General features: G+C 42.4%; 2 protein-coding genes across 8 annotated transcripts; both read left to right on the top strand.

Moving 5' to 3' along the window:
* Positions 1 to 11,066: 11,066 nt before the first annotated feature.
* On the top strand, positions 11,067 to 59,151 carry SOGA3 (SOGA family member 3). Of its 7 annotated transcripts, none has more exons than XM_037392652.1 (11): positions 11,067 to 11,500; positions 13,789 to 14,783; positions 15,117 to 15,341; positions 17,741 to 17,899; positions 41,470 to 41,541; positions 42,176 to 43,342; positions 44,252 to 44,266; positions 44,636 to 44,972; positions 51,706 to 51,812; positions 55,859 to 56,057; positions 58,949 to 59,151. In XM_037392652.1, exons 1-8 carry the CDS (start codon positions 11,182 to 11,184, stop codon positions 44,744 to 44,746), a joined length of 3,063 nt encoding a protein of 1,020 aa, XP_037248549.1. In that variant the 5' UTR covers positions 11,067 to 11,181; the 3' UTR covers positions 44,747 to 44,972; positions 51,706 to 51,812; positions 55,859 to 56,057; positions 58,949 to 59,151. The 7 variants fall into 7 exon arrangements, with proteins under 7 accessions (XP_037248549.1, XP_037248546.1, XP_037248551.1 ...); XM_037392649.1 differs by having other exon boundaries at positions 11,068 to 11,500; positions 42,176 to 43,351; XM_037392654.1 differs by lacking the exon at positions 44,252 to 44,266 and having other exon boundaries at positions 11,068 to 11,500.
* KIAA0408 (KIAA0408 ortholog) lies at positions 55,923 to 64,286 on the top strand. The gene is made up of 5 exons (XM_037391778.1): positions 55,923 to 56,057; positions 58,949 to 59,290; positions 59,648 to 59,727; positions 61,059 to 62,436; positions 64,215 to 64,286. The coding sequence occupies exons 1-5, from the start codon at positions 55,923 to 55,925 to the stop codon at positions 64,284 to 64,286; spliced, it is 2,007 nt and encodes a 668-aa protein (XP_037247675.1).
* Positions 64,287 to 117,150: the final 52,864 nt, after the last annotated feature.

Genomic DNA, 117,150 nt, shown 5'->3' with positions numbered 1-117,150 from the left:
TATGCCATTCCTAGCAGTGTCCCCCTACTCCTGTTCCCCTTCTTCAAAGGAAGCTGTTCAGTTTTGCCCCTATATGACAGAGGTGAGAGACAACATGCCTCCCATACTGTTTCTATCCCAGTCTGGAACAGAACGAGGTTCAGGAAGAACTGAGGTCCTAATTTTCCCCAAGAACTGAGAGGGACACATATGGAGCAGTGAAGGTCTGTGCTGGGCTTTGCCTTGCCCCTGCAAGGCTTGCATTTCATCCCCTGGCTCTGGCAGGCTCTGGCTCACCATTGCTGCTCTGGTCTTTCTTTAAAGGTTTGCCCACCAAGGTACATGGTGGAATGGGGTGACTATGCTTACTTGGTTCTTGACTTGGCAAAGAACAGAGGGATGGTGCTAAATAACAGCCACATGTCCCCCATTCCTAGATAATAATGTCACCTGACAGATGTCTTGAGTCTTCTGTTGCTATATAAAAAAACCCCAAAACCTACCCAATGTATTAACTCCATTAATTACAGCATAATGTTAATAAAACCATTCATTAACACCACTGAAATTTTACACTGAAATGACAGAAGGTGTTTCCACTGCCTAGTCATTCAAACATCGAAATGTCTAGCTGCACTTTTCTGTTGCTTTATATGTGGGAAAGCAGTCATACTTTTTGGAAATGATAAAAGTATTATGGCATTTTTACTAATTTGAGACCTAGTAATCATAGTGTTCACTTAATTCTGATCTAAAATAAAGAGAAAAAACCAGGAAGTATTTGTAATGTCTGAGAAAATATATATATTATTGAACACACCCTGATATGAATACAGGAAGAAAAAGGTACAGCAATTCCACTTGCATGCAACTTACCCTCTCTTCTAAAATGTAAATTTCTGACTGTGTTTATACCCTGTTCTTGCAACTCTTTTCATTTACGGTCTATGTTGAAGAAGAAAAGACATGAAAAACGTAAACTGCAGGGCTGGGTTTAGCAATCCTCCAGTGTTGGACTCTTGGCAGAATCCAATTCTGTTGTGGGACAATTTGCATGGCCCTTGCTTGCAGGGCCTTGGAGCATCACGCTCCTGCCTGCAAAGGTCTGTAGGTCCTCAGTGTCCCAAGAGGTACAGAGCAGACTGTGGCAAGATTATTGAGTAGAGCACAGAAAAAAAGGAGGTTAAAATTACCCAGCAGGCTTCTGCAAAAATGAGTGAATTTCACAGAAATCGTTGAGTAAATACAGCAAAGCATCATTGAGAAATCCTGTCCAAGGCAACCACCACTGTAGCAGAGATGTACGCTCTTAGATAACACACAGCACAGCAGCTGTGAAGGCTGTTTTTGTTGTTGTAGAAGAGAGATTTGTGGTGGTAAAACCTTAACATACTTGAATTTTAGCATTATCCAAGCTAGAGCACAAGGGTTTGTAATGCTCTTCTAGAGCCTGAGAGCGACTCTGGTCCCTGCCAATTGAGTATGATTACAAGTATGATGATGAGTGTAACTGGGGAACAGAAGCTGTTACCTCTTTTACACACACTAGAGTCTGACTTAATGACGTTTTCATTCTCAGCAAGACTTTTCTGTTATGTATTAAGCTCATGAACTCATTAAAAATATTTTAATATACAACTGAACCTTTGTAATTACTCCCTGTACACACCTTCAGCTTCCAGTGATAGGAAATAAAGCTTCCCTGCACTTGGGCCCATCGTTTTCTGTTTCATCACTATTACTTCAACGACAGTATACATCAAACACCTATCTATATATGTCTCCAATTGCTTTATAGAGAGATCAACATCCTCCTTTATGCATGTGAGGAAACTATTCAGTTTATCTAGTACGGCAAGAAGGATGCTAGTAGAAGCATTCCTTACTCTGGGAAGTCATAAAATGAGATTGTTTCCCAGCTCCTCAGTTTCTTGTCTTTGCAGGAGCACAACACTTTTTGGGGGTACAAGTCCCTGTTGCATTATAAAGACAGTACCCAACGTGCAATCCAGTCTAACTGCTTTATTATAATTATGAAATTCTCACATACAGCTTAGAAAATGGGGCTGAGAGTTTATAAAAACAAACATAATCAAATCAGGTTCATACTTCAGTGTGCAGACTCCCAATGGCTCATGAAAATCCTGCAACAAGAGAGAATGTCACCACAGCAGTCGCTGAAGAAGCCACTTATTCTTGCTGAAAGAGGGATATTTTGGGCTCAAAATTTTTTTTCACGTGTGTCTTTTTATGGGCTTTAATGGTAGTGAAGCCTTCAGCACTGGAGTTTTTGGTATTGCAAGCTTAAGAGTATGATAAACAAAAAGAAAGATGGAATTGTGCTTTGACTCGGTCATTTTTTAAATTATTATGGGTTAATGGAAAGTGCATGCAAATGAAAAGTGGACAAAAATGCCTTTTGTTTTTTTCCCCTCAAAAAAATGAATTCAGTCCTTTCTAAGAGAAGGGACTTAACTTCCCTGAGTTAATCTGTTTTTCATAGCTCGTTCCAGGATTAGATCTGAAGGTCAGGGAGGGAAGAGGTAGCAGCAAATATTGTCATGACCTTAGGAGACTGTGACACTGAAAGTCATGTGGTCCCATGGCCAGCATCAAGCAGGAGTTTGGAGTGCACCGCCTTGCTCTTTGCCAGAGCCTCGGCAGCCCCAGCTGAGCACACAGACCCTTCATTTCCAGTAACCACAGTACTTCCTCTTGAAAGAAAATCTGCATTATAAAACTGACATCTGCTTTACTGCATTGAGTTTTATTTTGATTATATTTTTTTTCTGTCACACAGAAATTTGTTACATGCAAAGACAGCAAAGACAACTGCTGTTTTAATAAAGTCTGCTCCTAAAATCTCGTTGTAGTACAATTATTACAATTCCCAGAATACCTCCGGTTATTTGAAGTATTTCAAGTGAACAGAACATTGTATTTTTCTAATCATGGCAAAAAATAAGCAGTGATTTGAAAAGGTGTGTTTGCTTTATAGCAATTTATTTAGTAAAGTTCCTAAATTAAATCTGTCAGTACTCAAATCACTGTATACAATCCTGTGCCAGCTTACAGGAGACATTAAGTAAAATGGCCAAGGAATCGTGACATTTGGGGCTGGCCATTTTAATGACAATGTGAGATTTGCTGTTGACCTCAGTGGAGCCAAAATTTAGTCCCAGAAGATTTTAAGGGCTATCCCTGTAATATGAGGCTTTGCTGCTTCCTGTACATGCCTCTTCCACAATTACAAGACAACTGGGAGCACAGGAAGAGGGTGAGTCTGGAAAGAGCGGATCACAGCTCTTCTGAGCAAGTATAGGTTTACAGCAGGGCAAGTCTGTGTGCCTTCCTTGGACTTGCTCCATCACTAACGAATGAAACCTGTGAGGCATCCTCTGCAGTATATATATTGCATTAATAACTGACCAGTTATTAATGAAACACAGAAACACTTGGATTTATTGCTGACTTTGCTGGGATAGATACCCAGTTAAGCCCACACTCAGACTCAGGGAAGAGGGAGACAGAAAGATTCTCTCGGCAGCACGCTTTCCAGCCCAAAGGCGTTACCTTAAGCTTAAAGGTGCAGTTCAACAGTCTCTAGCACCCCAGATCAATAAAGGATTATCTCAGATCTGTCCTGCAGCATCCTGATTCTCTGTGGACAGTGGCATCAGCTGTCCAGGGTTCATGTGTTGCTATGCCAGTGTGACTCAGAGCCTGGTCGCTGGACTCCAACGTCACCTGCCCTGCCCTTACTCCACAAAGCCTGATTGTTATTTCACTTGTAATATAATTACACCAGAGTAGATGCGCTGTGCTGAATAACACTGCTTCACTGGGACTCCAAACACGATCAGGCTGTCAGCACCTTGTCTCTGCTGTGCTTCTGCCAGATGCAAAGTGTGCAGGAGGGAGTTAGGGCGGAGGAGCCCAGCAGCTCCCCAGAGTTTGCCCTGCAGGAATGACATCTCTACCATAAAGGCTACAGAGGTAATGTTCCAACTTTGATTTCCCAGGCTTCTCCTTGGAAATGCTCCTTCCTTGTCTCCACCTCCTCTCCCTCCCCACCACCAGGCACTGAAAAGGGGCCGCTTGACGGGGTGATGGGAAAAGTCACCATAGAAACAGGGACTCGGGCCTCATTCGCACACCGAGCTGCGCTCCCGCAGCCCGGGGAGAGCACAGCAGCTGTGGTAGGTACAGTCACAGCTGATCCACACTGCCTGTCATTCAAAACCCCGTAAAGCGTATCGGCACACACAAGGAAGGGTATTTGGGGCAAATAATTTTCTCACTTGCTCTTCAAATATGCGGTCCCTGAATCAAAAGCCATGCAACTAACCTGTTATATATATTTCTTAATACACCTACAGAGCTTTTTCCATGCACACGTACCAGGCAGAAAACCCAATATCCTGATTTTACTATTTTGATGCGCGCCAGAAGTCCTCTAATTTCTCCAAAAGCACTAGGGCATTATGTAAGAAGCTTGGATATGATCCAGGATGCAGATAACAGCGTAACAGGCATGACAGAAAGCCCAACAAATTGGTGAACAAAGGATCTAATTCCACTATTGATTTATTAATTTTCAGCTTGCCTAAGTACAGTGATTTTTCCCTAGCTTTTGCAAGTGTAAATTAACAAATAAAATGTCAGCTATCATATTTAAGATCCATTAAGACACAGGAATGAAAAAATATTTTAAAAATTACTCATGTTGAGGTCTCACAGGCATTTAGGAGAACAAAGGGCAGAGATACATTTGTCATCGTTTTCAAAAGTTCCTAGTCTAAGAGTTATCTCTGAAAATGGCATTAAGCTCACAAACAACTTAGATCTGCACAAAAAGCCTCTGACCCTGAAATACGAATTATAGTAAATAATTATCAGAGAGACTAAAGACAAAATAAAAAGGCAGATTATGAGTAAGAAGATGACAAGAAGGCAGAGAGTAATTCAGGAGGCACCACAGGTGGGAAGGCAACCAGTTGTCTAACGCCAGCTCTTGGAAAATATATATTGAATTTTGCATCTGGAAGCTCATGTGTATAGTAATGTGATGCCACCTGGAAGTCAATGTAGCAAGATGGAATTTCAACCTAAACAATTATACACATCCATAAATTATCAAAACAAGCATCCCAAATTAGCAAGGAGGAAATAAAAATTTAATTAACGTTAAGTGTGGAATAAATAAAAAATAAAACACTCTTCAGCCTCTCAGCTAACAAAACACACACTGTTTCATCACCTGTTTCCTCACTTCAGCCCCTGCCATTTCAAGGAAAGGGCCTAAGGCCCCCAGCAGTCAAAGTGAACTGGGCAGCTTCATTTATACTTGCCTGTATGATGCAATGGGCAACTGCTGGGCTGTAGAGGATTAATGACAAAAAATTCCTTACTGTGGACACCCCTAGAAAGGACTTTGCCTTGTTAGTCACCAGATGTATGAGACTGGGATGGCCCTGCTTCTCCCAAACTCTCTTTAGGCACAGAGGAATGAGTCTGTAAATGCCCTAGGATGTCATTTGCTTTAAGCTGTGGTGGAGCACAATATGGTAAGAAGTTTTTCAACTTGCAGGTCATAGTGAGAATTTTAAAGATTAAGATGAGCAACAAAACCTTCATACTGACTGTGGGCCACCACTCAGTGCAATGCACAAGTTGTTGCACAGCCTCCCTCGTGGGAGGAAGCAGGCAGACCCCAGAGAATGCTCTGTTGATGACTAACTTCTTTTAAAACCACCCATTTAATGCTAAAGAAGAGCTCTGAAGTTACCTGCAATTGTTGTCCTTCATATTTGAAATCTTTCTGGCAATGACTGTTGGAACATATCGGTGCTGTGTTAGTGCCCAAACATGAATACTGGTTTTCTTCAGCAGACAGTGAGCATGTTATATAAAATGCAATGAGACAGGGTACAAGACTGCTTAATCCAGAGAAATTCCGTATTTTGGCTTTCATTCCTTCTGTCTTAGCTATAAAATCTTCTGTACTGTTCCTCTCCCATTATCCGCATTAAGTAATCAATGAGCTTTAGATACTAATGCAATATATATAGACTATGCAGATATATATGCATGCATGATTTATGCAAGTTTGGTATAATCCTGTCCTTTGAATGTGAAAAAGTAGAGTGGCAGAAAATATTGCGATACAAAGAGACTTTTCCCCACGTAAATAATGTCTTAAGTTCCAAATCCATTTTATTTTCCTTTTAAATTATTCTAGTAACATAAAGTATAGAAACTCCAGGAGAAACAAAGACTGGTAGAGGTCATTTTTTCATTAGAAATGGTTGAGTGGCACTGGCGTGTTTCAAGGCATGCTCAGTTCTGTCATTCTCTCTGCACAGTAGGGACAATTGATTGCTGTAGGGATAAAAAGCAGGAGTATAAAACTTCCTGAAGCCTTCAGAAGGGCAGAATGAAGTGTCTGACAGCAACAGTAGAACCAAGACTTTATTTTGTAAGAATTGAGTTCTATTAAACACCAGACCTAATTTCAGTTAGATTTATTCTCCATTGACAGAGCCAAAGATTCCTCTGATTTTCATTACAATTTCTTTTTTTTTTTTTTACTTCTCACCCCCTGTGAGGCTCAGAAACCAGCCACATGTTGGAATGGAAGGATTAAACCAAGACAGGTATGACACAGTGTATGACATACAGACTTCCTAACCTGGGATATAGGAGATCCCTTACAGCTATGAAGGCTGAAGCTTTTTCCTTTACATAGTGGTGAAAACCAGCATGGCTTACTTCTCCCGTTGGGTTGAATTGTCAGGGAGGGTGCAGGTGCCATTGCTGTCCCTTTGGTGGGGCATTCCGTCTCCTCAATAGGGTCTGTGGGTATGAGGACATGGATGAACAGAAGGTGCAGCCTCAGCTGTCTTTGGCTGAGGAGCAGCTGCTAAAGAGGAGGAGGAAGAAAAAGGAGAGAGACATGACACCCAGGACCACCATGATTTTATATAATGATCCAGTTGAACACGTATGCCAAAAATATGACTTTTAACAAACTGTTTGTTGCTTTGATGACTTGTATGAACTTAAAATGTTACTTGTTTCTTAGCTTTGCTTTTTCACCCAAGCATTAGTCCTCTTTAACATAAAGCTTTCCTCTTTTTGAAATACCATGATTTGGTGCTGTGTGGTTCTGCTATCCAGTATGTCTGGAAAGCAGCTCCATTTTCAAGTAAATAAGAAAAAAGAACAGTTAAAAAGTATTCATTGTTTATTCTCAAATTGCTGCTTGGTACAATAGACATCAGGGCCATTTAGTCAACATATTAGAAATAGGTGAATTAAAGTCTCAAACTTCCAATTTTGCATGGACAGAGAGAAAGGGCTCTGGTCTGGTATATAATTAGCTGTGTCCAGCACATCTCCTTGGGCAGGGAGACAAGCTGCAGCCCACGCCAGATGGGTCAGTGCCAGTACCATGAACGAGCACAGCACGCTCCAGCAGCTCCTCTTTCTGTCCCAGCAAAACCCAGCATATTCCCGAGAGGGCAGAGGAGGTGAGTAAGCAAAGTGGTAGAAGTACAGCAAGTGCATGCCACCCAGGCATCCCTCTGGAAAAGTGTCCTGTCCAACCCGCTTCCAAAATCTGCTATTAAAGTGTTCTCTACTGAAAGCTAGGAGGTCATGCTTGGCTCATGCTTTTAGGGTGTTATGTAAAGGAATTCTCATCTTAACTTAGGAAAAGAAACCTATAGGACTTAAATGAAACTCTGCTTGGAGGAGAAATTCTTCCTCTTCTCTTTCAGTCTGGCATCCTTTCGTCTCTTGCACAACTACATACAACAAAGTGCAATTGTAGGCTGAATAAAAAAACATGTCTCTACGTGAGCAAGCAATAATGAGGACTAGAAAACAAGGTGTTCACAGCTCTAATTTGAGTCAAAATACTTTTAGCTACTGAAGAAAAAAAGCACTGAAAAAGTCATAGGTATGCTCTCCCAGGGTGCAGCAAGTTACCAATGCTCTGTATGACAAGAAATCTAAGGCGGGAGAATGAAAAAGAAATGAAGAAAATAAAAGAAGGTGGGAAGGAGAGAAGCAAAACTAGAGGGTGATGCTAACAGGATAAGGATTTACATACAGAGCAAGACCAAGATCTTTTAGCCTACTGATAGGTATCAGATGATGGTCAACAGTGGATGCTGGAAGAGGACACAAAAACACATACTGATAGCTCTCCCGGACAATTTCCCAGGTCAAAAAAATTGTCGGTGGAGAGATTTTTCAGCTATATGCTTGTCCTTTGTTGTCCCTGACTGACTTTTTGTCTTCTTCAAAAAAAGAAGTTCAATCACTTTTTAAACCCTCATAGACCCTTACATTCATAGACCCTGTGGCAGGGAGTTGAATTGCTTAACCAGAAGGACTGTGGGGGGGGTTTTTGGGTTTTTTGTTGTTTTGTTTTTTTTTTTATACATCACTTGCTTGTTTATTTAATTCACATCTGCACCTTTGCAACTACTTGTATGGGAAGAGACTGTGAGTAACAGTGAAACCTTTACTCTTGTTTACCTTCCTTACTAAAGGTTGTAGAGACCTGTGCATTTCTCCTCAGTCACCCCATTACCAGCCTGAAGACTCCTACCATACCTAGTCATTCCTTGAGCAAAGCCACTTCAGACCCTGGCCACCCTTCTCTGTACCTCCTGCCTTCCACCATGCCTGGCTTGAGATGGGGGACCGCAGCTGCTCTCAGTAATCAAAATCTGTCTGTACCATGGAATTGTACTGGAGCAATAATGATGTTTTCTGGATTGTTCTCTACTTTTCCCTAAATATTTTCAAATATTTGATTTCCATTGTTTTGCTTACCAGTGATATATGAGCCAATGTATTTATACAACTGTTCAGCATCATGTCAGTGCTTCATCTCTGAATGATAGTAGTCAGCTGAGAGCCTCTTGTTTTCTATGTAAAGTTAAGACCTTTCTTTCAATGTATTGTTTCCATCCACAGGTTTTTAGAGACACTACAAAAAAATCTGATCGTGAATGGAACTTTCACTGTATTGACTTCTCTGTATAGGTCTCTTCATACTGGACTTATTCTAGGCTAGATATGATTATTGTATCTATTATATCATGACCTGCTGGTGATGTAAAATGCCTACAGAGATCTGGCAGTAAACTTCCTAATGGAAATACAGCTTTTATAAGCAAAAGAGTGCTTTAGCTTGTGTAGATTTTACTCATTTCCCCCAAAAGAGTAAATTACATGAGTAGAAGCATTTTTGTGCCCATGTCAATTTTTACAACTGGCAGCACTGAAGTTTTAGCCAGAACAGAGGTTTTGAGAATAAAATCAACAATCCCAAATGACACTGAGAGATGGGCAAATTTTTCTACAGTAAGATTGGTCTCTACTATCAGACATAAGGCCTGACAGTATGAGTGAAGATAATCTGATGACTTGTTTTCATTTGGACACTACTGGGAGAAAAAAAGGATCTGTATTTTTCCAAAAGCACAATAAAGCTTGTTGTAGGTGGTATGAGATGTCACCACATCCCATTTTTGTTTTACTCTGGCAAGTCCATCCAGGGAACTTGTCTACTGAGGGAGCAGAAAGGATGCTAGTTTCTGTCCAGTGCTTAAAGGTAGGGACTGCTGTGCTTGTCCTTCTGGAGTATATTGTGTAGGCTAAATGTTATATTACTGTGATGACCTCATTATTGCTGTCCTGTGCATTCACCTAGATAAGGAGCCTAGGTATTCTTCTAGCAGAATCTATCCACCACTTTCATAGGAAAATTTCTCAGGTCCAACTCCAGAAATATTTTGTGTTTTCATTCCTCACGTTTTCAATCAATTATTCTGTGTAGTTGGTATGACTGCAGTCAATATTTATGAGTTTCAAAGGCCTAACAAATCATTAAATATTATGACCTTAAAAAGTAGCTTTTCATCAATGTTTTGATGAAAAAACAGTGGTTTTCTTCTTCAGCATAAATGTTCCATTTCCTATTTTCTGATTGTCCTCAACTCATCACATCTATATATATATCCAGTTCATGCAGTCCCTGGGCTCAAGGCTGGAGGACATTTATCTGCATGGGGGGCAGTACCTTTCCACATCCCAGGATGTGCAGTTTCACGTGTGTTGGGTCCTGCTTGTCATATCAGAGAAGGTGGAGAGGACTGTGAGACAGGGACAGCTGGAAAGGGGGCAGCTGGTCTCCCCTGGGCTTGCCCTCATCCAAGGGCTGCACAAGGACCTCACAGATATGTATATATATGTACATACAATATATGAAACCATGCATATTTTATATGTGTGTCGACGTGTGCATGCTCACACATTTATGTATATAAGTATGTACAGTGAATTTATGTATATCTATCTTGCATACAGATGTACGTACAGATGTATGCATGTATGTATATGCTGGTATACCTACAGGCATGAAATCCTCAGTTAATTGTCCTTCAAGAGGAATTTCCATCCCGGAAACCCTGTTTTCCCTCGTTTGGAGCAAAGTGCTGGGCCAGGCCCCCCCTGCCAAGAAAGCACTGTGGGGAGCTGAGGCAGAGGCCAGGCCCTCACCCCGACCTGCCAGCTGCAGAGGGGTGAGCAGGACCCCGGCCCCGACCCCAGCACTGCCTCCTCGAGCCTGTGGATGCCGGGGGGTCGCGCAGGCACAGGTGGGTCCAGGGCACTCCCCACCCACGGCCGTCCATGGAAATGCTCCCTCCTCGGAGGGCAGGGGAAGGGACAAAAGCCTTTCCTCGGCTTTTCTTTGTCTCTTAATTGGGAAAGACTTCAAGCGCGAAGTCTTAAGAGCCCTCTAAGGTGCTTCAGAGCAAAGGTAAATTCACCTCGTGATAAACAGGTGAAATAGATGACCACCTCTGGGGTTTGCCCACGGTACGAGGGAACGGTCTGTGGCCCGGTAGTCCCCGTGCTGAGGCGAACGAGTAACACCGGGGGCTGACGCTCAGCGGAGCGGAGCGGGCTGCCTTTGTTTCTGCCCTTCCCGGGCGCAGCGGGCTCTTGCCAAGGGGACACAGCGGGGACCCGCCGCGCTCCCGGCGCCGGTGAAGGCAGCGAACAAAGGAAAATCCTGCTCCAGTCCCGCTGCCGGTGCGGAAGGCGCCCGGCATCCCTGCCTGGCCGGAGCAGGCTCCCCTGAAGGGGACACTAAATAATTGATCAGAATCGATTGCCCGCATGCATTGGGAAGGGAAACCGGGCGCACCCCTCGCACGCAGCCTGCTCCTTCCCGTTTGCGCCGCAATCCTGTTCCACCATGTGCGGGGACGCAACTCAGCCTTCAGGCCTGGGCGGGGTTCTTGCCGTTTAATCTTTTCTTTTCTCTTCCCTTCGCTGCTTTTCTCCCTCCCCCCTCTCCGTCTCCCCGGCCCAGTGAGGTCAGCTCATGAATATTGCTTCATTTTCCTGAGAGGCTCTGGCAGCGGCGGGTACCTCGTGCGCGGTGCCCGGCTCCCTGTGCATGCATTTCGCCAGCCCGGCAGCAGACAAAGTGGTGGTGAGTAATGCGGGCGATTTAGATCCAAGCCTTTTTTTTTTTTCCCCTTTTTTTTCTTTTTCTTTTCCCTCCCCAAAAAGGGAATGTCACTCGGGGTTCAGATGCAGCAAACCCGCCAGGTATGAAGGGGGACCTGAGACAATCCTCCCTTTAAAACCCGGACAAAAGGCAGAAGCGCTCCAAACCTTAAAGCCGCCTTTGGCATTGGGGGTCTGGGGGAGGGAGAGGCGGGCGCCTGGCGAGGGAGGGGGCCGGGGGAGGCCCTGCCTGGTGCCCCGGGCAGTGGAGATCCCCGCGCCGGCGGGTGGAGCCACCGGACCGCTCCCTTTTGTTGCTGCCGCTTATTTACGCATTTTTCCGCCTGGACAGCTGTTCCCGACAGGAAAACCTGCGGAGACCCACGTCCTGGCGCCACGTGGGTTTGCCTGGGAGGAGGGGAGGTTATGTCGCGGAGTTTGGTGAGACGGAGATTTCGGACTTGGGCTCAAACAGGGCTTTCGTTGTACCAGTTAAAAGGAAAAAGAAAAAAAAAAAAAAAATCAGCCAACTGAACCGTAGGCGGCAGCTGGGGCTGGAATTGGGGGCACGTACGGTGGGGGCACGGTGCGGGTTGTGTTCCCGGCAGGTCGCGGCTGAGCCTGATGACCTCGCTGCAGTGAAACTTCCCGAAAAGATCCAGGTATAGCGTTGGGTTCCCGATTACTATTTTTAATTTCATTTTGAACAGTAGGTAAAAGGAAGAGTAATGAGTAAGGTACGGGATCTAAACTGAGTCCTGGCGTTTTGCAGTTTCTTTAGGTCTGGATTTCAAGAGTGACATTTTGTACCTGTATAGCTCTGAACAACAGCAGTGTGGGAATCCTGTTTGTGATGGTTAATAGAGATGCAAACCAAAATTTTTATAAAGTGTTGTGATACAAATGTAAGTGTTGATGGGTTTACACTCCTGTGCTCTCGTTTTACTAATTAATGCCTGGGAAGTTTCTGGAAAATTGTGTTCTTTTGAGCTTTAATTTCCAGGATATTGGTTAAAATCAGGGTGATAATGACAGTGCATTTGAGAGGAAACCCTGCGCTTCTGCCAATGAGAGCACAGTAAACACAGTTTCATTGTCTAGTATGTTCCAGGGAGTAAACCAATTGTCAGGGTACAGTATAATGTCTACATTGACTTTGCCCAGTCGTGTTCCTTCCTTTATTCCCTTTTCTAGCAGGGAATGGTTAAGCCATGTTCTAGGAGGGAATTGTTAGGCCATGTTAGGAATGCTGTCGTTTCTACTTTTGCCTATGTTTTCCCTTTAAGGACGGCTGAATAAAGGCTATGTGAAAACAGTTTGTGGATCATAGCCATTATTTTCAGAATATGTTAAGGAACATTAGCAGGAAGATATGGCTTCTAGAAGCCCTTTTAACTGCCGTTTTAAATAATCTGTTGTGGCCATGAAAACACAAGTTTTGTTGCTATGGGGGAAAATTGCCATGTGAGCACACTTCAGCGAATACCACATAACATCTTGTACTGACGGTGAGGGTCTAATCCTTGCTTCCTCTGTTTTGAGAATCTGCTGGAGCCATTACGCCTCAGTCCTATGTCAGCACAACCAGTAGTAAACCTGAATCAGTCTGAAGTCCTGACAATGCCTCTGGAAAACAAACTGGGGCAAATCTGGGTTTGGAAGCTGATAGAAGGGCCCCTTTCCTTTATGGCCCTCGATCCGCGAGTTTCGAAGGCCTAATCTTGTCCTGGAAGAGTCCCTGTCAAAGCTGAAGGGGAATCTGTTCTTGCTTCCACGTGTGCAGCCCTTTGTACAGCGGCCTTTCCCCACTCGGCTGTGACAGGCAACCTGGACGGGGTCCCCGGGGAGGCAGGCAGGTGCAGCAGCGACCCAGCGCGGCACCCGGCGTGGCAGCGCGGGGAGCGGGCGGGAAGGCTGCGCGCGGGTGGGACCGTACGGTGATGCGGCAGCCCGCAGGGGGAAGGGGTCGGCATCGGGGGGGTGAAAGCGCCCCTAGATGCAAGCGGAGTGGGAACGGATCCCAGCCTCAGCCGTGCAGCGTGGACTCCCCCCCGAAAGGCGCTCCGGACCGGCTTCGGGCTTCGGGCTCGGCCCCGGCCGGCTCGGCCCGCAGGTGCCCGCGGGGCCGCGCTCGGGAGCGGACGGGGCACGGCGGCGGCAGGGAGCGGGCGCGCTGGCCGCTGGCGCTGCCAGAGAGCCCGTCTTCCAGCCGCCCCCCGGCCGTCCTCCCCGTCCCCACCCCGACCGTCTTCTCCGCTTCTCCTCCCCCAGCTCTCGGGGCGGCGGCGGCGGCGGAGGCGGAGGACGCCGCCCGTGATGGACGTCTCCCTGAGATAGCCGCCGCCATGAGCCAGCCGCCTGCAGGGGGCGCCGCCGCCGCCGAGCCTCGCCTCCATCCCGAGGGCAGCAGCGGCAGGAAGCAGCAGCGAGCCTCCTCTCCGGCCAGGGCCCGCGACACCGCCCCGCGCCCGCCGCCCGCCGCCGCCGCCGCCGCCTCCCGTGCCCCGGCCGCCGCTGCCAAAGCCGCCTCTGCGCGGCCGCCCCAGAGCCAGGCCCCCAGGGCCGCCCGCGGCCGCGCTGCCGACAAGCCACCGCGCGGCGCGGCGCCGGCGGGAGCTGTCCAGCCCGGCGCCGGTGCTGAACCGCCGCCGGCCGCCGCCGCCGGGAGAGCCGCCGCCGAGGAGCCGCCGCCGCGCGCCGCCGAACCCGCCGCGCCGCGGGCCGCCGAGGAGGCGCCCCCTGCAGGAGGCGGCGGCGGCGGGGGGGAGCGGGAGGGGGCAGTGGCGCCGCAGCCGCCGCCGCCCAAGCACTGGCGGGGGAAAGCGGGGCGGGCTCCGCTGAGGGGCGCGGGGGAGGCGTCCCCGGCGCCTCCATCTTCCTCGGGCGCGGGGAAGGGCCGCGGGGCGGCGGGCGGCGGCGGGTACTGGAAGGAAGGATGCCTGCAGAGTGAGCTCATCCAGTTCCACCTCAGGAAAGGGCTGGCGGCGGCCGCCCAGATGCAAACCAAGGGCAGCAACCACAGCAGCAGCGGCAGCGCCTCCTCCGCCTCCGCCGCCTCCGCGGCCGCCGCCCCGGCCGAGCCTCCCCCGGCCGCCTCCGCCTCCTCACCTTCTGCCATGGCGGAGGCCGGGGCGGAGGGGCTGCGGCAGGGCGAGGCCGGCGGCGGCGGCAGGAGCGGCGCCCCCGAGGGCTCCCTGAGCCCGCAGCTGCAGGAGGAGATGCAGGAAGAGATGGACAAGCTGCGGGAGGAGAACGAGACCCTCAAGGTGAGGGGCCGGCGCGGCGGCGGGGCTGGGGGTGAGGTGGAGGGGAACAGGGGCCGGGTGGCTCCGCACCCCCGCGCCCCGAGGGGGCTTCCCGGCCGCCCTCTGCCCCGGCGCTGGGGCTGGCGGCAGGGTTAAGATGGCCCTGTCGCGGGGCAGGCCGGCAGCGACGCTTCCCCGCTTCGTTGCGGTGCTTTTAATTGAAAGAGCTGGGTTGTATTTAGCTGGTGCCCCTGCGGGAGGAGCTCCATTTTGGCAGCCTTCCCCCAAGCCTGCTGACATTTGTGCTTTTGACCCACCTGTTGCGCCCCTGTCCCCTTGTCGCCCTGGTGCCAGAACGAGATAGATGAGCTGAGGACAGAAATGGACGAGATGAGGGACAGTTTCTTCGAGGAGGACGCTTGTCAGCTTCAGGAGATGCGCCATGAGCTGGAGCGAGCCAACAAGAACTGCCGGATCCTTCAGTACCGGCTGCGCAAGGCCGAGCGCAAGAGGCTGCGCTACGCCCAGACCGGCGAGATCGATGGCGAGCTCCTGCGCAGCATGGAGCAGGACCTCAAGGTACAGATGTGAGCAGGTGTCAAGGGGAGGGTGTGCCTCAGGCAGAGACCTGACCTTCTCGCTGTTTCTGTTTGATGTGCCTTTTCTGTACATACTCAAAACCCGCGTTTGCTGTTGTGGCCGTGACGGTTCTGTAAGTACAGGTGTTCATGTGGCTCTTGACAAAATAGAGTCTTCCCGGTCAGAAGCAAAACCACCCCTTTGTCAGGGGAACTTCTGATCAAAACAAGGGATATTTCGTACACTCAGAATGATGCTTAGGCGAATAGTTCAGGCACGTACCTTTGCAGGAATGTGAGCCTTCATGTCCCAAGTGAATATTGTGATTACAGCTTACAAAGTTGATTTCGCTGTTGGCTCAATGTTACTTTGTATTAGTGAGCCATACATGCACAGGGTGTGGGAGGGAAATGGTGAGGGCACCTCTGGTGTGGTGCTCGCCCGCACTTTAGGAGATAGCAGCTAAGGCCTTAGGTTGAGCTAGACAAAGGGCTTACTTTAATTAAGCTTTCTCCTATGTCTATCCCAGTATCCATACGACTGACTCTTTGGAAAGGAATAGTGTTTTTATAAAGCGTTCCCACAGATCATGAATGTGTTCTGCTTTGAGTAGGGATGAATGTCTAATGCCAGATTTCTGCCTAATTGAATTCCAGGTGCTGGCTGATCATAATTGTAACTCGTGCAGTTCTTTGTAGTGTTCCCAAGTCCTCTTCTGAAGAATTTATACCCAAAAGAACTTTGTTCATTTTCCATGGGTAATAAATCAGGGGACTTAATCCTTCAGAGATACAGTCTTGCATATAGCTGTATTAAAATGCATCTTGTGTAAGTGAGTCCCATTCCCCATGTGATCTAGAACACTCTGTGGGATTTTCCCGCATTAATTGCTACTCCACCAAATTTTGTGTCAAAAAATCACTACCTGTAACAATGGGTTACTGTATTTGTTTGTATCTGTTATTTGGTTGTATGTACTGATGCAGACTGTATCTACAGCCTGAAGACAGATCGTGATAGGACGCTGTTAAAACTGGTTCCCATGATTTTCCATTTACTTTGGTTGGACAACCAGAGGAGCAGTTTAATACTGAGCGTAGGAAAAGACATCAAGCTATAGCCCTGTGGTGTGATTCTCGGCTTATCCTGCAGTCTCTTTGGAGTGTGGTTATAATTGAAATTCCCCTCCACTCGCTCTTTCTGTTGGGCATTATGTGTCTTGAGTGTGTGTGCAGTGGGGGAGGTTATTGAATGATCTTGTGCTACACTGCAGTGTTGTATCTGTAATTCACACACAGGGTTTCTTGTCAGGGGAGGCTGAGTCACTAGCTGCTGCTGTTTTCTGATAGATCGGATTCTTCTAGACTGCTTGCTTACAATTATTATTTTCTTTAGAGTTTTGGTATGTCAAAGAGAGTTCTTTGACATACAAACATAAAGATCGTTCTAGTGAAAGCCATAAAGGATAGCTCTCTGAGCTCCTCTAGCTAATGCTAAGAAGGATTAATTATACTTTCCAATGTTTTAAAAAAAGCAGGAAATTAGGCTTTTCAAACTGTGTGTCTAAATCACCATCATAACAGTGATTAGTGTATATTTAAATATTTTTGGTGCATGATTATAGTTTCTGCTGGTTTCACAAAATACAATGCAGGTGGCTTGAATGGCAAAATTCTCGTTACATGAAAAAGAATTAGATCTTGACGTGTGCCTTTTAACTCTATTCCTGTGAAAGTGCATTAAAAAAGAAAACCAAAAACCCGAGTGTTCATTTTCATTTAAAATATTGGACATCATTTGGGTGAACACAAGGCCAGTAAAAATGTTGTTTTTTCATATTTTGCTCTTTAAAGGAACCAATAGAAATAAATACCAGATATTTAGATTAACTGTCCCTGAAGGAGAGAGAAATGGGCAGGGTCAAAATAAAGATGTATTCATTTGTGGTCCTGTACAAGGCACAGGTAGGGAAGGCCTGGAGAAGGTGAGCCGTGCTTTTAGATGCTTCTGCATGTCAAGTATTTGAAGGGCATATGCCTTAGTGCATTGAAAAACATAAGCTAGCAGTGGTTGAGAGAAAATAGATGCTGCACTGTCTTCAGGAATAATGAAGGTCCTGTTTCGCTTTTGACATAACAGAGCCTAGGAAGGTGATGGGATTTAGTTTCTGTGTGGTTTCCAGTGAAGTCCACAGGAATAATGTACCATTTTTGGAAAGAATTGGCTTGAATTTGGAATAATTTAGAATTATGCCTGTAGATATCCTTGTCTACATGTTTCCTTACGTACTGTTTCCATCAAAACATCCAGAATTAACCTCTAAATGGCTGTTTAGGCACTAAGCACTGCAGCAGTAATTCTTGTTCTTAATCTTTCTTTCGATATACTATTTCATTTAGGTTGCAAAAGATGTATCGGTGAGACTTCATCATGAGTTAGAAAATGTGGAAGAAAAACGTACTGTAACAGAAGATGAAAATGAAAAATTAAGGCAGCAGCTTATAGAAGTTGAAATTGCCAAACAAGCACTGCAGAATGAACTGGAAAAAATGAAAGAGGTTAGTGTTGCTATTTACTTACATAGAAAGTATTTGAAGTTCTCAAATTCTCATTGCTGAACTAACTGATGTTCTTGTTTTGGGGGCACAAAATATGGCAGGCAAAAAAGTACACTTTGGTGATTAGGAAGCTGAGAACAAACTCAAATATTTGGTGTTTCCTAGGTGAAACAGACAGCAAATTGTGGCGCTTTTTTTTCCTATGCAAGAAGGGAAATGTGGAACTGATGGTAGCAGAGTTTAGAGGCTTTGAGACATTGTACTTACATTAAGATACATGCAGGCAGAGTGCTGAAAGAAGTCAGACACATCTAACTTTGCAGATTATGTTCCCCCCCATGTTTTTACAAAATCTAGTATTTCTTCCCTTTCTAAGTACTACTAGGGACTAGCAGGCACACGGAGACTGGGGATCTAGCACCTCCCCATCTTTAGTCGTGCTCTTTGAAGTATTGGGAAGTGAGAGACTCTACCTGGCCTTTCAGTCAAAGTATAATTTTACATTATATCTAATTAATCTTCAAAATTACTGTAGCCATTATATAGATGCAAGATACTGTGCCATTAAGTAAGCAGAAAATTGTATTACAGCAGTAATAGCCTGGCTGACAGAGATAACACAGCATGCAGTAAAAAGAGAAACTGTTGACTAAAAACGACTTCTCAGACCAGAATTGAGAAACAGCTCTCCAGTATTTAAAATGCAATGAATGCCACTGATTTTCACTTTTAGTAACATTCCCTAGTAGGAATGCCTCTGTCTACTTTGATCTTGTATGAAGCAGAAGAGAAAGGCAGGAAAGTAGAAGAGATGTATTTCAGTTGTTAAGAAAGGCAGGAAAGCAGAAGAGATGTAATTCAGTTGTTAAGAAAGGCAGGAAATTTTCAGTTGTATGATAAATTACAGTATTTTTAGGAACTGCAAGTCCTTACTTTAAGTGATGTAGTATTAAAAATATTCATATGTTTTCTTTACAGGAATTTAATTTCAAACATGTTAGTAGAGGATAAACAGGTAGTTTTTTCCACTGTCTACTGCTTTTCCAGATAATTGCAGATTTGAAAAGGGCATGAAATCTGAGCGTCATTCAGCTTCCCTCTCCTCTGCCGGAGACTTTCTTCTGTTTTCACTCTGCTTTCTACCAGCAAATGCAACTCAGTTTCTCAGACCATCTTCTCTGTGAGAGCACGATCTTTCTGTAATGATCCTTAGAACTTGTTAAGCTTGGCTTATTCTTGTCCATTCAGACTCTGCTTTCTTGTAGATTCCCATTCCTGGATCCTTTCCTCCTGCCCTCTGCTAGGCTGTACCACTGTAAGCTTCTTTTGCCTTCTTTCTTCTTATGTGTCTTCAGATGATAGCGAAGTGTAGTGGCAATTTAATAGCTTATGTTCTTTGGGAGCTGTGTACCTGCAGGAAATTAATCCAATAAATAGGCTTCTTCATCTCTGTCATCAGCAGTTGCTTTCTCCTTACTCTGATTCTTCCCTCTGGCCCACTGTGCTGAGCTATGGTTCTGTTGCTCTCACACTGCTCTCCACTTCTCTCTTTGGCCTAGGTATTTGCCCCTTTCTGTCTTTGATGTTGGTATCAATGGAAGGATACTGGAGGCTCAGAAGGGAGTGTCATGTTTAAACTAGGGGCTTTTCTACACAATATTCTTTTCATGAAGCTGAAACAGATGGATGATTCCCACTAGCATAGAATGGAGCTCCCACTGACCAGAATGGAAAAATGTAGTAAAACTTTACACCAGAGTAAAGCTGGAGTGGACAAAGAGTCAGAAATACACCCTTCTACTAAACTGGAGAGGAGGACTGGCATACCCAGTTATTTATGCATCATAATTAGGCAGGAGTTTTCATTTATGCATTTCAAACCAGCTGCTGAGTCCCTTTCAGTAGGAGAAGGCTGCTTTTTAGTCTAGGACTTTGAACACAGCATGGGGGAAGCTGGAGGATGGTTGAGGAGGTGCAAGTCAGAGAAAAGCAAGTTTGAAGTGAAGCCAAATTATTATGCACTCTGCAAGCGTGCCATGACTTGGGAGACCAATGGAAGGATGCTGGTGAAGAATGCTAATTCTTACAGATTTGAAATGTAGAATTTGTGAAGAAGCTATGAAAATGTTAACATCAAACAACCATGAAAACAACCCAAAGCAGTCTGAAGTGCATTAGAATTTCTCTGTGACAAATACCTTTTCTTCTGCTCGGGCAATCAAAGTTTTCATGCATCTTAAATGTCAATTTTCTGTTTGCTTGTGAATTATTCCTCTAGTTTCATGGGTTTACAACCCTTTCTCCTTTCAGTACAGCCATTATAACCAATGGAAACTCCTGTTTAAGGAAGTTCTACTCAGCATAAATAGAAATGCAGAGTCAAGACCTTTTGTCTGGGTTGTGATCTTTACTTTATTGCGCTTAGAATTAATGGGAGAGTTAATCTCCAAAGACAATGAAGCATTTTTGTTTTACAGCATAACAGTGCCCAGAGTATGTAATGACTGATTTCTGTACTTTATATCATTAAATGTACTGAAAAAACACAAAACTTTCCATTCTTCTTAAAATCTACTTATGTATAACTGTTATGGGAAATTTGTTCTCCTTTTACAATGAACAGTGTGAGATAGCAGAGAATGGTTACAAGTCTTAATAGAAAATATTGGAGGCAGAAGCATAATTTTTTGTTAGGTAGTCTCTAGAGCAGGACCAAAGCCAAAGTTCTTTCTGTATAGATTCTAGATTGTTTTAAAAAAACATATTAGACTTGACTGGAAACATGTGTCAAAGATAAATGCTAGCAGGTGTGTTTGTGGGGAGACAAATAGTTCTGCAGTGAATACAGACTTGTGCTTGTATTTGTCCATTAATTAATATAGAGAGATAGTTGCTGCTTGCTTTCTTGGTTTGGAGCTTTTGAAAAAAATAATTATGATATATTCCATGAGAAATAGAAGCTATTGTGATGGTAGCAGAAGTTTGCAGGCATTCGGGATTTGGAAGGTGTTCCAACAAAGCATACTTTTTCTATCAGTTACTTTTACTTGCTGTTTCATTTAATGTTGTTCCTGCATAGGTCCACACAGAAACACATGTTTTTTGACCTGCATTGTCAGTTTTTGGAATTCATTTGTAGCAACAGCTGCTGATTTCCTCTTTATTATTTGTTATTATTAATTGAAATGCTTTTGGCTTTTGGGGAAGCTGGAAACAAAGTAGGGAATTTGTTTCCTAGAAGAAAGAGAAACCAACTTTAGCTAGTTGTGATTTTTTCAGATATTAAAAACAAATGTTAATTTGTTGTTAACCATTTGTTAAAGCCTAGCTAATTCTTGTAGAACTTTTCATGATCATAGTATAAACTAAGAATTCATACATTTGCTGTAGCTGTGTGGGAAATGCCCAGTTAGCCATGCTTTAGATGGTTTGTGAGACAAGTGAAGCAGGGGGAAAATGTGGCAGATGTACTAGACCCTGGGCTTTCAAATCCTCATTGCAATGCAGATATGTAGTTGCAAGAGGCACAGTGATTTTCGGAGTCATATGCCTTTCTGGGTAGAAATAGATTGCTCTGCTAGTGCTCCAAGCTGGACAGATGCAAGACAGTTCGGTTCTTACAGCTACATTAGGGTGATATTGTCTACCATTTTCTTCTTCTAAGCATAGGTTATTAGCTCAGATACAGAGCTTGTGATAACCATGGCTATATGGCCCATGAACCCAAATTCAGGCAGAGGAGTTTATGCCAGCCCACTTGGGGCTGTGTTTTGTTGGAGTTGTGCCTGTCTCGTCAGTCAGTCAGTTTTCCATGTTTTTCCAGCCATGGAAATGGAAGAAGGCAGCAGGGTCTGGGGAACTGGGCACTGGAGCTGGGAGCTGGAATCTGAATTCTGTTCCTGATTTTTATAGTATCCTGCTGTGTGACCACAGGAAAGTAATTACACTTTTCTGCTTACACTTGCAATCTTTGCTTGCCCCATTTATGCACAGATTAGCTCTCTATACATCTCTTGAGTGCTCAGGCTCCACAGAAGTCAGGAAGGTAGCTGGAAATCTCATTACAAAAGCTGCTGCAAAAACCAACCCAACAAACCAAAAACTGGATAGCTGTGAAAAGAGCTGGTAAGAGACAATCCCGTCCCAGCCCCCTTGATCAACAATATCAGCTTGCCCATTTATGTCTCTCTGATAAAAAGCCAATGTCTGTCCCTGGCCACAGCCCTTTCTCCCTTTAAGCCCATTCTCCTGCCATTTAACCACAACCACTTATTTTTGGTCTTTCTACTATAAATCACAAAGTCTCAGATTCTCCAGGTTCTCTCTCTCAGTCTTGATCCTGTGTCTTGGGGGTGGGTGTGGAGGGGGTGAGATTGGTGTGTCTTATGGTATTGGCTGTTTTGTTGTCTTCTGATTCCCAAGTCCCAGTCTCGTCCTTCTCCGTCCCATTCCCTTCTTTCCTGCATCCCTTCCACTTTTCATGAGCGTCCAATCTCCTCTCTGCATTTCAAGTCTTTTGGAGCTCATTTTCCTCTTATTCTACTCCAAATATATTATCCTCATTTCTTAGTTACTGCTTCTCTCTTTGGAAAAATGTGTTCTTTTCCCCTGATTCTTTCACCCCCTAATACAAATATGTCAGCTTCCTTGGTTTGTTCTATTTCTTTCCTTGCTTCCAAGCTTTAGCTCTTCACTTTTGCAACTGGACTGAGAGCAGTGGAGTATCGCTTTACTGTGCTAGGAAACGGCAACTGTATCACTGTAACCACTAGAGAAACGGTTTCTGATTCTAATACCTACCCTCAGCTTTATCTAAACCTACATGGAGCAACAACTGCAGGACTAGTTAGGCTTTGCCTTCTGGTCTGGAGTTAGAACATAATCTGTCAGCTGGAGAAAATGTGCAGATGGATAGCTGGGGTAGGAGAGGATGTGGTAGTTTGTAAATATGGAATATTTAATTTAGACTGGTAAACTCCAAGAAATAATTACCTAATGTATAAGAATGGAAGACTTCTGAAAGGTTGCAGTTTGGCAGTCATGATTTGGATGAATTAGAAAAGTATGAGGTGTATATCATATACAGACACAAAAATGTGCCAGAGGACAAGCTCAAAAGAACAGTTTCTAGAATAATTTAATATGACAAAACGGGGATATTCTCTTATTGGAAAGAGCCGAATAATTTTACTGAAATTTTCCAAAATATTAACAATGTTGGTGCTTGGCATGGAAAATCTGCAGCACCTAAAATGTGGTGACGTTGTAAGAAACTGGAAACAAGTCTCATAATGGGTGGTGGTTTGCAGCATTTCTCATAGGCAAGGCAACCATATCCAACAGCAACATTACATTTTTGGATGCCTTCATAATCAAAACTTTGTCTTGGTCCCTTCTCTCAGGACCTTAAACTTCACCATCTCACCATTGGCCATCAGCCCCCTGACGAATGCTTCCTTATCTGGAGGATGCCCATCAAAGAGATCCCCACAGTTGACTTGTTTATCACCTATGGCAAAAAATATCTTCAATCCATTGCAGAAATCATGTGACTTCTTCTAGTTGTCTGAAATCATGCAGTATTTATTTATAAACTACTTCTAGTTTCTTCATCAGATGGTCTGTAGAAGGTATCCCAAATGATACCACCCGTGCTTCTCTGTCTTCTGATTTTTACCCATAGCTCACAGCTGGCCCATCACCTGTTACAAGGCAACACTGCATGCAACTGAAATGCTCTTTTGTGCAGAGCACAACTCTTCTTCTTCACCTTTAGAGTTTTTATCAATCCATGGCTACACTCCAGGCATGTGAGCTATTCTGTCATGTCTCTGTGATCCCAGTGAGGCCGTAGCTCTAAATGCTCATGGACTTCTGGCTTCTGTTTGTTGCCCATGCTGCGTGCACTGCAAGTCACTGGAGATGGATACTTAGTTTGTGTTGCTTTGACAGGGAAAGTTTAATTCTCCTCCATGATACTGTCCCCCAAGCACTTCTTAATTGCACCTCAGGTTTTCATTTCTCTTCAGAGTTTCAGCCTCATTTCAAACATCTGGTAATGGAGGGATTAGGGACAAGGCAGAGAGAGAGATGAGATGCTAGTACGCCTGCTGATATAGCTGATGAGCTTCACAGGATCAGTACTCTTCGAAGAGTTACAGTAATTTACTTGCTCCTGGCACCAGATGGCAGCAGGGGAGGATTTAATAGGTCTCTCACAAGCCTGGTTCCTCCCTGGGTCTTTCGGAGGACCCAAAGAACAAGTCTATCAGCAACACTTCTGCTAAAAGTACCTTTAAGCAGAGGGTTTCTGTGATCTGGAATCTCAGTTTGTCACCTCATAAAAATTCAATTTGCTTTGGTGAAAAGAACAACAGGATAATGAGGAGGCTTTTTAAAAAAGGTATGAGAAACAAGTCTTTGCCTGAGTTTATACAGGAAAAAACAAAAAAGTCCTCTGTCTCCAAGCATGGCTCAGTGGTTCCCTAAGTGCCACATCCCAGCAGATGCAGAACCCCCAGTTATTTCTGTCAGCATTGCTTGTGTGAAATTCTGTTACCTTTGGTATCCCGCCCAAATATTTTGTTCTTTTAAAAACAGTACTCAGCAGGGATGCTGTTCATAATCTGTGAGGGTGTGATTCTGACATCTTTGCCCAGAGCACGCTGCAATTTCATGGGGGGCAGGACAGGCAGTTTGCTTTAGTTCAGTTCTTTGAATATGAGAAAAGAATCATAATGGAGAAAGAAAACAATGTCTGCACCAAAATCTGTTGTAGTAATTCTCTGAAAATGTCAGCTATAAACAGGAAATTTTTTTTGGTGCATTTAAGAAGTAGTTTACACTTAAACCTCATAAAATTGCATTTTAATTATGTGTCAACCATCAGCAATTCACAAGTCATTTGCTTCAAGGGAGTTTTATCAAAACTGAAAATAAACAGCCTGATGGTCAATAATAATATGGCTCAAAAACATATGTAATAAATACTGCATGATTTCAAAAGAAAAAAGCTCCATAAATATCCTATTGTGAAGAAGCTTTGTGAGTAAAGATGCCTAAAGGAGATTTTTTCCAGAGTCATTGAAGCTGCTTTGCTGCTTTGTGGACTCCTGTTGAATTGTCTTAAAATTTTCAAAGATGTGTAAAAAGAGTGGCAGGATTGCCTGCTAATGGGGAAGTAATAATGAAAGAGTGGCAACTGTAGTGAAAAAGTGTGTATCTGGAATACGTTTAAAACAGAAAAGAATTTAGCAATTACAGTTAATACAGTTAAGTTTGGTCAGTTCTTTTGAATGTGTAAACATATTGCTACTACTCTGGTTTGATGGGAGCATGGAAGTTCCTTGTGGCAGAATGTTACCTTGTTTTCCTTCCTTTCTGTGTTGGATATCAGCAGCCTTGGATTTGCAAGTTCCCTTGATGGAGTTGTTACTGATACTACATACAGTCTACAGATAAAATCAGAGTCTTTTTAAAGTAAGCTCTATTTTAAAGGGAAAAAAAGTAATGACCATCTTAAAAAAGAAACTGATCAGAACAGGAGCACAGAATAAGGGCTGAACTTCCAAATGCATAGAAACTACATTTCAGAGAAAGGACATGAGTCCCTACATCCTGGTCTCAAGCCAGCACCTGAAACTCTTTTTTTGCTCAGATCACACTTAAAGTTGTCCTGTGCTACAGAATTGCTTCCATTAGTCAAAAACCGTATTTGTGAAGTAAGTCAGGCTAAGGAAAGGCCCACATACTGACAAGCGATTGCTAGCACATCCCACGTGATTTTGGCCTGGATCAGCTACCACTGCTTCAGTGCTTGGGCATGATTTGGGGTCTAGCCTGGGTCAGAGCTTATTCCTGATTGACAGTTTGGATGTGGTCCTGCTTGTTTAGAAGGAAACTGTAGGGAAGTTTAGCTGTATTGTCATTGTAGCTGAAAAGAGACTGAATTGTGGAGTGCCAGCTGGCATCAGGTCTTGAGAACGGTCTCTGACCATTTCATTTAAAAAACCCAACAAACAAAAAACTAGGCAAAGGGTCTCTGACTTGGTATAGAGCCAGATGAGATGGCAAATGAGACACAGAACAGCAAGTCCAGTCTGTTGCTGTATGTGAATTCCTACTGCTGAGAATTACTGACAAGGGACGATCACCAGCGGTGACAAAGACAACATAACTGGCATGTCCAGTTGTCTGTGGGAGTAATGGACAGTTGGTAGCTGTGGCTTAGGTGGTGGATGGTAACTGGTTACCAGAAATATGGCCTGTGAGCATGAACTCACAGTGGGGCAGGCTGGAAGAGACATCTCTGTTGCTACAGACTTCAGGGTATGACCTGCTTGAGATCTAAAGAAGAAAGAAGACCCTTTTATATCTCACTACTGAAGTAGGCAATCTTGCTACTGACTTCAGTAAATGCCCTTTAAAGACAATAGCACATTAACAAATGGAGGAAAGTTTGGGAAATCCAGTATTGCTTGGCTTATATTCAGTCATCTCCTAACCATTTGTTGGCAGTGCTGTTGGTAAGTCTGAGAAGTTTACTTATTTTCTAGGAAAAGACAAAGTTTTTAGAACTCTGTAATGGTCCTCAATCATGGAAGACAAGTTTTTATTTTTGCACTTCCCGATTTCAGTATTTCTTTACTTGAATTGACATTCAAGTGTCCATATACATAATTTAGATATAGTGGTACCTGCTCAAATGAAAGAAAAAGTAGCCAGATAACTTAGAAGTGTACAAATGAGCTCCCTGTTTTAGCTGGCTTTTTGATAGCTGTCATGCTACCTGTCACAGTTGTATCCATAGACCGTACATAATCCATACTGGTTCTTTTGTTCTTTTGCTTAAGTTTTTTAAAATAATATATTATGCTTTTTAAATTGCAACTATAATTTTATTTATGCCCATTTGGTAATTTTTGGCAGGTCTCTGGCATTTTTTGGTAAGACACTGTGTATGATTTGCTTAGTTTCTTAAAGAAAGATTGCAGGATAGAGAGGACAATTTTGACATCTTTGTATTGCTACAAAAGCATGAATGGGAGTATAAAGGTGGGCTGGGATTCTCCAGATTTAGAGGAAATCCAGATGAGTTTGAAAAATTGCTTTCTATCAGCTGGAAGGCTTTATGGAGGCAGAACAGTGACATTTTCTAAGTGCTGAACAAGAGGTGTAGATGCATGTTTTCGTATGGAATCAATATACACCAAATGTCATAATCTTCTTGGAAGTCTCACCAAGGCTTTGATGAATAATAGTAACACATAATTTCTGTCCCTTATACCACTGTGTTCAGTTCACTGCTTAAGTGGACTTGTCCCTTCAAAGAAACATCTGGAAAAAACAGCATTTGCAATGTGCTGATACAGGTCAAAGCTGAGCTTGCTTCTGATTGAAAGGAAAGCTTTTTTTATCTTGTTCATGTGCTCACTGCTGCCTTCAGGGCTGTCTTTCTCATAGTCTTAAATTGAGCTCTTCAGCAACCCCACATGAAACAATTTTCTGTGTTTACGTTCTCTGGTGTTGCTAGCAAGTCTACAGTTGAAAAAAACAGACCATGCTGTAGCCTGGTAGATTTATTAGCTATTCTGCACATAGAATTTCCCAATGAGTCTTTCAGGTGCTGAGCCACACAGCCCTAGGTAGTTTGTCCTGGCTTTAGGAGAGTAAGCAGAAAGTAGCACCATGGAGGTAATCACTGTCCTGTGTTTTGCTGAACTCAGCTGCCAGTGTGAGGAAGGAAAACCATGTCATGTCATAGCACAGATGGCTGTTCTGGAGCACTCCATGGGCCCTCAGGGAGTCACCTCAGTGCATTTTCCAGTGTAAAGGCAGGTGAAAGAGACTGGCAAGACCTCAAATGGGAACACAGACAACAGAGCCATATGCAACAAAACTATCACAGGAATTGCTATATTTATTATTCAATATATTACTCATTTCTTTTTCGGGATGATGGTTCTGAGAAGCTAAGCTAACATAAAGTACCCAGTACATACAGAATCAGAAAAGCCAAGTGAAGCAAGTATAGATTCTTTATGTGCTGCTATACATGATTAATAAGTAGTTCCTGAAGGGGAGATGATACTGCTTGATAAACTAGTATACTAATGGAAAACAGTAGGATGCACAAGATATAGTGCGATACTCTGGGCATTTGATGGGGCTGTAAATCTTGGTCCTTTTCTTTCAAAGCTGTTGCTTAAGCCATCTTTCCCTGCTCCAGCCCCACCACCCCCCCCCCCCCCCCCAAAAAAAAAAAAAAAAAAAAAAGTGTTTGTCTCCAGTGCACTTAAAAGATTATGCAGTGTGGTAGGTCTATAGGTTGCAGCATTGTGAATTTTTGAATGGTCCGTCCCAGCGTGCAGGAAATCAAGTATCAAGTGAAGTTGATCCTAGAGGAGTGTAGAGACACTGTCAGAACATACAGGGATGGGGTTAGAAAAGTGAGGACCCACTCAGAACTGAATCTGGTGAGAGATGTTAAAGGGCAACAAGAAGGGCTTGTACAGGTATATCAGCAGTAAAATGAAGACAAGGGAAAATGTGTGCACACTGGGGAATGGTGCAGGGAACTTCTTTCATAACATTCTCAGAGACAAGCTGATGAAGTCTGGGTTAAATAACTGGACAGCAAGGTAGACTGAAAACCGGCTGATGAACTACCAGTTCAAACAGTTGTGATCAGCAGTGCAAAGTCCATCTGGAGGCTGGTGACTAGTGGTGTACCTGTCAGGGAACAGCAAGGGCCAGCTGCTCTGAAGGACTCCGAGCTGGGAGCCGAGCACAGTAATACAGCCCATAGGGCAGGGGCCCCACCAGCCAGGGCGCATTTCAGCAGTACCTGGGCAAAGTGACCAGAAGGAGCCTGGGAACAGCAGCTGGGATCAACCAAGAGTCCAGATCATCTGACAGGTTTGTGGTGTTGAGGCAGGTCTGAGATTAAGCTGGGAAGTCAATCCACAGGTCTAGTGATCATGAGGCAAGTGATGAGGCAAGTGGAAGGTCAAACCATGCAGTCAGGCCACAGATGAGGGTTAAGATCAAGAGGATCCATGGCCATGCCCAGCTATGACAGCTGGATACAGCTCCAACATATTTCAGGCAGGAACTCAGTGCCCATATCGGAGGTTAGGTTGAGCTGGCTCCATGTGCAGGGCTGTAGGCTTAAACCCCTGGTGAAGCTCATCAGGGTAATGAAGGCCTATTAATACACACAGGCCTCTGATAGGACCCCAGGGGTCAACACTTGGCTGATTGTGTTTAACATCTTGGTTACTGACCTGAACAAGGGAGGTGATCCTTTCCCTCTACTCAACACTGGTGACACCACAACTGGAGTGCTGGGCTCCTCAGTGCAAGACAGACATGGACATACTGGAGCAAGGGCTGTGAAGATGATTAAGGGATTAGATCGTGTGTCAAATGAGGTGGGGCTGAGAGAGCTGGGGCTGTTCAGCCTGGAGACATTGGGAAGCCACCAGGGCTGGCTGCTTCCTGCGGGATGGGGAGTTCTGGGGGATAACACAGCTGGCAGGGCAGGGGTGCTGCCAGCCCAGGCCCAGCCCTGCAGTACCCCAGCAGGATGAGCAGGGCAGACCCAGAGATCATGGTCTGGTTCAAACAAGAGTCCAGATTGTCAGGCAGGTTCACGGTGATGTGGCAGGTCTGAGGTAAAGCTGGGAAGCCAGTCCACAGGTGGATCAACAAAGTCCGTAGCTGGGCACAGGAACAATTGGAGTGAGCTGGAGACCAGTACTCCTCTCACATAGCTCAAGCATGACCTGAAGCCCCCTGGGCTGAGCTGAAATGGGGCTCCTGGGCCCATGGGCAGGGTGTGTGTGGAGGCCCCAGGTGATGCTGGTCAGGGTCACTAAGTAAGGCCTGTGGATGCCTTCAAGGCCCTGGCAGGAGAAGAGCCTGCTCTGTGTGTGTGTGTACGTGTGAATCTTATCAATGTGCCTAAATAGGCTAATGCATTAGTCAGGCCAACCAGAGCAGTGACAAATGTTCCTTAGCTGGCTCCCAAGATGAGAACCAGAAAACCAATCTCCCCAAGTGTGTGTATACTGATACACACAATCTGGGGGAAAAAACCAGGAGGAACTGGAGCTCCATGCCCAGTGGGAAAGTTATGATATCATATGAATAACTGAAACATGGTCAGACAAATCACACGACTGGAGGATTGCCATGAATGGCTATTTGTAAAAGCAGGCAAGGAAGAGAAGGAGTTGCACTCTATTTTAAGGAGAACCTTGAATGTAGAGATTTCAACTACAGCGGATGTGGAAGCCCTATCAAATGCCTCTTGGGTGAAGTTCAGAGGGGTCATGTCCAAAGGGTATCTTACAGAAGGCATCTGCTACCAATGTCCAAAACAAGACAATGAGGCCAATGAAGCAATACTTGGGTCACTTCAACAAGCATTGGGTCAACAAACCCTAGTTCTTACAGGTAACTTAAACTACCAAGACATTTGTTGGAAGAACAATACAGTAGCTCACATGAACATGACATGTTCACATCATCCACCAAGTTCTTGGAATGTGTAGAGAACTGCTGCCTCATACAAATGTTAGATGTGCCAACCAGGAGTGAGGCACTACAGGAATTGCTACTCACAAACAAAGAAAACTTGTGTTGTCATACCTTGGTTAGTGATAGCCTTGGCTGCAGTGATTACAATATTTTGGAGTTTGGGATCCTGCAGAGCATACCAAAGGTTAGTACTTTGACAAAGGGTTTAGATTTCAGAAAAGCAAACTTCAGCTCACTCAGAGCTCAGTTGGGGTTCTGTGGGAGGCATCTGTGAAGGATAAAGGAGCTAGCAAGTGCTGGGAGATTTTTCAAGAATGCTTTCCTCGAAGCACAGAAACATTTCGTCCCCTTTAAAGGTAAGGGAAGTAGGTGGAGCAGGAGACCCCCTTGATTTAGCTATGAGCTTCTGAGTCTGCTCAAAGCCAGAAGAGAACATAGCAGAGATGGAAAAGCAGATGAATACCCATGGAGAACTACAAGGGCATTGCCAGGGTGTGCAAAGTTGTAGTTAGAAAAGCAAAAGCTCAGCTTGAATTGAAATTGGCCATAGATGTCAAAAACTACAAGAGCGTTCTTCAGGTATGTAAACAACAAGCAGAAACAGAAGAAAAATATCAGCCTGCTGTTAAACAGGAGGCATCAATTAGTCACCAACAACCATGAAAAGTCCCAGAAGACTGAAAAAAGGCTAATGTCACCCCCATCTACAAAAAGGGGTTAAAGGAGGATCCAGGAAATTGTAGGCCCATTGGTTTTACTTCAGTCCCTGGGAAAGTTTTGGAATGAATCCTCCTGGGGGCTATCATAAGTCAAATGAAGCATGTGATTGGGAAAAAAAAAAGCCAGCATGGATTCACAAAGTTGACTCAGCTCCGAGCAGGGGGCTAGATCTCCAGAGGTCCCTTTAAGGCTCAACTGATCTGTACTTGTTAATAGCAAGTAGAATCTAATTTCTTATTTTGCAGCAGAGCATACAGGGGTTAGACAAGGCCACTTTTGGAAGGATAAAAATGAAACGGTTTCCAGGTTATTTCTGTTAAACAGGGAGGGTTCAGGGTCTGTCCAAGCTGTTTTTCTTCTCAGGCAAAATACAGTGAGTGAACAGGAGGTCAGAGGTAGGTACCTGCTATCAAGCAGGGTGTTGTGTTCAGTGCAATATAGCTGTACATGTTTGTGTGTCTGTGTGCAAAGTACTAAACCTCCATTAGGCAAATACTCGCATGAAGTAAGGGGAGTATTGATAAAAAAACAAAGCACAACAAAGTATTATACATGATACAGTGGTGGGGATTACTGCCCAACAAATGGCTTCTGTGGCTAGTGTGGACAGGAGTAGAGACTGTACATGACTGTGCAAGGCAGCTGGCTGATTCTTCATTGACTACCAGTGTGCTGGTTGTGCTCTACCTCTGAGCTTCTCTGAAGTATATATGCTACACTGCAGAGAGCAGAATGGCACATTTTGAGCCACCTTCGTCTTTCAGACCCTCTTATTTACACACATATATAGCCATATTCTATGTCTATACTACTGCATATTACATAGAGATTAATCACTTACCTGGGTGTTCTCCCTGTTATAGGGTGTGCTGGATGCTGGGGTCAGCCCAGCTGCTCTTCTGAATTGCGTGGAATCAATAATGCTAGCTAGGAACAAGAGCACCTGGCTTTTGATGTTTTTTCCACTACAACCTGGAGATTTATTTTTCAATTACTGCAGTGTTCATATTATCAAGAAATGTTCCCCACCCCTGGCATTTTAGCAGATTCAGGTTTTGATAACACTCCATAGTTAAGAGTTCCAAGCACGGCATTTCATATATTGAAGTAAAGGGCAGTGGATTAACCTTTAAATGTGCATGTGCGCTTTTCTGAAGTGCTTGTTTCTGCTGAGATGTTTTGACATATTATGTAATTTTTGCTCCCCATTGCTTGTATTAACAACAGCATATATCAAGATGTGTAGAATGAGACCTGTTCTGCTTTGTCTGATCCTAGTTGTATGATTGGCTTAATTGACTTTGGCTATCTCAGCAATGAATCCAGGTTAGGATAATAAGTAAGTTCTTTGCTTAGGTCACAGATGAGTACTTAGAAGGTATTTGGTATTTGCCATGCATCTGTTTCCATCAGCGTTGCTTGTCATGAGAGGCTTCTACATCCCTGTAAAGCATGACTGAAGATGACATCCAACTGGCCTAATTACAAAGAGTGTTTTATATTACAGTCTTGGCTGAACTATTTTAATTTTTACAGACGCTAGCAGTTTAGATTTTTGATTAAATGATTAATTAGAAGCACCAGTAACAGTGCCCCAGAAAGGGTTTTGAACTGGAACATTGCCTTGACAGTACATATAGATACACTCAAAGGTTCGTTTTTCTTGTGGTGCGCTTCTAGTATTGTTGCAGAGTTCCTGTATGTTGGCCAGGTTTCATGCATTCAGAAATTACGAGGCCAGAACAAAACAATCAACCAGTCTGGCCTCCTGAATAACATGGACTGTAAACCACCCCTAGCTATTTTATTTAACTTATGTCTACTTTTCAGAAAAGGGTGCTGGTTTGTGTTAAAAATCGACAGCTAAGAACAGTCTACCACAACTTTTCCTGAACTGCCCTAGGAACAGTTAAAAATTTGCACCTCTCTTCTCATCTGAATTTCCTGAAAACTAGTTATCAGCCAGGAAATGTATGTTATTACCATGCTACATTCAAGAGTCCATCATTAATACTGTCATGGTGTGTTGTTGGTGTTTTTTTGGTGGTTTTTTTTTTTTTAAATATCTGCATGCTTAGGGTTGATATCATTTAGCTATCTAAAACTTAAGCATTTAACCTAAGTTAGAAATTTGACCTCCCTCAAAGGAGAAAGATGGGCACTACTTGGAATTGATTCATTCCACTTGTCTGGGGGTGGTTTGACTCCATGCAGAGGCACATCCCTTTCTAGATATTGCACAGTGAACCTCAGTTTTGACGTCTACATCCTAGGAATAAATTAAGCTTTTTGGTCACAAAATTACACATGGACAGACATTATTCTCTATGATCCTTTAGTCTTTTTTTAGAGATGTGGCTTTTAAAGACATTGTTCTCTATTCTCTAGGCTGTTTTCCTGTTGTCTTAGCATAGCTTTTAATCCTTGTTTTTTACATGTGTATCTTCATATTTAGTCATATAAAAACAGATATTATTTGATTGCACCAAGGTTTGTAGCAATGGCTATCCTTTTCAGTGTTTAACATTTCTCCTACCTTTACTCTGTCTGCAATCTTTATCCAATATTATTTTATGTTTTTTCCAGGCAGCAGCAGCAAGATATGTCAATTAGTGTAGGACCAAGAACTGATGCATGCATAGCCCCATTAGGACTGATGTAGCATTAATTTGCAGGTGATTTGCTGGTTCAGTGACATTTATGATAAATGCTGAAGAGTGGGATGTTTGTTCATAATAGCTAGTTAAAAATGCATTCCAGTAATCAAGTATTTATAATGAGCTGAAGACCGTAGACTTCGTTTCAGAATGAGATTTTCACATTTCTAGCAAAGGGAACCTTTAAATAACAGTCTTAAGTCAATCTCTGCATGAAGGTTTTAAATCAGCCTGAGAGCTGCAGCCCCTTCCCTTGCTGGGAATAAGCATTTCCCTTAAGAACCTGAGCAAGTGTCATTTAGAGGGAAGAGTCATCATTTCGGAGGATAAGGAAGAGGGATCAGTCACAGGTCTTCTGAGCCTTTTGTAGTCAGTGAAGCTGCTGGACTCTTTGTTCCTGTTCCCGCTGCAATATTCTGCTTCCCTTCATCTCCATCTTTGCATAGTTGAAGTACCAGGAAAAGCACTGGCTGCAGGCTCATGGGAGAGCAGGCTGGTGCCAGAGTGAGAAAGGTAAATGTCCAAACTGCTAGAATGTCTTCCTTCCATTTTAGCTTCTAACTTCCGTGGTTTATTTTTCCAGAGCACCTTCTTCACATGAGCTGTTCAATAAAGTTTAGATTAAAACTTTGATTTAATTTGGGGCAGGATCACACTGGCATAACTTCAGAGCACTGCAGATTCTGGTCCTCTGTTTTCAATAACCTAAGTTCCCAAACACCTTTGAAACTTCCCCATATGTTATATTACAGAAAATATTTTCCAGCCAATTTACAAACAGCTAGCTTTACAATAGAACCTTCCCAAGTCAACACAGACAAAAGAAGAGATGAAAAGTAACAGGCGACCATTCCTTGTAGTCAAGAGGACAAAGTGGTGATTGCTGACGTGTGAGATGGATTTCTTTCTCCTGTTAACTGTAAACCTGCTCACTGCTCAGGCTTCTAGACCAAGGCAGATTTCAGATCTTTTCCTACATTAATTCATCTTAAATCTTTGCATCCTCTCAAATGAACTCTAAAATCTGATGTTTTGGTGAGATGTCCCTGTAACTGGAGCTGTTGTCAGAGGTGCAAAGTCTCATAGGGCAAGCTGCAAAGCTCCTTTCTCTGCTGTGTGCCTACAAACCTACACAGATGTGCATGTTCTTGATGCCATCCTACCTATGAAGCCAGGTGAGGGACTCTTAAGAGGTGTCTGTGCCTTTAATACAACTGTTCACGATGAAATGAGCTTGAACATAAATGTACATGTGTGATCAGCCCACAACTTTGCAGAACTGGCTTTGAATAAATTTCCATTGAGCAGTGTAGAGGTGCACTCTAAGATATGAATCATTCTTATGTTCCTTCTCATTACTTTCTATTTGCAGGCTAACCTTTGTTGTTGGGATATGGGTACTATGCTTTGGTTTATATAAAGGCATTTTTGTAACCAAGACAATGAACCTTATCTGGTTGCGTGCACTTCTCTGTTCTCGAGAAAATTTATTTGGAATCTCTTCTAAGAGGAATGAAAATCTCTACATGTGATAATAGGTGTGAGAAAAAACTTTTATATTTGGCAAAATCTGCTATGTACTTAGTTCATAATTGCTATATCCATGTCTGTGTCTGTGATTATTGCTGTTGTTATGTGGTGGTGTTTTGAACTATGTTGACATACTGTCTGTCATACTGATGGTCCCAAATAAGGGCTGGGACAGTGTGTTATACTAGGCTTTGTGCACACCCTGACAAAAAGACTGTCTTCTCCCAAAAAAGACAAATAGCTGAGCTGACAAATAAACAGCAACTTAGGATGCCCTAGGAAATTGGTTTAACTAATGTTAGTATGCAACAAAACACCTTATTCCTGCATTTTCACTCCAAAATATTCATGGTGTTCTGAGATTTGCTTTTGCATTTCAGGATTAGGGAGCTGCGTGTAAGCTGACTGTGATTTCTGCATCTGTAAACCTAGCTGGATACTGCTGGGGAGCTAAGCATGTCTAGCTCTTCTGTCTTTTGAAAGGTTCAAATGGCAGGAAACTCATCCTCTTTAAAGAAGTTGCTTCCACTATTTTATGATGTCTTGGTGGATGAAGGAGTGTATAATCACAGAAAGCAAAGTATCCAGATTTGGCCAGCTATTCAACCAGGCCATATGGAGAACTTTGAAAAGGCAGCTTTCATCTTCTGCTGCTCAGGACTTTTTTCAAATAAGAAAAAAATGGAAGCAAATGTAAAGGAAGCATAAATGTGCTGCTTCATTTTATGCATTGCAAAGAATGCTTTTACCTGATTATATCACATAGTTATTATTTGCTCTAGCAATGTGGTTTTGGTTCAAAATGCAAAAGGTTTCTACAGGTAAAGTACAAATATTGTGCATCTTTTTCTCCCCTTTTATTTTTTTTTCCCTCCTTTAATTGGCAAATGGATAATGGTAAAGAATCTGAAAATGGTAACTGAAGTAACTCCTAAATAAATGCAAACGAAATAATACAAATATTGGAGGGTAGCTCCTCTTTTCTCTTCTACAATATGAAGACATTCAAAAGACTCCGTAAGAATTATTTTTCTCTCCATGGTGAAGTAGTAAAGATTGCTTTAATTCTGTATCATTCCTCAGTAATTATTTTCAAATATGCCAGTTTTAATATGAAGAAAGCATTGCTAGAGCTGGTAGGGATATGCTTGGTGTTTGCTTCATGCATAGGGGTGCTGTGCTTCTTTGTGTTTCACGTATCCCCTGCTTTTTGTTTTCTGCTTTAATTTTGCAAGAAATCAGAACAATGAACTACTGAGGACTCCTCCATCCCACGAAGTGGGGTGGGAGGAGTAAAGGGAGTAAAGTGTATCACTCTATATACTTGTGCCAGTGACAGACAATGACAGTGTCTTGAGTTGGTTACTGGCAAATTGCACTGACTGAGCCGCATAATAAGAGAGATATTTTTAAGAAGTTTTTTTTTTAGAAGAATATGCATTTTCAATTTGCCAGCATGGATAGTGTCCATTGAGTTTTTACTACATAGTTTAATACATTGAATTTGAGTTGGTGGCAGTAAACAAAAAAAAAATCTGTGTTGTGTCTGTTTTGATCCAGCTCCATGAGCTGCCAACTGTATTGACTGAAGGGAAAAAATGCAAAGAGTCTTAGGGCAAAATTCCATATCCCTTGTCATAGTCACTCTGTGCCAGACAGAGACAAGTTTATGCAACCCCAGAGTTGTTCAATATATAGTGATTTTTCAAGACTATAAAGATGGTGTTAGGTTTGCTCTGATTTTTTAAAGCTCTGCAGACCTGTCACAGTAGTTGGGAGGCAGCTAACAGTAACTACAGCACAGTTGTGTGCAGGTGAGAAGATTCAGTTACAGCTGTGGAGATTAAAGAAGCTGCACACCCTTTCCCTTAGCCTACTGTGTGAGGAGGGATAAGGGCTCTTATGGGGGCTCTGGTGCAGCCATGAATCAATCCCTTTACATGTCAGGAATTCCTCTTGTGGTTGTCTACATTGATTTTTAAATCATACAACCCCAGCTCAGGCTTGAAATAATCAAACCTAAGTGTCTTGAAAAATCTTGGTAAGTTTTGCTTAGGGCTTCTTTATTAATTGCTGAGAGATTTTGTAGCTTTGGATCAGGTAGGGAGAATTTGAGTTCAGTGAGTAAGAAAGCTGTAAAATGGAGCGTGATGCTATTATTTCTGTATTGTGCTACTCTCAGAGTAGATTTCAGGTCTTTTTACACTTGAGAAGCACTGAGCATCCCAGGTGATGTTAGGACTATACATTTGGCTTGCAGTTTAGGGCTGGCAAGAGAAGGATTATACCATCTGGTCTTAAGAAGTGCTTAGCATCTCCAGCAAGACATTGGATAAACTCCAGTGAAAGTCACTGGAGAATGATGCTGCTTAGCATCTCTACAGAATTGCCTGTTGCATGTGATCTAGTGTGCATATAATATGAATGTTATCTGTCGTCTTATCTAGACTGTGGAAGCTTCTCAGCATTGCCAGAACACACATGCAGCCCCACGTGTGCTGGCTACAGTGAATGCTAGAATAGTGAGGTCAAACCCAGTTTTACCTCCTAGACTTTCAGAGGTAAGCAGAGATTACACAACATAATGATACATGCCCCAGTTGCTGGTCTTATTATTCCCAGTGCTGTTGAAATATTTCATTAGTACTTGAGCAGTTTAACAAACTCCCCATTGTAGAAACAGTGTCATGTGCATTTTTTTGCTTATTCTTTTCTTCTGCAGATGGGTAACTTGGTTCAAGGTTATTAAAACTGTAACACTATCTGGTAAGCATTGCTGATCAGGTAATGCAAAAGCAGTCTTACGTTTCTTACTTTACATTTGTCTTTTTTTAACTCATAATCATTAAACTAAGTGAACTGGTTATGAGTTTTAAGATTGTATGGAAGAAAAATTATCTGAGCCCCCAAATTATCCTTCAGAACAAACTCTCAAAACCAATTCTAGAATTTGAGGGATTTTTCTGCTACAGTTGTGAAAACAGCAGAGGTGACTCTTAGTGGCACTATAGTATGCTTTACGGTACCTTGTGACATGGGGAAAGGATCAGCAAGCCGTCAATTATACTAAAAGGTCATCTAACACAAAAATTTTTGAACAAACAAGTTTTATATATGAAGGTGGCTGAATAACTCACTCTGTCTAACATTTGTTAGACTGTCAAAACAAGCAACATGCAGATAGTTTTAATAGCGTCCAATCGCAGAGATCATATGAAGACCCACTTGCAGGAGTCTGGGTTGCTATTTGTGTTTTTGCCATTTGATTTTTTTTTTCCTTTTTGCATTTTGCTTTGATGAATTTATTTTCATTAGCAGCAATAAATTATTTGATGATGAAAATTGGATTGGAAGAGTGGACTAGTACAAGGCTTGAGAGAAATCATAGAAAGAGTAGCCACTGTAAATTGTGAAATGTACCTCTGGAAAAAACTCAAAAATTTATTATTTATAGGCAGATATATTGCTTGATATGTGGCATTCTTTGTTCAGTGTAAGTATTGCCTTGGTGCCCTAACGTGTTGTTATGGGACACTGTGATTTTGCAGATGTCATCTGTCAGCCGAGATGAGCAAGTGAGATCTTAACCTCTAGTGATCAGAAATCATCTCATGGTGTTTTTCACAAGAAAAGAGATCATACCAATTCCAGCTGGGCCTAATCCACTTACCCAAATCATCCTGCGAATTGAATTATGCATGTTCTTCATTGCTTTCTGCTATAAAATTTTGCTGCTAAACACCATCATTTCATTGTTGAGTAATACAAGCTCCATGAATGGTTTGTTGTAATTTGTATAGAGCAGAACAGAAAGTAGTGCCTAGTCATTGCATAGCCACAACTATTGTTGTAATTAAAATGTTGCTATGCTGACTACCAAAAGGTACACAGAAAGTAGAAAGGAAAAAATGAGATGTTTTGCTTTATGTCAAACTTAGAAAAATACTTGTGTCCTGGGAGAGTTTTTTATATGTCTTGTATCTTATTCCAAGTTTTAGGGTAAACAGGAAGTTGCAGCTCAACGTTTCAGAACCTCATTATATCTGAAGAGATGCTGAGCTTGGCGGGGTGAATAGAAGGCATTTAGATAGTCAAGCAGAAATACAGATTAACTGTCCCTTAGTTATTTTATCTGTGGGTGGTATTGGCAGAATACTGGAGCAAAGAGAAGGTTGCAGTGCTAACTGATTTGAAAAGGTTTTTTTCAGAGTGGTAATACATAGTGGTATAATTAATGGTAATACAGAGGAGGAAGCTGCTCCTCTGAAAGTTTAATGCTTTATAAATTTGCCAATTCAAAAAGAAAAACAACAAATAAACCTCCACATGCATATACTATTTCTGCAATAGGATAACTGATGGGTGACCCTGGAGAAGAATAATATTGTTTGTTTGTAGAATGGATCCTAAAGTTGTTGTCTTTATAGTTGAATTAACTTACTTTTTCCCTTTAAATATTTTTTGTGTCTTTTCTGGATTCTTTTATAAGCCTGTGATTCACAGCTATCTAGTTATCACAGCTAATCATCTTTGATTTGTTTTATTGTTTTGTCTACTGAGAGCATTCAATGTTTCTGCAAGAGACATAAAAATTTTCATTTTGGCTCTTGGTGGACCCATCTGTGAATTTTAATTCTGATTCTGAACCTGAATCATTTTTCTTTATTCTTGCATAACTCTATAGTAGATTTGAGCAAAAAGCCGCCTGAGAAATCATCTCTTGTGTTTCCTCAGATTCATATGTGAGTCATTTCTATGGTGTTAACTTTTCCTTTGGAATGAGCAGTCCAGGAGCATAGTATTTGTTATGGGGGTGATCTGCACAAGAGACCAATTGGTACCAGCAGGCGAATAGTGCACAGGATTATTGTGTACAGCATACTCACCCACTGTACTCTGCTCCTTGAGGATAATCAACATATTTTAACTCCCACTGTATGGAACTGGATGGCTTTTAGATGCAGTGGATAATCCCCTGGCTGGTGCAGGGAGATGCATGTTTCTCAGTGGCACAAAAGATCCTTCTACCAGAGAATAATCTCAGAGGGAGACGGTGTTGCTTCTACTACTACATTTTACCTGGGGAACATGAAAACTGGGAACAGCTGCAAGTGGGATGTTATGCATTAATGTATTCTCTCACTCACTTTCCTCTCTCCTGCTGTTTTCTTGATGATCTGTGTTGAGTGTTGACAGTGGGATAGTTGCAGTTGTTCTCCGCGGCTACTGCTTGCCCACGAATAAACTTTCTACTGTTAGTAATTATGAGATTTTTCCTGCTTATGGTAATAGGCTTCAGTCCCAGTGCATCCTGCTCTAAAAACAGGAGTTTCTTTTCTGCTTGCCTGGGCTATGTAGCAGAGGAGAAGAAACCAAAGAAGCTTGCTTATATGGTGGTTCATACATGTGTTTGTGTGGTGCTGTTCTTAAGCTAATATGCTTTGTTTCTCACTAGGAGGACTTTGTAGTCCAAGCAGATTTAAATTCTATTTACTTGAATATGTTCTGAAAACAGAAGAAACCTAGTGACCAGATCTATGTTTGAGTTTGTCTGTTCAGAGTTTATCTACAGCGTGTACCTGCAGAGGTGTGACCACAATACACAGTGAGCTTGAAGCCTGTGGGTGGGACACAGAGAAAGGTGTGCTTGTAGATGTACGCTCACATCAGCTGATGGGATCTCAGTGACACTGTTTCATGTAGCTTGCCTACCATGAAGGCTAAAGCTACGTGTCTGGCTAGATGCATCTTTAAGTGCCTTGCCTCATTAGGGTTAATATCAAATGAGCAAGCTGCTTGCCTCAGCTTTCCTATCTGTAAGTTGCTGCTTGGGATACCTGCTTTCTTATCTCTCGTATCATGTGTTAAACATTCAGTATGCACTAGTCTCAAAATGTGTTGAATAAAAAAGGTAACAGACTGGTTAAATGAATACTTGTATAGCATTGCTGTGTCACTTTTGGGCAGCTGTGTCTCCCCTCTGTATTTGGTTTCTCAAGGATTACAAGAAATTAATTGCCTTTATATTTGCATTTGACTTGCTGTGTCTTAAAATGAATGAAATATGACTTATATACCTCTTCAGTGAAATATTCAGTGCATCTCATCTTGTTGCTGCAGCAATCACTGAAAAGAAGAGGGAGCAAAGACCTGCCAAAATCAGAAAAAAAGTCACAGCAGACACCAACAGAGGTATGTTGCAGTGACTGTAGCTTGGATTCTCATGTGGAGGCTTCAGGGACGCTATGGAAATGATGTACATGATTTGTAGATTCGCACTTTGCCTTCTTGTTTGCTTTGCACTTTGTTTTTCTCTATGCTTTAAAACGGAGAGCTCTTACCCCACATCTGCCATCAGACAACACTATGTCAAGGACCACCTAAAAAACTGCTGGTGCTGCAATAGAACCCACCAGCTTTTGTGCATCCTATATTTTAGGCAAAATAAGTAAATGGGAGCACCAGTGAAACAAGCTTATAGGTGCTTTGATTGCTGACCTCAGGATTTTTGAATACTGTAAGGTCTATTACAGCGTTGCAAAGCTAGAAAAGGTAAGGATTTTTTTACAAGCCCCATGCCCCTCCACAATGTATTTTCTGGGGACTGTGCAAAATTTAGTCACAAGAAAAATAGTTTTTCCCCCCTCTTTTAGGCATTTATCTCTCTCTTTCATTTATTGATCAGTGAAAAAATGATTGCAGGAAAATCTCTTAGCATCTAAAGCTATGTACCTGTGATTGTTAATCTTGCAATTTAAGACCATCCACTGGAGGTCTCCTGTTTTACATCAAGTTTCTTCAAATTTTACTTTTTGCTTTTTCTAAGGAGGACAATGAAGACCTGAAATGTCAGCTACAGTTTGTCAAAGAAGAAGCAGCCTTGATGAGGAAGAAAATGGCTAAAATCGATAAAGAGAAAGACAGATTTGAACATGAGCTGCAAAAATACAGGTCGTTTTATGGAGATTTGGACAGTCCCTTGCCAAAAGGTGAAGCAGGTGGGCCACCTACCACAAGAGAAGCTGAACTCAAGCTTCGATTGAGACTTGTGGAGGAGGAAGCTAACATTCTTGGGAGGAAAATAGTGGAGCTAGAAGTAGAAAACAGAGGACTGAAAGCAGAGCTTGATGATTTAAGAGGCGATGATTTCTCAGGGACTGCTAACCCACTCCTGGGAGAGCAGAGTGAATCCCTGTCAGAATTACGACAGCATTTGCAGCTAGTAGAAGATGAAACAGAATTGCTGAGGAGAAATCTAGCCGATTTGGAAGAACAAAACAAGCGTGTAACAGCTGAACTGAACAAATACAAGTACAAATCTGGGGCCCATGAGAGCTCTAGGCACCATGACAATGCCAAGACAGAAGCATTACAGGAGGAGCTAAAAGCTGCACGAATGCAGATCAACGAGCTGAGTGGCAAAGTCATGCAACTCCAGTATGAGAACAGAGTCTTAATGTCCAACATGCAACGCTATGACCTGGCCTCTCATCTTGGGATCCGTGGCAGTCCCAGAGACAGTGATGCAGAAAGTGATGCAGGCAAAAAAGAGAGCGATGATGATTCCCGCCCCCCTCACCGCAAAAGGGAAGGCCCCATCGGTGGGGAAAGCGACTCCGAAGAGGTACGCAACATTCGGTGCCTGACACCCACGAGGTCTTTTTATCCAACACCATCTGGGTGGCAGAAAAGCTTCACTGACAGGCAGCAGATGAAGGACATTCGCTCTGAAGCTGAGCGGCTGGGCAAGACAATAGATCGCTTAATTTCTGACACGAGCACTATCATAACAGAGGCAAGAATTTATGTAGCTAATGGAGACCTCTTTGGACTGATGGATGAGGAAGATGATGGGAGCAGAATACGTGAGCATGAGCTTCTTTACCGGATCAATGCACAGATGAAGGCCTTCAGGAAAGAGCTCCAGGCTTTCATCGACAGACTTGAAGTTCCAAAGTCTTCGGACGATCGAAGTGCAGATGAACCTTTGTCAGTGAGTCAGGTAGACTTTTACTTATTACGGCCTACAGGTAAAAAGGCTCTGCCAAGTGAATTAAACCTCAAATTTGATGTATGGCACATGAAAATTCTATAGACAGTGAACAAAAATCATTATTTCTTAAATTATTTTAAATCCTCCTTTGGCCATATGAAACTTGTTCTACCAATGGGGCTGTTTGTGAACAGTGAATAAGTCTGGTCTCCTGGAAATTGAAAGTATTATGGTCTAGGAGGTGGAAGATTTTACTTCTTTCTGGCTTTGTACCTGCATTTGCCAGAGTTGTGCCTTCATCACCAGTAAAGGTGGTGCAGCATTTTTGGCACATAAATGAACACAATTGTTTTCATAGTGGTTGGGTTCCTGTTAAATGAATAGAAAGAAAATCTTATTGATTTAAACAGGAGGAAACATTAAATTTTTGAAATTATAGAGAATATGTCAAACCACATAGAAAAATAAAACATGCAGATCTACTTTATGCAATCACAGAGCCACACACACACAGAGTAGTGTGAATATTGGAATTGCTGTAATTGATTGTATCTTGTTGAAGGCTTATGGGTCACTGCTTACGTGCAGCAGTGACTAGCATCTTTTGTGTAGTCCATTTTTATGCAGAATTGTTCCAGAGGGGTTTTGGGGAGCAAATTCCTTGCTGACTCAAGATCTTTTGCCATGAAAAATGGAAACTACCTACTGTTATCTTACCATGCAATCCTAAAGTTGGCAAATCTTGTTATTGCTTGTGGTATTATCCAATGTTTTAGTAAGTCTTTTGCTGTGTTACTTTACTTTATGTTGTCCTGCTGGTTTACAGTCAAAGTAGTTGCCAGGTGAAGCTGAAATCTATTATTTCTTATTCCTATGCTGACTAATTAGTCTTTTGTTTCCTTGTATCAGAAAGTCACAGACGCAGTGAGTTTAAAGCTAATCAATTACTATACGTGTATTGCATGCAATCAAACAGAAACATTTAGCATGCTCACTTTCTGATCTAGCAAAGCTCTGGGCTTGTAGAGCTCCCATTAGCTTAAAGGCAGAGTACTGCATAGGTGTGTACAAATTTAAAGCAAACTAATTAGTATTTTCTCTAAACAAATAACAATGGTAGTTAAATTGGACATTTCAGGGCTTGATCATGCAGAACTCCTACTGAAGTCAATGGGAGGTGGGCTTTTGGTCCCTCCACAAGCATAGTCTGATTCACTATTTATTTTGTTGAAACTTTGGACTTGCTATTCCATTAATTGACTGTTCTCTTTGTCTTTGTATTTACTTTCCCAGATGTTCCAGCCTATCATTTTACTTATTCTCATCCTTGTATTATTTTCATCTCTTTCCTACACAACAATATTTAAACTTGTCTTCCTTTTTACACTGTTTTTTGTACTGTAAGCCATTCATCATTTACTGTTCATTGTAGTATTATTTTCAGTTTGTTTATTTTGTCCACCCTCCAAGATAAGAAGTGCAAGAGACATAGTTTCTGTAATAGCCACTGCTGTAAAAACACTGAAGACTACTTGTTTGCCAAAACCAAAACAAAACCAAAAAAACCTGCAAAAAGCATACCAAAAAGTCAACTGGTTGAATAGAAAACCCACTCACCGTGTTCTTCCAGGTAAGCAGAGAACTATTCACTTTGTCTGGTTTTATCATTTTTGAAGAAAAATTTCCCGAGTGACTGGAACCGATTTACTATTCATTAATTTGCACTAAATCAGAAGCAAAGCAGAATTATGCAGAGTGGGTGTGAGGAGTCTGTTCCTTTCCTCTTCCCACTCCCAGAAAAAGAATGTGTTCTAGCCACATAGGAATACTATAACCACATTCAATTTGTCTTCTGCAATTGTATGTCGCAGCTTGTATATATTTTGCATGATTGTAATGATAATGCTTTTCAGCACTGTATTATGTGGATTAGACACCATGGAGGGGACAAAATCAGAATGGTTGGTATATAGAGCACTATATCTGGAAATGTGGGCAAGAAGCTGGAGCCCCTGGGAATGAGGTGTACAAGGAGGAGGTATCAGCGTAGGCAAGGAGTCTTCTGAGAGATGTAGGCTGGCTGGATTCTTTCTGTGCTCTGGAAAAATGGCCATGCTGCATTCTGACTTGAATTTAAGAAAGTGATGCTAGTCACCTTGTCTGATGTCAAATATCTTTTCTTAACAACCGAGTTTATTAGATAACATCTTCCAGTCTGTAGCCACCAGGGCTCTGGATTCTCTCTTCAGATTTCAGAATGAGTTTTGAATGACTCTTGGCTTTCTGAGTGACCCCTGTCTAACCATGCCGTTGGTAGTGAGTGACCGTAGGTGAGGGAAGCTTGTGTCCATAGGTGTGCATCAATAGTCGCTGAATATTCCTGTCATGCCTACTAGAGGATGCACTGAGAACACAGGCGACTCAAGATCTTTCTATCACACTGAACACAGGCAGCTCCTACAAACAGTAGATCTCCCACTATGAAAAACTCATCTGAAATGCCCAATGGAGCTCAGTTTTCTTTTCTGTTTTATTCAACCCATGCTGAAATCACTGAGTCTCACAAATGTGAATATTCCAAAGGTGATATTTTACAAATAAGTGTATTAATGACATTTTTTGTGCAGGTACCATGATAAAAAAATGTAGTAATACATTCTGTTTTGAGAGAAGCACCTCAGAGGGAAGTAAAGGTTGGGCAATAAAATTTATTTCATGAGGATGAAAAAAATAGTAAACTCACAACATTTAGTATTAAACCTTGTTTTTCTAGCTTCCTCTCAGCAAACTCTGCAGGTGTAGTAACCTTGATAAATTAAATCACTTAACCTTCGTTTAATCCAAATACTTATTCCTACCAGGGGATGTTGTCATCTATACTTATTTTGTAGCTAGCAAGATATGTCTAAAGGAAATGATAACCAATATATTTGAGATTAGTAGATAGCCTTGGTGTCCTGATTAAGGAGAAAGTCAGGCCCAAAGTAATTCTGAGGAGTTTCTAAGCTGCTCTAATTTACTCTCAGTTGCCTAAAAGTTAAGTTCCATACGTTAGGAACTATTATGGCAAGATATGGTCAAACATATAATCCCTTCACAGTGAATTTCTGTAACTATAAAGACAATTCTCAAATCACTGGGAAAAGACCCTTTTGCTGCTTTTCTCTTGGCAACTGTTGTAAGAAATTTTTCAGCACCTGCTAGAGAAATTTTTTTTTTTCTCCCATGGATTTGCATTTTGGACATTAATAGTATAATAATTCAAGGCTTAAACCTGTCATTTCAAATCTTAGTACGAGACTGACTTTTTTAGTTTCTTTCTGTTTTATTGTCTCCCTTGGGGGAAGAAAAGATCATTTGCATTTTCTTAAATGTTATTGGCTCAATCCCATAACAGAGGAAAAATCCTAAGTAAATCTAATCTGAAGTTCTGGGCTTTCAGATCTTAACCCACACTTGTTTACACCTTTCTCAGCCTTGTATGTAGTAAAGATAAGTAGAGAGGGTTTGATTTACACTGTGTGTATCAGTAACAGTATAGTAACAGTCACTGTATCGGTAACACTGAATTTATACATTGAATACATCTTGGAAGTAACTGGCAAAGATTTGCAGCTTAGAAATCAGAAAAGGTGTGGATGAACCTCTTGAGACAAAAGGTGGAGCCAACCTCTGCACAGGACTGGAAATTATAACCCCATTGATTACTCTCTGTTTTTTCTTGCATATAGCTGGAGGTTTCCTCATCCTGATTCTGTCAAGCATCAACAAGGCAAACCAAAGCTGAGACCTTTTGGGACATTTAGTGAGTTATTACACAGGCTACGATCTGAAATTAAAGGATACTGAAGTGTACAAAATCATTTTAGAAGCTTCCCACAGTCTCTGAATCTGTGATGAGCAAGGAGAATGGTGAGGACCCCTGCAAACCTCAGTACAGAGAAAGCTCAGTGAGAAATGAGATGTGTTTTTCATGTCCTGCATTTGGGGACATGAAAGGGAGCTGTTTATCTGTTTGGCACCAGATATTGCAGAGAAGTTCACAGCCTTCCATTTTTCACTATTTTAAAAGCTGCTGAGAAAGCTAGCAAAATCAAAAGTGACATCTATCCATAGCCAAAAGATAACCTTTAGCCAAAGAAATTAGATTTCCATGCCTTGCTAAATTGAAATAGCTTGGTCTCACAAAGAAATGCAATGATTATATTTGCCAAGAAAGGAAGCACATTCTCCCTACTCAGTTACTGGCCTGGTGGGCAAAGTCCACCTCACAGGTGTGTGAGTAAGTGCAGCTGAACATGTCCACATCCTCTGTCAGGAGTGCGTGGGAGTCGGGCAGGGCAGACACAGACAGAACACAGCTGATTCACTAGATTCTGTCTGCCACATGGCTTGTAATTCTGAAGAACGGTAATATGAAAAATATAATATTTTGCTTTTACGTGGCAACAAGATGGATATGCCAGGTTACTTATCAGTTCCAATCTCTGTTATACTGATAGCAGATTTACAGTTCCCATTTTGGAATATTCTGGGGTAATATTAATATTCTGGCAAAAATGTCATTGACTTTGAACACCAAGATTGCCTTAATTTCACATTTCTCTGAAAGTTTAAGTTTGTTTCCTGTGTTCCCAAGGAATTCATTCCATGTTCTTTCAGAAAGAACAGATCTTGCATCTATAGATCTAATTCTGACATATTTACGCTTGTGTAAATCAGCAGTAACTCCAATGAATTTCTATGTAATTTAGAAAAATAGATGCATTTTTTCATTTAATGCAACCAGACACATCCAACAAAATTTCCTACCTGTATAGAGTTGGCTCTGAATGCCCTGACAAAATACCTCTACAAATATTTTCTTTACTGTTACAGAACAATTCCCACGATACTAGAATGATCATCTTCTCTAGGATCAGAGATACATCTTTCAACTAAAAATATCCATGCCTGAAGCTCCAGTTAGAGATAGAATAAGTGTCTGCTGACATGTGTCACCAGTGTTTCAGAATCAAAACTAGAATAGAGCAGGTGCTACAGTGCAGAAATATGCCTGGCAGTCGGAAAATAGAAAATTGCCAAAAACATGGCTGTCTAAATATGTGTTATAAAAAGAGATGAACTGCAAATGAACTTTGGGAGTTGTTTACAAAAACAAGCAGAGCTTTAGGATATTAGATGCCCTTCCCCTTAATCACCCCAGAATTTGATAGGTGAGTAGGAGACTTCTAAAGGCATCAGTATCGGGGACATAATTCCCATTGGCTTACATTTCTGTCTCTGATTTAATGCCAGGGGAAGTGATATTCAAACTCAACTTTTGCCATTACCCATGCAGTTGCCTATGGGGAAAATTACAGTGGCTCTATTTAAAGTAAACATCTAAAGTATCTGCCACCGATTTCCAATGTAACCTTGGAGAACTGACATGACATAACACTTTGTTGACTCTATTTCTCCACTAAGTTATATACTATTGCAGAAGTGCACAATAGTAAGAGGAGGCAGAATTTGTATTGCCTTCTGCCCGTTTCTCAATTTGTATATCTGCCTCTGAGATGTATTTGCCAGGATTATCAAGGTGTACATCATTCAGGAATCTGATGTTGTGGTTTGGTTGATTACAGGGGCGGCAGTGCTGTTCTTCCTTTTTGTTACCAGATTTCTGTGGGCACAACAAAATGGGTGTGCCATAACCAAGCTAGTACAGCAGAATTGAAGATGCTCTAATATGGTCTTGAGCACGGACTATTAACCAGAATACACACTACCCTGAGTGTATAATCAGATTGTAGCCCATGCTGAAACTTATACTCCTTTGTCTTCAGTTTTGCATGATGAAGAGAGAGTCAGTGGAGGGCTTGTTTAAAATGCCCTTGCACCTTTCTTGTTGAGGTGCTGACTTTTGACACAAGCAGAGCTGATACCAGGTATGGACAAAGTACACTTTGCCTGTGGAAGCAGTGTGTCAGATGTAGTAAACCTACAATAGCCTTCCTGTTTATTTTGCCTGTGCCAGAGGCTAGAAAGCCACATTTGCTGCTTTGTCTGCTACTGTTGGAGGAGGAACAGTCTCTGATGGATAACTTTTTTTTCCTACTGCTACACTTAAGGGTGTCTGGAACAATGACCCAGGGTTTTTAGAGCTCTCTTTATGCTTTCTTTGTCCCAATTTTTCTCTGCCTTTCCCGTATTAGAATTAGTTTAACATGGCCTTTTGACCTAAGAGTGGGGTCCCATTCTTCTCTCCTAATGAGCCCCTCAGTCTCACACATTTTTGATTCCTTACATTAGCAGAAAAGTAAGATTTTGACTGTGTAAAAACTCATCCCTGAAATTTAGTCCATTGTTTTCTTTAATTTTACTTTGTTTTACTTCAAAGAGTTTACATAACAAGATGAGGGGCATTGAGTTAGCAACATTAAAGACACAAGAATAATATAGCCTGTGCTGATGGATAAGAGTAAAAAAACATAGGTCTTTAGAGTCTGTCTTCATTAGCAGCAGCGCAGCTGCGCTGGCTTTGGAGAGGAGGCACCACTGTGGCACCCAGCCCGCAGCTGTGGGGTCAGTTCTGCTCCTGGGCACTCAGGCTTTGCTCCCAGCCACGTCAGCTCACATGTTGGGATGTAACCTCCCAAAAGAAAGTCACACTGTTGCTTTATTTTTAAATCCTTAGAGTTCAGAGACTGGGATTTTCTTCAGGGACATTCAGTCGTGTACTTGGGCATCTTTGTTCAATTTTTAGATCATCTTTGAAATTTTCACAAATAGCCCAATTCCCATTATTTATGTTACATGGGAGCAAAATAACCACCCCAGTAACATATCCACTGAGACTTACAGTTAGACCATATAAGGTAAAAAAATGTATTTTCCCTGAAACCTGCTTTGGTATTTACTATAAAATGCACCGAGAGCTAAAATCTTTATGCTGTGCATGGATTTTATCACATAAAACCCAATTGTTTTAAAGAGGAGAGTGCTGAGTAAGCAAAGCATGTGTGAATCTTCGTATCATGTTCTTCGTCCCATTGATCCTCTTGTCATCAGCTGCTTGCCCACAAAAATATACATCACTCCTGCTTAGTGCATTTGAAGATGCCCATCTGATAGCAGAGTTTGTCCAAGTACTTTGTGGCCCTTCCTCAGGTACAGGTGTGGACAAGTGTTCCCTGAAATGTGAATTTTCTTGACTATGAGTGCTCTAAATTACTGTTCACAGACACATCCAGGCACACGTACCCAGCAGGGCAGTGGTATGTACGTGAAGCTTCTGCTGAGAGTCCGTCTCAGTGTGCTAAATGAAAGCAATTTAACACATAGTGCAAGGGGAGGGTTACTGTGGTGGGCAGAGATGCAGAGCTCCTCATGGCTGCAGCTCAGCAGGGGGAGCAGCTAAATTTTGCTATCCTGGCTTCAGGGTGTACTCTGGACTTACTTGCTGGATCATTTCTGTCACATAAGCTCCCTTCTCTCACCCCATGCCAATACTTGCTATGGGCACTCCCAGTGCTTTAAATCCAGACCGACTTGGGTTTGGACCTTCCTTGCTAGCCTTATGCCAGGTATGAGTTTCCCTGCACAAAGGAGGCTCTCCATCCACTCTAAAGTGCTTTGCTTTGCTTTGCTGAGACACAAAGTATCTTAACAGACTGGAGAATCTGATCCAGAAACTTTATAAAGTAGCAGAAATATTTGGGAATATCCCAAAGAAACCATTATCACCCGTCCCAGAATGCAAGACAGTAGGATTATACAGTGCCCAATAATTCTGCACTTCATAAGTGATAGCATATTTAGAGTACAGAAAAAGATTTTAGGGAGGAGTCGTTTGCCTTTAGCTATTTAAGATAGCTGTTAACCAACAAAACTGCTGCTTTAAACAAACTCCCTTTACAAAACAATTTACGAGGATTAAGTTGCAAAGCTCAAAATGATCATACTGAAGAATATAACCCTGAAAACTAGGTCTGGAAGGCAGCAAAGAATCTTCCTTTACAATACGGACGCTAATAAAAGAAACCTAAAATTGCCTATTGTCATAGCTTTAATATTAACACTGGCTGTTTTGGCAAGCTTTAAAGACTGGACTGCACTATAAAACCTAAAAATGTCCTGGACTTGGAGTTGTTTACACAAAATATGAGGAGATATAAAGTTACAGAGCTGGGGGTTGGAAGAGATGGCTTTAAAACCATCCTCCGTGCACTGACGTCACGTGGAAGCCAGCTGCTGGGATGATGCTGAACGGAACTGTTTTTCAGTTTGCAAAAGTTGCGGAGTTATTTGAAGAGAGTTTCAAATGCTGCCCCAGTTGAAAGGTTGTCTCTTGCTTAGCTTTCTTATTTCTTTTAAAGATCAAGATTTGCAGAACTGGATCCCAGCTAGCTATGCATTTCATTGCTTTCACTGCTGTTTAGAAATGGACTGAAAAACTTGCAAAGGATTTCTTATTCCATGAAAGGTATGGTTACAGTTTATTTTAAATCAGTGGGTTTGAGCAGTTAAGATTAAAATAAAAAGCAAATCACTAATATGGCAAACAGTTATTTAAACATCTCTAATGTTATTTATATGTAATCTGGTGTTCATGTATGTTATAGATGGTCGTTATTCATTAATTCAGTGAGTTTCTTCCGAGCAGGCACAGATATATCAACAGAGCAGGGATGACAGGTAGCATTGTGAACACTCAAGTCTCTTTCCTTCTTTCTTTCTCTCTCTCTCTCTCTCCCCCTCTCCCTTCCTTCCTTCCTTCCTTTTTCCCCCTTTCTTCCCTCCCTTCTTTCTTTCTTCTTCATATGTTTTCTTTCTCTTCTCTCTCTCTTTGACTCTATAACTCAATTGCCTTTTTCTAATGTATGAAGTGCACAGTATTGTGACACATGGCACAATTTTATAATTGAACCAATACATAAATTTACAATTTCCTTAGCCATCAAAAATACAGAACTTTGTTGGAAATATGATTTAATCGTGCTTTTTTCCTGTAAAATTAAGAGAAGTTTTGTGTATTTGAATGGTTGTGCACATCCAATCCAATTAACTGTTGAAAAATTAACTCTCAGCTGATGTCACTGGAGATTATTTTCAGAAATTATAGAAGTTGGTTGCAAACTATTTTGCATTTTTAATATGCAGATAGAAAGGGCATGGGTAAGACATGAGGGAATAATAACATTAACATCAAATAGTCACTTAAAACATTTTTTGCTTGAGAGGAGGGAGGGCTAAAGGAAACGTTAAGGGAAAATGCAGCTGATGTCAACAAAATTGATTATTTGCTTGAATTTGATTGCTGTAATGAGCTTCTGACCTTGTGTAGGACACGCAGAAAGTGCCAATACTGCAAGAGCACAGATACTGTTCTGATACACACAGCAAATTATAATGTGGCATTTTACATCCCTTTGGGTTGCTTAAGTCATGTGAAATACTCATAAGGACATCTCAGTGCACTATACAGACAGAGGGTATACTACTAGGACTACAACTTGGATTTTATTGCTAGTAGGGAAAAAACCAAGCTCACCCACCCCCATCTACCCCCAAAAAAAGGGGTGGGGGTGGGGGTGTCATAGGAGTTAAAACTCTCTGAGGAATTTATCCACTGTACAATAGCAGCAAAACTGTATAGTCACCCAGCTGCAAACATCAATAAACATGAGTTTTCTTCTCAGAATTTGTGTCAAGAGGAAATTGGGGAAGGATAAGAAGCAATACAAGCTTTTTGTGGATCTTAAAGCTACAAATAAATGACTACCTGTAACTAACCTCTTCTAAGATCTGATTTCATTTTGATAGTCTCCAGTCTCATTTTTTAGTCAGAGTCCTGTATGAAACAACTTGGAAATTGTTAAGATCCATGCAAACATGGCAATAGTAGTTCCCTGTACTAAGAAACCACCAGGGGCCTTTTCAATGCTATATGCATGCTTGAAAGGAGTACATATTATATATCTATTCTTACATGTGTAAAAAAAAAAAGCTGTATAGTACTGACATTCTAATAATACACTGCTGATTGAAGCATGGTCATTATTACTAATAGTGCACTAGCAAAATTTGAGCAAGTTATTGACAGTTTATGTATGCCTGTCTTGTTCATGACTTTACAGTGTTTATACATTTTTAAAATTTTTCTGACATGTATTTGAAGGATTCTAGTGGAGTAGAGAGTTGATTTTTATTTTTCAAAGATGTCTTGGAAGGTTATAAAGACATAAATGTAGGCAAAAAAAGGGAAGAAAGCAAATGACTGTGCTAAAAATCACAATCTTTGAATTAGCAAAGTGAGAAAATATTGGAATAGTTTTAAAGTTCATTTAGCAATAGATACTTAGATTGCAATAGGTCTTCACTGCAGAAAAAAAATTAAAAATTTTATTATTTGGTTTTGGTCAACACTTAATGAAACACAAAGCTGAAAGGCTGGCCTGGAGAGATGCAGTCCCTATAGCCTGGCTATCTTCCCTAAGAAGCCATGAGCAAACCAGGGTTTGACTTCTTCTGTGATGAGAATGCTGTGCTGTCTTTCAGCAGCTCTTGTTTTCAAGGAGTTTTATGTTTTCATAAGGCTGCCCTGTATGGTTTTAGGCAGGTGTAAGAATGGTCTGAAATCTGTAGATAGTTGAGGGCCAGATTGCCATTTCAGAGGTCTAAGGCAGGTCTGAGTCAGAGTTTGGAACAGTGAGCTCCAATACCACGTTACATGGTGAGATGGTTACACTGTTGTGAAATGGGCTAACAGAGATGTTTGAAGCATAGTCAGCTTGTTCTCTAGGTCCTCCACCCAAAATTGCTTGGGGTAAACAGTTTTGCAGCCGCTTAATTAGGATTGGGGCTATGATGGCTGTCAGCTCAGAGATCCTGTAGCAGGAATTCCTATGACCCAAAGGCCTGGGTAACCCACTGGGCTTCAGCTGAGCCCTTCTGCTTACTTGTTCATAAAAGAAGCTGACTCCAAGTGTGGATCAGCTTCCCAGTCAGCTGAAATAATGCAGACACTGGTAAGCAGTGATTACACAGTAGCCACAGCTGAATCAACAAGACTTGTCCAATAAAATACAGGTTGGGGAAGAACTTTGCATGAAGCTCAAGAATTTTGACTATATCAAAGCAAATATGGGCAATAAAATGGGCAGTTCCTGTGAGCTGACAATCACTGACCATCAGCCAGGGAAATGAACAAATTCCAGGAAGGTAAACTGGGCTTACCCCTAGTTAACTCTCTGGTGATTTATTTGCCTGCCCATACGCTGAGTTTCTGTCAGGAGACCAAAGCAATGCAGAGGCATTTTGTGACTAGAACTAGATTCCATGGCCACCAAAGTTAACACAACAGCTGGATTTGGGAGGCAGAGTTAACAAACTCAAGTATGGGTGTGTACCAGCCATTACACCACAGGAACCATCATAACTAAATGAAGGAGTGTTGTTTTGGCCTTGCTGGCACAGTAAATGTACTGATGGTAGTGGAGTTTCTATTGTAAAGCCTAAGAAAGCAAGAGTAACTCCAGGCCCATAAAATCTGTTTTGCTCCACAGTCAGCTGAGCAGATCCAAAATATTTCTGTTAAAATATACATTTTTAGTGGTTCAATTAATAATTTTTCATTCACAGATACTAAGATACTAAAGACTTCTGAAGGGGAAGGAGAAACTGCAGTGCAAATCAGTTAAATATTTTTGAGCTAGATTTGAGTTAGTGCTAAGGTTTTGAACTAGATTTGAGTTAGTGCTATTGGAGAATAGTTTCTAGTTTTCCCTATGCTGGTCCTAGCACTAACATTTATAGATTTAGTTTTGTAAATCCAAAACACACAAACTCTTTATATTGACCTATAGTCCTTTATATAATAGGATGATCCTTTCTAGTGTATATGTATGCTTGTTACCTGTTACTAGCTTTCCTGTCCTGTTTTCCTTCATGTATTCTAAAGCATTCATATAGCAATGAGAACTTTCTGCATGTATCAAGTTTACAGCCTTCAACTGCCAAAAGACTGTCACGGTCTTTGTCGTGCTACATGCATGTGTAAAAGGGGTGCATGAGCAAACATGATACCTTTACGCTTCCAGTTGTCTTTTGAACAAATGTAAAAATAGCTTTCGCCCTGAAGGACAGACATTGCAGGATCCCAAGGTCCTGAAGTGCCATTCAGTATTATGCAGACTCACATTTCACTGAAAACAGGTTTATAGTGAAGAGTAATGGCAAAGATGCAAAGTGGCCACAGTACAAAGCCTACTGTGGCAGACGTTCCTGAATTCTATGATGCTGGATGCGTGTCCCTCCCTGCTTTGCAGGCTGGGCCTCTCTGCCCTCTGGTTTGTGTCCTATGATGCTTAGTTTCTCCATATTTCAGTCACAGTCCAGATATATATCGTGCAATCATACGATGCTGTCTTCTGCAAGGACATTTTGGTTAATTATTTTGGGGTTTTGCTTAGTTATTTTTTTCCCTGAAAGCTAGAATCAAACACAAGACTTATTCTGATAAACTTCCAGGAAACATTCAGGGAAGAAAGAACAAAAGCAGAGCTATCCTCTTGCTGTCACACAGACTGTAACCATGGACCTGCGTAAACAGCTGGAGAATACTGAAAGGAACTGGAATAAAGAGAAGATGGAATTGCTGGAGAGATTTGACAATGAAAGGAAAGAATGGGAATGTCAATGGAAGGTCATGCAGAAGAAAATAGAAGAGGTACTTTTAAACAAAACTCTGAACACTAACATTTTCACTTGGGGTGAAGTGACTTGGCATCACTTCAATGTATTTTTTTTCTGAATTATATCCTATTTCTTATCTGTCACTGGAAGTTTCTAATAGCTGATGGTAGGATGCAAAGCCAAGGGTTAAACAGTATTTGTGAGTGCTTATTTACTAGTCATGGATATGAAGCAGGAGGTTAAATGTCACCTTGTGTGAAGTTTGCTATGGTATTGTTGGCGGTATATACTACTGCCAGTTCTGCTGGGCGTGAGCCACGCTGTTGTATTATACATGCTTTTTTCAAGTATATGCTAAACAACTGCATATACGGGGTTTAGGAAAATGCATACTTGGTAACAAAAACTGTAGGTATTACAGTGCACTGGCAAAAAGGAATTAGATGGCACAGATCTGCTGAGGTAAATAGTAATGTTAACAAGAGCATACATTAAACATACAATAAAGCATATGTATCATGTGTAAAATCATACATTAAACACTGCATGATGCAGAATCATTCTGACTAAAACCTGCTCCATTTATGGACAGCCTTTAGTAAAGGAAACAGCTATAGTATATAGCATGAGAGTCCTGACACCACTTGTGTTTATACATACTAATAAACACTCACTCCCTGCCATTTGTAATGCATCTCCTTTCAGAAATAGCTAAGGAAATTATTTATTATTCTTTTGTCCCCAAATTGTCCCTGCAGCAGAACCCTCTGGCACCCTGTAATGCATAAATTGGATCTGCCTTGGCAACATCTAGAAGCAAGTTTTTTCACCACTGAGCTTTCCACATTTTCCATAATATACACATGGACTAGTTTTGCTTGTTCTCTGCCAACACTGTCCTGTGGCTGGGTGACACAGGAATGTATGGCAGAGATTGCTCACATGAAATTATGAGAAGGAAAATGATCAGAGCCAAATGAATTGCAGCCATATACTGCCCGTTAATCCAGCCTGCAGCATAATTCCATAATGTCAGCTCTCTTATATTTTACCTGCAGTTCTTTCAGACATTGGTATTACAGTCTTTGCCACATTTTGTCTTTTGTGTTAGGACTTTTCTGCCCAGTCTTAACCTAACTTCACCGCCAAGGTGAGAGTGCTTCAAGAGCTAGTAATGTTCCGTGTGTGTAGTTGAATTTGCATTTTTTTAGGTGTATAAGCTGTTTTGGACTGAGAATGTGTTGTGAAAAGGTACCCTGGCTATCAATAGTCCTGACAATGGCAGCGAAGACCATGTTTTTAACATGTTCTTTATTAGCATATGGATTAGGAAAGCATGACAGAGACAGAAAAAGAGATTAAGAATGGAAGGGGGCTGAGGGGAAGAGAATGAAGCAAATGGGTGATGCAGGACCAGACAGAACTGCATGTGATACCCCAAGGTTATCAATATCCTAAGGTCCCCTCTTAAGCTGTGTCTATAGCTGCCCAGGATTTCAGTTGCCTGACATTTCTTTCCCCAAAGCCACATGGCTGGAAAAAAGGGGAGATACCTTTTAAATGCCATCATCTGTAGAGGAATTTCCTCAACAAAACTTGTGCCACCTTACCAGCTTGTCTTTTATTTGGTAGTTTTCTCTAGCCCACCAAAACCTAACTTAATTCCTGGATACCTCCAGGAAGACTTACATGTTTTAGGAGATGACTTTGTTGAGTTATGAGGTGGTATCCTTCCTTCTTACTGCTATCCTGAGTCCATGTGAGGCCCTCATTTCTTGGAAATTACAAAGTTCAACCCTCGGGTTCCATGAGCAGCTGGGCTTTGAGAGTGAAATCTGAAAACCCAGGATGAGGTCAAGTGTCAAGTCTCTGAACGTGAGAACACTTCTAATCCACAGCACTACCCATGAAATGGCCACATGTTCTTCATGTTGTTATTCTTCTTCACTGTCCTTCCAAACACTGTTGTGATGGCCTTGTGCACTGCAAGAGAGCAGGCAGATGGCTGTTCCGAGGTGCCTGCTCTGGGCTTTCTTTGTAAGTGCAAGAATGAAAGTTTATAAAGAGCTGTGGGATTCTTGGCACTGGAAATGATACTGTAAGCAGAAGAGGGGTTTATGATGTTGCTATTTTTTCTCATTATAATTTCTCACAGTTCCCTAGTTTGAATGTGCTGGGTGACAGGAATTAACACCTTTTCATTTACTAATGTAGCCACTGGATCTCAGCAGATAGCATGAAAGAAGAGGGTAACAGCGCATTGCCAAATGATACCATTCTGCAGTACTGATGTATCATTCCACTCATAGTGAAGAATTTCACTTGCCTGAGAACCAGAAGTCTGCTCTAGTCAGATGGCGCTGTATATGATGAAAATTCACTTCCCCTCATTAAACTAATATAAACACCCTGTAATATAGCCAGAGCCCTCCCCTCCTTCACATCCCCTCACATTCTCCATCCATCAGATCAATGCTGTGTCCAATATACTTTAAACACCCTGTAATATAGCCAGAGCCCTCCCCTCCTTCACATTCCCTCACATTCTCCATCCATCAGATCAATGCTGTGTCCACCACACTGTGTGCTGATATTACTTGGAAGACAACCATACAACTTCTGTCTCAAGGCAGGGCCGTTGACCTTGTGTGATCTCTTCCAGTCCCATCCTATGGGTGGAAGCCATACATTAAAACCATGGCAAAGAGTTTGTGAATGGTAACAGCTCTGTCCTCATCCTGTGACAATAATGGTCTGTGAACTATCACACTGTGTGAGTCAACACTTCTACTAACACATGTATAAAATCTTTCTACTTGGTGCTACTGACTGAAGCGTCATTCAAAACAGAAGCCAAATATGTTCTTTTATCATAAAGTTCATCACAGTACCAGGATTTAATAGAAGGTTCTATTGGTTTTTCAGCTTTACCAGGAGGTAAAACTTAGAAGGGAGAGCAATATGAGTGTCCATGATAATAAGGCCATTCAGAGCAAGATGCTGCAGCTGTCCATGCATTCCCCTACTTTGGAAGAGAGTGACACAGTGGAGCTAAACTATCAACACAGTGTGGCAAATGACAGGATGGAAAAAAGGAATTTGCTCAGTAAAACAGGACATGAATGTAAAGAAAACAGAGCCAAGAGCAGAAACAATACTCTGTTAATGGACAATCTGGCCTTTGAGAACTGTGAGAAACCTGAAGACAGCCTCAGCATCAAAACTTCCAAGAAAAATGCCAAGAATTATATTGGTGATCTCAATTTAGTAAGTAAAGTATGAGCATGTTTCAGTTACAAGAGTGAGGAAAATACTGAGGCTTTGGCCTGCCAGGCTAACCTAAAGAACTGATCTTCCTGATTTTAGCTTTCCAACAAGTCACTGTCTCTACCGCCTCCTCTGTTTGCTGTGGATGAGTGTCCTCTCTCACTGTTTAAATGTGTTAAAATGTGTTAACAGCATGCTTTTTACCTCCATTCATAACCTGGGAGCATTTTTATATCTTTCCTTGTGCTGCTTTCCTCTGCTGTGAGTCTTAAATGCAAATCACCACAAGTTTAAAAATAATTCTGGAGATACCATTTAAAAGGCTTCTGTTAAAGGACTGTTTTTATATTTATAAAGGCTCTTAAAGAACTTGCCAGAGTCAGTGAAGAACTATGCAGCTATCAAGAGGAAATTCGAAAGAAGTCCAACCACAGAAGGTAGAAACATATTTGGATTCTTTATATTAGAGGGAAAAAATGAATAATGAGACTGTGCTCCTGTTCACTTTGAAGCGGGGGGATGCTGTTGAATTTATTAGGACTTGGGCAGTTCCTATCCTCCTAATGTTTAGTGCTCAGCACAAAACATTCAAATGAAATATACTGAAATATGATACAAGGGTACATTTTGCTAGCAAAAGGGAGTTTATCTGTAGAACTTACAAAATGAAATTAGTATTTATACAAGATTAAATTGTACTTGTTTCTAATGGCTATATAGAGGATTGGGAAAGTGAACAGATATTTCTGATTGCCCTGGTCCCATTTCCATGCAGTTCTATACAACACCTTATGGGTTTGTTAGGCTGGGAGGTTTCTTACATTAAGCCCAGATCTAGCCTTCATGTGTCAAAATCTAAAAGGGGATGTGTCGGGGACTGATAATCCAAGAGTGCAAAGAAGGCAAGAGAAGGAAGAACAACCATACATTTTTACTAACAGAAACCTGGTAAGCCAGACCCTGAAAAGTATGGCAAATGAATGTTCCACCATCTGCTAAAGATTCAATGTTCATGGTCTCCTTTAGCAAGCTAAACACTAGTCTTCCTCTCAAGTTGTGCAGAAATTCTCAGAAGGTAAGACTGAACCTGGGTGTCACAGGGTGCATACCATGAAAGAGACAGAAAAGCTGTGTCTCAGCTATGCTGAGACCCCCATGGAAGTCTGCATCATGACAGGGTCTTCTCAGATGCTCTTAAAGAGCAGAGGGACTTTTTACACTCTCCTGTGCAATCAGTTGGCTGTCTGTCACCAAGTTATTACGTAGCATGGTTAGTGTTTGTATCTTTAAAGCAAATAGAGTCATAGCTGATGCACAGTTTCTAAATCCTGGCTGAGAAAAGTGAGTTTTTAACAGATCTCAAAAGACACATTTTTACTGTCATATGTAATGTTAGGAAACCTACACTATGTCCTAAAGTTTTCTTAATTTGCTTCATAGTCAGGTAGACTCTCACTGGAGTTGTCAGAACTCACAAGATCCCACTGTCCTTACTGTAAGGCAGTAAGAAAACAATCTACAAAAACAAGGAAAAAGGATTTTAGTGGCAAGGGAAAGGAATACAAGATTCGCTTTGTTGAGCTTTCTTCAAATTCTTTGTTTACGTTTCAAATATGCTGGATGTATCAGCTGCAGTAAAACTGCTCCCAAATCTTTTTAAGCAACCAGTGTTAAAACACCTGCTCATGGGGAAGATGAATCCATGCTGAGGTCTCCGGGGGAATACCCTTGTTGCTCATCCCTAAAACACCTCTCCTTTTATTTCCAGAATGAAGTCACTTCCTTTCCTGGGGGAATTTGAGGAAACTCAAAACACAGTTATTCTGCCTGAAATGAACCATGTGTCCAGCAGTGAATCACAGGCATTAGTTGCTTCTGAAACAGAGGAACATAATAATAGGAAGAATCTGATGAGCTCCACCAAGGCTTTGAAGGACATGTCCTATGGTGGTCTTACTGGTGCTGACAGAGGAACAGAATTCAGACCTTGGCACAAGAAAGAAGCTCCACCAGTTCCTCCACGGAGCACTTCTCGGCACCTAACAAATTCACTTTCTGCAGTTGTACAGCTTTCTGAAGCATCAATAAGAGATCCAGGCATCAAAAGCAATTGCAAGGCTCAGGACTGTAGGAGTGGACAGAAACTGATGAAGCCTTCACCTATAAACCAGAATGAAACTGCAGCAGCCTGTGCAAATGAAGGGCAGGCTGTGAAAGGTCCTGTGATGGCAACTGCTGCAATACTTGTAACCAAAAATGAGTGCAATGTACCAACAAATTTCTGCCACAACACGTGGGCATATGATGTGGGCAAACTCGGAAAAGACAATAAAAGTGAACCTTCCTCACTGTCAGCCCAAAAGAGTTGTTCAGATGGAAATATGGCCCAGAGCAACAAGAAGCACCAGAAACAAAATCCCAAGTCTCACAGCAGTCCTTATTACAGCAATGACTTTTATGCCCCTGCTACCCTGCACAGTGATCTTTTGGAAGACTCTAGGTATACTTTGGGAAAGACCCAAAGAAATGAAACTTTAGCAGCAAAGATCGATGAGTTTAACCGGACTGTATTTCACACAGATAAACGTAACAATGCTTTGCAAGAAAACCAGGTGCCTCGAACAGTATCAGAAGATCACAAACCTTGTGGCCCACTGTGTGACTCTGCTATTAGCAGGACAGAAACTGTAAATGCATCTTGCGTTTCAAATCCCAAATTCTCTGCAGCAAAGGAGCAGGAAACTAGCAACCCCAGCAAAGCTGTCAGAACAGCAGGGCAACAAAAGCAAATAAATGGACTTCCAAATACTAGTGGTTATAGGCACATGCTTCACGAGCATGACTGGAGACCAAGTAATCTATCCGGTCGCCCGCGTTCAGCTGACTCAAGGTCGAACTATGGTGTTGTTGAAAAGCTTTTGAAAAACTATGAAAAATCAACAGTGACTTCTCCATGTAATGCAAAATGCTCCAAAGATAAGTGGACACGAGCAAATTGTGAATTCACCGATGGGGGTTGCGAAACATTGAGTCAGTATTTAGAAATGCTCCAAATTGAGCAAGGAAAGCAAGAATTGCCAAGGAATTCAGCCAGGCATATTGGGCAGCAACTCAAGCAAGGGAAAGAGCGACAGAAGTTACCAGAGGTAAGGTTCATAAGAATGACAAGAACAAAATAATTCAGTTTCATACCAAGTTTCAGATTCTAAAATGAGGCAGGCTAATGCGCTATTGTAAATAATATGCAGCGATAGACACTTTGAGCCAGGATTTGGATGAATCAGGAATATTTCCTCTGAAGGGCAGAAGAGTTTGAGTAAGTATGACTAGCGAATATGTGTGCCAGATTCTGATCTCTGCTGCTGTTGTGTAAAGCTAGATTTTAGCTGCAGTGCAGTTATTCAAGGACCAAAGTAGTGAGAACTGCAATCAGGTTTTAACTCCCTCCCTCGTTCCTGTAGCTGATGAGGTATTTCACAAGCCTCCCCAATAGCACACTTGGCCATGTCAAAATGCTAGAGGGCTTAGATAGCATTCTTCAGCATCCAGGGTGCTGCTTGGTTCAGGATTTCCTTGGAACTCTCTATGAAAAGGGGTATTGTAGCTCCATAAACTTTCCAGTAATAAAATGACGTCCTCTTACTCTTGTCTCAGTTCCAGGCTTCTCCTATATATTCAAGCATAGGCTTAAAGTAACAGAAGAGTATGGCATGACTAATTAATTTATATTTGGCTGAATTTTATTTGCAGAACTTTAGTAATATTGCCTTTGCCAACATTCTTTCTTAATGAAAAGAGAAACAGATGGTTTTGAAAATACACTATAAATTGCAGGTTCTGTAAAAGACCTGCAAAGAAAGAAAAATCACTTTTCCTGAAGAGCTCCTTGGCCAACAATCACGAAGAGATGTGCTCCTTAGTGTCTCAGAAAAGAGAAGACAAATGTATTTTGAGCTGAGAAACTTAAATGGGTTCAGACTGTCAGCTGTTATGCTTTAAACTCTCACAAATTCACAGACTTCAGTGAAGCTATGTGGATTTAAACAGCTGAGAATCCAACCATGCAGATTTTCTTTTGCACGTCTTTCCGACAGCCTTGCAGTGATGCAACATCTTGCTTATCAGATGCTTAGCTTTACTACAGCACAGAAAGAAAAAACTATGAAGCTTCCGATTTCCTTTTCATCCCATCAGCTTTTGATAGGAAAACAAATTTTCATCTGTGAATACATAAGGAAGAAATAATGACTAGATAATGATTGAATTTACATTGGTGTAAAGCCAAAATAACTTTACTAAACCAACTGGATTTTTTTTCTCCATAGGTTTACACTTCGTGTTGTCATTTCTAGCCACACAAACTAAGTGTAGAATATTGTCTAATTAGGGAGCACCGTTTTAGGTCCAGCAGCATTCATGTCTCTAAAGACATAAAGAACTACACATGGCATGAGGCATTTGATTTATTTTCAGTATTTCCAAATTACATCGCTGTGGTTATGATCAAAATCTGTTGGTTTTCTTGTGTATATAAGGCTCTGCATGTAGACATGACACTGCATTAATACACAACCACACTGAATTAGTTACTAAGTGTAAACAGCATCATGTTGCACTAATGGAAACAGAGTTCTTAGCAAGATGTGACTGCTGAAATAGGATCTATCAAAAAATACCTGAAAAGTATGTAGCTCATACCCCAGTAATGTTAAGATGGTATCCTGAGTTCTACTTTTAGAACAGTACACAGTGTTCATTGACAAAAAAACTTCCAAAAATGAAAAGAAATGAGAACTGAATGCCACCTTTCCTTGTGTCTGACACTTGTCTCCATATATTTTAAGCTGCAACCGATGTGAGAATCCCTATACATAGAAATAGCTGTTCTTTTGCATTCTGTGCATTACTGTGCTCCTTTTAATAGCTGGAGACCACCTGTTCTGAGGTCACCCCAAATGTCTTCCTGCATTCCCGCTGCATTCCACAAAAGCCGTAACTTGTTAAAGCGAGAAATTGCCTTTGTGTTCTAGATATCTGTGCCAGCTAAATGTTTGAGTGGGAAGGGTTTCTCCCGGCCCGCTCGGCCAGCAAATCGACGCTTACCTTCCAGATGGGCATCCAGATCACCGTCAGCACCGCCTGCTGTGAGAAGAACAGCATACAACTGCTCTGTCTCCTTTCGGTCAGAGACCTCCGTAGTCTGAACCCAGAGCTGGGTCGGATGGTGTTGTGAAAGCTCTACGCCTCATTATTAACTGTGTTCGGTATGTGCTATAACAACCACTTCCACACTGTTGTATCTTGTCCAAAAGTGACCCCCACCACATGCCGGACAAAGCGTTTTGAATCTTAGGTCATCATCACCATGGTCTTCAGTGTTTTTATTGAAATGAAATAACTATACCCCTGGTTTTCTCTGGTTTTTTTGGTAATAGCTCACAAGGAATTTCTTTTGAATGGCATCTTCCTTAATTTGCCAATCAGTTTTGAGTTGAAACAATGTATAGTGCTGTATATTCTGACTCTTCTGCAAACAGCAGAATGTAAAGCTGTATGCATGATCATGTGTTTGTAGGTGCATGTGTTGGACTAGGAAGTATACAGGTCTGTATTTAGAAGAGACAAACTGTGCTAGTGTTGACATTGAAATTACAACCTATATGCCTACATATATATATATACTTTGTGTTTATTTTAAAAAGTTTGAAATATACAGTCCTGATGACATTTATATTTTGTATCTCTTTTACATAGGTTCACAGGTGTAGTATTTAATGTACAAAAACTAAATATGCATTTTTGTGACTGATTGCAGCGATAATGCCTTGCACAATATGTATCTGAAGCAGACTAGCTCGACTGATGCATCAGTCATGCTTCACGGCATCCTCGTTCGGTTTCCTAACCCTTAACGATGCTAGGACAAAATACCCAAACATATTTTTTTTTAATTAAAATATTATATGATTTGTAATACATTAGCCTTTTTCAGCACCAGAGACATTTCTGAAATGTTCCAATCCCTTTTAAAAGCTTAAATGTGCCATTATATATATAGCATACTGTAAACACTTCGGTAATTTCGACTAGTGTAATATAGTTTATGAAGGGAAGAAAAGGGTTGTATGTGCTCAATTCTGTAAAACTTATTTTTCCTTCTAGCATTATACTTTGAGGTTTGGCAAAGTCAGATAACAATGGACTTGTTTACTTTCACTCAAGGCAGGAGAACAAGGACCATTGTTCCCAGTGCTGCAGCCACACTCCTTTTTTACTCTTCTCCTAGACTAGAGTGCCTCAGCCACTTGCTAATTTACTGCTCCTGGACTGACTCGTGGCAGTCAGTTACGAAGTTTACTTGCACTCTGGCAACAAGCTGCATCTAGTATGGAAATATTGCATCGAGGTATGATCACAATGCTGCCTGAAATCCTAGACACATGGCGTTGGAAGTATGTTTTTGCCATCGCATGAATTGGTATTATGGGCCGTCTGAATGACATGCACAGAGCCTGGCTTGTTCCTTCCCCCAACGTGAAAGAAATCCAGATGCTACCCAGACTCTTGCTGAACTTTCAGAAAGACAATGTCCTTCATCCTGGAATTTTTGCACCCTTCTCTAGGCTGTTGCTGGAGGCATAGTGCGGTAACAATGACAAATGTTACCTTTAAACAGCACGTCTATGATAAAAGGAGTAGAGAGGCACTTCTATATCAGCCGGGTCTTGTCTTGCAACTTTTCTGCTGCTGCTGGAGAAACAGTGTGTATTCAAAGGAATTTCAAAAATCACCCCAGGTTCCATTAATGTGCACATCTTCTTATGTGAATGTAAAAAGGATTTCAGAGAGAGTGTAGGCTTTTGTCCTAGTGAATTGTATATGTGGCAATATAGGGAAAATTAATTGTGCTTAATTTGATAGTGATCTGTTGTCCTACTCCAGTCATGTTGAGAATCCATGCCTTTTTCCTTCTTTTTAGGGCCTTATTCTTCTTTCTTCCGCACAACTTTGGTTTTGCAGAGCAAGAAGACAGGAGGCCATGTGTTCTGAGCAATACGGCCTGTATGGTAGTACCAGTAATTGTTCAGGCATGCCACCATGGGAGGGAGCAGGCATTAGAGCCATAAATCCCACTTTATCATGCCTTTATGGCTGCCTGCATGGCAAAACCATGCTCAGAGTACTTTGCCCAATCTAGACTTCCGGTCTTTTTGAGGTATAAGTGGTGGGAAAATCCCACAGACAGATCAACAATTAATCAAAATTTACTCAGACATTATTGCAGTTATTACCGAAAAATATACAAGGACAGAAAATATTGAAGGAAATTTTGAGGAAAATTTATACAGTTTGGTTAGACAAAAATCTGTGTGCTTGAGTAAAAAATCAAGAGTACTATAAATTTGCCTGTTTGCCCTAATTTAGAGATTGCACTCCATCAGCTTCCTTAGAACTAGAAAAATCAGAGGTGATTCATGGTGATTTTGGAACATGGCTTAAGAGTCTAGCTAACTGGAAATCAGCAAACCAAAATGCCTTGCCAATTGACCTTTTAAATGCCTAAGTAGCTGAGCAGGTTTAAATGCCTAAGGCTAAGGAAAGGGTAATATGAGAAATTGTAAAAAAATGTGGTTCTTAATTTCAGTCAGTGTTGACTTCAATAAAACTCCTTTAAATTACCTTCATGGTAAAGTTTAGCAGTTTTGTTCTGAAAAATGGTGGTTCACTTTCGTTTGAAGTCTGTAACTACAAAAGCGTTTCCCTTGATTAGTCAGTGAAGGTGTTTAATTCCCATCAGTTCCTTTGATCACCTTTGACATATATCACATTGTTGAATAACAGAGAAAGGATCAAATATCTACAACATTCCCTGATGTATGTAAGTTTAATGAACAGAAGGTTTTTGAAATAAACTAATAGGTCAAGGACAAGCCCATTTTGTCTAGACTTTCTGTGTCCGTCTAATTACAGACATTGGTTCTGGCGCCCAAAACTGTCAAAACTGGTGATTTTGGTCTGCAGGTGGCTAGCTGGACATACCAATTTTAGGAAATTGCCACTGACATTGTTTAAATATTCTCTTCAACTGCACCTGTACGGCCAGTGCACTGTGGTGAATTTTTTAGTTCCCAGAATTGTGATTACTGAACCATAGTAAGGGCCTTATTGCACTTACTTGCTAGCAGGGGAAGAGCTCCATTGGACTTTAGGGTTCTTCCATGTTATCTTTGGCAAGGAAATACAGTTACCGTGGAAGCTCTGAAGCCAGAGTTTTTATACACGCACACACATATGCACACACACACTCATGCAAGAACCACAAATAATCAAGTATAACTTGACCTTTCTATTAATCTTGGTGTCACCAATGGAAGCGGTGAGTTTTGTAAGCCTGTTTTTAAAATAGGTTTTTAATATTATTCCTCTATATGCTGTCTAAGGTCTTAATGCAGATGCAGACTTGTTCAGATTGTGCTTTGAACAAACCTGAGACTCTCCTTATTGCATGTTTATGGGCTTTAGTACTGAAATAAATGCAAAACTCCCAGCACACATGGAATCACCTGTCCATTGAAATGGGGGTGTCACTAGGAATCAGCTGGCTGGTACTTAGTTGACAGAAAGCATCATTCTCCCTCCTGATGGAAGATGGAGCCATAATCTTTCCCCGAGACCCTTTTAGGGAGGAGTGCAGCAGAGTAGAAAACCAGAGAAGGGTCAGTTGGAGCTTATCTACATATGCAACAGAGCAGGCCACCTGAAGGCTAGGAAACTGGCCCGACTCAGAGCCTCTGCTAGAAGCAGGAGGAGTACAACTTTTGTATTTTCTTTTTCCTTTAAAATCTCTGGATATCATTCTTCAAAGTGAGAGCACATTTCCACTAAATGTTTTGCCTTCCCAGTGCTAGCAGTAGACTTCTTGTGTATCTTTAAAATGTTGCTGAAAGGATGAACTTTGCTTTTTCTCCAGCAACAATTATTTTTCACTATTAGGCATTCTGTAAGGGAATTAGCTGTTATATATAGCAAAGAATTGGCAATGTAACATAATTTTCCAGAGCATTCAGAGCACCGATTTATTTCTCCAGTTGTCTATTTAAAAAATTCTTTCTGTAAGTAGGGATTTTGTATCCAAATGGCTTCAACAGCATTTTAGCAAAGATCTACAGCAACCCAGCAGGGCAGGCCATTTGCCTTAGAGTTTTGTTATTTCTGGACCAAGCCTATATTTCCGAGCATGCAAGAACTTATGCAATTCTCACAGTGTTGCTATGCAAAGAATTTCTTTGGCTTTGAGATCTGTAATATACAACTCTAGCTATTATACTGCTGGTATTCTCTATTGCACTGAGCTGTAATGGTGTCTTTGGTTGTATACACGGTCTTTAAACTGGAAGGCAGAACACATTTGTTCCAAATGCACTACATCAACCCCCTTGTTGCCTCTAGCCTTTCTACTCCTCCTCAGTTCCCAGCGGATGTATATTTTTATGTGGTTTATTGCCATTGGTCTATATGTATATGCCATACCACTGGGCTTTCTATCTGTACTGCAGTCAAAATATTTTTTGGACAGCCTGTTCTAAAAAGTGCTGGTGTTACTATTGCCGTTCACAAATGTATTAGATCTTGATCTATTGTTTTGCATCACTGAAAATGCACTTCCTTCATCAGCTGTTAGTGGCATACATTACACCAAATTTGTGCTCTTGTTTTCTGAAATTATGATTAATCTGCTTTTGGGGTTTGCTTCTACCCCTCTCCCTTACATCTTTTCTGTTTGGCAAAGTACTTGCATCAGCAGAGATGTGTTTCTGATGCGTGTGGTTGACCCAGTTGCTGTGTGGCTATGGGAGCTCATACCCAAGGTTGCCTTGCTAACTCTGTTTCTCTAAAAAGAATTGTATCAGAATTTCCATGGGGTAAGAGAGATCAAACCCTCAATATGATGCAAGTGAAAGTGTGCAAATAAAAATCAGAAAGAAAACAGAGAATCAAAGAGGAGGGTGCAACACTTGTAGTAAATGCTCTGGCTAGTTCTTTGCTTCTAATAGAAGATCCCTCTGTGCTGCCTACTTCATACCACCTGAAACTTCCAGGAACGTACTGTCTTTTTTCAGTCAGCATCTTTGTATGTATGCTCTTCCTGCTCTGTGAGCCCATAATAGCAGGAGATACTGAAAGACTGATGTTAGTAATGTCAGATTAACACCAGTCCTTCCTCTTCCCATATTTGATGGTATGGTGGTAATTGAAGTCTCAGTTGTTAATCCTTGCTGTGGCAGCAGCCAGTTTTACTAGGAGATGCATGATGGTACACACAGCACAGACATTATGGAATGCACAATATATTGTGTCTTTCACCCACGCTGCACAAGGGCACACTCTGTCACACTGCTGAAATGGGGACATTCCTGGAAGATAAATGTGAACCAGCCATGTGTTTGAGGACAACAAGAGCAAAAGTATACTTCAAGTCCAGTGATCGTGCCAGGCAGTGTGACCAGAGTACAAGTAACTTCAGTCCTCAGTATAGGATGCTTCCTTCCATGCTGGGACAAAAATACAATCTTATGGTCTTCTCTGGAGGAATGGGTGTTTTTTACCACGCTGCAACAAATTTACAGTCTTATGCTCTTTTGCAGAGGGATGCCCCTCTCTAGGGACAGCTGGGGAGCAAAGCAGAAGTAGAACCTGTCCTAGGATGGGGCATCTCCTGAATTTTGATCAGATCATGTAGTGTTACATTCCTTACTAATTTTGAAGGGGGAAAAAAATGAAGGAAAAAGAAAAAAAATAGTGCAATATCCCAAGTAGTGTTTATTCTTACAGTTTTCCTAGTACCTATCAAAGGGCTGCTGGTTTATGCCTTTTCTCTAGTAACCGCAGTCCACAATGTTTCTGTTTAAGGGTCCAGACTTTGATTCCTTCTAGTGGTGCGTGTTTGTGTGCGTATGGCCAAGATTCACTGAAAAATTACACTGTAGGGGAGAGTCCATACATTTTACATTTTTAAATCAGATAATCAATGTGTGACCCCAAAATATATGGCTATATTGCATGAGATAATGTTTCCCTTTACTACAGAGCAGACGCAATCCCAACATGATTGGGGGGAAGAGAGCAGGCACCACACAGATATGTCCAAGGCATGTAAGACAAGTAAGCAAACCGTACTCGTGATATTAATGGGTGAGCTAAAATCCTTTGACTAGTCACTGCAGTAAAGCCAGAAGCTCTTTAATATTCATTCTTAGTAGATGCATAGACTTATACTAACTTGCTAACATGTCACAGGGATCTTAATGCTAAGGAGTCTGGTTTTGATTGCCCCTCTGACTGGAGCTATGCAACTGCCTGTGGCAGATGTGCCTGGATAGTCTTTTACCAATGCCCCTCAAATTTCCATAGTTTACTGCAGCTAAAAATTTCTAAACCATATTCACAGTAGAAAAGGACTTTCATTAAAGGAAATTGCATTCATGTGTGAACTCTGCAAAGATGACACTGCCAGCTGGCATGGCGACACAGAAAATCGTTCTGAGTTTTAGTTCTACATCACGAGATATATGCAGCAAGTCAGCTGTTCTTGTACCATATAAGATGCAGAGCTGCTAAAGATATTATTGATGGAAGTGCAGCACAGACAGATACATAGGTATGTATGGTCTGCTTGCTTCTTTGCAGAATCTTTCTGTTTTTCACAGAGATATTCTGACTGGTTTGGGAGTTTGAGATTTTTTTTCCAAATTCATCTCAAGGCGGTTGAGCTGCTCAAGCTATTGCTGGTAGGAATACACAGGGAGTTCTGCAACCAAAATGTCTACTCAGAGAAGTAGCTGGCTACCAAAGGAGGTAAGATGTTCACAAACTGGCTCGTTCATTGTCACATCTCATCTGTGTGTATGTGTGTAAATATATATGACACATCTTAGGAACTTTTCCTCCAGGAAGTCCCACAGTGTCCAGTGCAGGTCTCTTTGCTGTAAGACACCATTTACTGTGTATATGAGTACCACAGTCAGACACCTAGTACATACAGAAAAATTATGTCTAATATTGTATGCAAACAGACTCCTCCCAAAGAATGGTACTGAAATGCTTTACATTAAAAACAGCATGAAACTTAATGGGATCCAGCAGTTCCTGAAAGCCCATTTTCATATAAGTAAGTACAATTGAATTTTTTAATTAAAAAAATGTGCTTATGCATGTTGTCTTTTCCTTCCAAATACTCTTACAGCTCTGATCCTGATTTTGCCTCTTGCACTGCAGGGAAAAATAAAAAGAAAATGGAAATAGAAATAGTCAGAAAAATCCTCTAGCTTAGGCATTGCAGAATGACGGGTACTGGTCTCCCTATACATGGCTATGAGACTTTGACACTTAAGATCATGCCGACCGGTATGGTCCGTGCAGAGAAGCTAACCTTCCATTTCTCCTATCTGTAGTTTTACTCCCTCCTTCCCTCTCCTTCCATAGGGAGATGAAGATTCAGCCACCCAAGAAGAGAAATAGGCTGGTAACAATGGCTGCCTGGAAGCTTCTCTTCACTTTCCAGCTTTAATTCTGCAGGCTTCCAGAGCTGAAAAACACATGACGTTTCCACGGACCAGCTGTGAGAAGCCAGAGGAAGATGCCTTTTGTGGTCTTTCTGCAACAAGCACTAAAGCAGCCAGTTTTGGGCTTAATAGTTTTATGGAGTTTTTTTGCAGTTGTAGTGTGGAGAAATCTTTTGCCTCTTCTGTGCAGGAGTTTGTTTCCCTCTCAATCACCTCTTGGAAGGGTTTCTGCAATTTTAATTCATTTTACAGCAAAATTTCACAGCAGTTTGGACAGAAAGTGAAGAATCCCTCATTCCCTATTGGAAGGTAGCCAACAGCTGAACTAGATGTACAAGGGGCCAAGAAGAATTTAAAACTGTTTAAAGATCTCCAGCCAAAGTGATCTGCAGTCAGGCCACCAAGGTTTTTAGAACTGAACTGTCTCTTTAAGCTTGGCACTGGGAAATAAACCAACTTGTTTCAGTTGCAGTGAGTGGAAAGTGGATGATGAAAGTAATTTGCAACATTCAGAAATTAAGATAAGCGTGGTTTGGTGATGTAAGGAGCACTATGCTGCTTGTACAGTCTCCTTTAAGTAGTTATGTGTTATATATTCTGTTTTTCCTAGGATGCCATTCAGTGCCAGCCCATATGTCTTTTGGTCTAGACTGCTGTGTTTCATAGGAGTTTCACATTTAAATACGTCTGGGAGAACCAGGCTGATCTAATGCTGGAGACACCGTCTCTGATCTGCAGCATTTGAGAAGCTCACTAATTGAGTGCTTGCTTTCCTTTCACGTCTATACACACACAAATATGTACACATCATGTGTATATATACACTGATCAATTCTTTTACTGCTCCCTTCTTGCTTTTGCACTGTCACTCCACTGTATGGAAAGGGCAACAGTGGGGCCTGTACGCAGTTGCAATCAGTCTTAGCTAAACTGGAACAAACAGTGGCACTGCACTGGACTTGGGATCCCAACCAAAATCCCAGTGAAAAGAAATCTTGGGACATTTTAGGATGGTGAGTTGAAACAAGGCATTTATCATTCATCTCAGCTCAAGCAGTCCTAAACCCTTCTCATGCTATTCTTTTCAAACTGTATAGGTTTTTTTTGCAGCTGTCTTTACAGGGTCAGTTTGCGTATATTCATATTTTTCCCTACCTACATTTTCCTATGACTTGGAGAAAGGCTGTAGAAAAAGGACTTTGAATAAGACTGAAGGTTTCCCAAATTTGGGATGATTGGATTCAGTTCATTCACTTGGCACACAAGGGTCAAATGTAAACTGTGCCTGATCAGAATTTATCAAAATTTGGAGAGGAACCAAGTCTTCAATTCAGACCCTTGGTTTAGTCTAATTGCTGCTTGAGCCTCCCTAAAATCCAAAAGCAAATCTCAAATTAATCTACCAGTCCTCATACCTCCCACAGAGGTCAAATTTTGAAGACTGCAGAGAGAAACTTCAAATTTTACATGCACATATAAGTATTATCAGCGTGTAGAGACTATAATGGATCCCAAAGCACTTCATGCAGCTCAAAATTTCCTGCCGATATTTCACATGGGTGATCTCCACTCTAGCCTGTAAGACCAACTGTGTACGAGCCATGAGCCCCAACATCCACAGGAGAAAGAACACAAGTAAGAGAAACTACCAGAGAAAACACAAAAAAAGTCCAAGCTGCAGCCACACCTAAGACATCTCTACTAAAACAAGGAAGCAGATACCAGCCTTGCTGCACAGGCTTCATTCAGCATTGACGACTTATTGCCACAGATGGATGTGGAAAAGGAATGGTCTCTTCCTCTTGTACAGAGGATCGTTACAGGGACTTCTATGTTCGTAGCTGGATCCCCAGCTTTGCACCGACTTTCCTGAAAAAGCAACTGGCCGAGTTGAAATTAAATAAGCTTTTGTGCAGGGAGTATATACTGATGTCATTAGTCATCACCTTTGTTCCAGAACTCCTTGCTGTTACTTCTGACCAAGAAAGGCTGGAGGAAAGAGGGGTCTTCTTGCCACCCGTAGCAAGTTGAGGATTGCCAAAGTGTGAATTTTCCTAAACACAGTGAAAAATCCAACAGCCTCACTTCTGCTCTTTCTAAAATGCTATATGTACACACCTAGTCACTGTTGACTAAAACTGTTTTGCATGACAGTGATATTACCCACCGTTGACTAATTGAGCATTACAAGAAAGGCCAGCTGCAGCAGGCCAGGAATAAGGAAATGCCGTTCTTGAATTTCTTATTTCTTTGGCAGAGACACAGAGATTTTGGTTTACATTACTCATGTAGCTTTTAGCTTTCAGTTGGATCAAGAGGGGAGGGATTCGTCCATCTCCATCGTTCAGACAGGTCTTGATCTGCAAATTTATTTAATGCTATCACACAAGAACTTCTGATCACTGCACTTTGTTTGGAGGTAGAATAAATGACTGAGCCAGCTAAGTCATAAATTTGGGGGATGGGAAGACCATTCTTCTCCCCACAGGCAGCTTACAGGGTGAGAGCATGCTAGATACGAGATGTTAAATCTTAAAGCACTGGCACATGTTTATCTTCTAGCTGTGTAGCTGCAGCCCTGTGGAGCAAGCATTAACATTCCTATTTTTGAAGTGAAGGAAAATGAAGCAGAAAAAACAGCAGGAAACTCTTGGCTTTCTAGGGGCAAGTGGGAAGAAGTGAAGCAGAAGATCAGAGCAGAAACAGCTGTAGCAATATGATGTGCCATGCTCTTTTTTACTGCCCTTTCCAGAGGGAAAGAGTCAAACCTCCACCACCTTACAAGCCAAACACTCAGACTGATGGCAGCTCCGCTAATGCTGGGGAAGGCAAAATCTAGCTGATTTTGCATTGAAATGGGTGAGGCACTTGTATGATTCATTCCAGTAGATCTTCTTGAGAAGGTGGGTGCCTCCTACAGAGGGAGGGGAGGCAACTGGTGAGTGAGGGCACCTACTACTGAGCCAGCATCATTGTGCCACTGTTAAGTAGTTCACAGCTATATTATATGAATGCTGGATCTCACCGAAGACTGAGGAGGTACCATGTGTTCTGCTTAGACTCAGTTCACAGTGAGTAACTGTTGAGTTGGGTACAGTCTTTAGTCACTTTCATAGATTAGCAAGGAAAGATTTTTTTAGAGATTTGGTCACTATCTCAAGTAATTTGATAGCTCTGCCAAGCTTATTCTAGCCAGTGAACTGTGTAGCACTTGCGTAATTAATTCTGTAAATCTGTATACACAATATTAAGTCTTTTTTTTTTTTTTTTCAAAATGGATTTATGTTCTACAGAGGCTCATCCTTGTGCATACATTTCTGGCCTAACAACTGCATGTTTACTATTAGTTTTCTGTATCTGTAGGAAGTTAATCCAAAGAACAGAAATGGCAGCAAGATGGATTGTGGGACTGGGACTTGGGAGATCTGTACTCAGGTTTTTTGATCCACCAGGACACCTTAGCTGATCTTGCTCAAACCACTGGGTGAGATTCTCCAACAGGGACCTAGTGCTACAGGACTGAGTGAGGGACTTGCATAATTCTGCAGGCCTCAGTTTTCATTCCCCTTATGCAAAATAACGGTTATAATAATACTTTCTTTGGCTGACTAGTCTGTTTAGATTATGTTAGTCACTTTGCAGGCATAGCAGAGAGACAACAGAAACTCCCTTTCAGTGTGGAAGAAATAGTAACAAACCCAAAAGCCACTGAAATCATTAGAAGTCTTTTCTATCTTGGATCAGGCCCTGTGTGCCTAAGACCAATTTTCAGCTAACACTTTCTATCACTGAATTTGTGAGACTACTGAGGAAAGGAGCCATGACAGAAGGACCTTTTGCATCTGCAAAGAGAATTCTTTTCTTTGATTAACAAGTATCTCCCAATTACACTCTGGCCAAATTTGCTAAGTGTTAGTCCTAATTCTGGGAAAATGTGGGTATACCAAAGGCCAGCTGACAGTCTTGCAGACTGTCATCCAGAAGAACTTCTTATTATCAAGGTAGTGGATAAAGTTATTGAAATATTGCTGAATTTACCATATAAGGCATATTGGATTCAAAACCAGACTGGTCTGTGACTGTCAGTATGATTTAACAGATTCCATGCAGCAGGTTCCAAATCTGCAATACTTTATTCTCCTGCCCCTGATTAAGGTCTTGGATCCATACAGCTCTCACATTTAATTGCAGTCTTCTGCAGTTAAAAACACATCTTTAATCAAGTGCTGGGCAGCCACAGTTAGCACAATCAAGTATTCTAATGAAAGAAAGAAGTTGTAGGTATTGCCAGCAGAGCTCACACAAAGCACGCTGAAAAGGCAGGCAAGCTGACGGCTGGGAAAGTTTCTCCTTAATCACCCCTCCCCTCTCCTGCTGACATTTTCTAACTCAGTAGAAGCTGCCAAATCGCAGATGTCTGTGGGGCCTGCATGAATCAGAATAAAACAAGGAAGCTAGTATTTGTAGGAGAGATGGGAGCAGCAACAAATAATACTGACCCGATTATTCAAGCATGGTCAGACATAATGCCAAACTGCGTCTTCTGATATTTGCTGTGTGATTTATATACCAGTATATATTGCGGAAGTCAGTCAAAAAGTACTGCATCCCCTTTTTTCTCCTCTGGTGTGAATCTCGTAGCTTTTTGGTCCTCTGAACCTGCTGACTTCTGAATTTTGCTATACCAAATTCCTCAAACACAGTTTACAGGGGGGCAGCAATCCCAAATGAGATAATGTTTGCTCACATGGTCATAAGTGTAGATATTTTGTTATCAAGATTTTTAATTGCTAGGCAACAAATATTCCATTTTGATGAAGATGTGATATTGCATGCTGGGACTTGTAGTTTCAGCACTGTATCAGTGTATGGAAGTAAAGGGTCAACACATTGTTCACAGAAGTTGGTTCCTAGATTCACTCTGAGGTCACTTTTGCTACCCTTTCTGATGCTTTCTTGTTGAAGGTCCATGCTGAAGAAAAAGTATCGATACAGGTTCAGTTGCTGAAGTTTAAAGAACATGGGAAGAGGAGAGGAATGCTGAGTCACAGGCAAGACTCATCAAGCACTGCTGCTGTGCTCCGGACTCACTGGCATTAGAATAACCTCCTCCAGGAGCACGACTGCTGCTGCAGTCCAAGCCCAGCTAGACTTTGGTAGCACTCAGCAGTGTCATGTACTTTGCAGGAAGGAGAGAGAAAAAAAACAGCCAACCAACCAAAAAAGCCAGAAGTAGGAACATGAGTTAATTTGTTCTGGAAATAAAATTTTTTCAGTTCACAGGAATACGTATCTGTGCACACTGATGGATTGGCCCTTTTGTTTTTTGGATGGAGTGCAATGCCATTGTTCCCACTTTGTAGCTGGAGAGCAGAGGCACAGAGAGACCTATGCTTTAAAGGCATTGAACTGTGTAATTCCAGAGACATCTCATGGGAATTAGGCTTCCAAACCAAGTTTCGGCATCTGGCCAGCTATTGTCTTTCCTCCCTCCCTGGCCAAGCTGAGATTACAGGGTAGAGAAGGAAATTGAACCCACACCTCTCACATCCACCATTATAGCTACACCCCCACCAACTAGGATGGTTATTTGGGCCCTGTTTACTTGTACTGTTAAAACTCTGGAAACTGCTTTAAGCTGTAAGCATACATAACTTGCATCTCTGCCTTAATAAGTACCTGTTTGAATGGCAACATAGGTTAGCTGTGCATTTAGTGAAAATACATTTTTCAGCCTGCTTTTCTGTCATTCCTCCTCCTGCTCTTATGAATGAGCGCAACCTCCTGATGTACTTTCCCTGTCTGGGTCATTTTATGTGCTTTGAGTCTTTTTTCTTTTTTATTCAGTCTAAGAAAATGGTTGCAAACTTTTCAAGCATGCTTTAAGGGGAATTTTGCCTTACCTCTAACTCCACTTTGGAATTGCCTCCAATACCATTCTGTCCTCTCAAAAAAGGTAGGAGTAAAAAAATGTGTTTTGGATAAGAAACTCCAGGGATTATCAATGACACAAAGCATATTTCATACTGTTCTCCATCCCCTTCTTTTTGTTTTGACATGTATCAGTGCTTTTCACCACTACTGCAAATTGGGCAGAGAGGTTTTTTTGTGGTTCTCTATGTCAACACCAAATTAATTCCTAACAAAGATTACAGATGCCCTGGGGCACACCCACCCAACAAAGTGGAGCTGGAGCACGCGCTGACCTGAGGGATGCTAAGCCACCAAATGTCACTTTGTGGTTGTCTCTGAGTCACTTTAACACAGCTTAGTCATGGAATTAGTACCTGGGTCCCAGCTAGCGAGCCCTGCAGATTCTCGTGGTGCCTCTGTAAGATTATTTTCAAGAGGCTCCAGATGTTCACTTGCAGGCAGTGAAATTACCATCTCTATTTTGTTACTTGTGTGGTTAGAAAATATACATACAAAAGAATAATCTTTCCTTGTAGAAGCTTGTCATTTTGTTTTGTATAGCAGTAGGCGGCAAATGGTAATGAGAGACCAAAACCCATCACACAGACTAAATGACATGTCTCTTTCTGCAGCCAAATTTAACTTGTATTGAAGTCCACGGGATTTTTGCCAACGACTAGTAGGAATCCTACAAGTTCCTCAGGGTCAGTCAAACGGTAAAATTATATAGGAAAAAACACAGCTGAAAGCTGTACTTCAAGTATATATATATATATATAAAGTTAGTCCTGCTCTTAAGAAGTTCACTGGCTGGGCTTGCACAGCTGCTCAGAAACAGCCCCCAGACTAGCCATGCGGCTGAGTTCACCCTGCCAACACCACTTGCCAGTGGGAGCTCCTTGGGATGTGGCTCCAGGGAGAGCCAAAAGATGCTCCTTGATGTGAGCCCTGCACTAAAGCAGCTTCCCTGGCATACCTCCCTGCTGTGCAAAGCATCCCATGGCCCCATTGCCTCTGGCACCGGCAGACCACAGGTGGAAAGGAGTTAATCCTGGATCCTGCCTAGGAATAATCTCCTTAGCTTTTCCTAGAAGACCCACTTGACTTGGGGAAAGTGACAGTTGAAAGGAGCCTCATTTTAAGCCAAAGGCATGGATGCAAGTTCAGCTTGCACAGATACAAAGTAGGTGAAGCCCTGCTCTGAAACACACTTTTAGGAATTTTTTGTGGTACAGTCTCATTAAAGTTGCTAGTTTTCTACTCTCTCTCCCTTTACAGAAGATGATAATTAAGGCACATAAATGTAGTACACAGAATCCTGTTGCTTAGACTTTGATACTGTTTTGTGCTTCTGATCCCTGGCTTCATTAAAGAAGTGTAAAAGAATTTTGTTTCAGTAAGTGAATTGTTCCCTTAGATTACCAGAGAGTATTTAGTGTTATGCTAAGATAGGATTCAGAAAAAGACATCCTTTCAAAAGGGTAGACAAAATAAAGTAGGAGGGTAATCATATGCTGGGTAATTGTTTAAAAACATCAGAATACTAAGAGACATGCAGTTTAAAGTGAGAAACGCAGATCTAGCTGAGTACTTTTTGGAGGCACCAGGGGAGATTTGGACTGCCTTGTGCCAGACACAAACTCACATTGATCAGAACTTATGGGCATTAAATGGATGAGATGAAAAGACAAGAAAAAGAAGAATGTTTATCCTTGTGCTTGAAATTTCCTACTGTAGGCAGAATCAGATAGAAAGAAACTATTGCTGGAAATGCTATAACCAAAGCACAGTTACTGCATCTTCAAATACTCTAGTGTAATTTATCACACAAGAAGCATCCTACACCCTGCATTTCTTACAACTGTTCAGGCAAATACTAAAAGACATTTTACTGCAAAATGAGATAAATCTTCCACATGAACTCACAGACTCACCAAGTTCAGGAGATCAGCAGTGGCTCATTTCTGAACAACTAGGTCATAGCACAGGTACTGACTAGGAGGCCTGGTATTGAAAGTATCAGGTGTGACCACCTCCTAACTTTGTGTGTTTACATATTTATCCTGGTGATGCTATTACACAGCTGTAGTCATTCTGTTCCTACGGGCCTCAGCAGTGCCTGTGAAGCTGGATAGCACTGCCAGCAACGGAGGAGGAGGAGGATATCACCAACTGATCATGATAGTTTAGCACACCTGGTGCTTATGTGGTATGTTACATCCCCAAAGCACTGGGCAAGCAGTGATCCGGTAATGTGAATTCACATTTTATGTCAGAGTAACCACTGAACAGGCCTAGTAAAAATCTAACTTGGCACCTGTGCTTGCTTTGGGTACTTGAGTGCTACCAAGACTTTACAAAGGGGGAAAACCAACTTGTAGCAAAATATACATCCCAATAATGCACAGTTTCTCTGGAAATCAAGCTCCAGACATCAGCAATACCCCATGACACAGTCCATAATCCTAACAGTCAAGACATACACACTAAAAGCAAGCCAATGTCGTCTTTCTCAAAGGCAAAGCTATTTTGGGATCCAGCCTGCCAATAGTATACTAATAGATATTTTCAGGTCCTGGCTTCTGATGTCTATAACTCACTGACAGCAGTGAATTTCCTCTCACCAAAGGGTAACTATGTTCTAGAGAGAAATGAATCTGATTTACCTCTGAGGCTATCTTACATTTTGGTCTGGACTGCTACCTATTTCTTTCACTGCCTCTCAATATCTCTCTCCATGCTTCTCTCCTTGCCTGGCAGTTGAAAAAAAAAAAAGCAAGAAAGCACAAGCAGTGTCTTAAAAATTGCCACTTTAGGGAGATAAAAAGAATGTTATACTATTAGTTGCTGTAGGCAACTTCCACGTAGACGTGAATGCTCTCCTGGAACACCAAATGCATTCTGCCTCCCTGCTTTCCATTTTCCAACAAGCCATCCTCACCAGCTTTCAGAAAGTGTTAAGTGCTCTGGAGAAACCAGGGATGTAAATGCTGCTATGGAAAGTAGATATATGAAATTATAATAACTACCATTGTACTTACTATATTGAGGTATATAATTGAAGAGGGTTTTTTTTAAAGCATTAGTCAAGCTTTTAAGCCTGTTAGGAAAGAAAGATAAAACAGGCACCATTTTCAGTATTTCTCATCATTTCTGAGGAGAGAAAATGAATGAAAGTTGAAACTATGTGCTTCTCCCAGGTCCAGTTCTCATTAAGTGTTAGTACATAGTATTTGGATTTTATTTGCTCATGTTGTGAGTATTCAAAGTCTGCAGATTGATCGTGTTCTGTGAAGGTTTTCCTCAAGCTCATATGGATATATGAGGTCCCTGCCACATGACTAAATTGTTGACTAATTGCCATGTGCCACCTAAGTCCTGGGTATCCCTAATAATCCTCTGTGCACCAGCTGCTAGTCTGCCATAGATACAAGGTAATGCAACATAGCTCTGTCTGTTGTGAAAATAAAACACGGGACCCAAGGACTGCAGTCAGGCTTAAAAATGCAGGGATTAGGAAACCTGTGTCTGCCACTCATCTACTGGGCAGTTTGGGGCAAATCACTTTGACCTGTCATCTTCCTCTGTTGCCTTTTACTTCTCTTGCTTACTTAGGGTAAAAGAACTTGAAGGATCATGTGCTCTTGGGATCTCTAGACTTCCCCATACAAAGGATTCTTATGTTTGTTTGGTTTGCATCCATCTAGGATATGAACCTTTTGGTTCATATGAACTTAGAGAACACTCTCGTGAAGACAGCTGTGTATGTAAGTAGTGTGAGTTCAACGAGGTGATTAAATATCAAGTGCAGCAACACCAGGGAACGGTACAGTGCCTGAGTGCAGGAAACAATACCCTTTAGTCTGAAATATTCCTAATTGAATCTGACTCCTAACTAAATCACTGCTGTGAGTCACAGCAGTTCTGCAATGTAAATACCTTTTTTCAGACACAATAAAATACAATCGGAATCAGCTTGTTCTTATTGATTAGAACATAATGCATTAGAGATCATCCTTTCCTATACTCTCTATTTATAGTGTCTGCACCATGGAACAGTCATTACAGCTTTTCCATTCTCATTGCACAATCATGAGCAAAGCATTAAATGTTCATTCCTGTTAGCACAAATCAGGCCTGTCAAAAATGACAGGGGCTAAAGTCAGTCAGAGAATAACGTGAGGGGATTACATATTAACTTCAGCAAACCCAGGGAATGGTACAGTGTCTAAGTGCAGAAAACAATAGCCATTAGTGTGAAATATTCTCAATTGAATCTGACTTCTAACTAAACCACTGCTGTGAGTCACAGCAGTTCTGCAATATAAATACTTTTCTCTGAGACAATAAAATATTATTGTTGTTATTGATTAAAACATAATGCATTAGAAAGCATCCTTTTTCATACACTCTATTTATAGTGTCTGCATCACGGGACAGTCATTGCAGCTTTTCCATTCTCATTGTGCAATCATGAACAAAGCATTAAACGGCATTAAGCAATCTGAACACAACCATGAACAGCGACGCATTAAGCATGCATTCCTGTTAGCGCGCTAACTCCGGCCTCCCAAAAATGACAGGGACTAAAGTCAGTTGGAGAATTTAAGCATTTGTGTAAGAATCTATGCAAGTCAAGTGAAACCCAGGGAAAAAGGGGTGTGATTTAGCAGGGGATGTTAGCTTTCTCTGTACGGGGTGTGTTACGCATTGAAGACATGGTATATATGTTTACACTGTCAAAAACGTTTACAAGGCAGATGGCACTACGTGAGTATTTTGTCCCTGCAAAAGTGGTTCTGTGCCCAGTTCTGCAGCTTTTTCTCCACTCCCTCCAGGAACCTGCAATCCCAAGACAGCTTTTCTTAAAGAAGCTTGCAGTGGAAAGCAGGGCTTGTGTTCTGCCAGACCCAATTCACCTTAACCTGTAGTCAGTTGAATGAGGTACGTATTAACTGGCACTAAGCAGGAAAGTACCTTTAGGTTAACGCAGTGCAACTGCAGGCACAATTAGAGAGAAAGCAATGTGCTGGAAAAATACTCCTCCTACCCCTGGCTTTGAATGCCATGGAGGGTTCAACTTTGAAACTGCTGTCTTCAGTGCTTTTGCTGCAGGGTGCAGGCACAGCATCACACGAAGCCTCTGATTTAGAGTCTGCTTTCTGCAGAGGACACAGAAAAGTTACCATCTCAAGAAAGATGTACACAGGCCGAGATTGATGCTATGACAGCATGGTGTGTTCCCAGGGAAAACAGCAACTGTAATGTTCTTAAAAAAATCCATTTGGTCTAATGTTTGGAGTAACCTCACAGAGCTCCAAAGGGGAGGTTAGCGGATGCTTACTATCGTACAGAGCCCTCCTTCGTGATATGAAGCAGGTAGTTAATAATCAGCCTCCCAACTGAGCAAAGCACATAAGCACATAATTTAACTGCTTGAAGTTAGACCTGTGCCCAAGTAGTTTGCTGAACTGGAGCCAAAGGATGGAAAATGTGATATCAAAGGGAACATTCAGCTGAAAAAGAAGACGTGTATTACTGGAACTGCTTGTGACAATTCTTTCAAGTCCCTATACTCTAATATAGGTTTTATTTTGTTCCTGCTTGCATCCTAGCACAGCTATGCAGAGCTAAGCTGGAGTGATTCACCCTGAAGGGTCTCTATTTCAGTGGAAATCACTTTGTGTGATTTATTCTAATTGTTAGTAGTAATTGTGTACTTTTCTGGCAGAAAAAGTGAGTAGTATTTAAAAGTGAGCAGCAAACAGCAGTGGAAGACTTACAATAAACTGTTGTTCACTAGCCATGAACAAACACAGCTTGCTCCAGATTGTACATCCTTCTGCTACAGGTGACCCTGAACCTCAGAGCACCACAGAGCAATGTGCACCTGCTATAAATAGCCACAGAGGGCTGTTTGAGAGTCCTCTGATGGTACTAAATATTTTTGCAGGACTAGGTCTTTCATTTGTCCTTCATGGTATGACACAATGTGAAATTCTATTGCTATGATATATTAACTTGGATATTTTGGGCCTGGCTGTCATTTAGAGCAAAATGGGCAGTAAAAGCACCAATCAAGTTTACACAGTTTATGTCTACCTCAAGGTCTTTCACACTTTCTTCATCATGTAAAATGTGCCAAAGGCAGCCACATTCCTCAGGGATGTGCTTGTCACACTCTGACTTCCCCGTGGCCTCAGTAGCACCTGTGAGCAGGACCATGAACAATGAAGCGCTGCTCCTGCCTCCTCCCTGTAAGAGCTTTCATCCCACACCTTCAGTGACCATGGTCCATCACGAGCTGCTAGCTGTTAAAGTGTCTCCAGGGTGAAAGCAAAATATATGTCCAGAGGAGAGAATGGATGTTGTTCCCAATGTACAGTGCAAAATGCAGGAGGGGGTACAGGAGCAGGTAAAGCCTACGTATGGGGCTATGTTTTGGATTTGTGCTGAAAACAGTGCTGATAACACAGGGATGTTTTAGCTGTTGCTGGGCAGCGCTTACGCAGGGCCAAGGGCTTTTCTGCTCCTCACCCCACCCCGCCAGCGAGGAGGCTGGGGGTGCACAAGAGGTGGGGAGGGGACACAGCCGGGACAGCTGACCCCGACCGGCCAAAGGGATATTCCGTACCCTATGATGTCATGCTCAGCATATAAATCTGGGGGAAGAAGAAGGATGTGGGGGGATGTTCAGAGTTATGGTGTATGTCTTCCCAAGTAATGGTTATGCATGGTGGAGCCCTGCTTTCCTGGGGATGGCTGAACACCTGCCTGCTGATGGGAAGCAGTGAATGAATTCCTTGGTTTGCTTTGCTTGCACATGCAGCTTTTGCTTTATTTATTAAACTGTCTTTATCTCAACCCACGAGTTTTCTATTTTACCTTTCTGATTCTCTCCCCCATCCCACTGGTGGGGAGTGAGTGGCTGGGTGGTGCTTAGTTGTGGCAGGGGTTAAACCACAATGTGGACCATCGCATGTCAGATTCCTGTGAGTCCCACTCCACACTACGTGTTGTTCATGAACTTATGCTGATCACCTTGCAGACTGATGTGAAAGAATAGTATCTGTTGCATCTGCAGGGAATGGTTTGATGCTAGCAGTGTCTTGTGGTTTTTGAAAAGGTAGGCACTGTCTTTTGCTCCACATGCTGTGGGACATAATTTGATCTTAAGCACTATATTGTGTCAAGAGGTGGCCTACAGGAGCATGAGAGTATGCTAGAAAGCACATCCAAATTGCTGTACAGCAAGGGTAGGGCCTGTACAAACACACCAACTTTCACAGGGCCACTAGCCAAAGGATATATATTGTCTCCAAGGGATCAAAAGAGCTCCCGCTGGTTTTTATGGGCCAGAGCTGGGCTGACTGTATGGCTGTTAACTCAGACAAGCCAAAGCTGTCAAACCCAGAAGCTCTTGCTGGCCCACTGCTTGACACAGAGAACATTGTCCAACAAGAACTGAGTTGTTCATAAGCTGTTCCTCATGAACCTCCTTGTAGTTCCTGAACTCATGTGGAAAGTGCAAATACATCCTTGGAGCATTCCTGTCCTGCTTCTGCTTCCCCGCCACCTGACAGACTGATGGGCATCAGAGCATGCAGCGTTTGAACGAAAGAGAAGGTCACCATGATAGGAAGCCAAAAAGATCAGGCGCTGTTCCAGGCACGGCTGCTGATATATAAAATATAATCCAATTGGCATGCAAACCCTCGTAGCTGCCAAACATATCCCATGAAGAGCTCAGGGTGGTCTCCGGGGCTGGACCACTGAGAGGAAAAAATGTACTAATGGCAGTGAAGTGGGGAAGCCTTGCCAAGTCAGGACAAAAATCATGCGTGTACCTGTTTCCATGCCTGTGAAGACAGCTCTGTTATGCCTATGAGAAAGGACCTACACATGAACATGGTCACACATACATAGGCACACGCTCAGCTCAGGCACACGTGGCCCAAGACAGCTCACACTAGTGTCACCCTGCAATGCCATCACCATCAGACAGTGCTGCTTACTCAGACTGCACTGTGCACTGCTGCCCAGGGGGACTTCACTGCCAGCCACACATTCCCAGCACTAATCCCTGTGCCCCAGCCTGGCAGGCAGGATCTGGGGAGAGGTCCAGCTGAAAACCAACCCAGAGGAAAAAAAAAGATTCATGTCCAGTCTGAGACACTCCCTGACTCAGTTTGCCATGGGTCCCTACGTCTGCTGGTGACAGTGCAAGGGAGGCTTTGGACATGCGCAGCAGGGCCAGTCTTGTCCCTTTTGATGATGGTGTGAAATCAGATCTGTGTAATTGCACATGAAACCCCAGGCTGGTTCATGCAGGTCAGACTTGGAGGAGCATTCAAGGATTTGTTTCAAGGAGACTGTTTGTTTATCTGGACTGTCCTTTTAGATTAAAATAGAAATGAGCATTGAGCATAAAGAATTTTATCCCCCTGGGTACTTAGATGAATTTAGGCCACTTGACAGCCCAGTTGCTGGCTGACCTGGCTTCTGTCCCTTTACCCCTTCACCCACCTCTTCCCAGCTGTAGCCTGCCCTCTTGCTGTAATGGCTCTGGAACCCTGTGCTGAGTGGTTCAGCATGTTAAATCCTCAGCACATTAACCCATTAAAAGAAAATGAATTCTCCACTAGTAGTCCAGGGTACTGGCATGCCTTTTGCACAGCCTCTGACAACCACCAGAAAGGCATGGAAACATGGGGGTAAGAGCAGTGGTGGTGGCAGTCTGCGGGTAAACCAGCGTAGGCTCCTCCTTTGGGACAACAACCCCAGAAGGTAACAGTCACCTTTTGGTCTGAAACAGTGCATTTCCTGACTTGTTTTGTGAACACCAAAACCAGTGAAAGGCAACTTAAAGTCTGGCCTTTGATCACAGCAGTAGTTTGCATTTGGTTTTGAGTGGAACAATAGTAATTTAAAAATGTAGTGGATTTGCTTTCTTGGCTTTATTTCTCTTGGTGGCCAGCAGGAAGGAGGTGTTGAAGTAAGAGATGTCTTGTCCAGCTGGAGCAGTTGATTGATGTTCAGGATCATTTCCATGTGGAGAAATAATCGACTACATGAATCACGTGTCCTTCAGTGTGAACATACTTAGCCTACAAAACACAAAGCCTTGATGTCCTGAGCACAGTTGGAAGGAGTGGGCATTTCCCATGCTCAGCACCCCCTAGCCTGGCACGCCAGCCAGCTCTGTGCCCATGAACCCCAGTTTCTGTTGCCTCCCAGGAAGACCTGTGATGGTTTCTCTTTGGTTTTTGCTGTCAACACACATTTGTCTTTAGCTCATATGCTCATCCCAGGCTTGTGACTCAGCAGACTTCAGCACCACAACACACTGTGCAGCCTTCGCTGGTTGCTGCTCTTCTTGTCATGAGGTTTTGCTAATGGCAGCTGGTGGCTGCTCCCATTGAGTCAGAAGAAGTACACATCACACCTCTGATTTGCAGTCATGTCTCTCATGTAGTCTTGTTTTAGGACAGGCAAAACTGTCAGCATTTCTGCACTCTTGAAGACAGCTCTTCAAGAGTTTGATTTCCTGATGTCTTTTCTCTGCATACGTACCCTATAGTGGGAGGGGGAAGAGCCAGGTACAGCCCTCTCTCCCTTTCAAATATAAGGCAGCAATTCATTCTAATGCAACAAATCCGTTTGTGGTCTGCACGAGTATTAGTTCTGCAAGTATCTCATGTCTGCACTGGGCAACACTGAGGTTAGTACTTGTATTTGTATTTGTGTATTTTCTTCTGCTCTTCTGCTTTTATGTTCTCGTTCTCTCTTTCATTTGTTCATGTGTGGTCCAGTAATTTTCTCCTTACACTACACTTTCCATTATGTTTTTGTCTACCAGGATGATGTTGTTTTCAGTTGCTCCTTTCCCTAATTCCACATGCAGCCCTGCATACCCCTCTCCCTGTACAACTGTTCATTTGCTACTAGTTTGACCCAGACTGGTAACGCAGTTTCTGGGATCTGTTTTGAACTGCAGCAAAACACTCTGTACAGACTCGAAATGTTAGTACATGCAGAGACTGGAGATCACCAGTAATGGGCATTCAGAGGCCAGGGAACTTCCCTGAAACTCAAACCAACTTTGAGCCAATAGTTTTTGACAATAAATATGTCAATAAATAAAACAATACTGGAAATTTAAACACACGTACATTTACTTTTCCAGTATCTTCCTTTTACTTTAATTTTTTTTCTGCTCTCTTCTAGAAAGACATAAATCTATGAATTAATGATCAGTTCTGGCCCTGCAAACACCAGAAATTAACATTTTGGGGGGTGCTGAGTGCATTATCTATGAGTACTCTGTGTGTGCACGCGTGCCTATGCATGTGACAGGTATATGACATGGTGGCTTCACCAAAGGTGGCAGATGCAAGCTCTGTATTGTAACAGAGCTTAATTTTTCCTAAAAAATGATTCAGTTCTTGAACATAGAGATATCCTAAATACAGACATCTTCATTTTCAGGTTTTGTCAGTATTCATGCTCATAAAAAATAAAAGATCCCCAAATCTCTAAACCGAAAATACTGTTACAAAAAATGCATTTTAATTTTCTGAGTGCTCCAGTGACCGGCCAGTGTCCCACTATCCTGGCTTATCAAGCCTCACACCAACCTGCTAGACTATCTTTCTTGTACCCAAAGGATGTGAGAATGAAGGTGGCGAGTGGAAATACATACTGTGCCTCATCTGAACCCTTGTGTGTGAGAAAATAATGAAAATATTTATCTGCTCTCAGTGTTCTGATAATTCATTAATTAGCAATTGTATTGCACTCCAAAATTCTCTGGTGGGAGGCAGGACTCTGGGGTTACCCTTAGCAGTAGTAGCAGGAGTGGTTTTAGCTGTGCAGGCAGGACTGGTTTGGTTCTGAATGCAACACTGTGCCCGCCACTGTCAGGCCAAAAAACTCAGAAGTTCAAAGGTATTTTGTAGGTCATGTTACTTTGGCCACTTCTCCTATTTAATATGGAAATCTGATGTGTTTTTTGGAAGAGGCAACTTCCTCTGATCCAGCAGGGCTGTTTTCATTATAAACAAACCTCTCACAGTAGGGCTGGAGCCCGCACTGCTTTGTGCCTGTTGGCTCTGACAGCATTTCCCTCGGGAGGCATGGAGGTGGAAAGCAAGTGCCAACATCTTCAGCCAGTGGTGCTTGCTCTGGGGGCATGGCAGCAGCCCACCAGCAAAACCATCCAGACCCCATGGCCCCATGCAAGTCCTGTGCCACATTGGTGCCAGCCCCAACGGAGCATGAGTAATGAGGGAGGAGAGTGATGAAGCACTGCTGGATGGGGACCACGGCTCTGGCAGCACCCAAAGGAGGCAAAGAGGGGATGGGGTGGTGAATGGAGGCAATGGGGAGTGGGAGGGAAAGCCCCGCAAGGAAAGCCTGCAGGAAAATAAATGGGGATAGAGAGGGATGTTGGAGGGTGGCTGAGCAGAAGGACAGGGTAAGGACTAGGAAGGGGAAAAGATGATGACAGTGAAACCATGGAAACAAAGACATAAGAGGGAAAATAAGGAGAGAGCATGATTTCAGACTCCTGGGAGGGAAATCAGGTGTTGGGAAATGGAAAGAACTGTCTGAGGGGACAGAGGAACACAGGGAGCAGCCCAGCATTGGGGACAGCATAAGGACTGATGGGAAAACTGTGGGCAAAAGAGAGACAGGGCAAGGAAAAGTTAATGGGGAAAGGCAAAGGGAGGCTGGACTTGAGGCAAGAAGAATCAGAAGAAAGAGGGAAAGAAAACAGGCAGAAGATTAATGTAATAAGGAGAAATAAAGAATGAAAGTGAAGAAGCAAAAAAGTGCCCAGGACTTTTAGAAACTTGAGTTCATTCAGACTTGCTCCAGCTCAGGTTTTAGGGGTGACTCTTGGGATAGGCTCAGGAACCTGTGTTAAACAAACTCTGCTTTTTGGAAATTTTCTTCCAATACTAGTGAAGCAGGATGTTTGAAAACTGGCATGTTTCCTATGACACAGAGGAGATGGAAAGAAAGAAAAATAATAGACTTGTCCACAAAGACAGTAATTACAATCACATGCTCTTATAGCATAACTATTTTTAAGGGATCATTCTAGTAGTTTTGTTCATTAACTGTCACTGGGGAGGAGAAGGACCATAGCGTAGTAAGGAATTAACCAACCTGTGTTTACAGCACTGCCTGCTGCTGGGTGGAGTAGTGCTTGGATGCTGTAGGATACCTGCCTATGCTGTACATCATGGGGCAGCAGGTGGGGAGGCAAGATGCAGTTTCACCAGTGGTTTTAGCCAGCCTGGTATTGCAGTGCTGCTGGATGGGCTGTGCTCCCAGCGTGGAGAGACCCTTTCCTGGCCAGGCAGTGATGCCACTCTTCTCTGCCTGGGGGACCCCGGCTCCCTGTTGGGCACTGGCTGCCTGTGAAGGGGCTGGATTCTGGCCAGCTCCCAGTGGCTTGGCTCCTGCCTCAAAGGCTGAACAAAAGCATGGGAATTCAGCCCTGAAAGCAGCCAAGTCTCTGCGTCCTCTGATACTGCCAAATTCTCGGAGCAGAGAGTTTAATTGCATGCAAGCCGTGCTGTAAGAGCAAGGCTGAGACTGGAGGGCAGTCTTTCCATCAGATGTCTTGCTGCTGTCATGAGCTTCACAAGATGCCTACCTGATAGCATGATGTTGCTTTTTCATCTTTAGTATGCTACTCAACCCTGAGCGTTTGAATTTCGCCTATTCAATTCACAGTGTGTAATGTTCCTGGCACAGGGAGAAAAAGGCCACACACAGAGAGGAGATGCACGTGGCATTCATTGCCTGTGGATTTTTGGCTCATTTCTGCAGCTGCTGTCCCTGGAGGCTCTTGGCTGAAGGCTGGGACGAGAGGGCTGGCAGCAGGAGGGCGCAGCCATGCCAGGCTGTGCCGAGGCAGGTTAGCCAGGTGGGCTGCAGGCACCGGCACCAGCTGGTGCCATGGGTGCTCTCACCCCCTACCCTGCAACCCATCCTCTCCGTGCCCCCACCCCGTCATCAGGAGTATGTCTATCCTGATATGTGTACCAAGGAAAGACAGCAATCATGGCTGACCACAGGGTGGAAGAATACTTCCCCATCTGGTACCACCAATTGTGTGGAAAGCCACCCCCCAGCTGTGCCAGTGCCTTGCTCCTAGTGCCCATGGAGATGCACAAGCCTAATAAAGGCCACTGTGTTTTAGCAGCCCAGAGCAGAAGCTGCTGATCAACAAGTTCAGCAGACGGCACAGGCTGGCACCGTGCAGTGGAGCTCTCCTCCTAAGGAATTTCTCTGTGCTGAAAGGTGTTGAAAGCTTTAAAAAGTATTAGCAAATATAGTGGTTAAGTACTCTCCTGCATGTTAAATATCTGGTTTACTGTATGTGACATTAGAGAGCCACATTTAATGTCATGTTCAAAGAGATATATGTCAGTGTGCACCCAGGGAACTGCTGTGTGGTAGCTCTGCAAATGCACTAGAGGGGTGGTGAGAAGCCTGCCTGCAATGCTGCGGGGTAGGGGGGCATTTGCCAGCGGCAACAACTCCATTAAGACAGCGGTAAAGTTGAAATTCTGTAAAAATCAAGAGGTGCCAAAGCAGCAAGCTCTTTTGGAAATCCAGCTGGAGGAAATGGCATTTGTTCCATGAAGATGTAATGAGAAGTGCTTAAAAACATAGAAACAGAGGTTGCATTTGATGAATTCTATTGAACAAGAAAAAATAGTACAAATACCTGACACTAAGAGTAAAAATTCTCAGCATATTTGACTCTTCAAAATCTCTGCTTACAGGTGTGAAAACAGCTTTGCTTACTTCATAACTGTCAAGGGTATAATGCCTTAAAACAACCCTCCTGAGATCTTCATCTGGTTTTATAGGTGTTTTCTTACTGATGTAAGTTTTCTTGGGAAATGGTCTGGGCTCTGGCATCTCGTTAGAAATAGAATTGTATTGACTGAAACAGACTGTAAAAAAACCTGCTTACAAACAGGTTGCTTCTTGCCATGGTCCATATCCTGATACTGTGTCCATGTACACACTTGATAGGTCCTTCTTTTTCAGAGGTGGTGACGCATGCAATTCCTGCTCATGTCAGGAATGTTTCTGGATGCAGCAACCTTTTAAAAATTAAAAATCGGGTCAAATGTAGTTTTCCATTCTGCTGGTTACATTTCAGCATCTCAAGAACATCACATGAGTATGGTGTGGACAACGTGAACCTTCTTCTTGCTTCTCTGCTCTGTGGTAACAAATCGTTACTTGTTACTATTATTATATTGATTTTTTTTAATAGGGTGGTGAATTTCCATGGAAACTGCCAGTACATTTCTTCTCCTTCTGCATCCTGGTGTTCAAATTAGCTCAGAAATGTAGTCTGAACTAGCTGTCTCCCATAGCAGGATCTATGGTCAACTGTGAGCATGGGCTGATTCTGGAAGGGTTCATAGAAGGAAAAGCAAACTGAGGGAAGTGAGGAAAAAGGTCTCCTTCTCCTCTGGGAAATGCCTGGCACTCTGAAAACAAAGGAAGTTGGAAAGCACTCAGCTAGTTTAGCTTCTCTTCAGCAAGGGCTGCCTGTGGGTTTACACGCTTGTGGATTTCCCAGAGCGTGCTATAGAGCTGCCATTGCTTCTCTGTCTCTCTCCCCCAGCTCTCCCTCCCTCCCTCCCTCCCCATATCAGCTATACTGTCATATATAGGTGGCATGGACATGGACTTCATATTGCTTTTGCTTATTGGCTAATGCAGGACTACCTGCTCAGGCAGGAATTCCCAGGGAATTATGGGCATTTATGCACATAAGCAATTGACACTAAAACTGTTCGCAAAGGGATTAGCCTGGGAAACTCCCAGATGCCCTAAGGTTTAATGATAGAAAAATTGTATTTGTATGATGCAAGGCCTGAAACTGAGGACAACTTCACTGGTCAGGCTCATTTAATCCCAGGTAAAGGTCTTTGCTTTCTGGAATAGCTCATAAAATAATAGGAAATAGGGATGGAAGCAGCTTCAGGAAGAGTCTCAAATATCAAGGCAAGACCAGCCAGACTTGAACTGCCTCCAAGAGCTCCCTTCCCATGCCTTGTTCTCCCTGATGTCAGGAGAGCTTTCTCCAAAGGCTAAACAGGACATCTGATGTTGTCCTTCATTTAGAACGCTGTCTTCTTGTCTTACCCACTATTGCCATGGAGAATTGGTTTTCTCTTTCTCCTTGAAGCATTTGCTTTCACGTCTACCAGGCCTTTGCATCAAAAACCCTACTCCAGGGCTGTCCTGTCCGTGTGGGTTGGCCCTCTGTAGAAAATGGTTGCCAGAAGGGTCCCTGCTGTAGAAAGCCTGAACATGGTTCTGCACAAGCTTTAGACAAGACCTTTGTTCAGACTTGTTTACTGCATTTAAGCCATCAGTGCTGTCAGAGCGCAAGCAGAGCCAGAGGGACATAAAAAACTGTCTGTTCAGGATAGCCTTTGGGTGGGCACACCCCTCCCACCCCACACACACTGCACTTTCTCTACCAAAGCAACCCACACTTTTGGTGGCTTTTGGCATCTTTGCAGAAAAATTGTAAAGTGACTTTCACAGGTCAGGAAAATGGGGAGGGAGTGCATAGAACCAGATAAAGCGGTGGCTTATTCTCTTGGGTTATCATGAAATGGTGCTTTTCAGTATTTTCACTGTGATAAATGTATCAGGATATCTGAAACAGATGTGAATAACTTAAAATTTAACTCAGACACAGCCAGACCAACTTGCACACACAAATTGTTTCTTATTGTCAAAATGTGATTGGATACCTTATTTTATTTCTGGGAAAGGGCTGTGTGCATCTTGAATTTGTTAATTTCACTTCTTACACAAACCTACAAAACTGCCCACAGACCTAATCTATGTGAAAATTGTTCTCTTGGTAAACAACCCTTTCCCTTAAATTCCATCCCTTTTTAATTCTAAAAATTCATCTTTACAATAAATCTGAGCTGTGTGGTTGTGAAATTTTGGGTTTCCTTTTAACTGCAAATAAGTTTTCAGGACTTATAAAATGGCAGCGTGTATGAACTCTCCTTCTGCAATGTTTGACTGACAGTGTTAGTCCCAGAGCTATCCTGCCACCAGAGAAAACAAATTGCTTTTAATGCATGGGAATAATAGGCTTCCCAATGCCAGACTTTCCAAAGAGGCAACATAGGGGAAGCTGACAGTCTGACCTTTCTTCACACAATCCTCCAGGTGGATATAAGGGCCACACATGGTGGCCAACAAGGCATGTCAGCTTGGCACAGCACCAGCAGCTCCGGGATGCCTGCCCAGCCAGCCTCACTGCTGGGACAGTTACACACAGTGGCAAGCCTGGAGTGTAAGAGCAGCCCTCGCACGTATGCAGTGACCTGGGAGCTAACTAGCAAGTGCAGTGCCTCAGGGTGGGCAAAGGCTTTCATGCACGCACTCTCTTCCACAAACCAGTACAGCGCTTGCTTTGACCAATGCTATTTTTATCCAATGCACCGACCCTTTTTATTTATTTATATACGTATATATCTATTGCTAAATAAAAGTTCACATTACACCATCAGTGAAAGCCTTTCCATTGCCCTCTGCCCTGCATTGCTTTTCCTCACTCCCCCTTCTCATTCCTGCACCAGCAAAGCCAGGCTGGGGTATGGGAAAACACACAGCCCATCGATGTGAGGCCTATATTTAGAAGCTGCAGATTAATTTGCAATAATTTGATCACTTCAGCTCACTTCCTAGGGCATTGATCACAAAATCCCAAAGACCTACATGTCATACAAGTGCTTATTCTTATTTTTCTCATACTGAGGTCTTTGCTGATCTGGACTTCCTCTGGGGATACAAAAGGAAATTACCAGTGGTAAGGGGCAAGGAGAGGAGATGAAAGGGCTGGTGGGTTTGCACATGCAAGGCTGCACTTTGGTAATACAAGACCTTTAAGACTAGGAAAGTTAGGGTTCCTAGTGCTGGATCAAAACCTCTCCAGCCCCCTGAAACCAATCTGACAGCAATAAACTCTGCCATCTCCCATTTGTTCAAAGAACACTGACCGGTTCAGCTTTCATCAGCCAGCTTTATATCAACGTTTCAACTTCACACCCCATCAGGTACTGCCTGTTCTACAGCAGCTTGTGTGAAAGCTTCAGGCTGCCACAAACTGCTGCTACGGGCTTGGGTTAATTCAGCAGGAACATGATTGTTTGATCTCATTTGTCCTCTTAGGTTAGCTAGCACTCAGGTTTGGTACTAATTATCATGAAACCACAGTCTTGAGAGATGGCACAGGCAATGATTGGAGAGTAAGAGCAGAAGGTAATTATGAGAGAGAATGAGGGAATAAAATGGGGGGGGGGGGGGGGGGGGGGGGCGGGGGAAGCGCAGGGAATGATGTAACTCTCCAGGGAATAAGTAAAAGCAAAAACCCAATAAAATCCAGATACAATTCTTCAGGGAAAAGCCAAAACAGGCATGGTAAGGGGAAAGGATAAGGCCTGACGTTTTGGTAAACCCTTCATCCAAAGTGCTTTCTAGTCACCACTGACTTAAAAAGAGGCAGTGTATGAGGTGGGTAAACACTCCTCCTATTTTACATGTGGGGAGGTGAAGATGGGCATACGTGGGTGGAAACCTTGGCAAACCCCAGGCAGCTCTCTCTAGCCCTAGCAGCAGACAGTGCCTCACCTCCAGCTGGGAGCTGAGCTGTGGCGAGTGGTCGCAGCTTCCTGCAGGAAGGTGTCTGGTTGCTGGGGTGGCCAGAGGGGGCACAGCCAAGAGTGAAGAGCTGGAGGAACCAAAGAATCAGTGTTTCCCTCTCCTGCATGAGCACAACTTCTGGCAGGCCTTCCCAGTGAGCTTTCTGTATCTTCTAGCAAAGACAAACTCTGTGTCAAAGGGAAAACAGCTTCACAGGTAAATGAGCAGTACATTTTTCAAGATAACCTCATCCAAAATGTGTTCTGGCCACGGGCTTTTTTCTTTCTTCACATGCTTCTGCTCCTGAGGACCTCCTATGGCAGAATCAGAAACAGCAGTGAAAACAAGCTCTTCAGGCTCCGATTTAAGCACACCATGGTGTTGTCTTAAAGGACTTTGTCCCATAGTAACAGTAAGCTTAAGTGCACATGAAACTACTTTTCATTTTAGTGCTTCTCTGTCTCAGACCTTTCTGCCTGTGAATTTTGTAGGCAGGGCTCAGAAGGTGAGATCCCAGCACGGCATGGGCCAAAGTGAAAAAGAACAGCTGAGTGTACCAGTAAAACAAAAATAGACATGGTGGTCATGCCGAAAGGGGCAAGGCTCTGCAACCACACAGTCCAGCTCAGCATTCCCCTTGAATCAGAAAAACTGGAATAGGATGGGAAGACTCACTCTTCTTATACAGCTTCACCCACATCCTGCTGAGGACAGATCCCATTTCTTTAACAATGTGGACCAGGCTAAGGAGGAGCCAGAACAGTAAATATTGATGAGGGCAGAGTTCATAAAGCCCTGCTCATTTTTGTTTTCTTGAAGTATTATGTAGCAGCAATAGTAAGTGAGTCTCTCTTCTTTTTTAGATGTCTTCAGGGAAATGTGAGGGTTTTCTGATTTATTTTTTTAATTGGGTGAAGCAAAAATATGGAAGGTGGAGTTAATAGTCTGAAACTCAACATGCTTGAAACTATTCCAGAGCATTTCTGGGCTGGGATGTTCTGGGGAGAGCACCTCTGGGTACCAGGAAGTTGTTCAAGGTGTTTATTTGGAATTTGCCTTTCCTCCTTTAATCTTGTTCTCTTTGGGGAGGTTTTCACAGAATTGTATCAGCGATTCTGATAGGAGAGCTAAAGTAATTTCTTTCTGCTTCTTTTATGTAGCAGGCAGGACATCCAGTCATTTGATTGTCATTGGTTTCCTTGGGAATTAGGCATCTAAGTATTTTTGGGATTTGAGCCAAACCTCCATGAAGAGCTCTCCTTTTTTCACCTCTAAAATTTCTGGTCAGTCTGTCCACAGCTAAGTGCCATAATCTGCCTTGAATCTTAGTGTTCTCAGCCATACATCCCATATTCCTTTGCTGAGTTTGCAAGGACAAAGTCTACCCTCCGTTAGAGCTATAAGCTGCACAGCTGGGTGAGAAATGGTGCATGGGTAGAAGGGCCTTCCTCTGCTCCCATCCAGGTTGGGGGGTGGAGAGCTGCTCTGTGTGCTGACAGCTCAGGGAGGATAAAATGGGGATATGTGGGGATGTTCCTCAGAGGATGAAATTTGCTCACATATAAAAGTTATGTCAAACAGAAGGCTAAAATACATATCCCCAAAGAAAAGAAAATGCAGCTGGATGCAGTTACTAGCATGAGCTCTGTCCATTCTCTGGCTGCTTTGGGTTTTTACACCAGAAGTAGCCACTAATGGAGCTATTTTGACAACAGAAAAGAAACTGGTATTTTGGTGCTACCTTGGCTGGCTTTGAAGCATGTGCTTTCTTGCACTGTTTTTGCATAGCGGATTTTGGAAGACGGTTCAGCTTTGATAGTGTGTCCTTTCTGAAGGGCTTTGCCGACCTTTCCTGAAAGCTAACAAGACAGAAGTGAGCTGCCTGCATCATTTCCCTCTCACTCCTTGACAGCTCCATATAAATAATAACACTTACAACTGGCAGCTGACATTTACATGGTCTAAAGAAAATGACCTCAAAGGACTGAGGCCCCCTGACATGTGAAGTTTATAAAATGATAGTGAACTTGTGTGTTCTGCAAAGTAAAATATAAAAATCAGTGGGACCCAGTGAAGGTGGAATAGCTCAAGTGGAGTTTGAGAGTTTTATTATGTATCTGTGTTTCATCATAACCCAAATTCTCTTTTCTGCCTCTGACTGCTGGATTAGGTTCCTCACCAGCATTTCTACTGCAGCCAGCAGCCAGGAACACCAGGGCATGCAGAAGCAGGCTCTGAACTTGCTCTGTCTCCTGGCTGCTGGGTTTTCCTGCCTGCCTCTGAAGGCCAGCTTCAGCTGTGGGCTTTCCTTGCTCATTCATTTCCTACCCTGCTAAAGTCTTTCAAATGCTGGTATCATATTCTGGATAATCCCATCAAGCCAGACCCCTCTAGCACTGCCAAATCTAAAGCAGTGCCAAGGCAATATCTGAAGACACTAGCAGGTGTTGGAGTACATGATGGCCTGGATTTCTAGATGAAGGCAGCTGCTGCACTTGCAGTCATGTTGCCTACATGAAGAAAGGCTCTGGTCTCTTTCTGCACATGGGATTTTCCTAGAAATTACATTTCGGCCTTCTTGTGTCCATCATTTCTGTGTACTGCACTGAGGGACAGTCACCTGACAGCAGCTTTCCCAGCCTTCTACACACAATGCTGCAAATAGGTATCACGAAGTATTCACTTGCAGCTGGGTATGGTAGTTGGAGAAGAGCTGTCCTGAATGCTGGGGAGCTTCCTTATTCCAAGAGGCACAAGCATTTTTGGGTGCTCCTATTGTGCTGTGATTGGCTTTATATACTCTAAAGATAAAAGTCACCAAGCCCTAACGACTCATTATGCTCCTACTGCCTTAAGCAGTGTGTATTAACCTAGGGTTTGTATACTACTTCTAAAAGGTTTGTGAGAAGTCATTAAGAAAGGCAAGCCTATTATCACTAGGCTAGATGCTTAAAAAAATAAAGTCAGCAAGTCAAAAAAGGCTTCAACACACTGCTCTTGGATATATTATTTTGCTTCTGAAATGTGCAAGTTGAATATCAGTACCAAACTATAAGGTCCATTGTCAGCCCCTAAGTAGGTGTAATGAAGATTTCTGTTCTTAAGGGTTACTTACTGTTACTATTGCAAATCATGAAGGTAACAGGCATGAAGGACCCTGGCAGAAATTTTTAGTAACATACTGAGTGATATACTTTATCTTCTCCTTTGATTTTTATCTTTTGTCTTTCTCCACGTCTCTGCTCCTCAAGCATCTAAATAGGAAACCTGTTTAGATTCTACAAAATGTGTTTGGGTCTGCTTTTCACATGTAACTTTCTTTTGTTGAATCAATATGTATGAATAATATCTACAAGAAACAAATTCTTGTAAAAAGCTGCGTGCAGCCTTCTGCCATGCAGCAGGCAGTCCCTTGGCCCACTCAGTCTACACTGCTTCCCCAAGTTGCTTCATAAGCCACAGTAAAAAAGACACACCAACAAAAAAAGGATGGCAGATCTGTGAGTTAATCCCTCAGCGGACACAGAGACATCGAGGCTCTCTGAACATGTGGCCACAATCTCCCATGTCATAGTCTTTCCAGAGATTAATTTTGGGGCATCAGTGCAAAATATGACCATTTGTGCTGACTGAATATTTTGCTTGGGACTATTCTTTTTGAATAATTTTTCCAATACTCTTGCTAATGATGCTGGTTTGTTGCTTCAGTGATTTAATGAAATCATTAGATCTTCAAATCTGCCTTCTTGTAAAACAACAGGTCATTACACTTCAGCCAGCTGTTCCTGTACCGAGTACAATAATTCATTTCTGACCCAAAAGTAATATGCTTAGCTAAGGCATATTGAAAGAAACTAAAACCAACAGCGATGAAGTATGTTCTGGATTGCTGGGTTTATATATGCATGTGCACAAACATACACACACATATACACAAAGTCAATTCATAGATATATGTCTGATTTCTCACATTAGTTAGACTTCATTTTCCAGCCACTATTCTTGTAACACCATATCTTTACGATTAGAGATATTTTAAACCCTATGCATTTACTCATTAAATGTCACCACATAACCATGTCATCTTTTTTTTCATTCTTGAACTCCTTAGGTCATTTTGTTTGTTTGCTTGTTTATTTCCTAGGATAGTGCCTTTCAGTCTGCTAGCCTGGCTTATATCTCTTCTTCCCCAATGTGAAACTTTGCAGGTTTGTTTTGAAGCCATTTTCACTGAATAGTTACAGTTTATCAGATGATCAAGATCATTATGGTTAACAGTCTTAGTCTGATCTCATCTATTTCTTTCATCTTGTCTCAGCCACCAGTTTTAGCATCAGTGATTTTTTATTTACTTCTTGGTCCACACAAAAATGATGACTATTGCTAGACTTGAGCCAAGGTCTGCAGAAGCTCCCCAGATACATCCTCTTTCAATGATGATACCTCACTAACAACCAGTTTCGAGATATGGGGTCACATTTCTCTTTGCCACAGAGTACTCATTTTTAAAACAAGAATGTTGTGTGTTTTAAAGATGATTGCATTACACAATTGGACAAAGTTTTAGGTTAAGGTCATATGTCTCATTAGAGTATCCAAAGTCATGAAAAGTTATATATGTTCAATATCTGTATCAACGATCTGGATGAGGGGATCAACTGCATCCTCATTAAGTTTGCAGACAACACCAAGCTGGGTGGTAGTGTTGATCTGCTGGAGGGCAGGAAATCTCTGCAGAGGGATCTGGACAGTCTGGACCGGTGGGCCAAGGCCAGTTGTATGAGGTTCAACAAGGAGAAGTGCCAGATCCTGCACTTGGGTCACAACAACCCCATATAACACTACAGGCTTGGGACAGAGTGGCTGGAAAGCTGCCTGGTGGAAAAGGACCTGGGGGTGCTGGTCAACAGCTGGCTGAGTATGAGCCAGCAGTGTGCCCAGGTGGCCAAGAAGGCCAACAGCATCCTGGACTGTATCAGAAACGGTGTGGCCAGCATGACTAGGGAAGGATCATCCCCTTGTACCCAGCAATGGTGAGGCTGCTCCTCAAACACTGTGTTCAGTTTTGGGCCCCTCACTGCAAGACAGACATTGAGGTGCTGGAGCATCTCCAGAGAACACAACAAAGCTGGTGAAGGGTCTGAAGCGCAAGTCTTACGAGGAGCGGCTGAGGGAACTGGGGTTGTTTAGCCTGGAGAAGAGAAGGGTAAGGTGAGACCTTATAGCAGCCTTCCCTAAAGGGAACCTGCAAGAAAGCTGTAGAGGGACTTTTTTCAAGGGCCTGTAGTGATAGGAGAAGGGGCAATGGATTTAAACTGAAAGAGGGTAGATTTAGATTAGACCTAAGGAAGAAATTCTTTACTGTGAGGCTGGTGAGAACTGGCACAGGTTGCCCAGAGCATCTGTGGGTGCCCCATCCCTGGAAGTGTTCCAGGCCAGGCTGGATGGGGCTTTGAGCAACCTGGTCTAGTGGAAGGTGTCCCTGCCCACAGCATGGGGGTTGGAATGGGATGATATTTAAAGTCCTTTCCAACCCAAACAATTCAATAATGTTATGTGGCACTTAAGGACATGGTTTGGTGGTGGACTTGGCAGTGTTGGATTAACACTTGGACTCAATTATCTTAAAGGTCCTTTCCAACCTAAATGATTCATTGGTTATATGATCCTACATGTGCAAGCTACTTTTATCAACCAAACTCTTCAATAGGTGAAACCAGGACTGTCTTACACTAAATATTTTCCATAAACTATGTGTCTTGATACTGTCCACACATACTACATTGAATGTGATATCAGGGTAGATGATCTGTAATTAACTGAGTTTTCTTTTGTGTTCTGTTTCAATACTTCCAGACTTGGGATTTCCTCAAGGATACTACAATTTATCAGAAATAATGATAGAAGGCCATTGATCTTTTTAGCTTAATTTTCTGTGACTTCTGGATGCAAGCCATCTAGACTCAGGCTGTATTGCATATTCAGATTTTTAAAAGTTCTATTTAAATCTTTTTAAGAAAAATAGACTATTTTCTGGAATATTTTGTGCATATATTGATTGCAAAGTCATGTGGGCTTTTTTAAGCAGAGCTGATTGTAGTTTAAAAAATGTCCTTTTCATTGGTTTAAGTAAATTGAGTTCACTTATAGTAACATATTTCAAAGCAGGATCACTGAATCCAAATCCATGACATCAGAGAAATGTAATTTGTGGGCAAGTACTGCTTATTACTTCAGCTGGTGGCATGGATTAGCTTTAAAAGAAAGGTGTGGCCTGAGGAAACTAAGAAAAAAGAAGTTCCCATTTTTTAATAGCTTTCCCATGCAAATCAATGCACTTAACTCACACTTACCATTTAACACGATAGCACAGTACCTAAATTCAGCAGTGTAGGTGAGACCATGTAATCTTTTGGTTGCACTGCCATTAGAAGATGTAAAACTTGTGAAACATTGCATTTAAAGTAATTATGAGCCTTGTACTCCTGCGAAATCACAGCTCCAACTTGTAGTTGGGGATCCTTTGAATAAACGCTGGAGAGAAGGGAATCTCAGAAATATTTCAGGAAATTTCAGGAACATTCTCACTTTCCCCAATACATTATTCTGGGTTTACATTTCTCAAAAGAAGAATGTAAACCCAAATTTTAACTGCAACTTCCCTTGTCTTCTTTCCTGCTGACAGTTATTTATTCACTATGTGTGAATAATTGCTAGTGACCAAACTGCTCTGTGGATTTGATCTTTATTTGACTGCAGTACAGGTGTATTTCTTAAAGTGTGTTTCTTGGCTAAATTCACCCATGTGCGGGCATTATTAGAGCTTGCGAAGTGGACACAGAAGCCATTCCCCCTGATGCTCGTTCTTGCTGTGCTTGCTCTCAGGAGGACATGATCGCTTCTGATGGCTGGCTGGTTGATTCCAACTCCGGCTTAAAAATTCCACTAGAATTTTGATTGGGTTTTTTTTCTTTCTTTTTTTTTTTTTTTTTTTCTGGGAGACACTGACATAAACAGGAAAAAGGAACTCCAGAAACTATGAAATCATTTCTTTTCCACCCAAACAGGCTCTATGTGGGACAGGTTTCCAACGCAAAGAGGGTTCTGTCAGATTTATTGCCTGGGCACACCATTTGCATTTAATTTTCCCTTCTCATCATCACACATGTATATTGCCATGTCCATACGGAATAAACACCAGAACTGGAGATCCAGACCACTAACATGCCTTCTACCACTGAGGCAACTCCTCCTATTCAAAGGGGACTTAAAACATCTTTAATCCCTGCGTGGACACAGGACACTTAACCAGAAGACTTTCTTGAATGACAAAGAGGAAGCAGATCCAGACTGGAAGATGGACAAGCCAAAATCCCACACAACCCATCTGTTCTGGTTAGTGAGATACTTCCTTGGTTATATAAGTCAATGTTTTACTGTATTGGCACCCTAAGGCTAGTCTGGTTTGTGCCAGAGGTTGGTTTGTCTTCTGCATACTTCAGTGTGATGGACTGGAAATGGAAAGTGCTCCTTGGTGAGCCAGGAGACAGCTTTCAAAATAGAGGCTGAACCACTGTTCAAAAGAAGGGGCAAGTCTCATTCTGTTGATTTCCTAATTGTAGAATTGGGCTAAAATCCTCATTTGGCATGTTCGTATCTTCTTTTTAAGGGAGGGCACATCAGAGACACTCTGTACTAGCTTGGAAAGCTATGTCCCACCTAATTTGACTTTCCACACAGTCACTGAGGGTGAAGTCTGTTTTCTGGAATTCTCCTGCAAGAAGAAATATTTCTTCATTGAAAATGGACCTTCCAGGACCACAGGAACAGCTGGAGTTCATTGATTTTTAACTTACGACAAACATTCCTCATTATGTTTTGCAGTATGAACTCAGCTTTCGTTACTTCCTGAGGAGAGAAAACGTTAAGTCTGCCTTCCTGATAGGGCTGCAACAGTTTATTCATTTCCCAGGAATGCTAATTCAGTGCCTCTCTTCTTTTTCTTCTTATAGTCAGACCACTCAGGCAAAAGTATGGAAGCATCCAAGATTATTTTAAAGCCATTCACACTCTGTATTTCATTATGCTGTCTCATTGAACTGCTCAGCTAAGAGCATCCAAATGACGACATCATGCAAGCACGTCTTCATTATGTCAATCCATGAGCATAACGATGCTCATGTATGTATACATACATTTATAGCACTTACAGCTTGTAGGTTGTACAGCTGATGCATTAATCTGAAGCAGAAGGTTGTTTTGGCCTCCGCTTTTCTCTAAAAACCCAGCACCGCATCGTCATACAGATGTGCGTGAGTGCAGTGTTAGTACAACGTGCAGCTCCGCTTGCTAAACAAGCACTGCTGCCTTGAAACGAACCTGAAATGTATGGCTGGGATTTTAGTTTTCCACCAAGGTGCTTAGACACCATTACAGTGACGAGGAAAAAAACTTTTTAAAATGAGAATCATACCCAGCGAGCATACAGGCACTTTGACTAGCCATGCTGCCATAGCCTCTGTCAACCTTATTGGGGCTGGTTTCAGTGCTTTGTTATTAAAACCAGAGAAGTACTGTCAGTTGTAGAACTGGACAATCTGAACCCTTATAATCAACAGATTAATGGAAAAGTTAAGCAAAAGCAGTTTGCCTAAGAGCCAAATTATGTCTGCTTTTGAAAGGGATTGATTTCGCATGGGCCAGACTTCCCCCCCACACACACACACACAGCCAGTATGATGCAAGACTTCAGTTTGCCCTGTCTGGGTACAAAACCAGAGCTGTATGAAGAGTTTGACTGAGTTTTCCTCAGGTCTTAGGGATTTGTTTTGTCCTATCCTTTCTCCTCTTTCCCTCCCTGCCTCACCCAACAAAAGGTTTCTAGAGTAATTTCAGTCTTAATTTGACTGAACAAACCAAATGTTTTAAAAGGAATTCTGCCCTGTAAATAACACAACTCTTCCCCCTTGTGGCATTTCTAGCAAAAATCAGAATTTGTGATGTTTACGGTAAATATTTTGTAAAGCTGATAGATACAAACCATTGTGTTTCATTTGTAGCTACAGGCAAGGAGAGGGAGGAGCACAGCAGATGTCTGAAGCAGCACTTGAAGGTGACTTGTGTCACTTTTGACATGAGTTCAGGGTACAGCAGTGCTGCACCTCAAGGTACAGTGGTGACATCAGCTGCCCTGCAGTGCATGGCCTGACAGGACAGTGTCAGGCTCTGCCAAGAGGCTATTCTGTTTTCAGGCATCTTGTACTCTTCCAGTGACAGACACTATTTAACTCCACACTACCCCGGTCATAATGGGAGTCAGCCAAGGTAGCATGTCCTTCAGAGAAGAGTCACTCCTTGGCAGTATATGATAAACAACCTGTTCTTCTTTAGCTTAATCTCCCATAGTTTGTTCAAATAGATGCTCTGGCTCTCACCAAGGACTTCTGGCATTCTATACACTGTCAATGCAGTGAAGACGTGGTTCCTCACAGGAGATCATTCATTCCTCTGATGGAGTAGCAATGGCAGAGGATGCATTTTTCATGTGCCATTGCAGAGAACACAGGAAATTTCAGAGCAACTGCATGTGGATTTCAGGATGTTACACCATGTCATTAATTTTATGAAGTTACAAAAATATAACTTAGGGGAGGGTTTTGCTTGCCACTGCTCTGCCTGTAGTGACTTGGAGCTATCAGTCTGTACAGCAAATAACTCTGCTTCTCCCCTTTTATCCTCAGTTTAATGCCAGATCCCTGCATCAATATGCACTTGAGGTTTTTTAGGTTCATGATGAAAAAGAAACCAGACTTCCTGGAGAGGGGAGGGAATGCTCTTGGGTCATGTCACAGAAATTCCTGTTTGAAGCTCTGGTTTTTACTTCAGCCCCAGCACATCTTTGAGCCCTGTGAGCGGCATTCAGCCTCTCTTGCAGACTTTCTTCTGTCAGTGTGTAGCTGTCAGAGTAACTACCAGGGGTTACAGATGAGTCATAGTGGTAATTTAACAGCAGAAAAACACTCCTCCCATCGAAGTCTTTGCAACACCTTTAACAAAGGCAGAGCTGGGCTTCACTGAATAGCATCTGTACATTTAACTTCTTTCATTCCATACTGCAGGCAAGGCAAGGGGCACGTTTCCACTACAATTTTTCCTCCTTGGAAAATCAGAGCCTAAGTCTGCTTTTGACATGAAAAATGTGTGTTTCAACAGCCTGGTCTGGAGACTCCCTGTAAATTCACGCTGCTGCAACAAACCAGCACTTTTATTTTTCATTCCGAGTCTTGAAATAGTAGCAGTTTCCTCTTTAATTTACCTGCTAACTGTATGGAAGAGAATAGACCATTCCCTGGCATAGATCTGCAGAGCAATAGCCGAACTTCATGATGAGCAATTTCAAAATATCATCAGTGTTTGCCACTGCAGAGTATTTTTTCCTCAATTCTCCCACAAAACTCTGGCTACAGTCAATTGTTTTTACACTATTCCATTTGCTCCCACACAGTTTCACAAGTATGTGATTACTGTGTTGGTCAGATCCATCAGTCTGCTGCAGCTGTTTTGTAGCACCACAGGTACACAGTGGCCATAATCCTGAAATGTGCTTTGTAGCCGCTGTGTGTTAGTGGAAGTCTCTCAGGTCACTAACTGAATACAGCTGCAGACACAGAGGCACTGGGATGTGGTCCTAATGTGGCAGCTTGGAAAATCCAGGCTTAAAATGACAGATATGTGTGTTCTGCATAAAATGTTAGAAAATTGGCTCTTTGGTCAGCCTCTCTGGTCAAATCACTTAGGCACCATGAGGAGCTGGATCACTAAGGAAAAAGCCAAGGCTGGGCTGAGGTAGCTCCATCTAGGATGGTAGAACCAGCTGCTCAAACCACGGTCATTTTGCAAATCCCTAATAAAAGCTAACTTCAGCAGGGTTATGCAGCACCAGCTTCCCTGTGCTATCGGCCAGAGCTGGTCACCTCTTCTATATATATATATGTAGTACCTTGGAAAAGCAGCTTGTGGCCAGCAGGCAGCTGATTCCTTCCCACAACAGGGCTGGGAAACAGTCTCCTGCAAGACAGCTGAAAACACATTTACGGAGTATGTGTTAGATTATATCACAGTGAGACGGACACATATCTGCCTCTCCCTGATGAGTGTGTCCAGGCTGTTTTATAATGACGGTGATGTAATTTCTGCTGCCTGCCTGTGATGGCAGGAGTGGAGGCAGGCCAGCTGCAGGGTGTGATACTAGATTGTTGGATTATAAAGAAACAGCTGGCAGTTCCCACTCTGTCAGCTGCAGCTGTACGTAGGCTTCGTGGGACAGTTACACTTTGTAGTTCGGGATGCCATTGACTGAAGATTAGGTTATGTCATCACATATTCCCCAGCCCACACTGATATTTTTTAAAATGCTTGGGTTTATCCCCAGGGAGCATTTACTCTTCTGTAACACAGTGTACTCAAGATGGCACTTTGTACTGGACACTGATTTATAAACTCCGAGACCAGGACAAACTGGGAACCATCTCACTCGATTGCCTGAACAAAACAGGGTATTGCATTTCATCCATTTATTCCTACACTGAGAGTAGGTATTTGGGTATTTGATGGGAGGCCATTTGAGCCAAATGAACACCCAGAGCTAAAAACCTGCTGGTTCTCTTAGAATTTATTCCCATAGTTAATTCCCCGTTCCATCCCTGCGCTTAAAAAATGGGCGTCTATTTTCTCGCTTGAAAGCATGAAAGATTTCTCCCCTGGTATTAACTCGTTCACATCATGACTTCTTCTCCGCTGGTACAAAGGGCCGTGTAGATGCTGGTACCTCCTCCTGGCGCAGGCATAAGGATGACAAAATCGAGCCAAGGCATAGGTGATGCACTCACCTGCCTCCCCTCGTGCAGACAAGTGCTGCAGGCATGAACTGCCTGTCTTGCCTGCTCACCCTCACCCGGCACACACGTGAGGGCCTGCCTGTCTGTACAATTACACTGGCATCTCCACCGCAGGAAGCATGGCCACCCCTCACAGGTAGGTGAGGGCAGCAGTAAACAAGGAGCTGAAGTGCTTTCCTACCAAGAAGCTGCAACCCCTGAAGTCTCCTCTCTGAGGTAAGCCTCAGGTGTAAGGCTTCATGTTAGTTGCTTCTTGAAGTCGAGCCCGTCTTGTGAATACCAGGCCAAACTAAAATGCATATTGATTCCCCAGAGTTGTATCATTAATATCATTGAAGTGCCAGCTATGTTGCCCTATGTTCCTCTGTCCTGCTGTAAACATCGGGTTTCCTCATTTGTCTAATCCTACAGGCAATTTGAATTGGCTTATTATTGTAAGAAAACATCCATTTTGTTTTGTTGCAGTATTGCTCAGTTACTTCAGGAATATATATAACTACTAGTAATGTTTAATAGCACTGTTTAATCTGGAAGAGATTCTGAGACAACCAGCAGCTCCTCCATTACTTGTTTTAAAGTAAACCCAGTGGCTGTCCCAGACCCAGGTCCCAGGTTGTCCCAGGTAGCAGCAGAGGCACCACAGCTTGCAGCCTCTGCTTGTGGCCTCCAGGTGCTGCAGGCCACCATGCTGCAAGCTCGCCTCCCATCTGCCATGGCTGCAGCAACTCTTGCTGGGAAAAGAAGGAACAATTCCACCCCTGTGCTGGGACAAATGTAGGCTGAGTCTGGGACCAGTCTGCATGGTGTATGTTGCCATGAATCACACTGTTTCTATGACTTTTGAGTCCCTGGGACTAAATGGAGCCCCTCATTGCATTTTCCTCTAGAAACTGAGTGCAGAACCTGAACCTGAGGCTGAAGGATATCCTTGGACAATAATTCTGTGTCTGGTCTCAGCATCCACCCTTAACTCAAAAGACGTCTCTTCAGAGTAGGGTAGTCTTGCTGCTAAAACTATAATTCTTGTTTTATGCTGAGGCACGTAGTCAAAGATTATCAAAATACACCATTATTTCAAACAGCACGGTGAGGTCAAACTGGACCAGTATCATTTGTATACACACACATCTATCTATCTATCTATCTATCTATCTATCTATCTATCTATCTATCTATCTATCTATCTATTTATCTATCTATCTATCTATCTGTCTGCCTACCTATAACACGGATCGCTTCCTGGTTTCTTCTCCAGCTGGGTCACCATGAAACGTTACAGGCTAGAGAAATTAATTTTGGTTTTCTCACCCAAGCCTCAGTAAATGGTTTATGACCTGTGTGATACAGCCACCCCAGGCAGGATGGCACCTGAGCTTTGATATACAACACAGTCAGTGTCTACCTATCAGCACAAGCCCTGCAGCTGCAAAGCTCAAAAAGCATGGCCACACCAAGGGATCCTTCTGCTTCATGTCAAAAGCATTGACCACCCAATACTGTCTTTGCTAAGAGATTTGGTTGTCTCCTGTCTTGGTGAGGCCAAGTAAGCTCTCTGTGTACAACACCTTACCCGCCTGCCTTCCCTCCTCCTTCTTCTTGTTACTCTTCTGACGCTTACCTTCTGCCTTCACTGTATAAACTTGCCATTGTTATTAATGCCTTGCTCCTTCTTCCTTCCTGTCTTGACTTTATATGGCAAGAAGAGAGGAGCAGCCCCCTTGGAAAGAAATAAATGTTATTACAATGAGGGGATGAAAACTCCACTGCTCCTGGTTTGTAGGCTCCCCCATTGCCATTGTGTTCCTGGAAGAGCCAGAAAAGGTAGCTAAACTCCTTAAACTACCCATATCACATGAGCTGTAAATCCTGGGAAAGTGTGCCAGGGAGCCCTGAACATCTTGGGCCGATGATCCTGTTACAACATTAAATTTCATCTCTGAGTTCATCCTGCTTGCAGGTGACAGGTATGTGTGCAGTCCCATGATTTAGTGCAGGCCATATGTGTGTAAGTCTGATGTCAGAGGAAAGCTGTATTTACCAAAAATGGTGTTAGTATCTGGTGTATCTGGTTGCCAGTGTAGGAAAAAGCAGAGGTTTCCTGATGTGAACTGCTGTAAGGTACACGCAGCCTCATGTGTCTGACTGGATCTGGAAAGGGAACTCAGAGCACAGGGCAATACAGATGAAATGTCAAAAAGACATTAACGTACTAGGGAATGGAGAAAACAGGAAATTTTATTTTTCTTCTGTTACGACAGCTCAGATGTATACCCTGGCTATGTTGTGTCATTGTACAGACATTACTGTTGAAACATTTTATTTTTAAAAAGACAGAAAAGCTGCCAAGAAGGGCTAGTGTGTCTATACCTTATTGAAGCAGGAGATAATACTTGGTGTAGGAATGATCACAATTATAGTTTCTGCTAAAGCAGCCTGGGTTATAGCTCCACGGACCTTTACTACCTTGCTGAAGTGGCTTCTTCTTCCTTGTCACCTTGGCATCTTGTTTCTATACTGCACTTCCTTCCTTCATTTGCCTAGCATTGTATGCTCAGTCACACAATGAACTAGATCAGAGAACTTACCTGCCTGAAAGTGAACTTGCATTTCCTTGGCCATGCTACTTTTCAGCCAAATCAAAACATCATTTTGGTTCGTGATCTGGATGCACAAGCCCTTGTGCCAGCATGATGGAAGAGGCTTGGGTTAGGAATGAGCTCCTAGAGGAAGGTAGGGTACTACAGAAACTGCAGCAGCACTGCTATCAAGTGTGGGGAAACTACTATTGTGATGTCTCTAGTTCCTCAGCCACAGTTAGTGGTCACTTCGGGCCAACACATCAAGGACACAAGTCTGTAGCCCAAGCCAACATGTACTGAGAGGTGTTAATGGCCCCCATTCTTTGGCCTTGCTTCTTTCGCTGCGTCGTGATTAGCTCTGAAGTTATTATGCTGTAAACAAGTAATGTATTCAAATCCATGTATGTTCAGAGAGTAGTGTAATCAGGTAGTCTGACAATTTGTGTTTGCTTGCTGAAGCGCTAAGACTAGCAGCAGCCATTTGGACAGGTGGGGTCATACAAAACCTTCTTTATGCTTAAAAATGGAAGCAAAGACAGACAAACCTCCTTTACTGCAGGAGCCAGGAGAAAAACTAATGCCATAATTAGATCAGTTATCAAGAAGAGAAGGGTAGAAGTGGGGCAAAACCACATAAAGAAAATTTCTACTCCATGTGATCTGGCTCACTTCAAGGCTTCCCCTTCTTTTACAGGTTACTGGTCCACCCTTGCAGCTGACCTACTCTCACAGCACCAAATATTGCATCAGGAAGTCCTCGAAGTCATGAACATTTGTCACTCTACCAGACTGCAGGACAGCAGCCTCAGGGACTGCCAGCAAGGTTGTCAGCCCAAAAGAAACATCCTTACCTGTAAAATGGGGTGGTGCTTGGCCACCAGGATTTCCCTGAACCTACAGCATCTGTTAGAGGTAGGCAAACTTTAATGTGCACTTACCCTTACCTACCCAAGGATTTTATTTCAAAGGAATTTTGCCAGTTAAAATTTCCAAACATAAGTAAAATAATTATGTGAGAATATCCATTTTTTAATTTTAAGTTTGTTTTTAGTCCTTCTTCAGCAGTCTCAAAACTGTGATCCAAATTATCATAATGACTCCAAAGAATCCAGATAAGAAATACAATTTATGTGTGAACATCACACTTATTGCTATGATTTTTAGCCTGAAAATTAGTTCTGTGGGATTATGTGATCTGTACATCAGTCATGTCCCTTACAGTTTCTGAATCCTTTGCTCTACGTCAGCCAAGTCTGACCAAGGTCTCCAGGTCTCTAAAGGTGATGAGATTCCTGACAGTTTCATTTAAATCAGGTCAGTGGACTCAAATGAATTTCCCTTCAAGGGAAAGTTAAGCAAAACAACCACTACTCCCTCTTTCTGGCAGTGGTCACCCACTGCACTGGCAGCTTGCCAGCCAGCACACATACTGGGGTGTGCTGCCTCTGCCTTGGGGTGCCCTATGGGAAACACTGGGCTGTTGCAGAGGAGCTAGACGAGCCACCAGGCAGGCACAAATCCATAGGAAAGTACATCTCCTTGTTTTTCTCACTCACAGAAAAAACTTTTCAGTCAGTCCCAGGACTAAGTCTCCTGGGCTTGGAGTGTGGACGGTAATGAATGCTGGTCTTGCTGTGGTCTGCTGTCTTCTCTCACCCTACAGCCTTAGATACACATTAGAATTTAGTAAACTAAGACGGAATTTCAGTGCTGTTTGAAACAGTATTGATTTCACTTCAAACGCAATGTACAGAGTAGAGGCACGGTAGTATATAAGGGACCTGAGAAGTTCCAGGCTGTTATGTGGTGACAGGGCACGGCAGGAAAAGGAATGAGCTCACATGACAGCTAATGCAGAGAAAATTTTGTTGAAACACTTACAGTGTTTTCTACATTTTATTTGTCATATTTGACAAAAAATAATCCTGAAAAAAAGGTCTTTTGAAATAAATGTTCCTAGGCCAATAAACCCTCCCTCCATCTTCCTGTATTGAAGAGCTTATTTGCATCAGTAACTTGTATTGACAAAGGCTTTACAAGTTATAGCAGGACAGATCTTATTATAGCATGGAAAAAGCCTTTATCTCTTCAGAAAAACCTTTGTAAGAAGCAGTGACTCAGCTTCTGGTTCTGAATCAGTCAGGACCCATAGCAGGAGCTGGGCACCACTGCAAGGACCCACCAGTCAGCTGCACTGGAGCCCACCAAGAGATGGGATCAGCCAGCTGCCACTGCATTTTTGGTGTAACACTTTTCCCACCTTCCTCTCAAAGACCTGTATCCCATTCATTTCAGGCAGTACTTTGGTCTCTCTTCTACTTGGTAAGGATGTGTTGTAGCTGTTTGACAAATGCCTGTGATGCACCAGAGAGCAACAGAGGAAGAGACTGAAGTGCTGGGGGAGTGGCACAAGTACATGTGAGTGCTGATGCTACTTAAGGAGGTCTTTGCTGTGTGACCTGGCACATGATAGACAGAGCATGTCTCATGCACTGGATCCTGAAAGAAATTTCTGGGTCTCCTGTCCTCCCTCAGTAACACTTAGAGCACAGCAGCTGCTCTGAGGCTCCCAAACAGTTGCAGACAGGTTGGATACCAGGTTCCCAGGAGGATTTTAACCTAGGGCTTGAGATGAGGTTAATTCCTTATGCGGCATCTCTGTGTCAAGTCTGTAGAAAGATTCATTACTGTTATTTTTGTTTGCAGTTGTTTTGTTTGTTTTGGGTTTTTTTTAAAGATGTGATTATGCTCCCTACCCATGTCTTCCTGTCTGGATGAGGAAACAGCAAATGGAATACTGCACAGCATGCCAGATTAGACGCTGCTAAAATATACATGGCCACAAGCATCTGATCACATTTGATGAATAATATCAATACCTAGTGTTACAAAGCATTCTATAAAGGATGTGTGTCTAGCCATCCATCATTCTGTAGAAGCAGAGGTAAATGGAAAGGTAGGATGCTCCCCTTGCCAGTGTCCATTGTCTTTATCGATGACGAATATTTGCTTCCTCTCAGCAGAGGTGTTCACCCAACCCCATGGGCAGAGCGTCCCCCACCACCAGCTCATGTAGCTCCTCTGCCTTCCTGTGAAAGTGCACCGAGGTCTGCGCTCAACACTGCGCCATTGTGCACACATGCACGCGTGTGGGCCAGCTACCCTCTGAGCTGGCCAACCCAGCCTTCCAGTAATGCCTGGCTAACAAGTGCAGAGGGAAAACCAACAGAAATGCTAAACACGTATTCAAATGATGACATGGTACCTCATCACCAGCTTTATAGGAACAGAAAAATAAATTTGTCTGCACTAAATAAATTATTGTGATTTATTCACTTGATTCAGCAGCTAAAAGCTTGTAAAATTGGTTTTCTTGGTATATTACTGGGAAGTACATGTTGTTTAAACACTAGAAAGACAGAAAGGCATTCTGTGAAGATTCAGGTTTTTGTTGATATTTTAGATACTATTTTATTCCCATGTATATGAAAGGTGATCGAGAGAATGATAAAATCGATGAAGTGTTATTTTCATTTCTTTATGTTATTTCTTGTTGAGGTAGGCTGGTGATATTTTCAGATGTATTCCACAGCAGCATCCTGAAATAAATATGTCTGAATGTACAACCAGATTATGCACAACCAATGCAAGCAGGAGCAGCCCTGCCTCAGGGACACAGATCACATAAATTTACTCTCAGGCTGACTCCAGCCTGCCGTCCCCTGGTTACCTTTGATAGTCCAGGGATTTTGCATCCCTGTTACTTTAGGCCATCTGGCAATATGCACCTATCTAGATCAACTTAAATAAAATAAGGTCTGACTGTGTTGCTAGTGAAAACACAGCAAGAATGATAAGCTAACTCACAGATGTTCATGTTCAAGTGTTATCCATTAGGTGTTATTTTAGGCTGAAATTATTTATTTTAAAAAACCATACAGTTAATTGAGATTTTGTACATTGTTTGCCCAGTTGTCATCTGTTGATGGGGGGAAATGGGTCAGCACAGGAAGGATGAGTGACATAACAGGAAGCTTAAGGGTTTTATTTTGCTTCCAAATCTCCCTGCATTTGCTTTTAGCTTTGAATTAAACCACAAAAGCAGTACGTTTTGATACTGTAATAAGGGTGATGAGTTAGAACATTAGACCTGCACAGGATTATGCTTTCAATGGAGGAAAAGTGTAGAGTCTGGTTAAACTTTAAAGGCTTTAAGAACAGTAGATATTCAAGAATTTTAATGTGAAAACCAAAAAAATATACAAAATCAGCGTTTTACAATATTAAATAAATAATAACATTTAGGTACAAATGAATTTATTCCTAAATTAACTACTTCAGAGACATGATCACAACCATTAACGGTTCTTCAGTACTGTTAAAATATCTAGATTTAGTACCATGAAATCTCTGATGGCAGAAGAGTCTTTTTATTAATTATCCCTTTTACCATTACAGTATTTTTATATGCTTGGTATTTCTATTTAATGTGGTCTACAACAAGATAAGCTCTAACCTTGGTCTGCTTTCCCTTGTCAAGCCCAGTAGCCCCAGTGAAACTGGCGCCACAGGATTCAGCCAGCTGCTCTGCCCTGACCCAGCTGAGAACCTCATTATCCATCTTTTGGAATATTTCAGCTGTGGAAGTGATACACTTACGTAATGCGTACTTCAGACAAATAAAACCATCCCTGCTTTTAAAATGGAACACTCTGCAGCTCCTGCTACCACTAAATTCTCACAATTTCCTTTTTCTGTGTGAAGTGTGAACTAGAAAAATATCATAAGCAAAAAGTAGTGATGACCAGAAAAGATGGAAGAGAAACGATGAAAAGACAGATGAAAGCAGGGAATAAAGCTACCTGAAAAAAAGGTACCTGAAAATATTCCCATTCTTCTCATTCAGCAACAACCTTCATGTCGCATCACAGCATTTTCCATCTCACCTGGAACTACTTAATATCTCCTCGCATCTGAAGGGGAACTGGACCCACGTATTGAACAAAACCGACATGGATTCTGTGTTTCTGCAGCCAGTGACCACAGGAGCCGGGGCCGAGGGGCTGGCGGGCAGAGTGCCGGCCCGATGGGTGCCCAAGCCAGCATCTGGGCCCGCTCCCTGCCTGCCCGGCTGGTCCCAGTGGCTGTGCGCACCCACGCACCGCGCAGGCCCCTCTGGCACGGCCGATACTGGGCCTTCTCCTCAATCAACAGCCAGGTTTCCAAAGATCCATCCCGAATCATGCACTTGGCTCCGCTTTAGCTACAGAGCCACGGCTGCTCTGTAGAGGAAGGCCTTGCCCTTGCTGCAGACGCGGTGGTTGGAGCCTGCTGCCTGTGCTCAGCGTCGCTCCACCGAAATGCAGCAACACGGCTGGGAGAGGCTGGCATCTTGAGCCAGACCTCTGCAGAGTTTCTCATAGATGGATCTCCTGCACAGGCACCAGGCATGAAAGTGCCAACACCTACCGTGATTTCACGTTACAGCTACTGACACCAACTGGAACTGTTCTTCCAAAACCTGCAGTACACTGTGAGGCCAGAAGGAATGTGGCTTGGCAGGCAGAGAGAGCCTGATTCAGCCAACTGCTTTATGTGTCACCGAAATCTATGGGACTGTTTAGGGGCTTAATTGCTTTGCTGAATCCAGGCCAAAGAGATGAAAAGCAAGACAGTTGAGTTGCAAGGCTCATATATATATATCTTTAGTCTGGAACACTTAGATACTTTATCAATACTATGATTCTCCCTAATAATTCATGGTGGTTTAGAAAAGTTTCAAAGGAAACACATGCCTTATTTTCTGGCCCTGATTTAGCAAACACTTTTGTGTCTGTGTAACATTATTCATGCAGACAGTGCCATTTTCTGAAGAACAGAAAGACACAAGTGAAGTACCACAACAGGCTGTTTTCGCAGGTCAGAGCTGTATTTTAATATCTACAGCATTTAAGCATTCCTACCAAGGTTATACAACTGCTAGAGACATCTGGACCTAATATTCAAATGTTCCCTGTTGCAATCTGTGTACGTGTGAATATTCTTGTGCCAGAATATTTATTTTAATCTGTCTTTAAAAGAAAGAACAATAAGTTCAGGGAGTTATGATTTTTTTCAGTTGTTTTTCTTTCAATAGTAAACACACCTCAGAAAATGAAAATTAACAATTCCAGTACTAATGTTGAAATAATGCTTTTACTCACTGGTTAGTTGCCCTAATTAATGGCCCATTTTCAGGAGAGGCTTTAATTAACAGCTGACATTTAAGCAGCACTACAATGTGCTGTGCAATTATCACCTGGCCTACTTCTGTGTGATTCAAATGCTCTTGGAGAAAAAGGCACGATGCCTTTTTTTCCTGAAAGTTTTATAGAACAGGGTGGGGACAGATACTAGGAGGGAGGAGACACAGCTGGATCTTCAAAGGGATTTAGGTTTGGGTTTTCCAGTACAATTTCCTGACCCAGTGACCGCCCCCTCAAAAGAGGGGCACCCACTCACACATCTCTCAGCTTTGCCCTGGGATGCATAATTCTCACCCACTCCCTCTCCTCAACTGGCAATGCCCTGAGCACCATGGGGAGAGTCAGGAAGAATAATAATACAGCTGAGCCCATTTGATAGCTCAATGCTGCTAAAATGGAATGGCCTTCCCTCCTATGGTTTCCTCCATCTTCTTTCTCCTGTTTTGTATCCCTGAGGCTCACCTGGTAGCAAGGCAGGTTGATTCAGTTCCTTAGCCCTGGAATCAAAACAACCAGCAGCTGCTGTACTAAAGCAGTTTCCTGCCAGTTCGGTGAGCTCAGCCAGCTCACTGTGCCATCACCCAGCTCACTGTGCGATCACCCTTGGTCCTCGCTCCCAGGAAGGAGGAGGTAGAAGTGTGGGACCACCACCCCTCAGTGGAGATGAGCTGGTATTTTAAGCTGTACTGTAAATCGAGCAGTCTTGTGAAATCAGATCTTATCTTGTGTAGGAAAGTAAACCACCCACAAGCATATTTTTGTACTGTATACATCTCCTGCCAGAAAATTAATGTCTAGCCAAATGTAAAGGTGGGAGCACTTGGCAGGGGCCTGCCAGGCCTTTTGGCTGGACTGAGCCCGTTCTTCCAGTGGCAAGCTGTAACCAAAGGACTTTGCAGAGCAAGAACATGCTTTACCCTACGTGTTCAAACTGCTCTATGTAGC

This window comes from Falco rusticolus, chromosome 6 (genome assembly GCF_015220075.1).
Source record: "Falco rusticolus isolate bFalRus1 chromosome 6, bFalRus1.pri, whole genome shotgun sequence".
In the NCBI taxonomy this organism is placed as follows: Eukaryota; Metazoa; Chordata; class Aves; order Falconiformes; family Falconidae; genus Falco; species Falco rusticolus.
Note: the sequence above shows the minus strand (reverse complement) of the source record. Positions and strands in the feature narration are given on the sequence as shown.

Coding starts and splice junctions, on each gene's coding strand:
- SOGA3 (XM_037392649.1), top strand. CDS start 11,182: ATGCATTGGGAAGGGAAACCGGGCGCACCCCTCGCACGCAGCCTGCTC. Junction 11,501..13,788: donor CGGCAGCAGACAAAGTGGTG/GTGAGTAATGCG, acceptor CTCCTCCCCCAG/CTCTCGGGGCGGCGGCGGCG. Junction 14,784..15,116: donor AGGAGAACGAGACCCTCAAG/GTGAGGGGCCGG, acceptor CCCTGGTGCCAG/AACGAGATAGATGAGCTGAG.
- KIAA0408 (XM_037391778.1), top strand. CDS start 55,923: ATGGACCTGCGTAAACAGCTGGAGAATACTGAAAGGAACTGGAATAAA. Junction 56,058..58,948: donor TGCAGAAGAAAATAGAAGAG/GTACTTTTAAAC, acceptor TTGGTTTTTCAG/CTTTACCAGGAGGTAAAACT. Junction 59,291..59,647: donor ATATTGGTGATCTCAATTTA/GTAAGTAAAGTA, acceptor ATATTTATAAAG/GCTCTTAAAGAACTTGCCAG.